The sequence below is a fragment of the Miniopterus natalensis genome, chromosome 1 (assembly GCF_054644295.1).
Source record: "Miniopterus natalensis isolate mMinNat1 chromosome 1, mMinNat1.hap1, whole genome shotgun sequence".
Classification (NCBI taxonomy): Eukaryota; Metazoa; Chordata; class Mammalia; order Chiroptera; family Miniopteridae; genus Miniopterus; species Miniopterus natalensis.
Genome location: NC_142081.1, coordinates 140,298,164 through 140,442,342, shown reverse-complemented (window position 1 = coordinate 140,442,342; position 144,179 = coordinate 140,298,164). Strand labels below are relative to the sequence as shown.

General features: G+C 37.8%; 1 protein-coding gene across 1 annotated transcript; it reads left to right on the top strand.

Annotated features, from left to right (window-relative positions):
• The first annotated feature begins 34,120 nt into the window (after positions 1–34,120).
• On the top strand, positions 34,121–140,563 carry TET2 (tet methylcytosine dioxygenase 2). The gene is made up of 11 exons (XM_016223597.2): positions 34,121–34,340; positions 67,678–67,823; positions 100,968–104,419; positions 106,109–106,199; positions 107,574–107,667; positions 108,295–108,503; positions 121,076–121,226; positions 123,344–123,433; positions 132,172–132,309; positions 133,679–134,033; positions 135,788–140,563. The coding sequence occupies exons 3-11, from the start codon at positions 101,014–101,016 to the stop codon at positions 137,296–137,298; spliced, it is 6,045 nt and encodes a 2,014-aa protein (XP_016079083.2). The 5' UTR covers positions 34,121–34,340; positions 67,678–67,823; positions 100,968–101,013; the 3' UTR covers positions 137,299–140,563.
• The last annotated feature ends 3,616 nt before the right edge of the window (positions 140,564–144,179 follow it).

The following is a 144,179-nucleotide window of genomic DNA, read 5'->3' as shown; positions in this document are numbered from 1 at the left end:
ACTTAAAATCATGCAGCTGAAAATCTGAACCATCCAAATGCTGAGTACTACATCCCTATGTTCTTGAGGCCTGAGCCACTGTGAGCTCCAAAGGTGGGGACCAGAGGAAGAGGAGCTTGCACAGTAGCCTAGGAAGATGGTTCCCATGACAACAAACATAGTTATGAATGTGCCATTCATAAGCTAAGAATCATCAAGCTATACAGCAGAGTGTACATGCTCTCTAATTCCCAGATTGACATATTAACGTAAGTTTATGCAATTTCATTTATAAATGAAAAATGCTATTTTAAATAAAACTGCTTCACATTCAGAGTTTTTATTCACTTGTTCTATCCAAACCCTACTTTCCTTTCTAAAACTAAAACATAAAGTTTTTAATCTGGTAGTAGTTTTCCTTGGGGTTCCAGGGCCCCCACAGATAATACCCATAATATAGCTCGTCACCATAGAAACCAATAGCCTTTCTCTACCTTTTCCTAACAGAGGTTCTCACTGTTGTCTCCTTTATTACCTTTCCTTTGAGAAACAGTTCCTGATGACTTGAAACCACCCCTTATTCCAATATATTAAGCTGCTTAATGCTTGTGTTAGGGTATAGCCTAGCCTCTGCCACAAATAACACAATGGCATTTTGACGCTCTCCAATAAGAAATCCCCTCAGCCAAAATGTGGCATCACCTTATATGTTTAGACTCGTACATAGATTCTCTATAGAATTTGTTTTATGATAGATATGGAGTATAAGATTCTGGAATTTTATGTAGTATCTAGAAGACCAAAAAAAGGTTGCATTTGGCATTTACCTTTCCTATTACTCACTCTTTCTTGCTCTGGGAACTTGCCTTTGCTATGGGAACTTGCTCGGCCATGTACTCCTCTTGAGTTAGACTCTTGTACTTCATTTTTCAAGCAAGACATGTTATTAAGATAAGATTTTAACCAACTTACATTGTGGCCTACATATAATTACCTGCTGTGTAGGCTACCCCCCCCCCAAATAAAAAACCAGCAGGTGGAATTTTATTGAAGATACTGGTATTTTTTGTATAAGTAGTCTTTCCAAGATGTTAGTGATCATTCTCATTTCCCAGACTGTCAGGGAAAATTATCTAAAGAGAGTCTCAAGAGGCCCTCAGTCTCTTCTCATCCTAAGGTATTCTTCATCTCTTAGCCAACACATAGCTGAGAGGGAGACAGACAAAAGCACAACCTCATGAAATTCAGACCAATTTTTCTAACTCTTTAAGTATTATTTCCTACTTGCCTAAAATTCAATGGGGTTACAATGGTATCATACATACATTATTCATCAAGTACAATAAACTCCAGTTTGTCCTTCCAAAGGTGTCTGAAACATTCAGGACTTAGGTCATCAGCTCAAAATTTATCCCATTATCAAGTCAACTCTAACTGACAATTTAGTTCATATATCATACTCTTGGTCAAAATTCTGTTTTCTATTATCAACATAGTTATTGACCATTTTAGTTATTTCTAGTCTTAATGACCTTTTTAAGAATTATTTTATAGTAGTAGCTATACTAACACTGTTAGTAGTTTAATAAAAATGGTTAAATTAATCATAAATGCCAGAGTTTAGTTTAAAGGAGATTGTTAATTAGTTATTAATATCTGATCTCTAGCAGATAGAAGTGACTTAGTTTTATGTAGAAAAAAAATCCATAATTAGAGATGACAGAGCATAAACTACAGACAGCCATCCTGCCAATTCACAATGGCAAGAAGAAACAATGTGACAAATGAATGTACTAAATGAAATTGCTGTTGGAAGTCTCACCAACACTCTTTTTAGAACAGAGATTAAAGCACATTTGTGATACTGGGAAAAATCCCAACGTGAGGCAAAGGTAGTTTTGGATAGCTATTGGCATTTCATTGACTGGGTAACAATAAGTAGATCATTCAAACATATCAATGTCTCAGTTTCTACTTCTGTGAAAGAGAATGGATAGTGTTTGTGTTTGAAGGCCAAGAGGGGCGTATGTCATAATGTTAGGTGCACAGCCCAGGGAACTGAATGAGTTTTCAGTCCATTTTGTCACAATCAAAAAATAACCTAAGAAAAGCTACTGAGGCTCTCTGTGCCTCAGTTTTTACATTTGTAAAACAAGGAAGATAAAATATACCAACTTTTAGGGATATTGTGAAGACTAAATGAGTGAATGCAATACCAAGAAGAGTTCCCAGTACAAAGCAGTAATTCAGTAAATGCAGCTATAGCTTTCAAAGCAAGACTAATGATTTTAAAGCAATCTGAAGACACAGTTGATGAGATTGTGACTGGCCCTCTTAATTCTCTGTTGCCTCACATTTCCAAGTGCTTTTCCCATAATTTATATAAATCTGAATATTATTTCTAAGAAAATATTAAATTGAAACACGTTGAGAGGAAAAGAAATAAATTTGAACTGAGAATCAAGACACCATGGCTGTCCCTGCCACCAACCAATGGTGACTTGAAATTATTTGGGCTCTCAGTCTCCTCATTTAAAAACTGACCAAGTAATTATATCTAAAACCCCTCCAGGTCTTACATTTTCTCCAGGGAGACTTTATTTGATAGTGTTATCTTAAAATAATCAGGACGCCATTTTATGAGCCATTTTTCAACAGGTGTGTTTGCTTAAGTATATTAAGCTTATTTTCCTTCTTTTAAACTTTAAATCCAAGGTTTGTGTTGCCGAAAATAGACCGAATCTTATATATGCGGAACCAGAAATATGACAGTATTTTTCTACCAAAGAGTCAAGGATAGCAAAATACAGTCTAAAGGAACATAATTTTAATAAAAGTAAACTTCTAGTGTAGGGCAACTTGGAAAATGGAAACTTCAGTTAAGACCTATATAAAGGAAAGAGTGCTGGGTTGATGAGTGAAAGCAAGTATACCTCTAAAAGGAAAATTCAGATTATGTTTTAGAAAATAATGTTAAAAAATAAGTTGTCCTCGTAGAACACACATAGTCTTGAAAGGAGGTGCTAAAGAGTCAGAAAGAAGACAAATAATACCAAGCAAAATATAAAATTTAAAAATAGCATTATCTGAAGGAAACAGATGAGTGAGTACATGAAATGGGAGAAGTTGGTTCAGAAAGGAAAGGCAGGAAAAAAAAGTAAAATGAAAGAGCGTCCTAAAAACTGATGAAAGAGAAGAAAGGGGTTTTCTATATAAATAAAAGATAGTACAGAGACCTGAGGGGGAAAAGACATAAAGGAAAGACACAAAGAGAGAAATGATGTCACAAGCAGATTGATATGACAGTCAGATTAACATCTCCCATATTCCAAAATGTAGAGTGAAGAAGGCCCTAGAATCTTCAAATATGTCAATGTCATGAAAGATAAAAAAAATTAAAAAGACTGAGAAACTGTTCTAGATTAAAGCAGACTAAATAAAGTACATGATTCTTGGTAGGTCCCTAGATTCAAAAAACAAGATTATAGAGCCATTGAGACAATCAGAGAAATTTGGGTATGAACTGTACCTTAGACAATAGTATTGATAATGAGCATTAAACAGTAAGTCAATGATAAATTTCTGGAATGATAACTATATTATGGTTGTGTGGCAGAATGTCCTATTATTAGGAAATATATGCTCAAGTATTTAAGGGACAGTAAAGTGATAATATGCAACCTACTCTCCACTGGTGTAGGGAAAATGTAACAAATAGAAAAGGAGGCGGAGTAAGTATAGCAAAATGTTGACAATTAGTGAATATAGATAAAGACCTACAAGTATTCATTATATTAGTCTCATAATTTGAGACTAAGTTTTTCAAAACAGGAAGGTCTCAAAATTAAAAAACTTAGCAGTTGAGCGTTGACCTAGGATCCAGGAGATTGTAGTTCAGTTCCGGGTCAGGGCACATGCCCGGGTTGCGGGTTCGATCCCCAGTGGGGTGCGTGCAGGAGGCAGCCGATCAATGACTGTCTCATCATTGATGTTTCTCTCTCTCTCCCTCTCCTTTCCTCTCTCTGAAATCAATAAAGACAAATTTTAAAAAAAAACAAACAAAAAAAACCTTCATTCACAGACAACTTTTGAATAGATACCTGGTGATACTGTTTACAAAAAATGAATTTTCAGCCATGCTCCACCTTCGTCCATCACCCGCCTCACCTAGAACTTCATCAGAGGGGAGAGGTGTGGCCCTCCCTGGCCAGGTGGCTCAGTTGGTTGGAGGGTTGTCCTGACACACCAAGGCTGCAGGTTTGATACTTGGTCAGGACACATACAAGAGTCAACCAATGAATGCATAAATGAGTGGAACGACAAATCGATCTCTCTCTCTCTCTCTCAAATCAGTCAATAAAAATATTTTTTAAAAAAGGGAAATGTGTGAAACCGGATCAGTACTAGTTGTTGATTACTCTGCACAGAAGGAGTACACTGTGTTCTCTGGAGGTTAGTGCACTTATTATAATCAGAGCTACAAGAGTTTTTCTACCGCCAGTTACTTTGTGGTATCTATTGGGTAACAACAAGAGAAAGAAAATGGGAACCTCTGAATGCAAATTCAGCCTGTGGTAAAAAAAAAAAAAAAAAAAAAAATTTAAAAAAACACAACTACCCCAGGGGAATTTCTTTTCCTAGACTTAGGTAGCAGTGTAAAGTCTTGAGCAGACAAGCAAAAAGGGATATTTTAACAGATATAACCATATGTCTCACAGCTCTTGGGTAGATATGAGTGGTGGAGTATAAACTGATTTGGGCAATCTATCTCTAAAGAGAGAAGTATATTGAGCATTTTTTAATTATCAAAATATTAATTTCTCTAACAGTATAAAAGTTAAAACCTCTAAAAGGAACCCTCCCCCCAAAAGTGGAATTTTTGTTAATGTGGAAGCATTCTATTATTTAAAATTATAATGAACAATTCTAGTAAGGATGGAAAAAAATGGCTCATAGATTGCTGATTTCTCTCACAATTTATCCTAAGAAAGAAAATGAGAGAGAGAAAGAGAGGAGTCAGGGAGAGAAGGAAGGGAGGGAGGGAGGGAGGGAGGGAGGGAGGGAGGGAGGGAGGGAGGGAGGGAGGGAGGGAGGGAGGAAAGGTGAGCTACATATAACAAGATCGTCATTTCAGATATACTAAAAAAGGGGGGGGGGGGCACTGGCTGGTGTGACTCAGTGGTTAGAGCATCAACAACCAACCGATGTATCTCTCTCACATTGATGTTTCTCTCTCTCTGCCTGTCTCTCTCTCCTCCCTTCCCCCCTTTCACTCTCTCTAAAAAATCAATGGAAAAAATATCCTCAGGTAAGAATTAACAAAAAAAGAGGGAGAGGAGAGAAAACTATATTGAAATGTTTGCATAAAACAAGTCAACATTAAGTAGATAAAAATTTTGCAAACCATAAGACCCTACAAGAAGGAAAACAAATGCTACCTTATGAAGCCAAGTGAAGAATATAGAATTAAATATTGCATCTATATTATGATTCAACAATGTAAAGTCATGAAGCACAAGGAGAAGTCGATCCGTTGGACTCAAATCAGGATAGGAAGTAGTGTTTATCTTTGCCAAATCCCCATTGCTATCCATATGAGAGTAGACTTACGTTAATTGCTCTCTCAATAGGATCGGGCTTGCATGCAGCAAAATCTGCTCTAGAGTTGGGTAAATCTGGTTGTGAATCCCTTTTGTGTGTACCCGTTGAATTTCCTTGGGCAAATTTCTTAACATCTCTCTGTACCTCTGATTCCCCATTTGTAAACTGGTACAAAATCATATCTATTGTTTAGGGTGATTGTGAAGGGTAAATGAGTTGATGTTCTCAGCACAGTGCCTGGTGTGCAGTGATGCTAGATGAACATCAGAGATTACTATTGGTTCTCTTTAATCTGCTGCTTTTACACAACAATCAGTTGAGTCTAGAGGTGGTCAGAATAAGGCACATCTTTTAATACTGTAGGGCTTGGTCTTATATTTAGAATCATTTCCATTGTGGCTGGAATATTAATGGGCAATATTCCTTGAAGACATTGTCGGTGACCTAGTTCTATCACCATATAAGATAATTACATTAAGTAATATAATCATAGGGGCATGGGAGATTTTTCAAGAAAAACTTTGTAAAGTTATATCCAGATATGTTACTTCTTCAGCCTCATAGAATATAAGCAGTTGAGGGGGAACTGAAGAGTAAATTTTGTTCCTCCTGAAACCAATGCTGATGGAGTTCAATTATCTAATGTCTCCTCTGAATTCTCAATACCAACAGTCAGGTTTGGACTACCCAGAAGATACTCAGACAGTTTGTGTAATCTACACTTTTTTGTCTTTCTACAAAAATCAATTGTGGAATAATGGGAATTTATCCAAAGTTTGTTGAGTGTCTAATTTTCTAATCCAGCCATTATCAGGAAGGCAAGAGGCTTGCCAACAAAATCTCTTTGGAATATGCAGAGAAAATTTAATGCTAATAAAGAAAACAAGGATGCAGACTGTGTCCTAGTATTATTCATCATGCAGTTCTGAGCACTTACAATGAACAAGGCCGGATAGGGGCACAGTGGAGAAACAGGTGGCATTATTTTTGCTACAAGTAACTTGTACTTTATGTGATAAAAAGATATTCATGAATAAATAAATTATAGTGAACTAGTAAATGCACACAAAATACAACCCTGATAGCATGATTGTGCATAAGCTTTAAATCTTAAAGGTTTTATTCCAGCAAGTGGTATTTTTTTGGATCTTGTTAGTTCCACCAATAACTTAGGTCTTGAACTTTCAACATTTCATTAACTGAAAGAAGAGGCTGGGGCAATCACTGTTGCAATAGCATGACTGCTATTTTTTTTTATTTTTTATTTTTTACTCTCACAGCCACCAACCGATAGCTAAAAAGCTGCACCTCCTAAGGATGTGTTGAGAGAATTTCAAGGCTCAGCAAACCTCACCCTCTTGCTGTCAGGGGTACAATTAGGCATTTGCTGTAACTCCCAGGTTAATTATCAAGTGAGCATCTCATTGGATTAATAAATGCCGAAGATGTTGCCCTTACAACGAAGAAAGGTGGTACCAAGTAATTCATCTCATTCTTTCAGGTTGACATTCAGCAATATCTGTTACTTAGCAGGTCAACCTGACCTGGCTTATGTCACGAAAGACCACATGGATCGCACACAGCATTCTGAGCACACTTAACATGTTCAGGTACCATGCAATATAAGCTGTGTTTCCTCTATGGACTAACAGTAAAACGTATCTTTCCACTTGTTTAATTGGTGAAACATTATATTTTGGCACAACATTTTACTAAAAGTAGTCCCCAAAAGTATTTCTAAATTCTGATAACTTGATCAATATATTGACACAGTAAACAAGTCTATTCCCAATAAAGTTCTTTTAATATATATAGTCTGTGCCCAAAGTGCATTAGAAAGCAATTTGCTTGGGCATATCAAAAGCAACTTCAGAATAAGCACAGGTTTGGTGTTTTGTTTTATTATAATAACAGAAATGATAGTAAAAATTTCATTTTTTCTTTTTCTAAAACAATGCCCAGCATATTGTAAGCTCTTGGTAAGTGTTTCTTAAATAAATAGATAAATCTTTGACAATCCTGGGAAAATATAATTCATTTGGCATTTATACCTAGTATTAATTTCCTGGTGATTTCCACTGGTATTTTAGGGACATGTTTTGATACCCTAATAACCTTGCTATTTGAAGTGTGGGCCCCAGACAAGCATCATCAAGATCACCTGGGAGTTTGTAAAAACTACAAAATCTCAGACTTAATAAATCATAATTATGACATTAAAGTTTGGGGAAACCTGACTTAAAACTGGTGAAATTGTTTTAAAATTAATATCAAAGGCTGCCTTAAAAGGAAACACAGGGAAGTAGATCTTAAAAATGGCAACAAAATCAGAGGTGAGGTTTGGAAGGTCCAAAATATTACTTGTGTATATAGTGTAGTAGATACATAAAGTCAAATGGCCATATCCAAGTAATCATGAAACTTTGGGTAAGTTTCTTAACCTATCTTAGAGTTATTTGTAAAAATTAATAAATAGATAATAAATAAATAAATAAAGCCAAGATAGAAGTCTTCTAGCCCTAATGTGACTTTTGTCTTCAAGTGCCTTAGGTTTTATTTCCCACAGATTAATAGGGGCACCCCTTTCACCCTAGGTCATTCCATTTTGGCTACTCCACATGCCTCCTGTCCCCCTGACACTCACCCCCACTCTGCCAGTTGCCTGAGATATATGTTATATGCATTCTGAATATATGTCTAGCCCATGAAATGTAAAAACAGCATTTGCTGTGAAAAGCCCTTGGCATTTCAGATAGATTAGCAAAGAATTTACTCATATGTGTTACAGGCACACTCACTTGATTAATGAGGCACAATCAAACAAACGTCTGCTCCTTGTCATATCCCCCCTTTGACACATATTCGATCCTATTACACCTCATACTATCAGGCCAGATGTAATTTTTTTTCTCCTCTACATGAATTTTTAAAGAAATAATTAAATAAGCATTTTTTAAAGATAAAGATCTTTCTTGTAATTTTTCAGTTTTATATTTTTATTGTTCTATTAACTTAATAAGAGTTTTTAGCACATTTAAAGGGGATTCCACAGAAAATAATTGTTAGCAGTGCCTTAAAGAAAGCTAAGGTCCTCATCTATATCCCTAAACTAGAGCAATATTGCACATGTGACATGATTTAAGCAGAACATTAATAACAAGCATAGTGAATATCAGCAAGTCATGACTTTAGTGGCACTAAACAACACCCCAGTCTCACCACCACCACCCAGCTCTGTCAGTTGGGACCTTCCGTTTGCATAGTACAAAGGCTCAGAACTGGAAAGCCATGTGGCTCTAAGAAAACCTGATATGGTGACTTAAAGGTCTCACCAAAGTCATGCCACAACTCTTGTCAAGGTCTATTTCCCCTCCCCGTGAATTCAGGCAAACCCTACCACATACTTTTACAAATAGAATGTGGCCAAAGTGATTACATGACTTCCAAGGCTAGGTCTTCAGAGATCTGTACACTCTGCTTTGCCCTTCTTGGAATGCTTTCTCTCAGAAGCCAGGCACCATATAAGAAGTACAACTACTCACAGACCACCAGGCACAGAAGTCCGAGCTGACCACGTGGAGGGAAAGAGTCCATGTGGAGCAGTACTGAAGTGCCATGTTTTGAAGCAGAGCTTGCTTGGAACTTCCTACTCTGCTCAACCACCAGGTGAGCGTTAAGCGAGTGAATGAGACGGCTAATGCCAAGTAGGGCAGAAAAAGTACCCAAGCACATTCTGCTTTAATTCCTACAGAATCGTAAGAAAATACAATTGTCATTGGAAGCACTAAGTTTGGGGGTAACTCATTATACAGCAATAGATAACCAAAATACCTGGGGACCAATTGTTTTCTCTTTTATTACCTTGTGGTCTTTGTCCCAGCTCTGTTTTTCCGGACTGGCCTGCCTGCTCACTCTGCTCTTACACCTTTGCTGAGAAATTTTTCCTGAAGTCTCCAGACAAAACTCTGGAAGGAGCTAGGCTAATTGGCTTAGTGAATGACCTCACTATCTGGGGCAGAACCTTTTGTACTGGTCAGTCTTATAGGTAATTGGTTAGCCAGGTGCCCACTCTGGTCAAATTAGTGACTGACTCTGCACAAAGAATGGACAAAGAACCTGGTGCTCCTTTCCTGAGCAGGGTGGTTCCTGGGATGTTGAGCTTGGTTGGCATCTAACCTGGTTGTTCTGAATATTTCATAATTAAATCCTCAGTCCTTTGAATTAACCAATTACCCCATGTTAAAATGCAGACACTCCCTGCACAAGTGAAACTATTCATTAATTGTTTAAACTTTAATACATATGAGACTTTTCCAATAGGATCTAGCTCAAGCTGAGCTTTAATGTTGGAAAAGAAAGAGAAGGCCTGAGATTTATAGATACTTGATAGAGTAGAGGCACTAAAAAGAAGTCAACGAGGACTTAAAGGAAAGATTAAAGGACTGTGAAGGATAATTTTTCACAGTTTCATCTAGAACTTGGCTTAGTGGTAGAGTGCTGAAAGAAGACAGGATTTTTTTCTAGCTATGTGGGATCACTTAAAAGATGGTACAAAGGCATAATGTGGTGATTAAGACCATGTGACAGTAATTAAAGAGGAAGATGGAACAAGAAGATACATGAGGAATGTAAACAAGAGGGTGGGGCCTAGAAAAAGAAGACGGGTAGAAATTTGCGGAAGCGCAGAAAGTGTCAGGCCCTAAAGAGGTTGTTCACTGTATCTGCTTCTCTAAGTAAACGCTAATACTTAAAATCAGCGTTTGCACTATGGGCATATTTACATCGCCATTATTAACTTCTAGAATTTGTATGCTCCTAGAGGCTTTCAGAGTTTCTGACATGGTGTATTTCTTTTTATAGTACTTGCAGATGATTCAACATGTTGAGTGCAGAAAAGAAAGAGAAAATTACCCGAGTGATTACCCAAAAGTCAAACCAAGTAGCCTCATGCATCAATGAATTTCAAAATCTAAATAAAGCATACATTTCTCACGCAAGAGAAAATTTCATTCATTCCCTCAAGCTTATGTAATATAAAAGATTTCAAAGAGCAGCTTTTCTAGCATTAATTGGACTAAATTTTATTTTAATCAAAGACTATACAATCAGGGAATAGAGAACTCTAATTTTTAATGTTTTCTCTACAATATTTGTTTATTTTATCTGCTTTGTAAAACAATAATCAGCAGTGTATCGTAGCACTCAAAACTATAAAAACAAATTCAATGAAATGGGTTTCAAGCTGTCTTACATTTATTAAGACAAGAACATGAGAATCTGATTTCTGTACGATAAATCACCAGGAAAAAGAATGGGACACCAGGAAAGAATCTATATACCAGAATTTGGTCAACGGTGTGTTTTAGGTGAGGGTACTACCCAAGAAGTATTGTCATTTGAAATATCTGTCCCTCATTCACTTAAACCCTTCAACAGAAGATTTCCATTGCAATTAGAATGATTTCTAAATTCCTTCTCAAGTCTGTTTACTTTTCTGACCTCATTTCTATATGCTTTCCTATACCACAGTCTATTCCTGCTGGCCTCTTTCTCTAGGTTTCTTGTTAATAATTTCTATTTTTCAATTATAGTTAACATACAATATTACACTAGTTTCAGGTGTACAACCCCATGATTAGGCATTTATGTAACTGATGAAGGGATCGCCCCAATACAGCTAGTATCCGTCTGACACAATACATAGTTCCTACAATATTATTGACTCTTTTCCCTATGCTGTACTTTACATTCCCATGGCTGTTCTGTAACTACCAATTAATCTTTTCCTCTTTTGGCCTCTATTTTCTGGGTGTGTTTTTTTTTTGTTTTACATTTAATTGATTGATTGATTTTAATTGAATTTATTGGGCTGACATTGGTTAATAAAATTATACAGGTTTCAGGTATACAATTCTATAATCCATCATCTGCACCTTTCTCTTTTTTAAGAAGTGAATCCCTGCATTGCCTCTGGGTCTTGGCTCCTGCTGTTCTCCCTGGATACAATGCTTTCCCCCAGATCTTTTAAGGGCTGGTTCTTTCTCATCATTTAGGCCTTATTTCCCAGAGAAGCTTTTTCTTTCCTGACTATCTGTGATAGACAGAACTCTAAGATGGCCCCTCAGGATTCCTGGCCCTGGTGCACACACGTGCCTTCCTCCAGTTATTTAACTGAACACTAATCTAGCTCCTGCTGTAAAGAGATTTTGGAAACAGAATCAAAGTCTCAAGTCTGTTGACCTTAAAATAGAGACATTAACAGGGTCGATCTCACCTAATCATATGAGCCTCTTAAAACTAGATCATTTTCTCTGGCTGATAGCAAAAGTCAGAGATTCAAAGCAGTGTGAGAAGGATTTTACATGCCATTGCTGACTTGAAGATGGAGGAAGTCCAAGAATGTGGGCAAACTGAGGGAGGTGAGAGGAGCCCCAGCTGGCAGCCTGCAAGGAAACAAGGATCTCAGTCCTACAACTGCAAGGAACTGAATTCTGCTCATAACAGCAATGAGTTTGCAACTGTGATCGAGAAGAGGGCTACATAGTAGACGTGACAAGCTCCATGACTAAAAGTAACCACACAGGATGATCTGATCATAAATTCCTAACTGGGCAGGTCATGACGGCAAGTCACATCCTAAGCCTATCGCTTCTTTAGCAAAGGTCAGTCTGTACCTTGTGAGCCCTATCGTTTCTGTGCATCTAGGATAACATACTTTTGAAAGGTCAGAGTAATTTCCTTTTCCAGGCCCCTTGAAGGCACAGCCTCAGGCACCTGAGCATGACACCGCTAAACTCATTGTTGTCTTATTGCTCTCATAACATTTCTAGTTACTGTTAATGTTAAATGTTAACTGTGTCTTTCCATTTTGCTTTTAATCCAATTCTAGAGATCTCCTCACTTTGCTTTCTCCTGCTTCCTTAATCTACCACCCGTGGATTTCTATAACCTTCCTTATATGTTCTCCTTTGATTCTAAATGTATAAAATGAACTGCAAAACTACCATTCCCTGCAGTTTATTCTCAATCATTGAGATCTTGCTTCTAGGCATGTCCTCAGTTTTTTGGCTCAAACAAACTCTTATAAAATTTTTCTGTAGGTTTGGATGTTTGGGGTTTTTTGACAGGAGCATATTTTCCTTCAGAGAACTTCAGTTAAAAATGAATCCCAGCCAACACCCTGGTTTTTGCCTTTGAGACCCTGAGCAGAGAACCCAGTCCCACTGTGCTAGAGTTCAGACGAACAGAGCCACCAGGTAATTCATGGGTTATGTTCACACTGCTAAATTCATGGTAATTTTTACACAGCAATATAAAACTAATTCACCATCCTAATCTAAAGAAATAATCTAAAAATATCACACTGCAGTCGTCATTTATACATAGCCTGCTTTTCTTTCTTCATAACATATGAAATTTTATGGAATTAATATTATTTATTGATTACTTCCTAAATATCTCTCTCCTAATATTAGATTTTAAGCTCAATGAGTGAATATAAAAGGTGCTTTAAATTAATAGTTGTTTAATAAATAGACAAATTACTAAAGTTAAAGTTTTTTCAACAAGATTTTTTTATCAAATATATTTGTGTAATAATTTTTATCAAAAATTTTTAATCATATCAAATGTTTTTATCAAAACACCATCCTGAAAAACCATCTTAATTATGGCTTCTACTTGTCAGGACTGCTAGAGCTGTCTCTTAAAGACCAAAAGATACTTCCATCATATAAATTTCAATTTATAATCAGGGTTGAGCAAGATGGAACATGCATAAAATTTAAAACTTGCAATTCTAAAGGACTCATCTGATTATTTGTTCCACCCCAATGACGTTTTTAAGAAATGCTTGTCTTCATTGACGTGGAATGTCCTAACAAGTTTGTCCTAACAAAGAATTCCACAGGCCAACAATAGAAATCACCAAGAAAAATATCCTCTTACTTAGGGTAAATCCTTTTAATGTTAATTTTCTTTATTAACAGTCTTAGCCAGGCGTCTTTGTTGGCCCCTCCAAGTCCACTCTTCTTTTTCTATCCCACTCTGCTGTAGGTTAGCCTGTAATGAACTATATCAACAGACTTCTATATCTTTTAACTTGTGGTGGGTTTATCTCAGTGCTTTCCAAGAGAAATTTATATATATATATATATATATATATATATATATATATATGTGTGTGTGTGTATGTGTGTGTATATATATGTGTGTGTATGTGTGTGTGTATATATGTGTGTGTGTATATGTGTGTGTATGTGTGTGTGTATATATGTGTGTGTGTATGTGTGTGTGTATATATGTGTGTGTATGTGTGTGTGTATATATGTGTGTGTGTGTATATGTGTGTGTGTGTGTATGTGTGTGTGTATATATGTGTGTGTGTGTATATGTGTGTGTGTGTGTGTATATACGTGTGTGTGTGTGTATGTGTGTGTGTGTATATATGTGTGTGTGTGTGTATATATATATATTCATTCCTCACCCGAGGACCTTTTAACTGATTTTTCTTTTTTCAGAGAGCGGGTAAAGGAGAGAGAAAGCAGCACCGATGTGGGAAACCGCTCAGTTGCTTCCCGTCTGCGCCCCGCTGGAGTCGGGGATCCGACCCGCAGCCTCGGTGTGCGCGCTGAGCGGGAGCAGAGCCCACGGCCTTTCCGTGCGCGGAGATGCTCCCACCAGTGGAGCCACACCGGCCGGGGCTGTACGAATATATTTTTTAATTGTAATAATTATGCAAATAATAAAGGAAAACTAGGTCTAAAAGGGCCGACAGTCGTGTGGTTGTCATCGCTGCGTGCGCCCCCCTTCCCGCGCCCTGCCGCTCCGCCCCCGCGCCAAGCGCACTGGGCGCGCCCCGCCTCCTACCGCAGCGGGGCGGGAGCTCGGCGGGGATATAACTCCTTCCCCGCCGCGTGGGGGGCTCAGACTTTGGACTGGGACTCCCCTGGGCCGCCGGCGTACAATAAAGCTCCTGAACCCCGAGCCTCCGAGTGCCGCCTGGTCTTTCCGCAAGGTGACCGTCTCCGCTTCTGCGACACAAGTATTTTAAATTTTCAAGTAGCACGTTTTAAAGATGAAAAAGAAACAGGTGAAATTAGAATTAACAATGTATCTTATATAGTATACTATCTTATATGTATTGATAAATATATATTTAATAATATATGTTATATTTAATAATGTGCCATATTACACTTCTGATTTTTAATTAATGTAAAATTGTTAATGTGGTATTTTATATATTTTTACTACTAAATTTGCCAAATCTGGTGTCTATTGTACACGTACAATCATGTTTCAAGTGCTCGGTAGCCGTGGGTGACTAGGCTGCCCTATTTGGCCGCGCAGTTTAGCCGACTGGAAGGCCTGGCGTTGGATCACAGAGAAGGCAAAGAGTAAATTGTGGGTATTTATTTCCTGATTCCGTCTCTGTGGAGTCACTCAAACTTGCTTTGTCCTTGGTCCTGTAGTTACAGCTCCTCTCAAGGTGGCTTACTCGATGCACTGCTTCCTTCTGGGTTCTGGTCACCACTCTCTCATCTCGCCCCTTTAATCTTAGGGGTGATAACAGTGCTCTCCTTTGTGACTTCCATAAACCTTCTCCAAACATCTATAATATCGCTATTAAACGCTTCTCAAGTTATCCTCTTATTTGCGTGTGCCCTCTGCTTCCTGCTGAGACCCTTTCTGACTCACGGTTATTTTACTGGGATGCTTATTTAAGGACCATGTTCTGCAGGTATGATTTCAGGAGTAATCAATTCTGAATATGTACCTATCAAATGATAGGGTTGTATACCTAAAAAGTATACTAACCCTTTGCGGTCATATTAAATTTGGACATGGGTGTCGTACTGGTCGGAATTAAGAGCTTTCAGAGAAATTATGAACTGATACATGAATGAACAGAGTTAAGACTCGTACGGTTCCTTGCTGTGGTGGCTGAGAGCAGACATACGACCGGAACGGTAAAAAAGCTTTGGTGGCTGAGAGTAGACAAACGACCGCAAAGGGCTAATAAGCAGAAGAATTCATTGGAGTTTAATAAGTTAAAAAATGCTTAATAATAAAGGTGCCTAGTGGGGGTTATATCTTCTGTATTCAATAACTATTGTTCAATGCAAAATTAGCATGAGAGAAAAGTTGCTATGTTTTTAAAAGTAAAAACAATCTAAAAACTTTAAGTGTCAATATTTTCCCATGTTCCAGGACTTCTGTACTCAGTGTTATTCTAGCAAGAATAAAAATTCTGGAAGTCCTGACAGGTCTACATTTTATAGATTAAAATAACCTCTTTCAGAAGAATATGAGAAACAAAATGAAAAAATCCACTTGTGTAACATAGATATTGTCTTGATTAGCTTTATATTACCAATTTCCAAGGTTTACTTGATTGAGGCCTGTTAACAAGTTCCAAGAAGGACATTATACATAAATATATTTTTAAGTGGTAAAGAATATATAGATTTGGAGCAAAAGAAATCTTCGGCACAAGTTTTTAATAAGAAAACTTACTCTGTGCCCTTTTGTGGAAGAAAAGAATTTGATCCAATTGTGCAGTGTGATCTCTCCTATAGGAGCTTCTGAACACTCTTTTGGACCTATGGAAATAGATGTTGCTTTTATCACAAACTGTGATCATAATTTCAAATTTTTCTGAAACAGAGAAGATTCAATTATGTATTCTCCTCTAGAGAAATCAGACATTTCCATAAAATATTTGTCTTTGTAGATGTTCTTCTTGGTCAAAAAGTTGTTCATGGGAGAAATGGAACAATCTATGCTAAAATGAAAAGTATTTGAACTTCATAAATTGACTTTAATCTAATGTGAGGAATACATTTTCTCCTCTAAAAAGTAATATGCTTTATCTTTTTTTTTTTCTTTTTTTTTACAGAGAATAAAATGGTAGTAACCACACTATTGCAAAATGTATTTGAACAAGATTCCAGGAGGCATAGTAAAAACAAAAACACTTCCAAAGTGAGTTTTAAAAACTCAACTCCATTGGTCTCACTGATGCCAGCCAATGAATGCCCACTATGTTTTAAAATAGTTGTCAGCATTACGACATTACGGGTGCAGCCAATTTTCTTGTGGCTAAACTTACACTTAGATGTTGGTTAAAACAGGACGGGGAGTGGGAAGGTTACTCTTTAGCTGTGGCCTTCATTGATATATATGTGAATTCATCTGAAGAAACTCGGATTTTAAGGGCAATCACTTGTAAAAACACAGAGGGCCACCCCAAACCTCGGCTACTTACAACTGGCCCACAGAAGCCTGGTTTTGAATAACTAACAGTAAAACAATAAATTTGGCTTCCTGCTAACCATCTTCTGCTTAAAAGAAAACGTTAATTTAGAATGGGAGGAGATGAACTTGTTGAACAAACAGTCTCAAGAGAAGTATTTTCTTTTCTGGGAATGGGTCCAATGAGTTACCCAAGATAGTCTCCAAATTGTTAATGCAAATATCCATTAGTCAATCATTAAGCGAAATTTCACTTACAAAATTCAGTGGTCCGAGTTTTAGGTTACTCTTCCTCAGTAAAATATGTTGAGAATTATAGAGGGGAAAAGAAACATTGTTATAAACAAGGAAATCTCAAGACTCAGAAGCACCATGGGATGAAAGGTAAGTAACAAAGCAAAACATATGTATAGGTTACTGTTTTAACACAGGAAGACTACAATAGGAAGAAGCCAAGGCAGGCATTATACCATCAAAACTTCTTAAAATTCTTGTAATGATAATGAGATTTCACAACTAGAAAGTAGTAATGTGGTAGCAACATTTAATGGAGGAAAATGCTACTTACTTTGGAAGTAAAAAATTATATCAAGAGCATTTATTTTAAAATCATACAAACAGCCATTAAAACAGCTGGCTGACTTTTCTCAAAATCATCTTTCTTAAAAGTTTTCAATAAGAAGCATAATATATTACTGGCATTATGTTACATAATTATTCCTCATCATGGCATGAAACAGTATCTTTGTGTAAATACCTAATTTTCAATTTTTGCTTTGCAATAGAAAATAGAGAATAGTATTTTTACCCAAATCCAGATATATAACAGGTTGCCAAGAAATTTTATATTGTTGATTGGTACTTAATTTTTTGAATTTATATTTATTCCAAGTAACACTTAAGGTTCCCGAAATCTGCTTCTTCGAAGTAATTCCTGAGTCTCTTGGGGAGACAGGTTTAGACTCAGTAACAATGTCAATATCAGAGGATAAATTTCATTTTTTCCTCTGAATTACAACACTGAGGGAGAGCATTGTAAAATCTTCATCAAAGCAAACTGCTTAACTGTTTGAAAATCCCGCTGAAAAAAATTAATGCGTGAGAAGTTTCACCTCTTTATTGTTGACATGAGTAGATGTTCAGCCCAACTTGCTTCCTCCTCTGGATGAGAGGGGCACGTAAAGCCACATGTCTGGAGGCCGAATATGCGACTCTGCTGCAGCTCAGGCCCAGCTGGGTCAGCGGCTTCCTGCCATGAACGTAGATACCTCGAAGGAAAACTGGCATTAGGTCCTAATTTTCCTCATTTTGCATTTTACTTGCATTCTGAGGAAGTGGAATAAGTCTCCAGCTTAAAAACTGGCCTTTGTCTTCACAGAAAACATATATTAGGGGTAGAAGACACATAATTCAACAAAAACGAAGGAAAGAATTTAAACCTGTACAGCTTAGGGTTTCCTCCCCACCCCCCAGGTTGGCTCCTGTTTTCCTCCAAGCATTATCAGATAAAAATTTTTCTAAAATCTTTTTTAGATTGAAGGATTATAACTGAGAGGAGGTCGAGTTTAGTATTTTCTTTCCTTTTTCATGCCTGTTTTCTTACCTCTCGCTGCTTCAGAAAGTTATGGGAACACCCCAAAAACAAGGGCTAAGCCTGTCATTCTATCCTTAAACTGACGATTGCTTAATTTGAAGTTTGGATCTTCTATTTCTTCCTCATGGAACTGAATGTTGCAGCAAAAATTCTGTCTCTTGCTTTATATCTTTCAGATATAAATTATAGATTCAGTACCTCCCTACAATTTAATCATTATTTATAATTTTAGCGTATTCCAAGAGCATTTTTAGAACATGCAGAATTAGATGTTTCAAGTTCTGTATATATTTAGATATAATTAAATTGTCTTTTTAAATAAGCTACCCAGGAAATTCTTATGTATCCTAGTCTGAAAACCATTGCCACAGAGGATGGTCCCTCTATATTACGAGAATAAAAGTTGGATTTCATTTAGTTTTTGGTCCCCTAATCTACTACACACACACACACACACACACCCACCACCACCCCCCCCTACATGATTATTTGGAAATAATAATCCATTGTATTCGATGGATATGTAGTTGGGTTACATGCTAAACTAATATAACAAAGAGCTACCAAAATACAATGCTTTAGATAACATAGAGTTTATTTATTTCTCAGGTAACTAGTTGGCTCCAATCCAGGAGGTCATTTAGGGATTCAAGTTACCTGTCCCTGGTTCTGCCTCCTCTGAAGCATTGGCCTCATCTGCATGGTCCATGGTCAACACTGGCTCATCACACCATGTCCACGATCCAGCCCACAGCAGGGGAAAGAGATGAAGTAGAGGGCAATAAAATTCCTTTAAAAATGTGATCAACAGCCCTGGCCAGGTGGCTCAGTTGGTTGGAGCACCATCCTATACACAAAAAGTTTGCAGGTTCGATTCCTGGGTAGGGCACATACCTAGGTTACAGGTTTATGGGTTGGATGCCTAGTCAAGGAGCATACATGAGGCAACCAATTGATGTTTCTTTCTTACATCTCTCTCTTTCTCTCTCTCTAAAATCAATAATAATAATAATAATAAACATAACCTCAGGTCAAGATATAAAAATGTGATCAACAGATATACACTTTACTTTTACCTCATCCACTGGCTAAAATTAAAAGAATTACAAAAAATAGCTTAGTTTATATGATATATCATAAGACAGCCAGAACACTTCTAACTTCATTAGAAAATTCCCAACATTTCTTCTTAATCTTAATTAATATATGCACATGTGACATAATCAGTGCTAATAAATTATGTTTAATCTTGCTATAAGACAACGATAGCAATTGGTGGGCCTATTCTCTTCCATCTTTTCATTGAAAACATAATATACTCCTGTCTTGGAAAAAGAAATTCTACCAACTGTCTTCTCAAATTTTCAACTCACAGCTAGAGAATAAACCAGAAATTTAGTCATTTCTTCTTTGAAATGCTAACTGGCTCAGTAAATATATAAAAGTATACATGGATAAATTTTGCAAAGTAAAGGGAAGTCCAATCTTATTTAGACACTGAATAATAGTAAATAAAAATGGGAAAATGGGGTGAGGGGGGGTATTAACTCACATAATGAAAAATTTCAAAAATAGATTATCTTTAGGTTCAACTAATTGAAGTGGCTCAAACGGCATCACCTAGACCGAGTCTCACTCTATCTCTCTACTCTCATTTTGTCTATTTTGTTTCTATTGTCAAGTAGGTGCTTCATTTACAACAGCTGCTAGACTCTCCAGGCTTATATTCTATATCTGCAGCAAGCCCAACAGAGAGAAAATGCCTCTTGCTCAGTCCCAGAATATCTCATTGCTTTGATTTAACTGGCCACAGTATGAACATGTGGTTCAGATGTCCAGAATCAATCACTAAAGTCAGAAGTTTGCAATGCTCTGATTGGCCAGGTCTGTGTAGATGCTGACCTTCTGAAGCTGAAAGTGAAGTCAGATTCACTTAATCACCTGTAATGAAAATGTGTGTGTATGTGGGGGGGGGGGGGGGGTGAGGTTCACTGGGAAAATCAGGGAGTGGATCTAGGAAAAATGGATTCTGGATAGTCCAAAACACACATATTTATTATAGTTCACCTCTTGGCTGCACAACATCCACATACTTTTTTTTATATATATACCTAAAAATTCAAAATTCCCTAAGCTTACATTAAGCAATAATAATATCATATGGAATCAAAAATATATGTGCCAGCACCACTCAGGTTTTATCCAGTTACCACATCCAACCAGAGTCCAGACCCTCTTGTGAACGGGCATTCCCCATGGTTCTGAAATCTATTGGAAAATGATACACTTAACTATCTCCAACAAGCATAATATATGTCTGTGAGGAGGAAACAAAATAGCTACCATAAAAACTTCTACTTAAAAAAGGGGAAATGGGAGGTGGGTAGCATGCAATACACTATCTGCACACACATGACCCTGCTGGACAGGAGCAGAGGGGTGCCTTGTCTTGGCTTCAGAGTGGATTTCCTGGGAAGCCCTTCTGTCTGCTCTTGGAACTGTCTTCGGAGATGGTTTTCCTTGTAATTTGTCCTGTATGGCCACGGCCGAGAAAGGGCCAGGGAGGACTTTCCAACTCTCACACCCCACTAATGGAGCTGTTTCTGTTGATGTGCCTTTAGGATGTGCCTCCTGACTGAGGATTGCCTTAGGGGTTGAGCAATCACAACCCTGAGGTTATGGGTGGCTGGGTTTCTCTGGAAACCCAAGTTCCTTAAAAGCTTAGTGAACTCTACCATCTATTTGTTTACAGTAAACTCAGTGAGTTAGCAACAAAAGTCCGAGTTAGTGTTGATGCCTAACTCCTGACTCTGCATGCTAAGGAGGTTTGACCTTGGTGCTGTGTCAACGGGAATGAATGCGGCTCCTGATTTCAATCTTATTTCCCAATTTCATTCTACCCTTCCCACCTTTGCCACCACTAAATTTAGGTTGGAGCAGAGGGCTTGACCTTTCAAACACCAAAGCATTAAACTGCTTCTGACTCTCAGCTGTTTCGGATGCCAGAAGAAGCGCTAAAAGGCTACTCTGAGTGTTGTCACTGTTTCCCGAAAAACCAGCTTTAACTGCGGCTTGTTGCTTTCATAAAGAACCTCACTAAACGCCAAAGAAGGAACCAATGCTTTCCTGATTTTTCTCCCAAACACATCCTCTAACCTCTGGTGTCACTAGCCCCATGCCCTGAGCCCCAAGATACCACAAATAGCAAGTTAATCAACTGTTGTGTTAATTTCTCACCCAAAGAAAGAGGGCTCCTCATGGCCACTTTCCCACCTGGATTCAGCTAATCCCACGTTTCAGAGTCTGTTACTTTCCATACTTCATTTCTTGTTCCATTTAAAAATAAATAAGTCAGGACTAAAATGTATCCCAAACAGGATTGTTTGGTAAGAGGAATTTACTCGTTCACAAAACTGAAAGGTTATGGAATAGATCTGTTCAATGATGTCAGCTGGACTCCCTCTTCATCTCTCAACTCTTCTTCTGCCCATGTTGGCTAAAAATGCAGGAGAAAAAGTCCCTTTGAAAGAATTGAGTCCTCTCCCCCCCCCCCCCCCCCCCCCGTTGCCATATCTTTAGGTTTACATCCCGTAGTTCCCACAATCACAGCAGGAAGAGAACTTTTCCCCTGGGAGAGAATACTTCTCCCCAGGACCACCAGCGAAAGGCTGAGTTAGTCCTATTGGGTCTGACTGGCCTGACGTGGGGTGTAGGTTTCTGGTTAACAATCCCCGTGGGGAGAGGTAGGTGGAGGTTATTCTCTGATTGGACCGGGCTTGTCTAACACGTGCCCGCCCTTAAAGCTGAAGGTAGACTAGATCTCCCTGAGCCTCGTGGTAGGAAGGTTGGTTCCCCAAGCATAAATCATGGTATCACTACCTGACAAAAGGGAAAATGGATCCTGAGCAGGTGAAATCAATAGATAATGACAGCCCAGCCGGGCATGGCTCGGCGGTTGAGCATCGACCTAGGATCCAGGCGATCGGGGTTCGATTCCTGGCCAGGGCACATGCCCGGGTTGAGGGCTCAATCAGTGACTCCCTCATCATTGATGTTCCTATCTCTCTCTCCCTCTCCTTTCCTCTCTCTGAAATCAATAAAGATATATTTTTTTTAAAAAAGTACTTAAAAAAAATAGATAATGACAAAAGATGACTCCTTACTTCATGTGACCTACAAGGCCCTGCGTGTTCTGGCCCCTGCCGGTCTTACCAGCCTCCTCTGACTGCATTCTCGAGTCACACTGGCCTCCTGCCACTCCCCGCTGCCGCAGGGCCCTCTGCCTGGAGCAAGATCTTCCTTGTGCCCCATTAGACTGATTCATTTCTACTTCTTTTCCAAAGGCTTTTTCAAAGCTCAATTATCCCTTCTTCAAAAAAAAGTTATGCTGACTTCTAAACTGAGTTTTATCCTGCCCTTTATTTCTCTCTCTCCCCCGCCCCCATCTCCAAACTTCTCTTTTGTAGTGCTTGTCATAATTGGAATTGAGCATTTAATTGTGCACTTACTTTTAGCTCTGTGAGGACAAAACATCTCTGTCTGTAAATTGAAAACTAGTATTCATTGAAGAAGAAATGAAGAGCATAAACAAATGGGCAAGCTGAAGGAACATCTGGCGTGGAGATCATTTTTTCCCTCCCATTAATCTCTATATTCTGGATCCAGTTTTCCTCCAACTCGCTCTCCCTTACACACCAATTTTCCCTATGTCGTGTTCACTGTTGTCTTAAAGAGAAGATATTTTAGTTATAATGACACATAACAATAAAGAAAATGTGGAGCAAAAATAATTTTAATTAGATATTTCTGACAGATACATCATGCTGCTCAGTGCAAAGGGCTCACACTCTGACCCAGACGAACCTGAGCTCTAGTGTTCGTTCAGCCACTGGCCAGCTCTGTGATTGCAGAAACTTATTTATTCTCTCTGAGCCATTACTTATCTGTAAACTGAAAATAATAATATCTGACTTACAGGGCTCTTAGACGAATATGAAAATAATATGTAGTGTGTCCAGCATTCAGTAGGCAGTCAATACTTGGTATGTATTCTTATGACTATTCTTAGATCACAGAACTGCCACTATGGTAAGAAGCATAGATTAGAAACTATAGCTATCACTTTACATCACCCAGATGGAGAGTCTCTTGCCACCATAAAAAAAACCAAACACCTTTATTTATTTATCACTCGTGGTGCTTTATAACACACCGTTGCATTATAAAGGAAGCTCTGACTTCTGGAATTGTACATTATATTACAGACATCACCTCAGCCTTGTCCACCATCAGCACTGAATTCATAATACATTTCACAGACCGCATTTCTCTCTCCAAAGCAATGATGAAACTTGTGAAGAAATTCCGAAGGGCCCACTGGAGAGGGAGGGATGGAGGGGGGGCCCAGTGAAACGACCTCTTTTAGCCTGTGTTACTGTGGACTATATCCTACCTGAGCCATAAAAAATGTTTAAAAAACACACACACACAAAAAAAAAACCTTTACACTGCACGAATTGGCCCTGCTTCTTTACAAGCCCAATCCTCTACCGCAGCCTGCGAGCAGAACAATCTTTTAAGAGACCCCACCTTCGGGGATCTTGCTGAATGTTTTCTGTATCTTAAAGCACCCACTTCAATTTGCTGTCTCCGTCAGCAAACAGGCTCCAATCTCTCCCATCTTAAAAATTTCTTCCCTCTGTCCCACACGCCCTGCAGCCACCTTGCCGGCTCCTCCCCCCTCCAGCCACCCTCTTTAAATAGTCTCTGCGCTCCCCATCTCCACAGCCTCGCTGGCTGTTCATCGCCCTTCGGCCTCGGGCTCCCTGGCCGCTGGCACTGCCACCCTGGCCTTGAGCCCGGCTGGCCTTTGCCGAGGATCCAGGATCGCAGGCCGTTGTCTCCAAGGGACCCTTCTCACCACCGTCTCAGGCGACAGCTCAACAGTAGGTGGTCCTACTAACCAGGTGAGACCTCCTTTGAGAAGCTGGTCCTCAACGGGCTCCCACAGCTCCGCCCGCCCCAGGCCGCCTCCTTGGGGGCTGCTCTCCTCCCTCTGCCCCCGAGGATGCTGCTCCAGGTTCTCCCCTGTCGCCCGCGCTCCGTCTCACCCGGAGACTAAGCTCATCTTCCTCAACCGCCCTCTTGATGCAGATGATGACCACTTTCCTGACTCCATTCTGAATCTTTTTTCTAGGTTTCAGGCTCAGGTATCCAACAGTTTGGGGCCCACTGGACGGCCCTCTGGTGCCACAGCTTAACCTTTTCATCGCCGATTTATTTATTTTTTCCTCCCACACTCCCAAACTCTTATTTGCAGGTCTTCTTCTCTTGCTGTGATTTCCACCTCCAGGGAAAGTGACCACCAACCATGTCACTGGTCAGGTCAGAAACTTGGGTGGCATCCTCGAGGCCTGCCTCTGCCCCACCCCTGCTTCAAAGCAAGGCCTATTCTCTGTTCTCCCTCCCTCTGTGGAACTGGGGACCTGTCCGTCCCTCTGCTCCCTATGGCCTCATCGCCGACACAGTCCCTCCAACGTTTCCCGAGTGACGTCCCCCGTCTCCTCGCTGGTGGTCTTGGCTTCTGCTATTGTGTTCTCTCGGTCCATACTCCTTACGGCTACAGAGATATTTCCAAAGTCCAAATCTGATCACGTCCTTCTCTTTTAAAATCCATTATGATGTCTCATTGCACAGAAGCCAAAATTCGAACTTCTCACCGTGATTCACACCAACCCTCATGACCGGGCCCTGCCCCCGGCAGCAGCCTGGGCCTTCACGCTCTCCCTCTTCCCTTCACCCAACTCATTCGGAATGTGTTTGATTTCTTCAGGCATGTCACATGCTGTCCTGCCCCTGTCCCCCGTGTCCTTGTTTATCTCCACCAAGTGCCCTTCTCCGACTTTCTACTTGGCCTGAGGAATCCTTATGCATCCTTAAGACTGCAGCTTAGACGTTACTTCCATGAGAAGGTTCCTCTGAACCTGCAAACATGAGCTCAGCACCCTCACTACGGCAGCCTGCTCCCCCTCCTTCGCACATCTCGTAATGATTGATAACTGCGCATTTGCACGTCTGTTTCCCCACTTGACTATAAGCTCTGTGAGGGCAGGAGACACATCTTGTGCACTACTATGTCACTGACTAAGAGAATGCGTAAGTTTATTGAAGCGAGAATAGAGCAGTGAGCCATCTCAACATGAGTTTAATTTCAACATAGAACAAGGCTGGGAAAGCAGAGCATGGGAAACGCCACCAGCAATGCAAACCAGGAGCAAGCGGAGATGTTGTTAGAACACTTTTGAGGGATGTCCTAGGACAGTATGTCCACCCAGTTCTGATCCCTCTGTGTCTGAGGGTTTCTGAGCAGGCCCCATCGCGCGCCACGGTTTGACTCGGTTTGGTGAGGCTCACGCACTGATGAAACCGCCTCTTGAGAATGTGAAAACTGAAACACGAATGACACATCTGTGTCCTCAAGCGCTACGATGCGCTATTATAAATCAGAAAGTCAGACTCGACCAACCACTTAAGTGATGGAAAGTGAGACTGACAATCCTTTATTTTTAAAGTTTTTTGAAACCATTTCTGAGAAGGTATCCTGACTAGGTTAGTCTTATTTACCTCAAATCCTTTGGTTAGCTTCTTTCCAACCTCTGAATTTATAGTACAACCTTTTTTTATGAGCAAAGCAATTCAAAAGTCCCAACAAAAAGGTGGAACCTATAATTCTTTCCTTTGTCACCAGCACTATGCTTTTGAATTACCCTCCACATAGGATGATGCTTAAAGTCTCTAAGAATCTGAAAGTAAAAATGTAAGCTACAAAGTAAAATAATTGTTGTCACCAACAATTAACAACTCGATAATAAATTTATTCTATGCTAGTTTTTTTTTCCTAAAGATACAGGATATGTGATAAAGTGTTATTGCTTGGCAAGCAGCCCTGTTGAAGAGCATTGTTATTTGCTAAAATTTTATGGAACTTATCATTTTGTGAAATAGTTTAGGGTAAAATATTTTACTCATTCCAGATTGTGTTGCATAAAGTTTCATTCTGAGTTTTGATTTCATCAGAAAATTTGTGAGTATGAAAATCTGATTTAACCTAAATCTATCAATCCCCACCCTCTCCAGCCCTACTCAACAAAACAAAAAATATTTCAATTAACTACAGATATTTTTAAATTATTTTTTATGAAAAGGTGAGTCTATGTCTTCTTGTCCAATGCCTTTGTTTCTTTAACACACACACACACACACACACACACACACACACACACACACCTCAAATACCTTGCTCTGTGATTTAGGAAGAGACAAATCAAGAAAGAACTCCAATATTTTATCTTTCAGGACTTTGAGTAACTTGTTGTGTTTTCCCAAAGAAATATTTTTAGGGAATAGAACTTTTAGGAATAGAACTTTCACTTATTTGGAATGAACATAATTCCTACCCCAGTAGATGACCTGCATTTAAAAAAATTAAAAATAAAAAACACACGTTTCTAAATGTTTCTGTCGCTGTAGCATTCTCTTCTGTCTGTGCGAGCACAGGCAAGAAATGAAAATGATCAGCCTAAGATACAATGTCACAAGTTGATCAGAGCTTCTTTTCTGCCTCCAGAAAGGAATTAAAGTTGTTTTATTTGTTTCCCTTTAGTCTGTGGAAAGAACATTGAAGAGGGCTTAAGTCTGAGAATCTATCACCTGCTGTGTGACCCTGGGCAAGTTACTTAATCTCTCTGACACATCCCCTCATGTGTTAAACACATGTTCTCTAGTGTTTAAAAATAAAATAAGTTGGGTCATAACTGTCTTGCCTATTTTCAAGATTATCGTATATAGTGAATGAGATAATGTATATTAAACTTACTGTTTTGGGCAGGGTTTCGGTAGCCAAGTCTTGACTACAGTTCGGGACTGTGTTATTTATTTATATCAGACTGAGTTTCTCTTTCCAAATTTTTTAATTTTAACAGCAGCCTTCATCCATCAAAATGATGATTTACCCTTTCCTGGGTTTTAAGTTTAGAGAGAGACTCTTTTAGCTCTTGATAACTAGAAGGCAATGATGGTTTATGATTTAAGGAGATTCAGGAAAGTTTCCTTTACTAAAATGTATCAGTATACCACCAGGACCACACCCACCTGCCCCCCCACACACACACACACCATGCTAAACTAAGCACACCTTTCTCCAGTATTTCTTACTTCCTTACCTCTCCCTACCCAGTCTAACTAGGATCAGAGATCATAAAGTTTCAGAGAAATAAAACTTAGTGGACCCCAATAAAATGCTCCTTTAGGATTTGTTTTGATGTTCTGACTTAATATGTGTATGTGTTCGTATGTTTCTTCTCACCTTCTATCCCAACCTTTCCTTCAGGAACCCCTATTTTATGGTCATTGATTAGATATAATGTCTTCTCTTGAGGATAAAAGTCATTGTGAAATGCAGAACAATTGTTTGACAATCAACTCATGTTCAACTTAGAGGCATGCATAATTACTGACAGATCAAGGAGGCTTCCTGCCAAATAGTAATACTATTGTGCTCTAAGATATAAAATAAGAAAACAAATTAAACAGAGGTTGATAGTGCAGAGCTTTGCAGGAAACTACTCCGCCTCTCGCGCTCCCACAGATTCTGAGTTGCCATTAAGTCAGATCTCATGAGATTTTCTCACACATCTCTAGACAGTATGAAAACATGCCTTAAGTTATATGAAGAAAACTGGAGGTCAAATAATAGCTACCCTATTTCCTTTTTTATTTTTTCTTTCTTTTCCATACAGAGTATCTATAAGAAAGGGGTTGATTTAACTCACAGGGGTCTAAAATTAGTTTATTCTCTACAGCTCTTGTACCAATATCTATCATGAGTATATGAAATATACTCAGAAACTATTGCATGGCCATCATTTTGGAAAAAGAGAGATATCAGAATCAATTTGTTTAATTGTCTAGGTTAGAGAATGATTTAAAAAAATTTAGGAAAGTATGACAAAACTGAAGCAATAGAATTTTCTTCCGAGAACAAAAATCCCAAAATATTGTTCACAAACTGAACTTGGGCAACTTCCAATACGTTTTTCTCCCCAATGCATTAGGGTATCAGTCCTATCGCTTATATTTTCCCCTAATCTTTCCTTTTCACTACTGATAATCCAGGTTATTCTTTGGCTGCTATTTATCTCCCCCAATTTTTTTTTAACCTGTCCTAAAAGAATTTAAAAGGAATTAATCCACTTGAAATGCAGAAAGGGAGTCACAGGCAGCTTTGCTAGATCTCTGTAAAGGTGTGAGGGTCTCCACCAGACCATGGAGAGATACATTTGCCCCATGAATAACAACATCGTGTGCTTATCAATATTAAGTATAAAAATAGTTTTCATTGTATTTTTACACAGGAAGCTATACCAGTGATTTTTAAGATTTATACATTTAATTGTTCCTGAACATTTCGAAAAATATTGTAACTCCAGCCCCATCTCAGAATCTCCAAGAGGCTGTGGGAGCAGAGGAGTGCAACCTAGTTATGCATATTTTCAAAAGCTCTACATGTGAATCTGACTCGCTTTCCCAATGGAAAGATTTCCTGCTATCCCATTCTGAGGACTATATCCCCAAAGAGCCATGTGCTATTAACGCTTTCAGTAGATGGCGCTAATTCCACCTGCCAGTTTCCTTGTTTGGCAGGAATGAACCCTAAAGTCATTCAAGGAAGTCAGAAGCAGATCAAGGGTGCTACAATTCCCTTTCGCCACACCCATACTGAAAACAGATGGCAGAACTTATCTTTATAAACAATATGTTAGTAGGGTAAAGGGATGGGGGCGGGGTGAATGTAGGAGAGGTATCACATTTGCTTATTACACAAATGTAATCATTGTTCCAAAGACTTCATGCATGCCAGCTTTTTACCATAAAATTGGAAACCAAAAATAAAGGGTAGAAAGCAAGTGATAAGAAAAAACAAGTAGAGACTTAGACAGAAAAGGTTTTTTTGTTTGTTTGTTTTATATGAAGAAGAGATGGAAAACATGTTATTGCTTAAAAGAAATTAAATTACATTTTAAAAAAAGAATACTTGTGTGAAAAACTTATCATGGCCTACACATAGATAACTATATCTGCTTAAGTAAGGAGATAGCATAGTGTAGCCTGCAAGGACATGGGCTTTAGAATTAGACAAACCTTGATTCAGACCTTGGTTCAAGCTCTTTAATCTCAACCGAGTTACCCAAACTCTTAATTCTGAACAAGATATTACTTACCTTATTTGGTTATAATAAACATTAAATTCAAAGAAAAAAAGTGTAAAACTATTATCCCCAATATTGATGCATGGCTAGTATTTTATAAACAGTATTAGACTTGCTTAGGAGTATACTAAGTACTGAATGAAAAAGGCCTTATCTTGAATTTACAAAACTTTGATTTGAGAGGTCCTCCTCTATCTACAGGTTGTATGACCTTGAGAAAGTCACTTAACCTCACTTTTCATATTTATAACATGGGAATTAAATTAAATGGCATCTGGAATATGCATAGGATTTTGAATATTAACCATAATACTGTACACTTTACCATAAAAACATAATAGTGTACAAGAATGTTTTAAAAACGATAAAATCCTAAATAAATGTAAAATGGTGCTGAGGTGACTGCTAATAGTTAAAATTTATTCTTTATTGAAGCTCATTATTAAAGTTGAAATTTTACTCTCTCAAAAGAAAGTGGAATATTAAGTGAGCTACCAAATTTGGATGAGAAGAAGAGTAGTTACCGTATTGTGAAGTCAGAATTTGTGTGAAGAAAAGAGACTGATATTAGCAACATGTTTCCAAATGACCCTGATATTATTTTTATAATGACTTTGTCACTATTTTAACAGGATTAGACATTTAAGTTTTATCTGACATTTCATTTTGCCCTATTAAATCAGTACACATATTAAATAGCTCCTGATTTAAATAAGTTAGAATTATATCATTTTTATGTCTTTAAAATTTCCAAATTATAGAATGTGAAATTAACAATATGAAAAAGGTCTGAGAAACATAAATAATAATTATTAATAATAATTTGCATCAATAAGTTAAAATGTTTGTCAAAATGTTTCTATTAAAGATTTTTAAAATCAGCACTCTTCCTATGTTAAATATGTACCTTTGTATGGTATGCAGTAATGTCACCAGACAAAAGGAAACAAGAAGGCCCCTTCACAGCAAGGACTGCTATGCTGTTTGAAGGTCAATTGTCTTTTAAGCATGCGGAGAATCTTTATCATGTCATACTTCAGAAATATGTTTCCAGAGATGGGAAACAACAGGCCATGATTTAACGCTTTTGTTAAACCACTATAATTCTTTCAAAGCAGTATGTATCCCAACTATTTCTTTTTGTTAAAGAGAAAATCAACTGCTAAAGAAAACTTCCTAGTCTGCAGGTGGGGGAGGAAATTAAGAATCACCTATTATTTTGTTGTTGTTAGTACAAGAAATTTGCATTGTAAAGCAAGCTGCGGTAGCCAGCTCTTTAACGGACAAGCAGGAAGCTGCCTCCACCCTAAGAGGCTTAGAGACTGGGCAACTGAGTTAGACAGCAGGTGCCCAGGCCAATCAACTCAATTTTCTAACACAGAAGAGTGTGCCCTAGAACTTGTTCTATTAGTCTTTTTTCTCAGTTAAAGAAGTAATGATTTCTCTGTGTGGAATCGCTGGTGCTATTTCTAGTCTGAGAGAAGAATGAAGGAATTTCATAACAATTGACTGTTGTTAAAACAGCACATTAACTTTTTAAAATAGGTTTTCTACACTTATAGGAGGAATCTCAAGAAAGCACACAGTTAAGAAATCTGGCTCTGAATTACCCATACACATGTGCATTGATGTCCAGTAAATAACTGATTATGTACACTATATCTTTTCTTTCCCAGAAATAGCAACTAAGAAACAGGTTTTGTTTTTGTTTAACCAACAATACAAAAATGTCACTAAAATATTTTACACTTAGAGACCTTCAGGATTTTACTTCCTTTTTGCTGCTAAAAGGTCACAATAGCCAAAAGGAGTAAGGCATTTTCTTTTAAATTAAAAAATGCCATGTGGTTAAGGGTGGGGTAGGGGTGCAGAGAAAGAAGTTGGCAAGAAAAGGTTTAGGGCCTGGTGCAAAACCAACTGCAAGCCAAGTATGATTCCAGATAGACAAGAACCACCTGTTACAATACAGAGAGAGAGATTTAAAAGATGAAATGGGAAGGGGGGTGACTTTAAGGATCATTTTTCCAATTATCATATAAGTAACTAAGGGGATATGCAAATGTTTATATGAGAAACATGTGAATACAATATTTACCACATTATGCAATGTAAGAAGACATTATATATTTCTAGTCAATCAGGAAAAGCTCCTAGAAGTAGATGGCTTATGATTGGTAATAGGAATAACTACCTGGGCACCTGCCGAATATTTATTTAATCCTTACAACAGCCTTGTTGTTTTAGAGGGTGTGTAGCAGATGAGAAAAGTGATACACACAAAGTTAAGTACCATGCTCAAGGTCACACATTAAGGATAGAGTCAAGATTGGGCTCCCAAACACTGCATCCATATATATGTGTGTATGTATGCATGTATATATGTATGTATATTTAGAGAGAGAGGAGGGGAGATAGAAACATCGATGTGAGAGAGAAACATGGATCAGCTGTCTCCTGCAGCACCGCAACCGGTGACCTCCTGGTGTATAAATGGATGCTCAACCCCTGGGCGGCCACATGACTGGGCCCCAAACCCATGCTTTTAATAATTCCGCTGTACTGTGCACTACATAAATGTATCTCATAGTCTTTGGAGAACTTTACTTTTTGGACTTGAAAAACAATTCCAAGAAACCTTCCAAACAGCTTACAGTCCATTAGCAATTGCCAAGACTTCGATGACACATCACAGTTAGAAAAGACGGAAATTCACTTGCACAGAATGAAATGCTTAGGAGAAATGAACGATCTCGCTGAGCTTATGCAAAATCAGAAATCTGAGTTAACTTTGTCTGAAAAGGGAATAAACAATGTTTCACTAGAACACACTTTAAACATTCTTCTTAGTAACAACTTGACACATAGTAAGAGTTCCCTTTTTAATTTTTTTTTTCAAACAGGAAATATTCCGATTTCATAAAATTAGCGAAAGACATTACCTTGTAAAGAAATTACAGACACAAAAAAGTGGGCTACACGAAATAACTTGTGTTGACTTAAGGGGGTCACGATGCAGTGATCCTATAAAAGATGTGCCCCAAATACGCACTGAAAACGCGAACGTCGGTAGCGCAAGAACTTCAATACAGAGGGCAAATCGCAAAAACTACTATTCGATATAATAATTCATATGGGATTTGTTCTTTATCTCATTTTTAAATTTAAAAAATTATGATTAGAAAAAGGAACATTAAAAAGAGAAGTAAAACTACTTGGTAACGGAAAAGAAAAACTTTCAATGGACGGGCGCAGTTATCCAGCCCAGAGCGTCAGGGCGAATGGAGCGTCGGTCATTTGGAAATTTGTGCTTTACGGGTCGATCGCCCCGCTATTTAACTGTAGCGATGGAAACTTTTTTTTTTTTTACAATAGAGGCGCTTACGGGAGAAAACTTAAGCATTTGACGGTACAGGCTTATTTCTTACGACCGAATCTAGGGTCCCTGAGAAATCCCTCCTGGATCTGTGCGAATCCCGCTCCTTCCCAGCCCACGTGGCAAAGTAAACAGAAGGTGGGCCGGGGCGGGGAGCCGCGGGACTCGGGCGGTTTCCTAATTTGTCGAGTCTCTAAAACTACAGGCCCCTAGAGCACTAAGGGCAGGCCCTCGGCCGCACGGGGGGAGGGCTGCTGCTCGGCGAGATTAAAGTGACAGGGCCGAGGGGATGCCAAAGCCCGGGAGTGGCGGCGGGGGGCCGAGGACCGACCGGGGGATGGGGGTGCGGGCCTTCGCGGGACGGGGCGGGCGCGCGCGGAGCATGTGCTGGGATGCCCGCGAGGAGGCGGACGCCGGGGGTAGTGCGAGGGTGCGGGGCCGAGGTGGGCGAGTGCGGGAGGGGGCGAGGGTTGCGCAGATACCTCCGAGGGGGCGGAGGGGGGGGTGGAGTGAGGTACCGACAAAAAGTTTAAAAGGTTAACCTAGGGTCCCGCATCCTGGTGCCAGGCACCCACGCCACCACCTCCCCCTTGCGCGCCTGTCCCGCGCCTTCACCCGGGGTGGAGCAGCGTCCGAGGATCCCTGGGTGCCCCCGGGTCTGGCCGCTGCGCCCGGGGCGGGGGGGTGGGGGGAGGAGGGTGGCGGGGCGGGACTGGACCTTCCCCCGCGCCCGCCCTCACCCCGCGCTCGGCCCGGCGCGCCGCTCCCCCCGCCGCACAGCGCGAGGGCAGCCCGGCCGGAGCGCGCGCCCCAGTGTCCGGCCCCGGGTGCGGCGGCCTTGGTGCGGGACGCGCCGGCTAGGGGCCGAGTCCCTGGGAGCCGGGACAGAGAGCCCCAGGGCGCGGCGGAGGCCGGGCGGAGGAGGCGGAATCCGGACGCAGGAGGAGGCGGAGGCGGCGGCGGCGGCGGCGGCGGCGTTGGAGAGGCGGCGGAGGAGGAGAGCTCGGGCCGCCGCCTCCCCGCCCGCGCCGCGCGCCCAGGCCCGGCTGGCATGCGAGTCACGTCCGCCCCCTCGGCGCGGCCGCCCCGAGACGCCAGCCCCGCCGAGTGATGAGAACAGACGTCAAACTGCCTTATGAATATTGATGCGGAGGCTAGGCTGCTTTCGTAGAGGAGCAGAAGGAAGCAAGATGGCTGCCCTTTAGGATTTGTTAGAAAGGAGACCCGACTGCACCGCCGCGTCGCTGCCAGGCTGCGGGACGAGAACGAGGTCAGAGCGCTTGCCTTTTGCCGCGAAACTCTCCCCTTCCTCTCCCCGCCGCTCCCCCTCGGGCTCCCGGGGCCGGGGGCGCACGCCCCGCCGTGTCACCCGCACGCGCCGAGAGGGAAGAGGGAAGCCGCACAAATTACTGGAGCCTCTTCAACATGGCTGACAAATATAGTTTTAATTCCCCCCACCCCCCTTTAAACCTGCGCCCTGCGCTCTCCTCTCCGCGCCGCCGCTCGCCCGCCCCGAACCCGGAAAAGTTACCTTTGTGGCTCCCAGCAGCCGGCCTCCCGGCCTTTTATCCCCGGGAAAGTGATTTTTCTCGGCTTTCCTTCCTAAACGAGTTCAGCTTTGGGGGGCCGCTGCGTTCCCCTTCGTCCCCCCGCCCCCCCTCCTTCGTGTGAGTCTGTCGAGCCTCTGGTCTGCCCGAACCCACCCCGGAAAGAGCCCTGACGGGGGCTCTCGACCCTTTTATCGCCTGTCGCTCCGGCTCCGGCTCCGCATTCGCCTCTCCTCCGCCCGCGTCCCCGTTTTGGGGGGCACCGGGGCGAATGTCACAGGGCGTGAGAGCGGAGTACGCTAAGTGGGGTTGTGTGTGTTTCCCCCCGTTAAGTCCGCGCGTTTTGCTCCGTGGCGCCGAGGGAGAGCGGAGGGAGCGCGGAGTTTCTCCGGTCCCCCGAACGAGCCCGGAGCCCACTTTCTGGAGACGCAGCCGCTCCGCGATGGGCTGCGCCCCGCAGCCCCGGGCGTGCGTGCGCGAGACTCGGTGGGCAAATCTGTGCCCCGGCTTTGTGCTCCTGCAGAAGCCGCTGCGCCGGGCGCCCCCGGTAAGTGACAGGCAGACACAAAGGCGGGCGCAGGCCGGGGAGGGGGCGGCGGGGGGGGGGGCGTGCGGAGTTGGAAGACGGCAAGGTCAGGGGCGCCCGGAGACGTGAAACCCAATCCCAGCCCAGCCGCGGAGACGCGGAGGGCAGATTGTTAACAGTCCCGGCCAAATTTCTCTCTCTCTCTCCTGGCTGCTCTCTTTCCTTGGGTTTTTAATCTCTCTGCCTTTCTCTATGTGTCTTTTCTCCCCCCCCCCCCCCCAGGAATCTGGATGAATCTTTTCACTGGGACTGTTTGTCTAGTGTTATTAAGCTAACAGAGTTTCTATGGAGAGTTTTCTACCTATGGCAAAAATAAAGTGTGGGGCCTGGGTAGCTGGGTAGACTCCCGCCGGGAAGGTTATGTTATTTGCTGGCTGTTGTCTACATGCCATACTTTTAATTGCACTGAGTGATTTCCACCCTCTTCATGTCGTGTTTAGGAACTGAAAGAAGGGTTGTTTTCCAGCTGTTTGCTTAAAATTTAGAGAGATGCGTTTTTTTTATATTTGTTTGTCCAGGGAGTTGGATACATCCATGAATGTAAAATCTCAAACCACACGTTGTAATTTCCCCTCTCCGATCAGGGTTAATAATGCCAGGTCCAAATTCAAAAACATCATCATCATCCACAAGTGATCTATATATAATAAGAGTAAGATTGTATCTTTGGGGAAGTCGAGATGTATTAAGGAAAAGATATGGATTTTGTTGGGTGTAAGGTTATGAGTTCTTGTTGCCTAATGAAATCATTATATTTGCATTTTAATGGAAAGTTGAAATACTGGAGGGGAGTTATATTCTTTTACATGTTTGCACGTGTGTTTGATAATAGGTTTGAAAAAGAATATAAAGTTCAACCCAGTAAATATTGATCTTTTTAATGTTATTAAGCAGAGAGGTGTTAGGTGAAGGATTGGAAAGTCAAGCTTAACTTTATAAGGCATGTACATGGTTGAAAGATGGACAGAAGAAAAAGCACAGTATTAGACATCACTCCATAAGTAAGATTTCTGAAACCACTTGTCCTCAGTAGTTCACTTGGTAACTCTTTCTATTTTGATCTCTGGAAAAGCAGTTAAGTGTACTTTCATCATTGATACTAGAGGTTATTTCACATGAATTGGAGAAGTATTACTCATCTCTGCGGAATAGAAATAGCTCATTTGGTTAGTTATTTCTCATAAAACATTAAAGAAAAAAACAGGAATTTAGCATAAATGCTTACTCTTTGTTGAGAAAACTATAGTTAATTATTTCAGCGGTTCACAATTTAAAATAAACAATTTCTTTTGCTAACAGTCTAGTATCTAACTACTTTGGGGAGACTTTTCAAATGTTGTGGTATATACTGTCTTCAAGCTATTCAAATAATAATACATATAGTATTTTCCATTCACATTGATAAGTCAGACTACCTGTATTGGTTAGTAATTTTGATTGTGACCATGAAATCTTCTTCTTTCCTATTGTCAAATTTAGACTCTTTTGTTATTTTATGCATCCTATTTGCATGCTGAAAATTGATGCTAATTAATGTTTTATGAGAGCTTCAGTGGTTATAAGGAGATGTGCCCATTATTCACCAAGCTGAACAAAAGTACCATCTTTTCATTTATTAGAAAAGACAAATGACAAGAATCAGTATGAAATAAGTTCTTCATTTACCATATTTGTGAGAGTTAGTACCACTTGGGTGATCCAAAAATTTCATTCATAGAACTGTCTTGGGTAATTGAATTTTAGGGGAGTGATAGCAGACAACCACAAGATAGGTAGTTTTTCTTAAACTACAGTATTGTTTCACTTAATTTTTTTTTAATCGAACTAATGGTTAACGAGAAATTAACTCAGAATCAGTGCTGTCCCTTGCTTTGTTTGAATTCACACATTTACCAAACACCTCTTTTCTTAAGGCTTTGGTTAGATCTGGCATTGTGCTGGTCCATGCCAGGAGCCAGAGGGATTGCTCTGATTTTGATGCAGTGGCCCATAGGCCTAGACATAGGCAGGTCAACATCACTTCCAGAACAAGTGAAATGCACCTGCTGAGAACTTGTTGTGGCAGACTTCCAAAGTCCTGTTTGGGCCCTGGACTTGTATTAGGTAATAAAAACTGGAGTTAATGTTTTGGTTTCACTTGCTGAAGTTAGAATTTCTCTATCAATCTCTCCAAGGCTCCACCCATACACAATGTTGTAAGCCAAATGTCACCATTGAAATGTATTTCCTTACTTGCTGACCTCATTAAAAAGCCCTTCTTATGATTCATTCACAGACACACCTAGGCAGAAACTCTAGTTTGCTTCCTGCCCCAAATCCAAATTGGTAAATTCTTATGAGTTCTTATGAAATTACCTTGAAATAAAATGTCTTCAAAAGCTATGGATGTTTGACATTCTAGAATGTCTAATACTTAGAAATATTAATTCTGCCTTTTTTATGCTCTAATTGCTTCTACTACAAGTTCAGCTGTTGCTGGGAGTTTTCTTTGTTTTATAAACAACCATATAGACTGTTGTACTATAATCATTTCCTATCATGAGGACAGGGTAAAACTCTGGACCAGCGGACAGGGTTGGTTCATCAAAAAACTTTTTCCTCAACTATTACGCCACCATTGCACAGTAGTTCTTAAGAGTGGTAATGGCACCAAAGCCAGTAGCAGGAAAATACTTCACAAGCCAACTTTACAATGGGAGTCTTAACTGTGGGAGACTCGGGTTGCCAAGTAGAGCTGGTGGTTATCTTGGAAGCTGTGTTGAAGAACACTACTGCAAATGATTTTGCCAACTATACATTTATTTCCTTGGTCTAGGTCTCCAATTTCTGTTTTGACTCACTGCAAAAGCTCAGTGAATACTGTGACATTATTTTAGGAGGTTATCAAGAACATCTGTTGGTTTGGTATATAGTAAGTAGGAGAGAAGAGTTTCATAAGGGGAGAGGGTAAAGTGAGCCCTTGAATCATTGTGACTGCAAGCCAAAAGTAATTATATCTATCTACTTATTTCCAGCATTATTCTGATCCCACATTTTATGTTGCTGAAAATCACTGACTTAAGATAGATCTATAATCTTTTCTCAATAAAATGAATTTTGGTTGCCCATTCCAAAATAGAAAATTTTTTCAGCTTTGGTGGATGCTTTCTCAACTTTTCATGAAATGCAGTTAAATGTGCCAGGCTTCAAGAAGTGGAAATAGATAGTAGGTGGATTTTCAATATTTTATTTAAAAATAAATTCAGTGATAATGTCAATCTATCTGCAGTCTTAAGAATTTAGAACTCAGTATTTTATACTTATTAAGGGTTGTTACTCAAACTGACTTGAAATCAAACTCCATATTTGATCTGACAAGTTAAGAGATGAATAAATTGGGATGAAGTGTTTTTGAAAGACAGGTTAGGACATAAAACAAAGTGGTTGCTTCACTGAAAATACTATAAGCATTTCTTTTAAATCAGATTTGTATCTATTGAGATAGAGTATTAAATCTGATTTCTGTCTTTTCATTCCCTAATAGAACCTAATGGTATCCTACTCAGTCAAGATTTAATGAATGGGAGGGGGTTGGGGAGTGGTATAAAGGTGGTCAAAGGGTACAGACTTCCATTTGTAAGATGAATAAATTACGGGATATAATGTATAACATGGTCGCTAGAGTTAACAAGACAGTATTGTATATTTAAAACTTGCTAAGAGCCCGGCCGGGCATGGTTCAGCGGTTGAGCATCGACCTAGGATCCAGGTGATCGGAGTTCAGTTCCTGGTCAGGGCACATGCCTGGGTTGCGGGCTCGATTCCCAGTCAAGGGCCTGCAGGAGGCAGCAAATCAGTGACTCATTATTGATGTTTCTCTCTCTCCCTCCCTCTCCTTTCCTCTCTCTGAAATCAAAGATATATTTAAAAAATAAAATAAAAGTTGCTAAGAGAGATTTTTAAAAAAATATGCCTTGATTTCAGAGAGAGGAAGGGAGAAGGAGAGAGAGGGAGATAGAAACATCAGTGGAGTCATTGATCGGCTGCCTCCTGCACGCCCCCTACTGGGGATCAGCCTGAAACCTGGGCATGTGCCCTGACAAAGAGAATAGATCTTAAAAGTTCTCACCTCATGCATATACACAAAAATTATAACTATGTGAGGTGATGGATATATTTACTAACTTTATTGTGGTAATCATTTCCCATAGTACACCTTAAACTTACACAGTGTTATATGTCAATTGCATCTCAATAAAAACTGGAAAAATATTTAATGAATTGACCTAGAACTAGCAAAAAAAATAATATTTCATTAGAAAATGAGTAATGTATCCTCAGTCCTCATGTGAAAGGTCTTGGTGATGATGATGATGGTGGTAATGGTGATGCTTTTTCCCTAACTGTAACTTCTAAAGTCTATGGTGATTGTCGCATAAAAGTCGTCCATTGACAAGATACAGTTTAATGACTTTTAGTAAACTAATACTGGGATTACATATTCTTTAAAATTTTATTGAGATATTTGCAGAGATATATGTAATTGTATGAAATAATACTAATTGGGCATGCACATTCTGCCTAATTTATCCCAGTGGTAACATTTTGCAAAACTGTAGTATAATATCACAAAAAGGATCCTGGCATTGATATTATCTCCCAATCTTATTTAGATTTCCCTCATTTTAACTTTTACGTGTGTATGCGTATATTAATTCTATACCATTCTATCACATGGCATGGTCAGGTGTTTTTAACTATTTCCCTGAAAAGAGAAAAGTTTAACACAGATCTATTCCATCAATTATGTGATTGTACTACCACACCTCATCAAAATGTGCCTCAGAATACGTTTGTTTACTTAAATGTTTTTTGCATAAAATGCCTTTGTGTTCTAAATATTTTAAATTGTGTTAATGACTTATGATATTGTAAGTTACATCCTTTAAGTCTCATCAGGACTCTAGTGGTAGGTGTTATTATTATTATCCACATCTCAGGTGAGAAAACTGAAGCACAGTGAGGTTAAATAACTTGCCCAGGTTCATACAGGCAGTACGTGGCTTAGCTAAGATTTGAATTTAGGCAGCCTGGCTCTAGAGCTCAGTCTTGTAGCCACTGTGCTCTACTATCTCATTCCTATTAATAATAAAAGTGTAGCTGTAATGTAGACTACATCGGGGAGTTCATAAAAGGAGACTTAAAATGCATACAGTTGTCTGTACAAAAACTTCTATTCAAATATTCATAACAGCATTATTTATAATTATCAAAAATTAGAACGACCCAAATGTCCATCAACTCAAATAAACTGTGGTATATTCACACAGTGGAATGTTATTCAGCAATAAGAAGGAATAAATCACTGATACATGTTATAACATAGGTGAACCTTGAAAGAAAGAAGTAAGAAAAGGCCACATGTAGTATGAGTCTACTGATATGAACTGTCCAAAATAGGCAAATTTAAAGAGACCAAAGGTAGATGAGTCATTGCTCGGGGCTTGGGATAGGGGAAAGAGGGACTGACTGCTGATCAGTATGGGGCTTCTTTTAGGGGTGATGAAAATGTTCTATAACTAGGGAGTAATGATTGCACAACTCTAAAATGCACTGTAATGTACACTTTAAAGATTTATTTTATGTTAATGATATTGATGAAGTTGTTATAAAAATGCATAGCTTGGACACGATAAGTGGCTTTCAGAAAGTATCTCATGTCTCGTGCCAAAGAAATGTAGGTAGTTTGAATGGACTGTATGAGGCCAAGCATATTATTCTAGAAATAAGATGCCAGCCAGTTCTGTGTAGTTGCATCTCTCTCATGGATGAGGATACTTAATTACACAAAAGTTTACCATTGTGTTTTAGTGGTGAACGGGAGCCTTTAGGATTTCTCTGAGATGATTCATTTGACAGGTGATAGGTTAGGTGACTTGGTGAACAGGGCTTAATGTATAATTGCAAGAGCCTTTCTCAAATATATTCAGTTACTTAGCCATTTTCCAATTAATTCAGGAGATGTAACCCAGATGTTAAAAGGAATGTCTATAAAAGTTGCCATTCTTTTTACTGCTGCCAAGAGTGTGGTTTCATCTAGAAACAAGGACAAATCCTAGATGATTCTTTTTTTTGCATTAACGTGTCTCGTCTTTGTGAAAACAGAATGGCACTAGAGGATACATAGAGTCGACTTCCAAATTTTGATCTTAACTGTTTATATCTCCACTTATTATCATCTACCCATTTTAAAAATTAAAAGGACAAAACACTTCATTGGGTTTAGGCAAAGAATTCCCTTTCTGTGTACTGATACTGTAGTACATTGTGGATGTAAAATAAGGTTGAGAAAGAAATTGCTCTGCAGCAGTCTTTGTGATACCAAGACAAAGTGAGAAAAAGTTAGGGTCAGAATGTGGATGTTCCCCATGTTTTGCTACACATGGCCACAGTCTTTACAAATACCAACAGAATTTGTACAGGCTTTTTTTAACAAATTAATTATTTTTAAAGACTTATTAATGGTAAAATGAGTACAGATTTTTAGGACTACTGCTTATGAAATTAGGACTTTTAATTTTGGACACACAGGGTGAATTACTTGGGGTTGGTTTATTTGAATTTCTAACTTGATGTAATTCTAGATACCAGACATTCTTCTGGTTGAGCAGTGCTTATCTCCCTTATTCTGATGAGAATGTTGGATTGCTGCCAATTGGATCCCATAGCTTGGGGCCACGAGTGATGACTGGGGTGCGGGAGATTCAATGATTTGGAAGCGTTCTGCTTTAATAGTGTATATATGTTATTCTGCTCAATAAGGAAATGTCTTGGCTTCATAGTTACTGTGATCATTACTTTTTCAAGGAAGAGCTGTGGGAATGGTCCAGAATTTGACTTTTTAAGAGTATGATTATGGCACTTACTTATAGGTTTGTTGTATATTTGGAACAGGCATAAGTTAGACACCCATGTTAGAACCTTTAAACCATCAAGAAATTGACATACTAATTATAATAGAATGCAATAGATAGACTATAGGTCTGGTCCTCCTTATGGGAGAAATGAGTAGCTTATTTGTATGTACCCATTCTTGTTTCTCTTAACACTTTGTGAATAACCTCAGGTGACAATAGATTTTTATACAAGTATTTCACATATTCAAAAAGGATTCCACTGGGTTTGAGTGTAGTATTCCATCTCTGCTTTTTAAATGCACTTCTAAAATTATAATTTTTTTCAAACAAATTAGATATATAGAAAATGGAATATTTTGATTTGTTGTTTATATGTCTAGCTTTGCTTTTTATAAATAATTACTGCAGAAGATACAATATATTCAAAAGAAAAACATAGGGCTGTAAATTTTTGCCAAATGGACTGCTCTCATCAGAGAGCAGAATTATCTATGATCAGGCATAGACACAAGAGATCTCCCATTCAGGGATGCCATAGATAATATTGATATTTTTTATTTGCTACTTTTATTAGAGAATTTCACAGTTATGTGGATGCTGCAAAATAATGATAATTTTAATTACTGTTATGTCTCTTTAGCTGTTGCTATAACCTGTCTTATTAAGTCACTTAATTTCTTGATAAAGTATTAAATCTAGTTTCTATGTCCAGATTATACTTTAATGGGAACTATTCACGCAACTCTCAAGGTGTTTTTTTAAATTATAGTTTCCTCAAATTGATATATAGGTTTTGTCTTGCAATATAGAAGAAAACAGACTTAAATAATGATAGTGAACTCCAGAGCATATAACATGATCTATCTCTGAATTATTTCCCTTGTGTTTTTCTTCCATGTCTGCATTAAGAAATGAGGGCACCCATTAAAATTGCCTTAATTATTAGTTGTGCTGCTTCCAAAGCAAACCACCAAAACCTGAAAATAATGCTATGACATCACACCCAGATTCCACCCCTAATATGCTGTCTTGTTCCTAGTAATTTACTTTTTAATCTCTTTGTTCTTTCAGCACTTTTTCCATTTTTGTTTGAAGTCACTTACTTTGAAGTTATAGAATTTTTATATTTGCCATTGGCTATAAAATCCTCTCAGCTCTTTTATAACCTTCCATGATTTTTTGCATTAAAAGGATTGCTTTTAGACACTCTCTAATTAGTTTGGGTAGTTATTAGCTTTTTGTTTGTTTTACTGTGTACTTCATAACAGAACAAGAAATCATTTTCTGCAAGTAAAGTGTCCGATAGTTCTTAAAATTAGAGTGAGAAGTGGGAGGTTTCTCTTTGGAGCTTGTTGATTCTTTCTCGCCTTCTGATTACACGCGGTCACATCAACATTTGACACGTGGTGCCCTGAGCGTGGCGGAGCTATTTACAAACACCATCCTGGGATTCCAGAGACTCTTACGTAACAGCTGAGAGAGTGCGGGGCTTTGTGTCTCTGTGGGCGGAGGAATCAAACAGTTTAATTCATAGCCCGGGAGCCCTTGTCTGGCTCTGACAGGGTCATGAACCAAAGATCAAGGTGTCTAGGTCAGGCTTCACCCACCCAATAAGCAGTTTTTCTACCAAAGCCTCAAAGGCTGTACCTTAATATAGGATCGGTCTTTTTTTGAACTCCTGCAGCCAGCGATGCCAAACTTTTTTGTGATTTTGGAGAATGTGGGCAGATTGTGCCTTGGTTCTGGTTGTAATTACGGTGCCACTGTGACTGAGTGCACATGCCTGCTGCCCAGTCTCACAAAAGCCTTTTTTAAAAAGTGTGTTTTCATATTTGTAAGCATCTTCAGATGCAAGAAAATTCATAATCTGACTTGCTGAGCTAGACACTCTGACCACAGAACACTCAAGAAAGGGATTATTTGGTCACCCTCCGATTCCCACCCTACACCCACCTTTCCCCTCCCTCCCCCTCCACCTTTCAGCTCCTCATCACCACACCTCCCTCAGCCCTCTTCCATTTTTAATTCCACATCAAGACTTGGGGTTGAAAAAAAAAATTTTTTTAGGTAGCCATACTCAGGGAATTGTTTCCTATCCCAGATGGATTTTAAGAGTTTTTCATTTGTATTTATCAATAGAAAAAAAGTCTTGAGTTAAAAGAAAATACCAAGAATTTAAATGTTTAATCCTGTGTATCTGGTTATGTTTCCTTGTGCTTTTCATTGTAAATTGTAAGGTGACTGGTTGGAATATTTAAAATATGAGTAAATTCTGAGTTATTTTTATATTGCATTTTAAATAGATGTCATAATTGATTATCCAAAAATGGAACCCTTCTTGCCTACAAAGAATTGAAATTAAATCATTGAAAAATAAACTTGTGGTTAATTAAAAAGTTGGCTTATTTAAACTCTTCTTTCATAGAATATATACATTTTTTTAATATACCACCTTTCTAAAAAGAGGAAAGACCAGAATCTTTGAAAAGCTATACTATTATAAAGGAAAGGAATTTAACTTACGAAAAAGAAAAGTTCTTTTTCCAAGAGAAAACCAAGCAACAAATTTATTTTGTTTTAAGTAGCATTTGGTATAAGAGAAATTTAGATCTGTAATAACTGAGAGATTATCTGTCCAAATCTATTATTTACACATGAAGCTGAGAAATCAATTTATTATTGATTTAATCAGTATTAAATTTATTTAAATAAATTTAACTGTTTAACATCCGAGTTTGTTCTCGTTTGGAAGAAATTCCCAAAAGAGTGACTCATCTAACTACAGTGAAACCTAAGGATGGACTTTTTTTCATCTCTGATGCTGAGTAAAGGTTCCTTCCGGATTTGGAAAGATATAGCTTATGTAGTGTTTATCGGTTATAAGATGCTGTGCATTTCTGACGCATTGAATTAAGGTATGGTGGAAATAGATTCTAGACTTTAAAACATTCTTTTCATTTGCTTGTTTTATTTGCTTGCTTTTCAGTGTTTTGCTCGGAAGGTGACATATTTATCTTAATCAGCTAAGGCCCAAATAGTCCAAGTCTGTGTGAAATTACTTATGAGTACACCTTCCTACTAAGAGCAGGGCCGTGTCTGAACCCTCTTTGACTTTCGCGAGAATCATCTTATCCTGTATTGGAACATTAATATTTTCTCCTCTTATACCTTTGTTGGATAGTAAGTCACATGTGGTTATAAGCTGAAAGTAGTCAGAGTTTGATAAAGGCTATTAAGTTACTGCATTTCTACTAAGAAATGGATTTAAATATAACTTTCATTTGAGTATAGTTTCACTTGAAGTGGCCAGCATGCGATAAAAATGGATTTATTCGATAAAAATGGATTTATTCAATGGATGGACTGTCTTTGTAAATATGACTTAGTGGGAATTGTTTCTGTGTTATAAAATACCAAAAGTGTAGACTGAATGTGAAATATACGTACAAGAAGCAGTGTGGAAATTTGAGGCTGTTTGTCCCCTTTCCATGACTGCTGAGTGTATGTGTGTGTGTTTTGGATTTTGATACATGAGTTAATAAGTCCTATTGGTCGAAACGGTTAATTAAACAAACAGCAAAGTCTCTGTCTCTGAATATAAAATAAAATAAAAATGTTGATGTCGTGCATTTTTTCAAGTATCTTGAAGTTGCACAAAATTCTCAGGGTCTTTTGTATAAAGTGGTTTCGTACAGTTCTTTTAGAAGATAGCCAAGGGATCAAATAGGAGCTCACACGTGAAAAACAGCTGGCTTGGTGACGTTAAGGTTGGCGCCAGGGAATTCCCTCTTCCCTAGGAGATCCAGGTCATCCTGACGCCTCCCCGTGTAGTCAGGCACACATGGCTTCAGTGTTTATATACACTGTTCCCGAATCCTGAACACCAGTGATGTAGCGATGGAGGGAGGTGGGGAAGGGGTGGTCTGCAGCTCATAAACTGTTTAATGACCTGGGTACTGATACAGAGTAAGGAAGCACTGATTGTAGTAAAACTCGACTGGAGATGTAAGGGGGAGACATGGCACATGCTTAAAAGAGGCTTCCCCCCAACACCCACGTTGTTCATTTTAAACTGTCATTACCACCCGAAAGAAGCTTTCTAATTTGAACTTAAAATGGCATTTAACTGGGACAAATGAGTAAGTGCTTTAGTATCCAAGGGCTGGAGGTGATGAAGCTCTTAGGAGTGTCACCCTCTTTCATAACCAAGATGACTCAGGCTCTTTTAGAAGTTATGGCAACTTCGCCATCTAATAATGTCACCACATATCTGCATGGAAACAGACAATTGAGGTTAGAGCTGCCATTTTCTCTTGTTTTAAAATTGTTTCTCAACCATTATTTGTTTTATTCTTGAAAGTGTATCGTTCCTACTTCATCATATAGAAATGATTTCCAAAATTACTGAATGTTTATATAGAAGTGCTTTGCTTAGCATTATAACCTGTTAAAGGGCCTATATCTGCAACATTATGGGGGAACCCTTTTCTATCTGGTAGAATCATGATAAAGGGAGAGAAAAGGTAAGTGGTAATTTTGGAAAATATATAATAATAAAGTGGTGGTATTCATTCAACTACATAACAGCAACATGGAAAAGTGCCTAAAAAAGTAATGGGAAAACATGTAAAAAATAAGGAGACTACAAAGAGTCTTCAGTGAATACATATTCAAGTGCTCTTTCCTATTTGTAACAAATTGTCAAAAACTTTTTTATTCACCTTCCTTTGAACTTTCAACAGGTTGTTTTTTTTTTTTTTTTGACTGTGTTTAATTCTGTGTGCCTGTATGTTTGTGTATGAATATGTTTTTGTACTTTAGATTTGCTATATAAAGTAGAGATGTTTCCAACTACTCATAAGCTATTGCTACTTGGACCTTTACTTCAACATTTCAATAAATCATTCATCACATTTGCAAAAATGTAGTACATTTTCAAACATAAAATCATAGATTGTTATTGGCTGGAAAGGAATTTAGAAACTCTGTAACCTATCTGTTGCATTTACAAATGAGAAAATGGAGGGTTGGAAAGGGAAAGACTGTTGCCTCAAATTGCATATCTGGATGTTTATCACTGTAATAATAGCCAATATTGAATAAGTTGTTGCTTTGTATTAAGCACCATGGTAGGCACTTTCCAGAGATGATCATATTTCATTCTCACATCACCTCTGTTTTTGTTGTCATTACTGAGGAATAAACTAGGACATAGGGTTAAATAACTTCCCTATTGATTTTGAATTATAAAATACTTTACTGTGTTTATCTGCCTTGCCCCTTTCCATTTCTGCTTCCCTCACCCATTCTCTTTTTGCTTCATTCTGTTGTGACTGTAATTTCTTCCTCCTTGATTTTCTCACCTGTATGACCTTTCTTTTCCATTCTCTTTTCGGTTATTTTTACCATATTTTTCCCCAAAGGAATCTTTGTTGCCTCCTTATTTCTAGAGGATCAAAATCAGCCTCTAAATATCTGGATGCCATCAAACAGTCTGCCTTTGGAGTTAGGAAGATCTAGTTTTAAATCCTAACTTTCCTTCTTATAAGCTGTGTATGTTTTTACTCAACAAAGTAGCTTTAACCTCCCTGACTCTGCTCCCCCATCTGTAAAACTGGAACAGCTAGTAAATCTTACCTCACGTGTTGCTGAGGCAGTTGTGGCAGTTAACATAAATGAAACATCCATCGTATTAGTTGGCAAAGGTGCAGTGATTGAATATTTGTTCATTCCTCAAGCATATGTTGAGCATCAGTGTATTAGGAAAGAAGAGAGCCACCATCCCTATCTTTGTGGAGTTTATAGACTTTTAGGAAAGAATCACTGCTTTGATTTTTAAAAAATCAAGTGAGATGGAAGTTGTAGGCCTCATACACTGGTCCTGTGAGGAATTTCCTAGGATGCTTCCAGCCCTTTGCTCAAAGATGTGATTCCTCACATGCCCGAGTGACCCTAGGTACTAGAGCTGACATAGCTCCTCAACATCGGGGCCTGATAGAGATTACACGGGTCTAACAGCATGGTCTCAGAAGAATGCCCCTGAGGAAGAGATGAAAGATTATATCCACCCCTTGTATTGTTTCAGTCAGGATAGAAACTATGAGACCATAGTTTCATCTGTTCACAATCATCTTTTACTGTCTTCATTACGTAAACTAAATGAAAAGATACAAGCTTGTTCATAGACATAAAATGATAGCACACACGATTTAAAAACTACTAAGGATTAGAGTTGTTACATGTTCTTAGTATGTTTCACACCCCATTTTAGGGTCAGGAACAGGTACTTCCATATACCTTGCTTGAAGATGGACGATAGTCTTGGAGCTTCCCCTGGGAATGAAAATTCCTTACAGGGTGGTGTCATGGGATTTGGGACCCATGTGAAAGATGTTTTGGAGTGTCTTCACATTAGTTAACAGGTTAAAATATATCAGCTATTTATGTGTCAGCAACTGTCTTCTTTTATCGACTGAAATTCTGTTAAGAGCCAAGGTCACATCTTGTGTGTTTGTTGAATCCCCCACAATAATTAGTGTGTAACCAAGTGCATGACAGACCCTCAAACACACATACATACTTCCTGATACACTGATTGTTGTGTGTAGGTTGGAAATACTCTTGAATACCATTCTAAGTCTGACCTATCATTTCTGGGAAACAAGGAGCACAGAAGGGTGTATGTGTGATTGATTGGTTATTTTCTACAGTGACTTTTCAGAAATTACAAGTGCATTGTCATTACCATGACAAAGCCAGACAATTTTAAATAACACAATCAGAAGTATGCTTTTATTGTCTCCTATAGTAATACATTTAATTTTCAAAATTACCAGTGTCAGACCATAGCTTTCCCACCATGTAAGTTGTGAAAATTAGTATTCCTCATTTCTATCTACTTTTCTTTCCCTGCCTTCTGACGACTTCTGGATTCTATACCATTATTCTATATTGCTAAGTTTGTAATATTTATATTCTGTTCTGCATCTGTAGCTATTTCTCCTGTGCTTTGGGAAAAAAAAAAAAGAAAAAGCATTTACAATGTTGTCATTATAATAAATAGAGTGCACTAATAATACCAGGGGTATGGTTGAACACGTAGAGAAGAAAAAATGACCCCATAGCACTAAAACTGGATTTGTTCCAAGGATGATGATATAAGCTTCGAGGTACAATGGATTCCACTTTCTTAAATTTCTTTAATTCCTCAAAAGATTGCCATATTTTAGTTTCCTTCACTTTTGGTCTTAGATTTTCTTGCAAGCTTTTAATTTTTCTTGAAAATTTTAATCTCCTTTGTTCTTCTTGATAGATGAAACCTATGTTTTCATCATATTGCAATGATTTTTTCCAATTTCTTAATTATGCTATTGGTGACTTTCTTCTTAAAGTCATTATTCTCTATGCTCTCTGATTTTTCTATTCTGAATTAGAGTTTCTTTTCTTTATTCTTCTGCTTGGGTCCACTGTTACTTTAGTCCCATGTCTTTCTGTGTATTTGATTCTTTTGTGTGTTTTTTTAAACTGGCATACATTATCAAATTTTTTTCTTCTTCCAGAAACGTTGGGTATGAGGCAAACTGAGTCCTAGCATGTCCAAAATACCTTAAATTATTTCTCGGAGTTAATTGATAAATTATTGTGTATATGATCCTGGATACAAATTTTCCCTCAGAATTTGGGAGACATTGGTATATTATATTGCTCTTTTCCATCCACTTTTGCTTAGGAGAGATCTGATACAAATTTGATTTCTTTTTTTTAGATACCCTTTTTCTTACTGAAATACTTACTAGGATCTTTGTCTTTTGAGCTCTGAAATTCCACTAGAAAGTTAACAGCTCGGGGGGACATCTAAGTCCAGATGTGGCTAGGCATCCTTTTCAGTGTTAAATGATCCTGTACAATCTGGAAAGAGGTGCTGTTCCCTCCCAGTTTTCTCACTTGCTGTTCCCTCTTCCTGGAACACTTTTCCTTCAGGAATCCACATGTGTTTCTTCCCTTCCTTTGGATCTCTCCTCGATTGTTACATTTTTCAGGAACACATTCCCTAACCATTCTATCTGACAGAACTGTGACTTTTTACAAGGTTTATTTTTTTCTTTCATAAGGTTTATTATCTTTTATAAGGTTTATTATCACTTGGCAGAGTATTCATTTTTTTAAAGTTGTTTTAAAATTTTCATTTATTGTCTGCTCCCCCAGTAGATGTGAGTTCTCTGAGAACAGGGGCATGAGTTAGGTCACTGACATAGAGCCTCAGCACAGAAAACAGTGGCTGGCACATGGTAGGCACTCGATAAATATTTGTCGAATGTATGAGTGAATGAGAATGGTAAAAAATAAATGGCAGTGATATATTTTTACAGCTTTTCTCTTTAAGTCTACCAGTGTTGTGTTTTCTCTCCTTATTTCTGTCAGAAATTAAAGATAGATAAAATATCCATTGAGCTCCCATTATAAGTGAAATTAGGCTTTCATATCCATGTGGTATAGCTGAGCCAATCTTCCAGGAGCTTCTGGGGCCAAGGAAACATTTATAGCTAAAATATTATTAAAATATTGGCAACTGTACTCTTTTCTGATGTTATTATAATTGGATAATATTTCAGTTACATTGTGTGTGCAATAGACTTTTGTGGCTACTTTAAAATATAAGTGTGATTTGCAAAACTACTTGAAGTTTTAGACAGTGATTTATAAATAGATTTCTTTTGGAGCTACAGCCTCCTGAAAGATGAGCATGGCCTGTGTTCTTCCTTCTTCCTTTCTTTCAGTTGTGTGACTACCAGCTTCCTTTCCTGGTAGGAGGAATAGAACCATTTCCAATATCTCTTAGTATTTTCTATCATGATGAGGTCGCTTCATTCACTGGTTCCTTAGTTCTGAGTCTGAGTATCTTTGGCATTTATTTCATAGTGAAACATAGTTCTAGGTAGATAATTCTTCATATATAAGTTTCTACTGGTTTTGAAATACCTTTTTTAATTCATTTTAAAAGTGGCAAAAATAAATCCATAGTGTTCTGAATGTATTTTTTCTATTGTTGTTATTGTTTTTATGATTGGACCTCATCTACTGATTTCCCCTTCTCTCAACAAAAAGGAATTGTTTCCTTTAAATGAAATATTTGGCTTTTGATGTGATGCTGGGCAGGATGCTTACTGCGTATTTCCTCATCTGTTAAATGAAAGACTTAGACAAAATAACATTTCTGAAATTCCTCTGAACTTCAAATCCAGCATAGTTAGGTATATATTATACATGACTACTTGCAGCATATTACAAATGTTAAATAAATATTTGTTTCATTGCATTTTGTAAGTGACCTTTTAATTTCCTTCCAAGGGAAAAAAATAGTATTACATTCAAAAGCCTGTATAAACACTTCAGAACTATGAAGGTTTAATTCAGGGTTTCCTACAGATTATACTTTCTGCAATATTTTTCATAATGTGAGAATATTAGGGGCCTTAAAAGGTGAAACTTACTAACTCTTCTCCCAACTTAAAAAGAGAATCTTTCAGTGAGAAAAAAAGTATTCATTAGAAGTGTTCTGTTAAATCATACTTTTTTGGGGGGGTGGAAGAGAGAGAGAGAGTAAGAGAGGGAGAGAGAGAAAAACATCGATGTGAGAGAGACATTTATTGGTTGCCCCCGCACATGCCCCTACCAGAGCCAGGGATCAAACCTGCAACCCAGGTACTTGCCCTTGACCAGCAATCTAACCTATGACCCTTCAGTGCACAGGCCGATGCTGTAACCACTGAGTCACACTGGCCAGGGCGACACATTTTTGGTAATGAAATTGATAGGGACAATTAATTTTTTCTATGTTGGCTGTGCTGCTACTATGTTGTTATGCGTTTGTATTGCTTTTCTGACAGCACAGAGAGCAAAGGTACTTTGGTCTTATTTCCATAAACTAAACTTCATTTGCTTTTTCATAAATTAAAAAAAAATCTGCCCTGCTGGTGTGGCTCGGTGGTTGAGTGTCAACCCATGAACCAGGACCCATGACCCAATCCCCAGTCAGGGCACATGCCCCAGTTTTGGTCTCAATTCCCACTACGGGGCATGCAGGAGGCAGCCGATTGATGATGTTTCTTTCTTATCGATGTTTCTATCTCTGTATCCCTCTCCCTTCCTCTCTCTCTAAAAATCAATAAAAACATAAAAAATAAAATAATTAAAATTTAATAACAGTTGACATATAATATTACATTAGTTGCAGCTGTATAACATAGTAATGAAAAATTTATATAACATATAGTGATCCCCCAATAAGTCTAATACCCCCGACACCATACATAGTTGTTACAATAATACTGACTATATTCCCTATGCTGTACTTTATATCCTCAGGACTATTTTGTAACTACCAATTTGTACGTCTTAACCCCTTCCCCTTTTTCACCGAGCCCACCAACACCCCTTCCCACGTGGCAACCATCAGTTTGCTCTATGAGTCTGTTTCTGTGTTGTTTGTTCATTTAATAAGTAAAATCATATGGTATTTGTCTTTCTCTATCTGACTTATTTCACTTAGCATAATACCCTCTAGGTCCATCCATGTGGCAAATGGCGATTTCTTTTTTTTATGGATGAGTAACATTTCATTGTATATATGTACCACATCTTCTTTGTCCACTCGTGTTGATGGAACTTAGGTTGCTTCCATTTCTTGGTTATTGCTGCAGTGAACATAGGGATGCATATGTCTTTTCAAATTAGCGTTTTGGATTTCTTTGGATAAATACCTAGAAGTGAAATACCTGGGTCATATAATAGTTCTCTTTTTTAATGTTTTGAGGAACCTCCAAAGTGTCTTCCACAGTAGCTGCACCAGTTTACAATTCCACCAACAGTGCACAAGGGTTCCCTTTTCTTCACATCCTCTCCAACACATTTCTTAAACCAAATGTTAAGTATCCATCCCTTCAGAGAATAGATGATGTGAAAAAGTGCCCTGTTTCTTAGATCCTCTGAAGAATGTAGATTTTGTTTTTAAGAGGAAGTTCACTCCTGCATGCCAAGACAAAGGGGAAAAAGTTTACCTGTTTTTAATCCCTAAAGAAAAATGTGCATAAAATTGCTATTTACTGTGTTCAATTTGTTAAAGTGACAAATTCCTGGATTAATCTTTGAGGGGAAAAAAAATCAGTCTATTGAAAAACTTGAAATAACAATGAGTCATTTTAGTAAGTAAAGGAAATAAAGTCCAGTTTTGAAAATGATGTATTTGCTACATGAATGCAGTTGATGGAACTAGGGGAAATTCAGAGAAATTTGCTGATGTATTTTCTTTAATACTCAGTTAATGCAAAAATCCATTTAGTCAGATATGAATTACATAGTAAATTAAAATATCCTTGAACTCAGACTAATGTTCTTCAGAGAACTCCTCTCAACACACTGATGTATATAAACAGGATTATAATTGAACAGAAATTAATACCAGTTAGGAAAAATCTTGAGACTTCTTCATGACTTCATTTAACAAAATATTGACTGAGGGTAGATGCATACATGGAAATATAAACATATTGCTCACGCCTATAAAAATAGTGTATATAATTTCTTAATGGTAGGTAGCAATGACTTCAAAAGATCATAGATCTTTGTCACAGCTCTTGACATACTAGACTGGCTGGCCACTTGATAATTATTCTTGATATATATCTGCCTACGTCATATAAATTGTTCAATTATTGGTAAACTTATTATTAAAATTGTGCTGCAGAACTATTAGGGAACAGTATAAAGGTTTATGTTTGTTTGTTTTTACCCGCATGAGAAAGCTAAACAATTTCAAATATGATGACTATGATGTTATTAAAGATTGAGACCAAAATTTGTTATCATTTAATGCTTCAGTTGCTAAAGAGTAAATCTGACCAAGTGGATGGATGCATATCTTTTAAGTTTGTTACAGAGGAAAGTGAACATGATCTCTTAAAATAAAACTGAAAAAGTCTAAAAATTGAAAAAAATGACCATAGATCTTTGTCAACATACACATCGAGAAAATGATTATAAACATGCAGTTAATATGCTAATTTGTAACAGTCTCTTTCAGAGAAAGAAGCAGAGGGAATACTTCCCTACTTAGTCTATGAGACCGTTGCCCTAATACCAAAACTAGACAAAGACTTTGTAAGAAAACGGAACTATAGATTAATATCTCTCATGAACATAGATGCAGAAATCCTCAGCAAAATATTAGCAAATTAAATACCACAATGTATAAAAAGAATTATATACTATGACCAAGTGTGATTTATGCCAGGTATTCAGGGGTAATTCAACATTCAAAAATCATTTAATGTGACTTAATCATATTAACAGGCTAAAGAAGAGAAATACACATCATTTTATCAGTAGACACAGAACAAGCATTTGACAAAATCTAACACTATGATAAAAACTCATGGCAAACTAGGAATAGAGGGCAACTTCCTCAACTTGATAAAGAACCATCTATAAAACAAAACTTACAGCCACCATCACACTTAATGATAAGAAACTCAAAGTTTTTCCACTAAGATTAGGATCAAGACAAGACGTCCCCTCCCACTACTACTTTTCAACATAGTACTGGAAGTCCTAGCTAATGCAATGAGAACAAATAAGAGAGTGGGAAGGAAGAAATAAAACTGCCTTTGTTCTTTGATGACATGACCTTCTATGTAGAAAATCTGAAATAATCAACAAAAATACTCCAGCAACTAATCATTTATAGCAAGTTACAGGGTATAAGGTTAATATATAAAAGTCCATTTTCTATGTACCAGTAGTGAACAAATGGAATTTGAAATTGAAAACACAATGCCACCTACATTAATATCCCCCCAAATGAGATACTTAAGTATATATCCTTTTAAAAATTGTACAATATCTATATGAGGAAAATATAAAACTGATGAAAGATATCAAAAAAATAGCTAAATAAATGGAATGATAGTCCACATTTGTGGATAGGAGGACTTGATATTATCTCAAGATATCAGTTCTTCACAATTTATAGAAACAACATGATTTCAGTCAAAATCCCAGCTAGTTATTTTGTGATTATCAACAAATGGATTTTAAATTTTAAGTGGAAAAGCAGAAAACCCAATATTCAAGCACAATATTGATGGATTAGAAGGCGGAGGACTGACACAACCTGACTTCACGTGTTACTACAAAGCTACAACCGTTAATACAGCATGGCATTAGTGAAAGGATAGGCAAAGAATCAGTGGAACAGAATGGAGAACCCAGCAGTAGACACACATAAATATAGTTGACTGATCTTTGTTTGACAAAGGCAGACCAGAAACAAAGACAATCTTTTCAACAAATGGCGCTTAACCAACTGGTCATCCACATGCAATGAAATGGATCTAGACACAGATCTTACACTCTTCACAAAAATTAACACCAAATGGATCATGGCCTTAGTGTAAAATGCAGAACTATAAAATTCCTAGAAGATAACAAAGGAGAAAACCTAGATGACTTTGAGTATGGCAATGACTCTTTAGATGCAACACCAAAGACCATGATCTGTGAAAGTAATAATTTTTAAGCTGGAGTTCATTAAAATAAGCTTCTGCTCTGCTAAAGTCAGTGTCAACAGGATAAGAATACAAGCTACAAACTGGGAGAAAATATTTGCAAAAAGACATATATGGTAAAAGACTTTATTCAAAATATACAGAACTCTTCAAACTCTTAAAACAAAAAAACGAACAACCTGATTTTTAAAATGTGCAAGAGACCTGAACAGACATCTCACCAAAGAAAATGTACAGATGACAACTAAGAATATGAAAAGATGCTCAACATCAGATGTCATTAGGGAATTGCAAATTAAAACAACAGTGAGATCCCACTACACAACTATTAGAACGGCCAAAACCCAAAAACTGGCAACACCAAGTGCTGGCGAGGATGTGGAGCAACAGAAACTCTTCATTCACTGCTGGTGGGAGTGGAAAATGACACAGCCACTTTGGAAGAAAGTTTGGCAGTTTCTTACAAAATTAAACTTACTCTAACCATACAATCCAGCAATTATGCTCCTTGGTAGTTACACACAAGAGTTGAAAAGTAATGCCTAGACAAAAACTTGCTCATGGATGTGTCTCGCAGCTTTCTTTACAATTGCCAAAACTTAGTCACAACCAAGGCGCCCTTCAGTCAGTGAATGAGTACACAAACTGGTATTCAGACAATGGAATATTATTCAGCACTAAAACGAAATAAGCTACCAGGCCATGAAAATACATGGAGGAACCTTAAATGCATATTACTAAGTGAAATAAGTCATTTTCTAAAAGCCACATACAGCTTGATTTCAATTGTATGACGTTCTGGAAAAGGTGAAACTATGGAAACAGTAAAACGGTTAGTGGTTTCCAGGGACTCAAGGGTAGGAAGGGGTGAATAGGCAGAGTACAGGATTTTTAGGGCAGTGAAACTATTCTATAATGTTCAGCAGTGGCGGATACATGTCATTTCACATCTGTCAAAACTCACAGAATGTATACCACCAAGAGTGACCTTAATGGAAACTATGGACTTTGGGTGATAATGATGTGTCAGTGTAGGTTCTTCAGCTGTAAAAAATGACCACTGTGGTCAGGGATGTTGGTGGGGGGGATACATGTGTGTGGACAAAGTGTATGACTACTCTGTACTTTGCTAACGTGTACGGTCACGCTAAATCAGTCCTCAAAAATAAAGTTTATTAATTAAAAAATGTAAAACAACCAGAAAAAAATCTTAAACTTACAGAAAGAAAATAAGCGAGGCAATAAAAGCATATCGTTTCCTCCTTGTGGGTAGCTGTAGTGTTTCAGTTCAAGTCCTCTTTTGACTCTCAGTTTTTCAACCTGAGGTTGAGGAAAAGAACCTGATCTCCTTAATTGGACCACAACTTTATTTGCAATGAACTTTTAGCACCAGTCAGTCATAGAAAGGCAAGTGGAGGAGGGGATAGGAGGGAGTCAGTTAATGGGCACAATTCAGTTGGCTTCAGTGCCCATGGTACCTCAGGCTATGAGCCAGATTCGTGTGCCTACAGACACCATGCCTTTTCTCAGCGTGGAAGATGAAGTCTTACTTGGTTTTATGTGAGGATTTCCCCCTTCATCACTGCTCAGAAAGATAAAGGGTATATATTCTCTTCATTTAGGAAATGACTGCTTTTAATAGAAACTTATTTTTGGTTAGTCATTACACTTTGATGGTTTACGTCACCTCTGATATGCTTTCTGATAAAGCATGACATCATTCATGGCTCTAGAGATCACCTGACACATAAACCTGGAGGGCACGTGGAGGGAACACTGACATCTCACTATAAGACTATCAGCTGGGGGGAAAAGGGACATCTGTAGTACTTTCAGCAGTAAATATAAAAACATTTCAGAAATTAAAATAAAAACAACTTCATCTACAGTGAAGGTCTCTAAAGCAGTTGCATTCCCAGTAGGACCTAATTAAGTTGATCTCACTATTAGGTTCTTTAGTTTTAGTCATTTTTTTCTCAAAAGGAAAGCATTTTTTCTAGCATGCAAAGTATCTGGCTTTTAATGGCTGCTGAGCTGAAGTAACATGCATCTACTAATAGTTGTTCAGGTATTTGTTTCTATTCTGTTTTTTCTGGTTTGGTGTTAGAGGTTAGAGCAGGTATGCCTCTCTGGTCCACTGACAATCTTTCTTAGAGATGACACTTTCACATTCTCAAGTATGAGGAGTTAGGTGCTCCCATTTTCATTTAGCTTCCTATCCACTCAGAGTCAACAGAGTCAGGATGTTTAACATTGGTTTCCATGGCCTGGGAACCCCAGTTAATTTGGTGTAAAGGGCTTTTCCTAGACAACGTTCTCTAAAGACAGAGTCAGTGGATCCTTTATTTCCAAACTCCTCTTTTCTCAGTGATGACTCAAAAATGGCAATTTTATTCTTTCACTGCCTAAAAATACTGCCCCCTTCCAAAACCTGTGCCATTAATACAAAGAGGAGAAAACAAACTCTCACATCTGCTCTTTTTTATTTGCATATGTTTAAAATACATGCACACGTGTTCTATAATTATTGAGCTCTTTTGTTTTAAAGTATATATAGTGTGTTTGATTTACTAGGGAGCAGAGTTACATTTATTTCAGAGCTTATTTTTTGTATACTGAAATACCATGACACAAAGAAAACTTTCTGAAATGTAAATATTCTTCATTATTTACCACTATCACAAACTATATTTCACATTCTAATTGGTATTGTCCTTTTAGGATTCTTTATAACTCAGACTTTTGTTCCTTGTTTGCCTCTCTAAAAGTAAGTTTTAAAATGAAGTCTCTGGCTCTCTAAATTATTATCACCATTATTATGCTCATTTATATTTCTGCGTAGAAGATTTTAAAGACCTTTAAAAAGTTTCTGTTGTCAACTCCCCTCTATATAATCTTTGGCCAAGTCTTTTGTTATTTCCTTTTTTGGAGTGTTCATGTGTCTCTCTCTGAGTGATTTGTGACTCTCAATAGAGTTACAATTAATATGCTTTTAGAGGCTTTCTTTTTCCTGGGAGTTTCTTGATGATTTTTACTTTATCATGTCTTGACACACCATAGCACAAATAGTGCTTTTCTACTTGCTTGTACTCTTGTGTATTAGAGAAAGTGGTTGTAGACAACCAACTCTTCTTTTGGTTTCTACAACACAGTGGTTGCTAGGTAACTTTAATCCCTTTCAACAAGAGGACAACAACAAATCCTGTCCCCTTTAAATTTGTATATTTCACTTAGAAGATTTAGTCAATAAAAAATAAAAACATTTTCAAAAATTGCAGTTCTATATAGAGCACCTCCTGCATCTCTAACATAGCATGAAATATTGTTTAATTTGGCTGCCATTTCTTCATCTTTATGATATGCTTGTTCATAAGAAATCTTTTAAGTAGGACTAGTTGTACAGCATCTCCAGGAAATTTAATATATGAAAATCCAGTTTAACATGAAAATGATAGTTTTATGAAAAGTATTATGCCAAAATTTTGTTGTTAAAATATCTATTAGGATTTCTCATTCATTTACATGACTCTCTAGTCTTAAGTGTGATTGAATTTACATCTTTTTATACTAACTGTCTTCTTTATTTAGGGAGGAATATACTTCAATTCTGTCATCCTGGTCATTACTTAAAGGTTTAATCTTATATTTTTATTTTTCAATAATTTTAAAATTGTCATAAAATATTTTATATAATTTTCATAGTTAATTTTAGGGAAAAAACACCTTTCATCTTTAATTTTTCATTCCTTCCATCAGATTTCCCCATGATGTTGCTTCCTAGCTATTGCCAAAGTTAATAGTTACATTTTCTCCAATAACAAGTGGTAGATTTGCAAAGACTTTTAACATTTGCTTAATGCCTTTTTTATCCCGTCTAAGAATCATATAAACAGCCAGAACCGCCATGTGGCAGGTGTACATGAGCGTGGCTATGCTGATGGTTACGGAAACATGTCCAAGGGAGCTGGAGAATTCTGCTGTCCTAAGCCATGGGGCTCTCTCCTCATGATTCCCTAAACCTCCCACAGCCCATCAGCTATAATAATCTAGGCCTGTAGGTGGCCCCTAGGAGCCTCCTGCAGCACTGGGACTTGTGTTTTTGACATGCCAGCTCTTCATATTTTGGAAGGAGAATCATCATTTGTCTTAAGTGATGTTTAGTAAACTGCTGGGTTTTTTTAATCTTCACCCAAGGATGTGGAGAAGGGGGTGGGGCATAGATATCTGTTGCCTCCCATACGTGCCCGGAACCAGGGAGTGAACCCGCAACCCAGGTAGGTACGTGCCCTTGTGCCCTTGACCGGGAATCCAACGTGCACCAGCCGGGGCCAAAATGCATAATTTATTTTAACAATCCAGGTAATCATAACACTGGAGTTTTTCTATGTGTTCTGAAGTCATTTGAGTATAATATTCCATTTTAAGGAGCAAGATAAGATTAGAATCTTTGGGAAATTTGTTTTTCTCTCTCCTTTGCCTTATTGGAAGTAAGGTTTGATGAATTTTCCTTGTTTAAAGTTTTAGAATGTAGACAGTATTATAACTGAAGTAACATTGCTTTTTAAAAATGGTCATAAATTAAATGTTGGAAATTTTATATATAGTATAAAATTTTACTTTATATACCGTTTGTCATCTTATCAAGCATTAGAACTTTTCTCATTGATCCTTTGATGTTTATATTGATATTATTAATGTAATGGTTTTAAACCTTCACTCATATAGCTCATGATTTACAGCATCCTTTCATAATTGAATCATTTATATCATATTTAATAGATTTAAAAATGTATTCTTTTACTTCCCATGTCTTAAGGAAATGGGAAGGTGGGGTTAATATACACCTAATAATTTTCTTAAAGAGTAGAGGAAATGAACTCATTTTTTAAATATCTAGGTTAATGTTATAGGTTTGAAGCAGTTTTTTAAAAAGCAGTTAGGGTCTACCAGGTTATCGATCCTCAGTCTATGACTGTTATAAATGGATGTAATTAGCAATTCAATCTAAATGAGCCATGGTAGCAACCTCATTACTCTGAAAATTCCATTACATCACTTATAAAATTACTGTATCTAAAGGAATAGAATATACATTGTAAAAATTGCTTTGGAATCAGTAATTAGCGTTGTGACTCTCAGTTACAGTTACATATTACAATTTAAAGTTTATTCATTATAAAGTTTTAATATTTAAGTGTATTTAAATTGGGGTAACTCTACCAATATAATTTTGTTCATGTTTTTAATATCTCACTCATTTGTGCAGTACCTCTTTCTTTACATTTTTTTTTTTCCATCTGCATCAAATTAGATATCTAAGTCATGGAATCATAAAGCCCCAAATCTGGTTAGGAACAGAGACAATACAATTCAACATTTTACAGACATCTGTAGTCGCCTGTTTCCTTAAGTGATTGGCTCAAAGTCACGAAGTTATGGAGTATCAGTGTCAGAACTAGAACCTGAGATGGATGCATACTTTAATGATCTTGTCTTCCTTAGTTTGCTTATGGAAGTTATGGGGAAGAAGCTTCTTGTGAAATTCAGCTCAAAACTTAGCTCCCAGTAACATTATTGCCCTGCAGTCAATCAACCGTATAAACACCCTCGCCAATACCTAATGTTCCTTGTGTGGAGAAATGAGAAATCACAGACAAACCATTAAAATTGGCACATGCCCTTTTCTTCTCATATACCCCTTTCTTCTCTTTCATTACATGTAATTTCTAGAGAGGATCCCCCAAATCCTTGGGCATTGGGAAAGGCAATTCTGTTGTAGAGAATTATGTTTCCTGTTTTAGTGGATGAAAAATAATCCATATCCCGTACTGGCTTTTCAGAGTTAAGATACTGGGCACATCTCCATTGGTTTATAATAGCCCGGTCTCTGACCAAAGAGGTCAAGTACCAGCAGGTGTAAGAGTGTTGTAGAAATGTTTGTGTTCCAGATGCAAGAATTTGTATAGGCTTTTTCTGCTTGGTTTTACTTAGTGTTTTCTCCTAATGTGCATTTTCCACTTTGGATTTTGTGGGGGGTTTTTTGGTGTGTGTTTTTTTTAATATCTATTTCCTCATGCCCCCTCCCTGCCTTTCGTTTGTTTCTGGAAGATATAGAAGTTGAAAAGATAATCTACAAACAATGCCGAGTGAATTCATACCTGTACAGAATTCATTTCTGTTTGGTTCTTAAATTATTTCTTTGTGCAGTGGAAATACTATACCAAACAGTTTGTGACTGCTGGCTCGTATTTCAGCTTTGATTGGAAATTTTAGTTCTATAAAAGCTGTTGATTAGCAACAATCTTATTTGGTGTTTTTATCTTACTGGAACTTGTTCTGTAAGTGCTTACTGATTCTTTTCCTTGGAGTCACCAAGGAAAAATATGCTAGAAGTGCAGGGAGGAAATATGCAAGAGGACTTCCTTTAGTTTTCTTTTTAGAGCTTTGACTACTGGGGTGATTTTTTTTTTTAAAGCACTAATAGAACAGCCATTGCTGCCAAGTAGTTGACATTCTGAAATAGCACTTCCCTTTGGGCACCGTACAGTTGCGGCCATTTACTTGCAGAAAGAGGGTGTGGGTGTGTGTAAGAGAGAGCGAGGAGAGAGGGAGAAAGGGGAAAAACTGCGTTTTTGTGGGGATATTCTGAGGTCAGTAACCTGCTGTTCAGTGAACTCCAGTCTGACACCGTTTGCACCTGGAGGGCGATCACGCTGAACTGGGAGGCCGCCAAGGCAGCATGACAGCAGAGGGGAACACCTATTGCTCAGGAGCTTTGACGAGGCAGAGGAGCCCTGGCCGGTGTGCTCAGTGGTTAGAGCATCGGCCCTTGCACCGAAGGTCGCGGGTTTCATTCCCAGTCAAGGGCAAGTACCTGGGTTGCAGGTTCCATCCTCGACCCTGGTCGGGACACTTGCAGGAGGTAACCAGTCAATCTTTCTCTCTTTCCTTCCCGCTTCCTCTCCCTCTCCCCAACCCCCAACCCCTCCCTTCCTCCCACTCTCTCTAAAAATCAATGGAAAAAATATCCACGGGGGGGGGGGGGGGGGGAGGGAGGGGAGGGCTAGATCATCCTGTAACAAAAGTATTTAATGACTTTTGATCATTGATGGATCCAGCTGTTGAAAGGATAATGTATTTAAGGCCTCAAAGAAAGATTTCTATACCCAATGCATAGCTCATATTGATACATACATGTTTACAGGTGGAGTGACTAGTTTGCAGAGAAAAGTTGGCGTTTACTTTTTGAGAGCAAGTATCTGCTTCTAGGGTTTGAAATATACGCTAACTTATCTTTAACCAAATTGAGACATTTTCTTCATTGAATCTTAGCAGGTGCAGGCTGTGAGGCCTGGTAGATATGAGAGCACAGGCTCCGGAGGCCTGCCACCTGCAAAATGTGTGCGAAGGGGCATGACAAATAGAATTTTGAGGATTAAATGACTGTCAATAAATCTTAGCTACTTTTGTTATTTTTCTTCTACATTCTGAAAAAATATTGTAGAAAGTACATATTACCCTTTAAAACAGCAAATAGTTGATGCAGGTAAAATATACCAGAATAGGTTTCAGTTTAGGGGAACAAAGAAAAATCTGTCTTGGAACCGCATACCCTTAGTAAGACTGCAACTTTGACGGTGAGGTTTATTTCATTTAATTAAAAATGTAGACATGTGTGGGAGTAAGAACATTTAAATGAACTCATAGGCTTTCATTCTTAGATCTCTCTTAATCTCTCTCTCTTGTCTGAACCTGTCTTCAGCAACAGTTATCCTCCTGTTTGTTCTTCTTTGCATTCTAAGAGACTTTTCTTATAGTCTCAGAGGATCAGGTCAGAGGGGAAACTCAGTGTATAAGCTGACTGCCAGTATTCTGCATCTTCTCTAAGAATATTTACCACAGCCTCCTAAATAGTGTCACTAAACTTCTCTTTCAAAACAGGTGCCCAAGCACACGAGTTATCACTGTATTGATTCCTGAATGTTATCATATTGGAGACATTCCAAAACGGAACAAAGCCAGGACTGTTGACCACTGAGGAACTGTGTTCTAACAAGAGACCTGTGGTCTCTTACAGGTGTACATTCTATTTGTTGAGATGGCCTCCTTTTATAAGGGGGATCTTTGAGGCATAGAAAACTGGAACTTCACTTTCCTCCTTGATAGTTTGCCAGCTGGGTTCCCAGCCAACCAGATAACTGCTTGTAGTGACACTCATTCCTCTAGGACTCCCAATCCTGTGCCAGCCTCAGAGGGCAGTCCCACTAAACCCACTCACACCAAGGGCACCGCTGTCCTGAATGCCCCAATGTTTTAGGTAAAAACTTAATACCAAGTCAAGGGACTTGCGGGTAAAGTTCCAATAAAACTCTGAGTGTAAAGAATATGTTATTTTTACTGTTTAAGTTTTGTTTTACTATTTTAAACAGAAAACTGGAAAGCAAGTGTATAGGTCTGTTGCTCTGCCTTCCTCAGTGTTTAGTCCATACATTGCTAAACCCAGCCTTAGGAATTGATGCATGTACAGACAGTGACCCTTTTCTAGTGTTACCAATGTTTCTGTGATCCTTTCTAAAAGCAAGACATAGTTCATTGTCTCCAACCCTGACCTCCTGAACTTCACCTGCCTGATAATTATTTATTTGCATTGTATAGCTTCCTCAAATATGTCAAGAATGTCTTATTTCAGATTCCTTTCTAGAATTATCTGTTTCTCTGATTAATACCATCATTCTTTCAAGCTACCAAACTCAAAGCTTTATTACAAGTGAGTCTTTTTTTCTTCCTACATCGAGATTGTTACTAAAATCCACTTCTCAATCAGTAATATTTTCCTGCTTGATCATTTCTTTTCATTCCTCTGGAGCCCTCTTGTTCTCTTAACATTTTACACCTGAACTACTGCGATAATCCAGAATCTTGCTTATAATAAGTTATAGCACTGTAACCTTCTGCTATTTCACTCCCACTAGGATGGCTATAATAAAAACGACAGACAATAACAAGTGTTGGTAAGAATGTGGAAAAATTGGAACACTCCTACATTGCTGATAGAAATGTAAAATAGTATAGCCACTTTGCAAAAACAGTGTGACGGTTCCTCAAAAGGTTAAATATAGAATTACCATATGACCCAGCAATTGTACTCCTAGAAATCCCAATCCCAAGAAAATTGAAAACATACATCCACACAAAAACTTATAAATATTATAATATCTCATGTTCAAAGCAGCACTATTCACAATAACCTAAATGTGGAAGTAACCCAAGTGTCCATTGACAAATGAATGGATAAACAAAATGTAATATATACATATAATGGAATACTATTCAGCCTTTAAAAGGAAGAAGCTCTCCGCATAAGCAGCCAGAGGTGACCTCTGAAAATGATTTGGTGTTCACTTGACCCAGGAAGTCCCACAGAGTCATACAAATCAAGAGGTTCAAATCTTTGTGTTCACTTTAAGAACACTCTGAAACTGCCCTGGCCATCAGGGGTATGCATATTTGAAAAGCCACCAAGTATCTGAAGGATGTTCCTTTACAGAAGCAATGTGTGCCTTTACCTCAGTACAGTGGTGGAGCCAGTAGGTGTGCCCAGGTGAAACAGTGGGGCTGGACACATGGTCGGTGGCCCAAAAAGAGTGCTGAATTTTTGCTGCTCACGCTTAAAAATGCAGAGTCATGCTGAACTTAAGGGTTTAGATGTAGACTCTCTGGTCATTGAGCGCATCCAGGTGAACAGAGTTCCAGAGATGCAGTGCAGAACTTACAGAGCTCGTGGGCGGATTACCCCACACACGAGCTCTCCCTGCCACACTGAGAGGATCCTTACTGAAAAAGAGCAGATGGTTCCTAAACCAGAAGAGGAGGTTGCACAGAAGAAAAAGACACCCCAGAAGAAACAAGAAACAAAAACGTGTGGCCCGTAAGGAAATTCAGCATGAAATAAATGCTAATAAAAGGAAAAAAAGGAAGAAAATTATGACACCTGCTACCACATGAATTTGAAGACATTATGCTAAATAAAATAACCAGTCACAGAAGGACAAATGATTGTATGATTCTGCTTATATGAGGTACATAAAATAGTCAAATTCATAGAGGCAAAAAGTACAATCATCTTTGCCAGGGGCTTGGGGGAGGGAAAAATGGAAAGTCAGTGTTTAATGGCCATGGAGTTTCAGTTTGAGAAGATGAAAAAGTTCTAGAGATGGATGGTAAATATACTTAATGCCATATAACTGTACACTTAAAATATGGTTAAGATGGTAAATTTTATATTACACACATTTTACCACAATAAAAATACTTGTAAATAAATGTTCATAGCAGCATTATTTATAACAGCCAAAAAGTATATATAACTCAAGTATCCATCATGAATAAAGTGTAATATGTCTCTACAGTGGAATGTTACCCATAAAAAGAAATGATAATGGTAATACACACCAAAATGTAGATTAACCTTGAAAACATTATGCTAAGTAAAAGAAACCAGGAACAAAGAGCCAAAGTTTACATGATTGTATTTATTTGAAGTATCCAAAATAGACAAATCCGTAGAGACAGAAATTCCATTAGCTAGAGGAGGGGTGAACGGGAACTGACTCCTAATGGACACTGGATTTACCTGGGGAGTGATGAAGTTGTTCTGGAATTAGTGGCAGTAATGGCACAATTTTTGAATGTAGTAAAAATATTGAGTTGTATATTTTAAAGGGATGGAGTTTATGGTATGTGAATTATGTCTCTGTTTTTAAAAACCTACATGATGCCATGTTTCTGAGGAAACAGCAGGCCCCAGTCTCAGCTCACTGAGAAAATTAAGTGAGCTCTCTTTGTACAGTAGGGATGCAAACCACCTCACCAGCTGTTTGTGTTAAATGTGGTAACATATGTAATACATCCAGCACTGTGTCTGGCATGTACTGAGAACCCAGTAAATTTACTAAGACTCCTTGGGACACCAGCCTTCAACAGTGTCCAATACTATTCCAGATACTGTTTTCAGATATTGGGGGAAATGGCCCAACTCCTTTAGCGATTTTACCATTACTCTTTATGTTCCGGCTCAAACCTGCCTCTCCGAATTCTCATCAGGTCCCTTTATAGAAATCCTTTAGTCAGCATGGGCTTTTATCTCCCTCGCTCTGCTGTGCATATTCTGAAAGCAGTGTTCTCTTCCTGTCCCTCCCTGCCTGTCTCTGAATTTCACCCTGCTCTTAGAACTCAAAAGAAGACTTTCTGAAACCGTGCTTTAAACTTTCTCCTTAACTTCATGAACGGAAATCTCTACTTTTTGTAGCACCCTAGAGTCTCACTACATCTTTGACAAAGGCACTTAGGTTATATTTTTAAAGAATGTGTCCAGTCTCTCCAGCTAAATTAAAGCCCCTGAAATCAGGAGCCACATGTTATTATGCTTTACCTTCTCCTAGCACTTAGCACAGTGCCTGGATATAGTAGTCTGAATAAACATTTGCTATTTATGGGTTTAGTGTTACATCTCAACAAGTACAAGGGCTTAAACTAATGATTCTCAATCCTGGCTGTACCTTAGAATCCCCTGGGGAGTAAGGCTTTATTTTAGCCCAACAAATGAGAATCTCTGAGCAGAGGCCTCAGCTTCACATGCAGATGATACCATTGTGACCAAGGCTGAGAGCTCCTGGATTAAACAGATAAAGGACCAGAGAAGCCAGTGGGTCCCAGTCCTACTTGATTATCACTGTCAAGATGTGAGGAGCACCGATGTAGGTAGAGATTCTTTGGGCAGGACAAGTGCTCTACAAATATGAGACAGTGTTATTATGGTGCATTTGGGAGTTTCATTGCTTTGAGAAAGATCCTCCAACCCTAATTTTTTTTTTTTTTAACAGCCATCGGTGTAGTGGAAATATCCAATTATGGGCATCTTAAACCTTTTAAACTCTATGTAATAGCTTTCATACCAGATGTGCATGCCTTGTTCCTTTTTGCTAACTTAAAAATATTCATTCTGTGTCTTTCCCAGGCTGGCCAACATTCAGCAGCAGACCCTCTCAAGATTGTTTACTTGCCCTTGTTCCTGTTGAGCTACCACACTTGGAAGCAGGAGATGGGCTCAGCAGCAGCCAACAGGCCATGATCCAGGAGGAGCAGTGAGGGATAGAGCTGCTGGTAAGATAGTGGGGACAGTTGGTGCTTGGTTTGTAAGAAGTTTATTCCCACCTTAATGGTCAATGTCTCTTCCAACTTCAACTCTAAGTTACGTTGTACTCTCTCAACTAGCTTTATTACCTTGCTTTGGACACATGACTTAGCTTTAAGATCTATGAATTCCCTAAAGTCATGTGCTGACTTTTGTGTATGTACATTTTTGCTTGTTTCTAGAGAAAGGGTTTTCATTAGATTCTCAATATCTGTGAATTTAAAAAAAAGAGACGCGTGCCATTCAAATATCACTATAAGAAGCATAGGGAAATGTGATACCCATAACCACTTGTTTCAGTATTTCTCCTGTCCATTTTTACCTCCCCATGGCCACTTTGTCTCATTCTTGCTGAGAACCAAAAGAGTGATATTGGTGGTGATTTGCTGGGCTGAAAAGTGAGCACCTACTGAGCTGAGGCGGCTGGGTTTCGTGACAGTTTGGCTCCACAGAACTAGTGGAGAGCTAAAGTATAGAATGACAGAGCTCAGGAAAACCTGTGTGATATTTCACATGTTTTTTCCCCCCACATGATTTTTCTAAAAACACAAGTAGAGGTACTGACAGAGAGGGAGACACCAAATACGTTTTACATCATGTTCTTAAAGCTCATCTTAATAAAGATCTATTTATCCTGAATGCCATTCTGCTGCTAATGAGTGTCCCAGCCTAAAGGTTATTTATCTGATTATCACTTACGTGGATGAATAGAAGTTGGGAACTGGTGTATTATTCTTCCAAAATATTTAAGGTGAAGACTGGAATGAATTCCACCATATGTAGCTTTGTCTTTACTATAAACTATGGGGGCCTCATAAGAAAGAACATAGAGGTTAGGTAGAGAAAAGGAAGAACGTGGCTTTTACTTTCCTTCTGTAACTCCTTTAGCAGGTAACTCAGCTTTGGCTTCCCTGAATTTTGTTTATGCATTCAGCATAACAGATCTTCTAAAAAGCCTGTGTGGCTGTACTCTCTGCCCTCACTGCAGACGCGAAGTATGCACTCTGCCACTCGATACTTCTTAGAGGCTGACCTGGTGCTGGGAAACCCTTTCCAGCGTGTCCTCAGTTAAACTCCCATGATTCCTGGATGTTGCCATTTTCGAGACACGGGGCCAGTGCCTCTGCCTAGATTACCTCTCTGCCTGGGAACTTGAAGTCACCCTGTAAGGGAAAGAGAGCTCAGCACTGTAGTAACTCTCAGAATGAAAATTTTCCCCTTGCATGTTAATATTTTTAGAGTAATCATTGTCACTGAAAATAGACTTCCTCTTTCCCTTCTCTGGCTGGAAAATCTTAGGTAATTATGAATAAAGCATTCTTTGCTTTTCGCCTCCTCAGTGGATGCTTTGCCGCTCTCACTGTGAGGACTGTGACTGCTCACTCTGTACTTGACCTTAACATGACGACCGAAAGAAATTTTTAAACTGGGATTTTTATCTTTAGTGAAGACATAAGATTTTTCTCTTTGTTGGAGGTGAAGGGTGGGTAAGTAAGAAAGTGCAGAAGTTTAGGAAAAGTGTAAGATAAATTACAAGAAATGAGGTCAGGAAATGAAAGTATTAGATATAGGTAAAAAAATAAAAATAAAAGATTTTACAAGTGAACTACCAGAGGAATTGTTCCCTATGTCCAAAAAATATCTTATTCTGCATTTATTTTCTTATAGTTGGATAAGCTCAGTCTAGGACTTATTTTCAGTAACAAATAAGCCTAGGATTTATATTTTAGTAACATTTATTAGCTGTATGTTCTTTAGAAAATTATTTAACCCCTTTAAACCTTGTTTTACTTAGCAAATATGTCCTAGTTAATACTAATGAGATCATATACAGATAATACGTGCAGAGCTTGGCAGATAGTACATTCTCAATTTTATATTTTATGTTATTAATTACTATTATTAATGCTGCTTTCAGTTTTTTAATAGTGAATTTAGTTAAAGACACTTCTTGAATGTCTATCAAATACCAGGCACTCTTTAGGAACTAGAATGCATTAATGAGCAAAACAGATAAAAGTTTTTCTCCTTGTTTTGCTTAGAATCTAGAGTGGGAGACAGACATAAACAAGGTAAATAAATAAATAAAATGTATAGTATGTTAAACATCAAGAAATTCTAAGCATAAAAATTTAAAGTAGAGCAAGGAAGTTGGGGGCATGTTGAGGAAGTAATTGAAGATGGAGTAGTCAAAAACACCTCACAAGAAGATGATTTTTTGAGTAAAAGTGAAAAAGGAACGCAAACATAACTGTCAAGTTACGCGGGGAAAGAGCATTCCAGGTAGAGGAGGAAGAAAAGCCGAGAAGCCCTAAGACAGTGGGAGGGTTTCCAGTGAGTCAGGGAATCAGGGCATCTTATGCAGCTTAATCATGTTCCACCAGTAAACGTTCCCCCGCGTACCCCCGCGATTCAGAGAAGAACTTCGGGAGTTTAAGGAATGGCACCGTTTGTCTAGACGAAAACAAGTGGACACTTTGCCAAAAAAGCGGCAGGTCGTGGCCTAGATCTTACAGGATACAAAGAACGCGGATAATTGGTAAAAAGGTAGAAACTTTTAGTTACAAGATGACTACAGTCTGAGGATCTACTGTATAACATGGTGACAGTAATAACACTGTGTCATATAATTAAACTTTGCTAAGCGAGTAGAACTTAAATGTTCTCACACACAAAAAAGTTTAAATATGTGAGGTGATGAATGTGTTTATTAACTTCATAGGGGAATTCTTTCACAGCGTCCATGTATATCAAATTATCGTATTGTACATTGTGTGTATTCATCTTACAGTTTTGTCATTTATACCTTAGTGATGCTGAAAAAGAACCTCCAAGGAAAAAGTCCTAATTAAAGTTATTTTTATACATAGCGTCACACTCTCTACCGTAAAACAAACAACACACACACACACACACATACAGACACTCTCGAATGATAGGCCAGAAGAGGCTGGTGGAGGGGAAACTGCACGGGGCGAAGTGAAATAAGGATGTTGGCTTTGAGGTCGGGGGTCTGCCAGGCATAGGGCAAGGGGGAGGGGCAGAGGCAGGCAGTGTTGGGTCGAGTTGGTGAGGAGTGAGAGAGAAGATGGAAGAGCAGGTGAGGCCAAATTTTGTAAAACCCTTAAGCCCAGGCTTACGATGATTAAATGCTATCCTACAAATACCGAGCAACAGTTGGAGCACTAAGTAACAAAGTGATTCAGATCTTTAACAATATTGTTACTTTGACAAGTTTAGAAGAGTAGGGAGGTGGAGGAAGTGGTGAGCGTGATTTAGGAGTGAGGCTGAGAACGTGGATTATGATAATAGAAGTAAGACTGAAAAAGGAAGATAGATTTGATATCATTGAAGGAAAAAAATCATGAGGATTTCATTGCCGCTTCCACGTAGCGGATACGGGAGATGAGTCAAAAAGTTTCTCTTCAAGTTTTAAAATGACCAATTAAGTTGTTGGAGCTAAAAGAAATAGGGAAGTTGGGTACCCAGAGATGGAACATGGCTTTCCTAAGGTCATGCCATCAGCTATTGGCAAAACGTGGACTTGGCTCAGGCCTCGGTATTGAGAGCTCCCCTCCCACCACTCTCCTTGCTGGCTGTAAAAAGTGTTAGCAATTTGTGTTTTTCCCGCTTGCTTATGGAAACTAGAGTTAGAAGGTTTGGTTGTGCCCATTAAGACTGTGTTTAGCTGTTCTCCTAATTAATGTGGACATTTTTACCTTCTTTCATGAAACATATCTAACTTGTTTAGAAAGGGTCGAAGAAACATAGTAGGACTAGAAGAAGGTCATTGCCTGTATATGCTTAGATTCTCGAACCTAGTCATTGTTGATGTTTCCCGATTTAAAATAAGTCCTCTTTCTATCTCTTCAGTAGTTTGAGATGGAATAGCATTTCTATCACTGTACTTTTTTTTCTGTTTATCTTTCAGAAGAAAAATGGTTTCTGTTATCGCAAATTTAAATCACGACCTAGCCCTTAAAATTAAGACATCGGATGTTGCTTTCTTTTTTTAATTGTATTTTTTTAATTGTATTTTTTTAATTGTATTTTTTTAATGAGGTGACATTGGTTAATAAAATCGTCTGTATACTGTATTGTGCGTTCCCCACCCCAAGTCAAGTCTCCTGCCATCACCATCTATCCCCCTTGTGCCCTCCTGCACCTCCCCCCTCCCACCCCCTTCCCCTCTGGTAATCACCAGACTGTTGTCTGTATCCACGAGGGGTTTTTGTGTGGTGTTTTTTGGGTGTTTTTTTTTGCTTAATCCCTTCATCTTTTCACCCAGCCCCACAACCCCGCTCCCTCCGACAGCTGCCAGTCTGGTCTTTATGAGTCTGTTTCTATTTTGATTATTAGTTTATTTTGTTCATTAGATCCCACATACGAGTGAAATCATAGGGTACTTGTCTTTCTCTGACTGGCTAATTTCATTTAGCATAATGCTCTCCATCCAGGTCCCTCCATGCTGTCACAGAGGGCAAGATGTCCTTTTTTATAGCTGAGTACTATTTCATTATGTAAATGTACCACAGCTCAACGTCACTAATTATCAGAGAAAGGCAAGTTAAAACTACAGTGAGATATCACCTCACACCTGTCCGAATGGCGATCATCAATAAATCAACAAACAACACGTGTTCTCAAGGATCTGGAGAAAAGGGAACCCTCATGCATTGTCGGTGGGAATGCAGTTGGTGTGGCCACTGTGGGAAACAATATGGAGTTTCCTCAAAAAATTAAAAATGGAACTGCCTCATGACCCAGTGATTCCACTTCTGGGAATTTATCTGAAGAAACCTGAAACACTAATTTGAAAGAATATATGCACCCCTATGTTTATAGCAGCATTATTTTAAATAGCTAAGATCTGGAAGCAGCCCAAATGTCCATCAGTAGGTGAGTGGACAAAGTTTGCTTCCTTTTTATTTATTTTTTAAATTTTATTTATTTTTTTTAATCCTCACATGAGGATATTTTTTCCATTGCTTTGTCAGAGAGAGTGGAAGAGGGAGAGAGAGAGAGAAACACTGATGTGAGAGAGACATCGATTGGTTGCTTCCTTTGTGTGCCCCAACCTGGGCATGGAGCCCACAATCAAGGTACGTGCCCTTGACCTGAATCGAACCCGGGACCCTTCAGTCTGAGGGCTGACCCTCTAACCACTGAGCCAAACTGGCTAGGGCAAATGTTGCTTTCTTAAAGATCAACCTTATGAACTAAAATCAATGGTCAGGTTCTAACAAGCCTTATCAATTTATCTTTTGAGTCATAGGACTTTAAACAAAAGTCATCTAATATACAGTGCTCTTAAATCTGCACTCTTCAAACTATTCTGTTACCCATCTGTTTGTTAATAAATGTGTTCTTGTTTTTAATAAAATATCTAGCAAGTGAGGAGAAATTTATTTAAAAGAGAAAGACATTTATTTTTCTATTAACAATTCTTTATACATTTCTGTACTCTCTCCATTACATATGCCACATTATGATACAAATACAAGCCATGACTCGACTGTGTAAAAACATAACCTTTGTTATATGTGGTGCTGTCTTGTGTATATTTTAAGTCTCAGACAGGTCTCATAGTCTCTTTGTCCTCAGAGACTGAATTATGGAAGACTCTTGACATTGTCATGGGGTTCTCCTGAGAACTTTGGCAATTCCTAAATTCATTATATAAATAGCACTGTAGCATTTTTGGTATTAATGCCTATCTACATATGACATGTACTTTGAGGTTAGAACAAGTAAGTGAGGCTAAAATAGAATGTACCCTTTGAAAGTTATTTTCACCATTCTTGTGTTTCAGTTTCCCCATCAAAAGGTGAAGTATCAGTTGCCTCCACTGATCTCATAGGATATTTAAAACAGAAATGAGAGTCTTGGTGAATACACTTTGTATTCTGAAAGGAAGTTTCTTTTTTTTAATTATAATTGTGTAAGTTTATTTATTTTTAGTGTACTATAGTATCTTTGTCATTTTATTTTATTTTTTATTGAATTTACTGGGGTGACACTGGTTAACAAAATTATACAGGTTTCAGGTACAGAATTCTACAACACATCATCTGTACACTGTATTGTGCGTTCACCACCCCAAGTCAAGCCTCCATCCATCACCATTTATCCCTCCTATACCCTCCTCTGCCTCCCCACTTCCCACCTCCCCCCAACAATCATCACTGTTGTTCATGTCCATGAGCTCTTTTTTTGCTCAATCCCTTCACACACACACACACACACACCTAACTTCCCCCAACAGCTGTCAGCCTGCTCTCTCTCGGTCTGTCTCTGTTTTGCTTGTTAGTTCATTAGATTCCACATATGAGTGAAATCATATGGTATCTGACTGGCTTATTTCACTTAGCATAGTGTTCTCCAAGTTTCAGTGGAAACAAAGGAAGTAGAAATGTTTACCCATCTTTACAGATGTTACTCTTACCTAACCTTTTCCTAAAAGTGTAAAATTAGTGTGTTATCTTGGCTTTTTTTATATTGAGAAGACTAGAAGAACAAGTAGTGGGTTTCTGGGAGAATGTGTGATCATATAGTTAATGTTGTGTATGTGTGTGACATTTTTTGGTTGGGGTCTTGGAGAGATTTAAAAAAACACAAAACAAAACAACACAAAAACCATGGCCATCTTCTCAAGATCTTGAATCTCCACACACACACACACACACACACCACCACCACCACCACCACCACCACCCCCACCCCCACCACCCCCATCCTTCCTTAAGTCCTCCCAGCCAGCTTGTTTCCTACTTTGTTGAGAATGTTGCGATTGTTGGGCAAGAACACCTACCTTTCTTTCCCACCCATACCCTCGCCAGATCCTGTTTATCCACACCGTGCCCCTTTATACCTCTTTTTGGAATTTCCTTTTTCCATGAATTAATCATGTTCTTATTGTTCTACTTCTGTTCTTCCTTTTTCCCCCGTGATGGTCAGTTTAATGTGCCCCAGTGTGCTCATTCTTAATGCAGATATAACGACGCACATGCCTCCTGAAATACCCTTTGATGGATACCCATTGTCACACTTTGTTAAAGCAGTAGAGGCGGCTTCTCCCCACCCCACAAGCTTTTACAATTAAAATGGAGTTTATCTGGTCAATGCAGAGGCGGTGGATGCAATTTGGGGGTGCTTAAAGCCACCTACCTAACCGTCTTCAGCCAGTGTGGCCCTGAATAGCTCTGTGAACCTTTGCTATCCAAAGAACTCATGTGAAAAACCACTGGCCCACAGGAAGTAGACCAAACTCTGTGCTTGATATTGCTCTCTGCCTCCTAAGTACTCTTCAACCTCCTTGTCATCACATTGTACCTCAGGTTCTGGACGTAATTATTCCCAACCAGAGGTCTTGAGCAAAACTTATTTCACTCATCTAAGCCTCTGTATTTGCTGTTCCTCTCCTGGTTAGCTGCCATTTTTCCTTAAAGACTCAGCTTGGGTTTCTTATCAGCAAAGCCTCATATTTGTTCCTCAGCATCACACTTATTGCTGTCATCTGTGCCCATCTTCTCTACAAGCTCTGAAGCCCCTAGGACAAGGCTGTGTCATACCTTCTTATACCTGACACTGTGCACAGTATATGGATACATAGTATGCACTTAATCATACTCTTCAAAAGAATGAATTCACATTGTGATCTTTTTGATATCTTTTATTTTTCTTTGTCACCTCTGGCTCCTTCTTAAAATTCATACAGCACCTGCCCATTGCGGGGGACACTTGGAACTTCAAGTGTCTAGGCATGGTAATCTCCTATACAAGTTACATTATTTCAGAGCTTGAACGTCAGAGATGCTCAGTTGTAACAAACACTTGTATACTTAACATTTGATACTAAGTTTTTTTTCCTAAAGTATCCTACCCAAATTAAATTTTTTACAGATGAGATTTATGCTTTTGTTGGCTATTAGGGATGCATTCAGTGTTCTAATTCCAGTAGTATTGATGTACATAAATGTTTCAATACAGGAAGAGAAATTTGAAATCTGTTGTGGATATTTGATGTCTATTGGGTGACAGTTTTGATGAAAAACACACTCAAGACCTTGTTTATTTGAGTTGTGAATGCAGGAAATACTTTGAAATTTCCAGAAAGTTTTAATTGATGATAGATTTTAAAAAATAAACCATTTATTGGAAAAAAAAAAAACCTTTTAAAAAAATTTTCATTAATCAACCTTTTGCATAACAAAACTGCAACTTGCAGAATTTTTCTGTTTTCTTTTCACTCTCAAGTAAAAGGAGGAAAGTGGTCAGTTCACTTTCGAATGTAGGTCTTGTGGTAGGCAGTACGCTTGGCTTTGCTGTCCAGGAGCTTTGCAGTATTATGAGGACATAGCTGAAAATGTATGCAAGCTTGCAGAGGTTAATCAATATGCTGGATCTCTAGAGAACCTTTTGGGAAAACGTAAAGTGAGTATTAAAACCCATAACTTTTATAGAGGAGGTAAATAAACTTTCCATAGAAAATACAGAATTGACTACATGGGCATTTTTAATGTATTGCAATTAGGACAATTTGTTATATATTTATTAAAAGTACATAACTGGATAGTCTCAAAAAGATTTTTCCCTTTATTGTTTCATACTTTTTTAAAGGTAAGAAATCATAGTTTCCTTTGAATAATTTTGTTCTCGTTGTTCCTTTTTTTTAAGTTCCACATTCTCAAAGTGAGTCAATTCTTAGAAATTTTAGCAATTGAAATTACTATAATGGCAAGATTTGAGTAAGTTTTAATTTTAATAAGTAACATACAACCTCTGAAGGCGTCCCCAACTCCTTGAAAATTTAGCTCCTTCTCTGTATTTCCAAAGCATGTTATAATAATTATTAGAAAGCTAATCCCATTGTTTCCTTATGATGTTTTAAGTATCTCTCTTCCTTAGGGGCAAAAATGTCGAAACCTTAGTGCATACGAAGCGTTTAATAGGTATTCAAATGAATAATGGGCTACTATTGCCTAAAAATGCAGACGTCATATATCAGGCATATGCAGTCGATAGGAAAAAAGTGCTCTCAGTTGTTCAGAATAATTTACTAATGGGGAGATCTTTAGTTATTCCTTTTTCTATACTTTGTAAAATTTAAATAACATAAGAGTTACATGTTTATTGGAAAAATGTAAGAATATATCTGTGGGAACATCTGAACTCTAGGTCTGATTGCAGGATAATTTGAAAAGTTTAAAGATTGTATTCCGAAAGTATAAATTTACTTATGCTTTATACTTTTTTTGAGTTGATTTTAGCAGTATATATATCTGTAACCCCATTCAGTTTATCTCAGTTTTCTAATTTATTGGTTCAAAGTATATAACATTTCATTATTTTTAATATTCTCTATATCTGTAGATATAGCACCTCTGTCTACAGTAATTTATGTGTGTGTGTTTTTATTGCTCTAGTGATTTTTTGGTCCATCTGTTCCTTTTCAAATAATCTATTCCTGGATTTACTAGCCTACTGCATATATTTTTATTAATTAATTATGTTATTATTCATTACATTTCCCTTCTTTGCTTAAACTTGTTTTGTTTCTTTTTCCTAAATTATTCGGCTAGAGTGCTTCCGTCATTTATTTTTATGCTATTTTGTGTTGTCAATGAAAGGATTTTAAGCCTCTCAGTATAAATTTCACTACAGCCCATGCATTCGAGATGTGCTGTATTCATTACCATTTGTCAGAAATTCTTTTTTTTAAAGTTTTAATTTCTTCTTTGTGCAAAAAGTTATTTAGAAAAAGAAAGAAGCAAACCTCTCCTCAACTAATTCTTTACTTGTAATTTCATTATTTGCAGTGTTACTTCTGTGGGGGGGAGGGTCCAGTTGCTTCTTTTAATTCTGTTTTATATTTCACTGTGAAGTTACGTTACCTGGCTTTATTTTCCTTTACTTTTTAATTCTTCTTTTTAAAATCCTCACCCAAGGATATGTTTTTTATTGATTTTTAGAGAGAAAGGAACAGAGAGAGAGCGCGAAACATCGATCGATTGCCTCCCACATGCACCCTGACTGGGGCCCGAACCCACAACCGTTTAGTGTATGGGATGACACTCCAAGCAGCTCAGCTACCCGGCCAGGGCCTGAATTTCCTCCTTAATTGCAGCCTGTTTTCTAATCTAATCAATCACCTGTTGTTTCAAAGAACACCTATGAAAACTTTCTTTGCCAGGATAAAGCACACAAGGCCCAAGATTAATTTCTAGAACAGTAAGCAAATCGTTTCTGGAAGCATGCTTCTCTCCTCCTGTTGGGTAATATGTTTATTTCCCTCTTTTAGTTGAATTTCCCCCTCCCCCGCCATCGGTCCCGTTCTGTATGTGTCCCCCTCTTTATTTATACGTCCTTGAAGGGAGCCTGACGTACCTGGTACCGTAAACTGTAATAAAATCTTCTTAGATTGTTCAAAACATTCTTTTACTGGTACATTTGGAACATTATCAGTGTAAACTTTTTCTGTTTGTTGAAAATATTGCTTAAGACATCAGATCCCAGCATGATCTTTCCACCCCGCCCACTTCCCTCTCTCTTTTTGTGCTTCGGCCCACCTCCTTGGCCCCCTCCTGCAGGGAGCCCTACCAGTTGAGGAAATGGAGCCCATTCTGAAAGAGCAGCCAGGTTAGAGAAGAGTCCCTCCCCGCCCCCCCAGGTGTTCTGTTTGGAGACTTCATGCATGTTTTATTTCCTCAGCAGTCCTTCCTTTGGCTGCTTATGGTTAAATAATACCTGTTTCTCCAAAGGCTCCCTCACCTTTAGCTTTTGCTGTTCTGCATTAGGAGGGCACCTTTGGTTGGGAGGACAGTTTTCCTTTGTCAGGGCAAGCCGGCCAAAAGAGCACGTAGCTCAGAGAGGTACCACAGCACTGTGGCGTTTCTGTTGGGTTTCTAGCTTCCTCTCAGCTATGGGCCAGGGGTGGAGGGCTTCAATTATAGAGCCCCACTCTCTCCTGCTTGCACTGTCTACCCCAAACCATGCCGAAAATAAGGGATATTGGGGAGTCACATTGGGGTTCCTTATTCTATGCAGCATTCCCCAGCTGATTTAGGAATAGGAGCTGGGATTAGACTTTCAGTGATGTCCCTCAATATGGATCATCTACGTGTTATATCCAGAAATTCCTCAGACTTTCTGACTCTTGCTGGCACTATTCCCTGGCATTTTGGTGCTGATGCAGGATATTTTCCAATTTTTGTTTTTTGTTCATTATTTCAATCATTTACTGCTCTTATGTTACCACTTCTCTACAAGTCCTCCAGTCTACTTTTGTTCATGAACATAGTGAAAATTTGCTCCTTAAATGGATTTAATGTAGGATGCCATTTTCAAGGAAATTCAAAATAGAAAGTTAGCTTTCAAGAAGAGAGAATAAATTGTCAGCCAGTCTTGCAAAAACAAAAGCCAAATCTTATAAAACATGTTTTGGAGTAAACTTTTTTTTACATTTCCAATTCAAGTTAACTCTTCAAATGAAATTGAAGAGCTAAAGTCTTTAGCTGATGAGGATTCTAAGCATTAATTTATGCAACTCTATAAGCCCACTGGAAATTTTACGTAAATTTTGGTAGGAAGAGGGGACTGAATGATTTCATAAGATTCTCAACAGGATCTCAAAGCTAAGGAACTAATGCTATAAATATATAAGAAAATTAAAGCAAAAATCCGCCATCTTATGAGTTTCTAGTTAGGGTAGTAAACTTAATTCCACAGGAGTTTGCTTTAACACAAACAAGAAAACGTTAAGCTTGGAAATTCTCCTTAAAAGGCGAGCAAAGCCTGAAGCTGGAGTGCAGAAAACTGGATTTAAGATGATTTGAAGTGTATCCAGAATCACCAACAGATTTTAACAAGATCTTGCATTGCATAGTTCCTCTGGTATGCTGCAGGAGGAGCAGGAGCGAGTTTTAAAAGACAAGTGGTGAGCACGTTCGGTTGGCCTTGACCATGGCTTCAGTTTTAGCATCTGTCTTAAGGGAGCAGGAGAAAGAACTTAAATGATTGGTCCTGATCACAACTCTGTGGTTCCTTGTTTTCAGAGGGGGAGAGCCCAGCTGTTTCCTTCCTAACACCAACTTTCCAGCTGTGGAAATCACTTTTAAACACCTTTGTCATACAGTTAGGCACAAGCAGAATAAAGGAAACTCACTTTTCAGAGGTATCAGAATGTTTTTCATACGTTCTTTTATTTTGTTGGAAATGGGTAGGACAGTTTTCTACAAAAATTGAAGAAATCGACTGTTCAATTTGTGAACAGTCCAACAGCCCAGCGCTGAGCAGGACTCCCCAAAATGTTTTTCCTAATTACATTTTGACTTCTCTGTGGAATCAGTTTTCCAAATTAGTCAACCCTGGTTTTCTCATTTATTTTTATCATCTAATTATTTTTCTTGCCATTAACTGAAGTTATAAGGGACACAGAGAGACAATTTATTTTTATGTGCAACAAGTTTAAAAACCTAACCAGGGCATATTTATTGTACCACTTAGTCCTTTTACATTTCCTAAACCTTTTCCAATCATAGAGAAGTTGCTGAGTGTGCCTGACTTTGTTTACTAGCCCGTAGGATAAAGAAGAGCGAAATAGGAGTGCATAAAGACACGGCGGTGAGAGAAGATAGTGTTTCCAATTAATCTCAAAGTTTGGGATTAATTTAGTATTAATTCTTTTCTTTGATGTCTTCCTGTTTTTTTGACACGGTGACCTGCCATCACAAAGAGGAAACAGCAGGAAACTTGGTACCAATTAAAACCAGTCTCCTTCCTCCAAAGAATTATACTGTCAGCAAATGTAATCTCAAATTCAAGTAGTGATAAGTGTTTTAGAAATAAACAGGAATAAAGAGACAGAGCTATTAAATTTCAACATCTGCTGGAAAATGATTAAAATGAGTGCCAGTTTAATTAAGTTTGGAATTTAATAAATACCACTAGCACAGCAGAAATATAAGTAGATGCCTCGTGCATGGTATAAACGTTTGATTGGGGGTGGCAGGTAGCAAAACGGAATCCACTGGAATGAATGTCTACATAAATGTCTTACACATTCTCCTCTGGTGTTCATATTCCAGTCATGAGTTATTCCACCAGGGTGATTAAGTTTATAACAATGTAATTCCAGGTTTGCATCTGATTGATAATATTTGAAGTTTGAATTTGTTCTAGGATAAGTCTAATAGATTTCTGGATCAAAATGAGTCTTCAACTGAATGATCGTGGACACAGAACCCACTGACTTTGGATCTTTATATTAAATAGTCAACTGAATTGACTTCCAGGGTTGGAGGTCTCAGTACCCTGTACCCATTGATTGAGGTCCGTGGCTGACATGATGCACTTCCAACAACTTTCTTTTAACATATGTCGGGTTTGTTTGTCACAGTGGGAACAACAGAAATCTAACAGGTTTCTTTCATATTTTCTTGTGTTTTTTAATGCAATTCAATATGTGATTTTATTCTTTCAGAGTGAAGGTAGTTTATTAATAGTAGATGCCTTTAAGAATTTCAGAAATCTTAAACGTGTAGGCAGCATTAAAATAATTTTATACAAAAACAGAAAACTCAGAGTTTATTTCTGATCATCGGGGAACACCAATGCTAAAAATTTCCCCGTGGTTGGCATAAAATACTTAGTTATAGGTAGTTTACTGACATTTCAGGCTGGTTGGTTTGTTTACAGTGGAGCCTATCAATAATAATATACCTATTCTATTTTCAATCAACAACAAATTTTTGAGTACTTGCTGCATATCTGTGCTAGGCATTAATTTGGAGAGGAAAGGTAGATAAAACATAGAATTTGCCTGTAGGTGGTTCAGAAATAACTGAGTCAGAGGGCAAACCTTATGAGTGATAACAAGGGAAATCCCTGAGGGAATTTAGGGCTCCAAATTCCTATGTAAGGTTTTGGTACTTTTATTCAGTGTGCTTTAAAAAGAAACGGAGTCATTTATATTATAGGTAAAGTAGTTTTTTGTGGATTTATTTTTGTGTATTGGGACCTGGGTTGAAAATAAACATGTATGGGAAGAGACTTTAAAATTGGTTTTCCTCAATTGCTAATTCAATGACCAAATGCCATTTTTTTTTTTGTAGTTATTTTTTCTACATATTACCAATACCTGATAGTACATACTTTTGTTCTTTATAAAATTTTTGTGTGTTTCAGTTTCTAGTTCACTTAATCACTGAAAGAAATGTCTGTGTTAAAAGGCATCCTTGTTAAATGTGGATCTTAAGATTCCTATAAACCAGTCGTGGAGAGAATATGTATGCAAAGTCACTCATTCATTCAGCAAATACTTCCTCCCACGTACTGAGTTAGATATTATGGTTGTGACTGTGAAACCAATAGACACAGCTCTTACTTTGCAAGAAGTTTAAGCCTGGTGGAGGATTCGGATTAGGAAATAAGCAGATACAGCACAGTGCAAGTGCTATGGTGAGGAAAAATAGAAGGTATCCTTGGGACATCCAGGAGAGCATCTGACACCCTCTTGAAGGACTTCCTTGAAGATTTTCCAGAGGAAGTCTATTGAGGTCTTAGTATACACAATACTGAGTAAGAGTTAATTTGTTCAGAGTGGGAAGGGTAAAGAGGAGAGAAATGGGTAAGATTTGCAAAGGCACAGGGGCAAGAGAGAATGTGGTGTGTTAAAGGAACTATGAATTATAAATATATCAGTAAGAGACTGGAGCAAATGGGCATGAGATAAAAGGTGAGAGAGAAGGCTTTAGGGTCATATTATGGGATGTGGAAGGCTAAGGGGATCTATTGAAGGGCAGGAAGCAAGTAGAGAAGTAATGGTGTTCAATGCTGGCCTTTAGTATAGAGAAGATTTAGAAGGTGACCAAGGCTGGGGCAAGAAGTCCATTTAACGGACTGTTGTAGTAATCCAGGAACACGATGGCCACGCAAGAGCTATGGCACTAAGAGCAAGCGTGTAGATAATTTATAGATTCCAGAGACCGTGAGAAGGGAAAACCATTAATGAATGGTATTTGATGGGATGTTTATAAGAGAAGAAAGAGTTAAATGTCCAAGGTTTCTTATTAAGTGGCTGGGTAGATGATATTGCCACTCACTGTGATCGGGAATAAACGAGAGGACAAGTTTGGAATGAAAGATAATGAATTCAGTTTTAGATATACAGATGACTGGGAGACAATTACAAATTCAAATTGGGAACTCAGCTGAGGACTGGAAATAGAAATCTGTTCTGAGTTAATTTTTTTGAATGGTATAAGGTAGGTGTCTACTTCGATTGTTTTGCATGTGAATAGCCAATTTTCCCAGTACTGTTTATTGAGGAAAATGTCTTTTTTCCATTGAGTATTCTTGGCTCCCTTGTCAAATATTAGTCGACCGTATATCCATCACTTTATTTCTGGGCTCTTGGTTCTGTTTCATTGGTCTATGTGTCTGCTTTTCTGCCAGTGCTATACCATTTTGATTACTATAGTTTTATAATATTGCTCGTAATCAGGAAGTGTGATACCTCCCACTTTGTTTTTTTCCTCAGGATTTCTTTTGCTATTCAGAGTCTTTTGTGTTTCCATATAAATTTTAGGATTTTTTTTTTCTTCTGTAAAAAATACCATTGGAATGTTGATAGAAATTACATTGAATCTACTGATAGCTTTGGGTAGTGTGGGTATTTTAACAACATTAATTCTTCCAACCCATGAACATGGGATACCTTTACATCTATTCATTTCTTCTTTGATTTCTTTCATCAGTGTTTTGCCGTGTTCAGTGTAGAGATCGATTCACCTTCTTTGTTAAATTTATCCCTAAGTATTTTATTGTTCTTGATGCTATGGTAAATGGAATAATTTTAATTCTTTTTCAGCTAATTTATTAAACTACTGATTTTTGTATGTTAATTTTGCATCCTGAAACTTTTTTGTTGTTGTTGATTAGATCTAACACTTTTTTATGGAGTCTTTAGGATTTTCAAATTATGTCATCTGCAAATAAGGACAATTTTACTTCTTCCTTTTTGATTCTGGTGCCTTTTCTTTTTCTTGACTGATTTCTCTGGATAGGACTTCCAGTACTGTGTTGAGTAGGAGTAGTGAGAGTATGAACCCTTCTTTTCCTCATCTTAGAGGAAAAGCGTCAACCTTTCACCACTGATACACTAGCTACGAACTTGCCATTTGTGGTCTATATTATGTACATTCCCTCCTACTTGAGAGTTGTTGGTTTTTTATCATGAATGGATGTTGAATTTTGTCAAATGCTTTTTCTGCATCTATTGAGATGATCACGTGATTTTTATCTTTCATTCTATTATTTTGTCTATTTCATTTATTGATTTGGGTATGTTGAACCATGCTTGCATCCCAGGGATGAATCCCACTTGATTATGCTCTATGATCCTTTTAATGTGCTGCTGAATTCAGTTTGCTAGTATTTTGTTGAGAGTGTTGGCATCTATATTCATTAGGGATATTGACCTATAGTTTTATTTTCTTGTAGTATCCCCTTATCTGGCTTTGGTATCAGGGTAATACTGGCTTCATAAAATGAGTTTGGGAATGTTCCCTCCTCTTCAATTTTCTGGAAGTTTCTTCTGTGGTGTTCAGTTTGTTCATGTAGAGTTGTTCATAGTAGTCTCTTATGATCCTTTATATTTCTATTGTATCTATAATGCAATATTTCTGTTGTATCTATAATATCCTATTATATTTCTGTTGTCTCTTCTTTCATTTGTAATTTTATTTGAGTCCTTTCCCTTCTTTTCTTTGTCAGTCTAGCTAAAAGTTTGTTAATTTTGTTTATCTTTTCAAAAAACCAACTCTTAGTTCTGTTTATCTTTTCTATTGTTTTCCAGTTCTCGGTTTTGTTTATTTCTGCTCTGATCTTTATTATTTCCTTCCTTCTGCTTTGAGTTTAGTTTGCACATCTGTATTTTAAACTAGAGTAAAAGTGCTCATTTGTGCACACTAGATCAAAGGATTCCCAAAACTTTAGAAACTGAAATTGTGAAGGCTGTATTTCCTAGTGCTGTTATTTCCAGCTTAAGTACATTAAAAATGAATTAATGTTATTAATCTTAATTTTCTATTATTAAACAAAGAAAATGTATTTATTCTCTACCCCTTCCTCCCCTCCCAACCAAAAGACTCTATGGACATTTTATTTTACATATGTATCTGTTCAGTACACCTAGCACAGTACTCAACTCACAGGCTCAATAAACAATGGGCTGAACTACAGATTTGAAAATATGTGCCAAAAAGTGTACCATAAATGTTCACCATGTATTAGTAGTAAAGATATAATGCTTATCTTACAAAAAATGCCATGAGACCTTTTTATAAAATCTAATTGTCTTCAACTAAATAGCATTAAAACAGAAAAGAATGGGATATTTCCATGTTTATCTATAGTGAGATCTTATGATCAACTGCCAGAGCATAATATATATCTTGAAGAAAATTAATGAAAGGGCTTTTAAAACTTTGTGACATTTGACTTATATTTATTACCAAAAAGCCTGATTTCTTATCCAGCACATTATCATTTTAATTATTTAAAAGTTAAATTAGCTGCGGGTGGGGGGGGTACTTTAAATCTTTAGAAGATTGGTAGCTTTGTGGCAGTCTTCCAAAGTTGGAAATGCTGGAGTGGGTCCTGGGGAAAGATTTAGAGTTTTTGAAGTATTTCAAATAGAGAAGCAGAACGACATACATTTTCCCAGCATTGCTTCAGTAATGCAATTTTAAACATCATCTCAAAGCATTAGCTGCAGTTAAGATGAGATCAGCCAGGTGGGGGGGGGGGGGGGGACTCCAGTGATTTCACCATTTCTTTAGGCTGCATGTTGCCACAAAGAGAACATTTAAACATGGGAAAGAGTTTGTCTTGAATTGTAGGCAACTGAAAGGGAGTCAGAATGCCAACTCAGTTCTGAGATTCTAACCCATAAACCTTCTTCCAGCAGCAGTGTTGAATTTTTATGAATTTATAAATGGGTGGCCCGAGTAATATTTTAACTATAAGTCAATACCTTTGAATAGAAAAGGCTGACAATTCAGAGCTCTGTTTTCTTCAGATGTGATTAAAGCAATTTTCCCATTGGGACACTAGCCACCGTTTTCTTCTACCCTCTGTTTTCTTCTCACACAGAATTAATGTATCTTCAGAATATTTTATGATCTTTACTGCTGACCATGGGCTTAGAAGGTATAGTGTAAAACGTCTCCACACTGAATACTAGAGTGAGTTAGTGGACTGGGGATGTGGTTAGAGCCTCGGAGGGAGATAGGACAGGTGAGTAAACGTTAATATTTTTAAAGCCAAAGACTAAAACAAATGAATGTTCAAGTGTGTTTATTTCACTGTAGTTCTTTGAAACGAGAGGGGGAGGAGAGTTCAAAGGAAGTACTGTTTTGAATTTTAACAAAGCCCTTTCAAGGAAATGTTGGTATTTCTGGTTACTAGAGTTCTGTAACCTTTAATTAAGAGTTAACCTGAGAGGTTCTTTTCCTTTGTCCTAATTCAGTGCATGTTTTAACTGATGGACTTACCTTACAGTACCATATTTATAAGATGGAAATTAAAATCAGAGTACTGTATACCCACTGACACACGGAAAAGGGAAGGAAACAAGGGAAAGCTACTTTTTAGGAGGTTGGTGACATTTTGAGTGTATATACCATATTCAAATACAATTGAAGCGTGAAAGTAATGATTTGACACAGAAAATTTATATGATAAATTTAAGCAGAAAATTTATGACATTTTTCTATTAGATTTTTTTTTCTAGAAAATTATATTATTGTTCTATGAAAAAATGCTATAAACTTGTATTATTCACTAATCTATTAATTGGAAGCTATTTCAAACAAAAAGCTAATTTATCTTTTAACAGATATAGTTCAAGTCATGGTAACAGATGTATAGCTCTGTGTGTTGGGCAGACCACTGGCCAGAGTAATTTTAAATGCACCATTTGGTGTGACGTGTAAATCTGAGACATCTAAGTAATTTAGTGGTTATGTGGAAATTATTTTGCAGGTAATTAGGTTTTATTTTGAATTCAAATGGTATTTTTAATGCAGACATATATGGAAATATATATTTAGTTTTTCCCAGTAGATTTAGTGAATTTACAATCCTTTTTAAAAATATATCCTTTCCCTCTTCTTCTTGTCTTTCCTGGCATGCCCTGTGAAGATAACGTCAGTGCAGTGCTACATTAAGGAAACAGTCCCCCAGATTGCACCGAGAGCATACTTCTCTTAACTTCAAGACATAACCTAAATAGTCTATTAAAAAATTAATGATTTTCTGTATATTTTGGGAAAGTAAAGAGTTACACAGGATAGTTTAATATAAATAAAATTTCTCTGCTGGGAATCTGAATTTTCCTATTTGTCTTATTTTTAAAATTATGCTTCAGGGTTGTTTTATATTACATTCTACATTAGTGCTAAAGACTGTTCTGTCTAATACATGGCATATTTGGAAGGATTTAGAAGAAAACAGGGATTTTGTGATCATGTTATCAAAAGCCTAATTGTTCACTCTAAAACTGATGAAATCTGTGATGTATGAGCACAATAGCATTTCTGAGATTTAGAAAATAATTATAAAAAGCTGTGTTTTACTCCTGTTTTACTTAATAGTATCCTTAATTGAAATCTTATGTTACTATAGTCTCTCAACTCTAATCTGATTTTATTTCTATTATTTAGTATCTAGAAACTTGCCTTATGCCAAACCTCATGCTTCTATTACATTTTTATGTGATCTGACATTGGACAATTAGGAGTCGATTTCTTGATGTGGCCAGTGGGAATGTAGATAGAGATCACAAAGGCTAGTTTATAAGACTTAATTTTAAAGTTAAGTACTCAGAGGGAAGGGGATGGGGGGACGCTGTGGGGCAGGTAGAAGAGGGTTTAAGGGGGAATAAAAGGTGATGGAAGGAGACTTGACTTTGGGTGGTGAACACAATACAATATACAGATGATATATTATAGAATTATACACCTGAAACATATATAATTTTTAACCGTCACCCCAAAAAATAAATAAATAAATAAATAAATAAATAAATATAGTTACTTTTAAAATACAGTAAGCCCTTACTTAATGTTGTCGATACGTTTTGCAACTTTAAATGAGAAGACATATAAGGAAACTAATTTAACCAGAGGCTAATTGATGTAAACAAGAGTTAAGTTCCTACAGCATCTCATCAAGGTTATAATGAAACGACATTGAGCGAAACCGCATTATTCGAGGCCTTGCTGTATGTATATCTGATGAAAAGCACTTTGGGCATTAAAGTTATCAAGAAAAAAGTTACTATTAATTGCAGAGTTATGAGTTACCATTTCAGAACTTTTATTTGTTTGAAATTTTGTAACTGTTTTTGAATATTTTCACCAGAACAAAAGAGATTTTGAGCTAAAGGCAAGAGCCTTAGCTAAGAAAGAGTTTGAATAATTAGAACAGCTATGTAATAAGAAATAAGATAAAGGAAACAGTCCAGTGTTTACAAATTTAACTTGAAGGTAAAGCACTATACATGTCCTTGGCTCTTGAAGATGGGCACAGAGCTCTTTACAGCCAAGTTATGAGTGGTGAAATGAATTTATATTCTCTGAGACCGCAAGTTCTCGTTAATGCCTCAAGATCAGTGTGCATATTAAAACTGCATAAAATTATCATAGACCTCTGACTGAAGGTATTCTAGTGTGTGCTATTCCATGGGATGTTGGTTTTGCAGGACATTCTGTAAACTGCATCTGTACCCAACCTGTGTGTGCAAAATGCCACGTATCACAGTGAATTTTTAGAGGTCTCATCAGATTAAATGCTTTGAGGCCTTTCATTAAAAGAAAGTTCTAAATTTGTTTTTAACCCAGTTTTTCTTATTGACTCTCCCTCAGTCTGCCCTTTTTAAAAATACATATTAATATCTGAGAGAATGAGTGTTTAATAGATCACTTATGATGTGACTGTGTTTCAATAGTGTGGGCGTGTACTTGTGTTCATGCACTATGCGTACACATTCATCTCTAGTTTATTAGCAATGCACTTACGAAGAGACTTAATAGAGATGTCAAAAAGATACCACTTTGGGGCAGACACCACTGCCCAGGATCTGCTCCTTAATTTGAAAAATCAGAAATCCAATTTTATCTTTCCCTCAGAAAGTCATTTATTCTAATCAAACTCATAAGAGGTTGATGTTTATACATATTTATACATTTACCAATTCATAATCAGAAACTCACATTTTCAGTGATCAAAATATGATTTATGTCCATTGTCCAAAGGACTTGCATTAAGGGTACCCAATGCTGCTTTTTTTTTTTTTTTTTTAATCACAAGGATATTTTTTCCAATGCTTTTCAGAGAGAGTAGAAGGGAAAGAGAGAGAGACATCAATGTGAGAGAGACACATTGATTGGTTGCCTCCCACACTGGCCCTGACCCGGGCCAGGGATCAAGCCTGCAACCAAGGTACATGCCCTTGGCTGGAATCGAACTCAGGACCCTTCAGTCCACAGTCCAAAGCTCTAATCATTGAACAAATCAGTTAGGGCCCCAATGCTTCTTGGAGGCAGAGAGTCTTAAATAAAATTTTATTATCTGGACCTCAATGAAGGAAGATTCTTAGTCATCCATTTCACACAGAAGAATTTGCTTGCCTAATGACTGTACTCATATCGGCCAATCCAGAGCATCCCTTCCCCAGACAGTATTGATAAGGAGTGTCAAATCTGCATCTCTGCCCTGAGCTGACCAATACCCATCTGTGCACACACTGGCTCAGAAGTTGGACAGGCCTGCGTGTCACATCTACCTCTGCCTGGGATCAGCTATGCCAGTTAGCTTCTGTGTACTTACATGTAAAAGAGGTGAAAATTATACCTCCCAGATCAAAAGTAGTCTTTGTGATGACATTTCAGTGATACCCAGGAGATATTTATCACTTCCAATGTTAGAGAATTGTACCACTGTAGAACTCATAAGGACCTGAGCTGTATTCTCCTTAATTTCCCTCTGTGACATTAGAGATCTTTTTTTTTAAATAGTGATTTGTGGAGGTTGTGACTTGGTCAGAAATTTATATCCATAACTAGAAACCAGCTTTCTTGTTCTGAATAGCTGTTCTCATATGTATATATCTTGCCAATTAAATAATTAAAATCTGTGAAGATAGAGATCGTATTTGATATTACTTCTGGGAACCAAAATTTGTGTTCCCAGAAGAACCTTTTCTGTGCAAAAAAAAAGTATAGTTTTTCTGTTTCTCTTTTGATACCATTTTAAATGTGCACTATAATTTTGGGTGATCTAAAGTGTTTATCAGGCGTTTTAACAGAACACAGAAGATAAAAATGAGCGTGATCTTCATAATATATGGGAGAACGTGTTTCTGATGAATATGTGGTCATATGAAGTCCCTTTAAAACATCTATGTAACTGTTTCTTATTTTCCTAATGTTTTACCCACTAGAGAAATTCTTTTAATTTTTTTTCTTCTGGATGGGCTAAAATTATTTCATTTATATCATGAAATAATGTTGGCAGTTTTCTTCAGGCCTGGCGCATACTGAAGTATCTTAAATTGATAGCTCATTGATGGGTAGTGGGTTTAACAGCATCTCCATCATTAAGTAGAATACTTATTTTACCCTTGAGAATAATTTTGTAACACCCTACAAAGATAACTGAAACACAATAATCACTAATTGTTCCAAAATAGGAAGAAGATGACTAGGTTGTCATGGTAACTGTAGCAGGTTAGGACTAGATCAGTACGAAGATGGAGCTGTTCAAGGTTGTACGAAACATTTCATAAGCACAGATGACATGCCTTTTGAGACCATGGTAGGGAACAAAACATTTTTGATAAGGGAAAGATTCCACGAATACAGTACAGTGGATAATTGCTAAAATGCCTGTGTTGCAAGGATTCCTAGAATAGAGTTTTCCAGTAAAATGTTACGTGTATGTTTTTCGTTTGTCTCATGTTAATACTTTGATGCCCTTGGAGATAAAACAATTGCATAATGGAATACTACTTGGCTATAAAAACAACAACAAGGAAATCTTACCTTTTGGACGGCATAGATGTACCTGGAGAATATTATGCTAAGTGAAATAAGTCAGTCGGAGAAAGACAAGTACCATATGATTTCACTTATATGTGGAATCTAATGAACAAAACAAACTAACAAAATAGAAACAGACTCATAGATACCGAGAACAGACTGACAGCTGTCAGAGGGGAGGAGGTAAGGGGTCTGGGTGGAAAAGGTGAAGGACTTAGGCAGAAAAAACAAACAGAACAAAACTCAATAGACTTAGACAACAGTATGGTGATTGCCAGAGGGAAAGTGGGTCTTGGGGGAGGTAGAAGAGGGTAAAGGGGGGTAAATGGTGATGGAAGGAGACTTGACTTGGGGTAGTAAACACAATACAGTATGAAGATGATGTATTATAGAGTTTTACCCCTGAAACCTATATAATTTTATTAATCAGTGTCACCCCAATACATTCAATTAAAAATTTTAAAAAATTTAGTTGACACTAATATAGTTGTCCTCTGCATCTTGATAGTTGTGTTTCTTCTTCCAGGTTTGATTTTTAGGGCTGAAGACATGGCACAGTTTATTCAATAATATAAAATTAATATGTTACTTATTAAGATCATCTTGGTGAAATGGATGTTTGTTATATAATTTGGCTCCAAGACTTTGTTCAGATTGCTCTATCTCAACGAGACTTTCTCTGATTATAGTATTTAATACTGCAACCAGCAACCCCTCCCTGGTACTCTTGATTCCCCATTACTTGCCTGTTATTTCTTCATTTTTCCCTTAGCACTCAATGTCTTCTTACTATACCATACAATTTATTCCTTATTACGTCTATCATTTCTCTTCCCCACTAAAATATCAGGTCCAAGAGGGCAGGGATGTTTGTCTCTTTTGTTCAGTGGTATAATGCTGTTGGCTAGAATAGTAACTAGCAATAGGATATGTTCAATATTTGTTGAATAGAAGATTAAAAACATTGACAGGTTACTTTTATGACTACCAGTCATTATATAAAAAAAAAAAAATTGAGTGATTATGAACCCTTTCATAAATTCCATGGAGTTCTTATATATTATTAGAAATCATTTTATTGGATTTATTGGGGAAAAAAATACCTCAACATATAAAAATGAAAACATTTTTCTCCTCAAATTGCCTGTCAAATATACTATGGTAGTCTCCCTCCACCCCACTCTCCCTTTGGTGTCTTGACTGGATCCATAATTTTTACAGCGTCACCTGGTTATTAGAACAATTTCATTCCAGCCTTTGAAACTTAGTCCTATGTATCTTAAAACTTAACCTCTGGCTCCAACACTTGGCTTTGAGAGCAAGAGTCTCTCGCTCTGAATATCTCCCCCTGCCTCACCCCTTTCTTTTGAGCACCAGACACTAGGAGGTTGGGCAGGTCTAAGGAAGAAGGAAAACAGCTTAGGGCTCCATATTCACCTAAACAAGGCTGCAGGACATTGGGTGTTTCTGCTTGGTAGCTGACATTGACTAGCCGTGGGATGTCCTCTGTGGGGCAGGCAAACGTGGGTTCTTCAGAGGGGGCTGCAGGGGTTCCTACTGCATAGCTCCCGGACATGGGAAATCTGTTTCCTCTTCATCTCTTCTGTCACCACACACACTTCAGCTTTGCCTACAGGGAGTCCACCTTTCTGCTGGGGTCTGCTTGCCCACTGGACAGATTCTCAGGTAGGGTTCCTGCGAGATCCAGTCCAAACTACTACAGTTTCTGTAATACTTTTGGTTTTTTATGGAAAATGTCAAACTTTTGAGAGATTATATCCTGTACTCTAGAGGTTGTCCTGGTTAAGACCAACCAGCTCACAATTACACAATTAGTCATTGTAATGATGGAGTGGACTGAAACTGAAAAATTACTCAGACAATTTTTATAATTTATGAGAAACAAATAACGCTTGTGTCAAATGACATTTCTAATTACGCTTGATGGTCTTTTTCCTTGGCACATATTAGTTTGCTGAGAGTTAGAGAGAGACCAAGAATAAGCCCAAATTTGAAAAATAATCCCAGGATTAACAGATATGTGGATAACAGAACTGACAAAAAATCGTGCCCATCTTATCAGTTGGGAAACTGGTTGGTTGACTAGAGTTGCAAACTATAAGTAGGTTTATTTCTAAACCATCGGTTGTCTCCCCATCTTAAACTCAGACTTCTGTCTATCATCTCTTCTCTAACCTTCAGTGCATTCCTCCCAACTCTCCTCCCTCAAATAATCTATATATTATTAACTTTTGTCTATACTGTTATTTTAAGATAAGAAACAAATTTTAAAACTTCACACATTGGAATTAAGTAATATCTACTGAGGATTATGAGAAACCTGACAAGGCAACTATGCAACACACTGTAGTGCTTGCAATGCACGTGTTTGTCATGTGTGTGCAGCTCCTTGTTTAATGAATGCACTTCCAGAAATGCAAAAACTCTGAGGCGTTGATGTGCTTGTGTATCCATTGGTTCTTTTTTCAAGAGATGTGAAATACATCCTCACAGATTTCTTAAAAATTAAGATTGAAATTTCTTATCAGATGAGAAATATAAATGTCAGTTTTGCCATAAAAAGATTAATTCACCTCATATTCCCCATACTCAATGCATATATGAAATATATTCCAGACTTAACATGTAGCTGTGATGCATTAATTTTGCTGTTGAAGATATATGTTTTGAATTGATGATTATTTTTTTTAAATGTTTGCTTTAATATTAAATTTAAAAAGTTTTCATCATAAGCAATGCCCTATAAAAAACACTTTGCTTACTACCAGAGCGGAATGTAACAACCATACTAATATTAAGTATTAATTAAGAAAGAAAGTCAAACTACGTAAAGGGAATTTGATAGATGCAGAAGATAGGGATTGAAACCAACATTTTAGAGTAGCACTATCTATAGGGACATTTAATAGACAATGCTGAGGCCCATCATCCTGCATGTAGCTTGAAATAAATGTATAATGGACAGATTATGTCCCATTTTGGTAGGAAGAACCTAAAATAGTTTTGGAGAATAGTGCCATCTATTCAGGAGTCATCAAATATATCATCTTTATTTAACATTTTCCATGTCAAGAACAAATTAATTCCTAACACCCTAATTACTAATGGGGCAACACCTGTCAGTGGAGGTGATAGAGACATACACAGTAATTTCCTAAGGTTGATGATGGAACACATGGTCTTTAGGAGATGTAATCCCTACAAGTAATTAGTCTTAAGAATTTCCCTCTCCCAGTAATTTGCATATATCACGAAACAAAACTCATTTGATGATGGCAGAGTATTTTATGTGCATTTAATATTAGAACATGAAGTCAAAGGTTTTTATAGAAAAAAATGTACTGCCTTATAATATGGCACCTAAACAGATCTATCAATTGACTCTTTTATCTCCTTGAAAAAAGCTGATGTGAGATTTAAATGATGGTTTTTTGTTTCTCTTAGAGCAGTAAAAGACACACTAACAAAATCAATAAACCGAAAAATAAAAGCAAAACAAAAGCCCTCTTGACAAATTTTGAGCATCCTCTATAGCTTTATGTGGGGAGAGGTACAGCCTTCATTCTCGAGTGATTCAAAGAGAGTCAAATGGATCCGAGCTAAATTACAACCCTAAATGCATATTGGTGAAATGAGATGCTGATCCATTTGCACACTAATGTGCTATTTTTAAGTCATGCATCATAGCATCTTCAAAGAGGCCTGTCATAATTATGATGGATTAGACTGCAGAGTCAGTCCTAGATGCAGTAATTGTTTCACAGATGCTGCCGATGTGACTTGAATTCATAATAAATTACTGTCAGAGAGGTGGCAGAAGGAGCAAAATCAAATACCAAAGGAAAACTGCTATGGCTAAAACCAGCTTTGGTCTTAGGAAACCTAAAGGTTAGCTACTAGTCCAAAGGCCAGTATTTTCCACTTAGATAAACATGCTTCATAAAGGTGTTCCTCTGACATGGAGGATGAAGGTTGATGTACCTGGCATTTTTAGCCTCAGTCTCTTCCTCGGTCTCTGTCTCATAGCTTATGACAAAACTATTCTGGAGCACTAGCTGAAATCATTGAGTGACTGCAATATATTATTGCATAAATCCTATTTATATTACATGACCTAGTTATAATTTGACCTTTGGAATTTCCAAAATTATTGGTGGTTATTTATAGCTAATAGAACTACTCTTTCTGGTTCTTTAGAAGGCCATACTTTATGGGGAATATTAGACTTAGAATAAAAGGATAAACATAAATGATATGACTAGTGACTAGTAGGATATAAATTTTGACATTTTAAATTATGATTTAATTAACATCTATCATGGTGATAATTTCTAAAACTGCTTCCTTAGGCTTAAGTCACTTTGCTGCCTTTTTGGTAAACCTATGAAGAAAAAGAAACCTCATGCTGTACTATGTAATCAAAACCCATGTGTGTGTGTGTGTGTGTGTGTGTGTGCGCGCGCGCGCACGCACGCAATTTAAATTATAAGCAACTTATTACATTTTGATTAGCAAAGATGACTGTTAGTTCAATAATTAGCCCTGGTCTGTGTGGCTCAGTTGGTTGGGTGTCATTCCGTGCACAGAAGGATTGCCGGTTCTATTCCTGGCAGGGGGTGTGCAGGAGGCAGCCAATTGATGTTTCACTCTCACATTGATGCTTCTATCTCTTTCTTTCTCTCCCTTCCTCTCTCTAAAAGTCAGTAAAAGTACTTTTTAAAAGTTCAATAGTTATGTCATTTGTTGAATATTATTATGTTTTGAATGTACCCCATTGAGTTTTTTACATAGCTTCCTCTGTACTTGATGACAGCTGATCTGTAATTGACTTAGGACACTAGTTGTTCTGCCTCAGTGATGTTGATGGATATGTTCGATGTGCATTCACTACCATTCTTTTAAAACTAACTTTGACTTAGTGGGACATGTAGGGAATGAAGTTAAATTTTGTAAGAGAGATTTGGGTTGATGGTATGCAGAGGCCGACGTCTGGAAGTGCTTTCCCTTCTCCTGTGGCACTTGAATAGTCACACTGCCTTCCTATCACCACAGCCCAGGGTGGTGCAGGACCTCTCCATCTTTGTGTTAGCTCTACTCCATAGCACTTGCACTGAGTGGGGATTCAACTAATGCTTGACTAATGAACTGTGTATGACTGTGAACTTCACAAATAAACCAATGGGCATTGAGCTCCAATTCTTAGTTCTTGGTCTCTGAGAAGGAAAAGCAATGTTACACAAAATATCTCCCTAGCAAAAATTTACATTCATTCAAAAAACAGTTTAACTTCGGAAAAAGTTTTCTGCCAGCCCCCCCTTCAAAATTTGTAAAAACCTATCAACTCTGTTTTCACTGATTAGCAGATATCAATCTACAATAATTATCTTGGAAGATTTTTTTTGTCTTATACATAAATTATTGACATTATATAAGCTTGAAAAAACTTTGTATAAATAACACTATAAAAAATACAGCATGAAAGCTTTTTCAGTATTTCTACAATGAGCAAAATGAACAGGTCTCATTTCTCTTTTTTATTAAAAATAATGCCTGCTGACGTCAGCACGAAAGCACCAGGTGGTTGAGAGAGTACTGTGCAAATGGGTTAGGGCGTCACATGATATTCCAGGGTATGAATACAGAGTGTGCTGTAGGACATACTGAAGTCAAAGAAAGTAATTCTCTCTCTAAAAGGGCACTTGGTTGGTTTAAATTTTCTGAATCAGATTCATAGGTTAATAACAAATAATACTCAAATAACAAATTGGATCATAATAAAATGGAATCATATAATTTTCCTGCCCTCCCTGAAAAAGTTAAACATTTAGCTTTCCACATGTCATGGTTGTGCTCAGTAAAGGAATTGGTGTCACAGAATAGTAGAATAGTTCTGATAATTAGTTTAAATTAGTGTTTAAAAATGGCTATTGCATTTAAAACTCCATATTAAAATAAATTTCATTTTAAGTCACCTTCATTTCTTCTTAGGAGCTATTATTATGCTCATAAAAGATTTGCAAACTCCATCTGTTGTAATTCTACCCTTGACACATTATATGGAATGGATCATAATAGAGAATAAAAATGCTTAAAATACTTTATATCTAGAAAATTAAGTAGGATATATATTATATGCAGAGCTTTCAGGTTTTATATATAACAAATGTACATGTGTGCATGTGTAAAAACCTTTTGATTGTTATATGTGTGAATTGATTTTACAGTTGCCAAAAGAAAACATTTTTTATTTAGTATTGGAAAGCTAACTGATCTAGTCTAGGTTTATTTCTGTGCTCCTTAATTTTTGAAAAGTAGTAGTAGTACCCCCGATTTTGGAGATTCACCTTACATCAAAGCCTACAAATCATTTTTTATGATTCTAGAACCTAAAATTTTTTGTTAAGGGTTATTGATGATTAGGAGTATTAGTCTAGCTTACAGCTGTCCCATAAACTACAGCAGAGGCCACTTGTGGAATTTGAAATTTTTTAGTACTCACATTAAAGCAACTAAAAAGAAACAAATTAATGTAATGATATATTTTGCGTAATATATCCAGAAGAGTATAATCTATTTCAACATGTAATCAGTCATTTTTAAAATTGAGTTATTTTATTTTTTGACCACATTAAGGTCTTTAAAACCCAGTGTATATTTAACTTCCAGCGCATCTCAGTTTGGACAACCACACTTCACTGACTCCATAGCCATATCTGACTGTGGCTATGCATACTCAGCCCACCTCTTAATATTTGGTAGCAGGAAGGTCTCACAGAAATAAAGACATCAGTTGGCTTGTTTGTTTTTTTCTTTCATCCCGTAGGAATTATGACATTTTATTTGTTTTATTATTTAATATTCATGCTTAAAAGTTAAAGAAACAACAAATAGTTTAATGCAGCCTCCCTTCCAGTGCTATTCTCTAGCTTCCCAGTCCTTTTCCTGGAGGCAAAATATTATTACTAGTTTGTTGTATATTCTCCCAGAGCTGGCTTTATATTTATTTTTGTCAGTGTACAGGGACGGAATTCTTACACATGCTGTTCTGCAGCTTGCTTTATTTCATTTAATTACTTGGAAATACTTGTGTCTAAAAATATAAGTTGTTTCCTTTTGCTATTGAAAAAGATTGTGCATACATCATTTAACATATATATGAGCACGCTTGTTAAATAAGTTCTTAAAATTAAAGGGTCAAAAAAAAGTTTCTATGAAATTCTGTAGATATCACTAAATTGTCCTCCATGGTATTAGTATTAATTTTGACTCCCAAGAACCGTGCAAGAGAGTGTCTGTTTTCCTACATGCTGGCCAACATAGTGTATTATTAAACTTTTTGATCTTTTCTAGTTTCAGAGAAAACAGTATCTTGTTGCAGTTTTAATTTGCATGTATTTTTATGAGTGATACTGAATATCTTTTTAAATATTTAAGAGCCACTTGCATTTCATTTTCTGTCAACTGTCCATATCTTTTGCTCACTTTTCTATTGGATGGTTGGGCTTTTCCTTGTCAATTTCTATGAGTTTTTTATTTTTAGGAAAGTTTTATGTGACCTTTAACTTTGCTTATTGGTTTATTTTTGCATGCATAAATTTTACTGAACCTTCTAGTTGTTTTATGCCTTTGAGATTTTGTGTCACAAAGAACTTAGTCATTAGATAATTTTTTAAAAAGTTTTCTTAGACTGCTTTTAATCTGAGGGGGTGGTGTTTTTCATATTCAAATTTTAAATCCATCTAGAATTCATTTTCATATAGGATGTAAGGGGATAGATTCAACATCATTTTTTTCAAAAGACTAGCCAATTGTTTTAATATATTTATTTGAAATGTCATCATTTCTTCAAACCATATTTCTTTTCGTATCTATTTCTGGACATGCTATTCAGTTCCATTTCCACTGGTCTTGTCTTCACTCTATTACCTATCAATGTGCAAGTACAAGCTGTTTTAACTACATTAGCTTTGGTTGTTTTTAAATCTCTTTGAAATTGGCTACTGTTCTTTTCAGGCCCCCTTATGATTGTTTTTCAGGTTATTCCTGGCCACCCAATTTGTTTATTTTTCCCTTTAGAGTCAGCTTCTTCAATTCCTCAAAACATTCTGCTAGCATTTGTATTGAGAGTACATTACATGAATACATTAATTTGACAACTATAAAAAAAATATACTTTTCTATTTGTTTTCAATGTTTACTCAAATAGGTCTTCCATGTTTCTTTTTAAGTGTATTTCTGGTGTTTTATAATTTTTTTCTATTACTATATTTTATTCCACTAAAATGTCTGACTACTGGTTGTCGCTTTTATATATCAAAGCCATTGATTTTTTTTCTTCAGCTATTGTGCTGAATTCTCACCCACTCTAACAGTTTTCCAGTTGATTCTCTTGGTTGACCAGTGTACAATCTTATTATCTGCAAATAATGATAACTTTAGTGTTGTTTTCCCATGTTAACATCTTATTTCTTCCTCTGTTTCATTTGTCTTGGTTAGTAAGCAATGGGTATTTTAATAGAGCTTTTTAATAGCTCAAAGGCAAAGTAGTCTTGATTTTTTTTTCCTACTTACTTTCTTAAAATAAATGTAATGAGGAAAACTGTGGGAAAATAAGGCATGACTATATCATAAATAGGGCAGCATTCACTTTATCTAATGGATTATTTATGTTTTTTAGTGCCTGTTTCACCCTGCTTTTTCTATCATTTGGACTTTGAAATCTCCATCAGTATTGGTCTCAAAATGTTTGAAAAAAGAAATGATCATAAGATCAGCAGATTTATATCCATCTGGGTCATCTGGGTGAAACTGACTGGATGCTTATTTTATACTAAGCACAAACATGAACAGAGTAGACTATTCTTAAGGAGTTCACAGTCCAGTGAGAGAGTAAAATACAATTGTGGTATGTTTAGTGGTGGACCTTATGAAAGATATAGAAACAGCATAGAAGTGGGAATGACTAATCCTGTTGGAAAATCAGAGGAATCCTAGGGGATGTGATACCTGAGACAGTTTTAGAGGGATGCATAAGTCACTGAGCAAATAAGGGGTCTAAGAAGGCATTCAGGGCAAACAAGACAACAATGGCATAGTATTTATAAGCTGCTGCTATAATTGGAGTATAAACAGTGAGAGGAAGTAGGAGGAGAAAAAAATAGAAACCTGTAAGTGAAAAAACATATTAGGCAGGAATTCTCCATAGAAGTGGGCAGCCAGGCCCAGGAGAAGGAAACAGATTCACCTGGAAAGGGCATTTTATAAACTACACTTTTCATCCCTGTCTGATCCCCTGGGATCTTAACACTAAAGGGAGTGTGCCTTATCTTTCAGGTGTGCTGGGTAAGAGTTTGAGAAGTACTAAGGCAGGCAACATAAAGCTAGTAAAGTGTGGTAAGGAGGCTATGACAATAGATTTGCATTTTAGAAGCTTGCCTTTGATAACAGTTTGAAGGAGCCTTGGGGACTGGGTGAGGACAGGCTGAACTAGGGGAGAAACCCTTTAAAAAGCTACTGCAATCAGTAATGAACCAAGATAATGTAAATCTGGCTACCAAGTGGCAGTGAAGAAAATTCAAGGAATATATAGGAAATGGAATTGGTAGCTTAGCAAGTGATTTGCTCTGTAAGGCACTACAGAAGACTGAAAGGAGGTCTTCTTTTTCCATTGTTCTTAGCATTTTGACACAAAGAATTATTTGGGATGGAAGTTGATAATATTTACTGATTCAGTCTGAACTTCCCACATGAGCTAGTGATTTTGATCACCTTTGTTCTCAGTGACCATAAATATTTGACAGTTGCTGGGAAGACAAGAATAGTCATTTCTTGAGTAGCTACTGGTTGTCACTCTGTAACATAAAAATAAGTATCACAATTTGCTATGTCTCGGAATTCCAATACTATTAATGACGTGATTATTCCCTAAGATGTATTATTAATGTTCGATATGTATTAATGCACTTTAATTTTTGTTTCCATGCTCTTTAGAATTCACTCAGAGGGCAGCCTTGTGGATGGCCCCGAAGTAAGCCTGATGGAACAGGATAGAACCAACCATGTTGAGGGCAACAGACTAAGTTCATTCCTGACACCGTCTCCTTCTCCCATCTGCCAGACAGAACCTCTGGCTATAAAGCTCCAGAATGGAAGCCCATTGATAGAGAGACCTTATCCAGAAGTAAATGGAGACACCACCTGGCAGTCTTTCAAAAGTTATTATGGAATACCCCATATGAAGGGAAGCCAGAATAGCCGTGTGAGTCCGGACTTGATACGAGAAGGCAGAGGGTATTCCAAGTGTTTGCAGAATGGCGGAATAAAGCGCACCGTCAGTGAACCTTCTCTCTCTGGGCTCCATCAGAATAAGAAATTGAAACAAAACCAAAAGACCAATGGAGAAGGAGAGAACTTCGGGGAAAGCCAAGAAAGAAATCCAGGCAAAGGCAGCAGTCAACCAAATGTCTCCAATTTGAATGATAAGAGAGAATCTGTGAGCTCTGCGACCCCAGAAAATGCAGTTCAAGATTTCACCGGTTTTTCAACACACAACTCCAGTGGGTCTGAAAATCCAGAGCATCAGATTCTGAATGAGCAGGAGGGGAAGAATGCTAACTACCATGACAAGAACACCATATTACTTCTTAAAAACAAGTCAGTGCTAATGCCTAATGGTGCTACAGTTTCTGCCTCTTCCATGGAAAACACACATGGTGAACTCCTGGAAAAAACACTGTCTCAATATTATCCAGATTGTGTTTCCATTGCGGTGCAGAAAACCACATCTCACATACATGCCATTAACAGTCCGGCTACTAATGAGTTGTCCTGTGAGATCACTCATCCATTGCATACCTCAGGGCAGACCAATTTCCCACAGACCTCGAACTCTGAGCTGCCTCCAGAGCCAGCTGTAGTGGTGACTGAGGCCTGTGACGCTGATAATGTCAGTAAACCGGCTGCAATGCTAGGTACCTGTTCCTTTCAGAAACCAGAACAACAAAAATCAGTTTTTGAGATATGCCCATCTCCTGCAGAGAACAGTAACATACAAGGAACCACAAAGCTAGTATCTGGTGAAGAATTCAGTTCAGGTTCCAGCAGCAATTTGCAGGCTCCTGGTGGCAGCTCTGAACGGTATTTCGAGCAAAACGAAATGAATGGTGCTTACTTCAAGCAAACCTCAGTGTTCACTAAGGATTCCTTTCCTGCCACTATCACACCACCACCATCACAATTGCTTCTTTCGCCCCCTCCTCCTCCTCCTCTGGAGGTTCCTCAGCTTCCCTCAGAAGGAAAAAGCACTCTGAATGATGGCGTTTTGGAAGAACACCATCACTACCCCAACCAAAGTAATACAGCTCTTCTAAGGGAAGTGAAAATAGAGGGTCAGCCCGAAGCACCACCATCCCAGAGTCCTAGTCCATCTACACATGTATCCAACCCATCTCTGACGCTTCCAGAAAGCCTTCAGAATAACTGTGTTAACGAGAATGACATACGGACTCCAGGGACAACGACTGTTCTGTTGTGTTCTGAGAAAACAAGACAAATACCAGAACATCTCAAGCATAACCCACCAGTTCTTGGGAGCAGTGGAGCTCCACAGGGCCACTGCCAGCAGCTGATGGGACACAGAGAACAAGAGATTCTGAAGGGCCGAGACAAGCAACAAACACTAGATCTTATGCTCCCAACACAGCCCCATCTGAAACCAGGATGGATTGAATTGAAGACCCCTCACTTTCATCAAATAGAATCCCATCTAAAATATAATAAAGCATCACTGCGGTCAGTTCTTCAGTATCAGCCCAACTCCTCCAATCAAATGACCTCCAAACAATACACTGGAAATACCGATATGCCCGGGGGGCTCCCAGGGCAAGCTTACATCCAGAAAATGATGCAGCCAGAGCAGAGGCCACAAAAGTACCAAGTTGAGATGAATCAAGGGCATTCTCAAGGTACGGTGGACCAGCATCTCCAGTTCCAAAAGCCCTCACTCCAGGCACACTTTTCCAAGACAGACCCTTCTCCCAAAGCTCACATGCAATCACTGTGCACCCCTAGATTTCATTTTCAACAAAGACCAGACTCCCAAACTGAGAAGCTCATGCCCTCATCGTTAAAGCAGCACTTGAATCAACAGGCTTCAGAGACTGAACCATTCTCAAATTCACATCATTTGCAACATAAGGCTCATAATCAGGCAGCACAAACACAGACACCCCAGAATTCACATCTCCCTCAAAACCAGCAGCAACCATCAAAATTACACATGAAAAATAAAGAACAAATGCCCCATACTTTTTCTCATCCCCAAGGCAACAGTGATCAGCAAAGAGAAGGGTCATTCGTTAGCCAGATTAAAGTGGAAGAATGCTTTCATGGTGAAAATCAGTATTCAAAATCAAGTGAGTTTCAGACTCATAATACCCAAATGGGGTTGGAGCACGTGCAGAATACGAATAGTAGAAATTCCCCCTATGGTCAGATCTTGAAATCAAATGCAAGCAAAGTACAGATTTCTTGTTCAAACAACATTCACCTAGTTTCAAAGAATACAGAACAGACTATAAATCCTCACCTTTTTGCAGGAAACAAGACCCAAAACTTGCATCACATGCAATATTTTCCAAACAATGTGACCCCAAAGCAAGATGCTCTTCACAGGTGCTTTCAAGAACAAGAACAGAAGCCTCAGCAAGCTTCAGTTCTCCAGGGATATAAAAGTAAAAACCAAGATATGTCTGGCCAACAAGCTGCACAACTCACTCAGCAAAGGTACCTGCACAACCAAGCAAACGCGTTCCCTGTGCCTGACCAAGGAGGAAGTCACATGCAGACCCCTCCCCAGAAGGACATTCAAAAGCATGCTGCTCTAAGGTGGCACCTCTTACAGAAGCAAGAACAGCAGCAAAACCAACAACCCCAAACTGAGTCTTGCCATAATCAGGCACACAGGCCAATTAAGGTTGAACCTGGAACCAAGCCCCATGCCTGTATGCACCCCAAGCCAGCACAGCCAGAAAACAAAATGTGGAAAAAGATAACTAAGCAAGAGGTTCCACCTCTGAGCTGTGATAATGTGCAGCAGAGGAGCATTCTTGAGACCATGGAGCAACACCTGAAGCAGTTTCAGGTCAAATCCTTATTTGACCATAAGGCTCTTACTCTCAAATCACAAAAGCAAGTCAAAGTTGAAATGTCAGGGCCAGTCACGGTTTTAACTAGACACACCTCTGCTGCAGAACTCGATAGCCACACCCCAGCGTTAGAGCAGCAGGCAGCTCCTTCAGAAAAGACACCAACCAAGAGAACAGCTGGTTCTGTTCTCAATAATTTTTTAGAGTCACCTTCCAAATTACTAGATACGCCTATAAAAAATTTATTGGATACACCTGTCAAGACTCAATATGATTTCCCATCATGCAGATGTGTAGGTAAGTGCCAAAAATGTCCTGAGACACATGGTGTTTATCCAGAATTAGCAAATTCATCTTTAGATATGGGATTTTCTTTCTTTCTTTCTTTCTTTTTAAGAGTCTGGCCACAATTTGTAAAGGCTCATAAAAAATCTGAAGCTTACATTCCTTGTCTTTGAATTACAAATGCTTGTGCTATGCAAGAGAGAACTTCACTTACATTCAGTTTTTTCAAAATATTAAAACAATTGTGCATGCTCAGTTTTTCCTGTATTCAAACCCTTTAAAATATAAAGGTATCTCTTTTAGATTAATCAATCTATTTGTCTTTATCATTTTCTGGAGACAACCAGGCAGTAAAAACATTTATTAAAATGAGAAAAATAACTGTCTTATGCAGACTAATGTAGAAGCTCTTAATATTTTTAAATTCAGGGTTGAAGGTATTAGTAATAGTTTTATAAGGCTAATTTCTAGATCAGGAGAAATTATCTTGTCTTGGTGAGTTGGGGGAAATTGTAATGCTGAAGTTCAGAATATTCATGAAGTTGCCCTTTCTCCATTTATACACTTGAAATACTGTGTGATTTATATTCATTTTTATTCTGTTTTTAACATTTTATCTTTTTGATAGAAAATCTGTCATTTCCTTTTTTATTTTTTAAACAAACACCTTTTTGTTAAAATTCAAGATAGGTGGCAGGCCTGTTGGACTAGGGAAACATTTTGCTGATGGATGCAGAATTTATACGTGTGTGTGTGTGTGTGTGTGTGTGTGTGTGTGGAGATCTTAATCACAGCTACTCAGCTTGGATACAGTAGAAGACATTTGAAAAAACAAATGTTAAACTAATGTGGCTAGTGGTCCACACACCCCATGTTATTTCCCTTACAATGGGACAACCCATATTTTATAGGTGAATGGAGGGAGGATGCCTACTGGCTCTTTGTGTGTGGTCAGTATGAGGTTGCCTCACTGGGCTCAAGTGCCACACATGTCATAGATAACATTAGGTAAGTTACAGTCACCTTCACTCCCTTCTCCTATCACCCTAACCCTTTTCTCCCCCACATTTCATCTTTGATAGTTTGCAGGAGCCTCTTCCTTGTACCTGAACCCCTTTCTGGTATTTTTTCACTTCAAAAATTGTTCTCAAGTACATACAAATATGGGTCCAGATTCAATGTTTTTATTTTCAAAACAGAGTAATTAAATGTTGTGGGGAGACAAGAGGAGAAAAGGTATCTTGACAATAAACTAAGCCATCTCCTAGGGGTGAGATAAGACAGGAAATTATATTTTTAATCTTTTAACATCCAAGTAGCAGGCAGAATTCTAGTTAGCTGTAAAAAAAAAAAATTATTTTTTAGTTAAAAAAATGGGATTGTAGTTGGTATTACATATAATATACTGTAATTCCTACACCGTTTTCTTTGTTTAGTTCCATGTGTTTGATATAAAATAATTTCTTATCCCATATCTGAAATATAATTTAATATACTTTTATCCAACAGCCAACATGTACTTAATTATTTCACACATTTTCTAATAGCTGACTCCATCAGTTTACTCATTTGAAAGAAAAAAAATGTGTAAAGTCACATTTAGGGCCTTTAATGTGCAGTTGGGGGATAAGCTTTGTGGATGTAGCCTTTATATTTAGTATAATTGAGGTCTAAAATAATAATCTTCTATTATCTCAACAGAGCAAATTATTGAAAAAGATGAAGGTCCTTTTTATACCCATCTAGGAGCAGGTCCTAATGTGGCAGCTATTAGAGAAATCATGGAAGAAAGGTAATTAACGCAAAGGCACAGGGCAGAGTAACGTTTATCCTTTTGTCTATGTCAGACTTTTTCCAGCTTACACTTACAAAGCAGTAAACAATTGTAAATTGAGTAATTATTAGTAGGCTTAGCTGTTCCAGGGTTGCCAACACTACACACTGTGCTATTCACGAAAGAGTCACAATATTTGACAGGACTAAGATTCTGCAAGCTGGCACAGGCTGCCCACTTTGACATGGATGCCAGAAAACCCAGGCATGAACAGGAACCAGCCAGCCTGCCTGCCAGGCACAAGGGTGCTGGCACAAGCTGCAAAGAGAGGCCCCACTCTGGCTCTCCCACTGGGTGATAAAGTGTCAACGAGGAAGAGGGGGAACTGTGGTAAAAGAAAGGAACCGTTGAGTTAAATTCACCTAGAATTGTAAAGGCATAGCCATCTCTAAGAAAGTGGTCCCTCTGTATGAACAAAGGGCAAGTGTAATATACTGAATAGAAATAGAGACATTCTATTTATAGCTGCATTTTCTTTTTTACTGTCAGTCACAGGTGTGCAAGTATTTACCTGAATCTACACAGTTACTCCTGCATGTAGAAGACTCTTAAGAGCGAGATAATGCAGAGAGACATTCATATAGGTATCCACAGCTCTCGAGCTGTTACTATGCTAGGATGCCTTTTCTTTAAGAGGTAGGCAGTGTTATCATTAAAATACATTAGGAGGCATTCTGGGCAGCAAGCACATATTTTACATCATTCTTGCCCCGTTTCTAAATTATCCATTTGAAATTAGCATGTAGAAATTCATTAAATAATCATTTGGTACCTTTTTTTAAATCAACAAGTAGTAAGTAGTACCTTGGTCATAAGTGAAAATATAATCTATTTCTACAACTATATTTTCAGTATTGCTGGATGCTAGTTATTTGCCTGCTTCCTTTTTACAAATGTGAGAGATTCTTTGAGGAACAGGTATAACTAAAAGCTGTTGTCATTCCCTAAGTTTTAAAATAGCTAATTTTAGTAAAGATCAAAAATCAAATAATATATATCTTAGAAGACTGAATTTAGCAAACCTAAAAAAGTCTTGTGCTTTGTGAAATTATGTCTAAAACTAACCTTTCCCATTATTTTCACCCAACACATAATTTCAAAATAGTTCATTACAATTATCAGTATATTTGGATACTGAAGAAAAACAAGGCTTAAAGTCTGTTATCCAGTTTGCTTAACATAGACCTGTTTTGTTTTGTTTTTAAAAATAAACCATTCATTTCTCAGGATGTGGTCATAGAATAAAATTATGTTTAAATGTTCAATATTTTGGGTGCCTCTTAGATTCATTTGCTAATTTTGTGTGTGTGTGTTTCTGTGGATTTCTTTAAGGTTTGGACAGAAGGGTAAAGCTATTAGGATTGAAAGAGTCGTCTATACTGGTAAAGAAGGCAAAAGTTCTCAGGGATGTCCTATTGCCAAATGGGTAAGTGTGACTTGACAGGGCTTTTGGTCTTCAGTCCTGGGCATTTTCATTCATTGATCTAACCCTGAGAATTGGGTTACCCAGATCAAAGAGTCATTTATGCCAATTAAAAGGAGTATGGCTTATATTTATTTTATCATGTGTTATCTCTTAAGAAAATGGCAGGTTAGTTTTATAATCATGTACTAACCGTATTTAATTGAAAGAATTGAATGGTGAGGAGGAGGTCCATTCGGGTACCTGCTACAAGTATAATCCTTTTAAACACTTTCAGTTAATCTTTATATTGTCACTTATGAAAACCTTGACCTTTATGAAAAAGACCTGCGTGTCTTCCCTCTAGTTCTGTCTTTAATTCAGGGGGCATTGCTCCCACTCCAGTGGGTAACAGTAGTCAGCTAAACGTTGAGCAGTTTTCATCTGTCCCAGTTCTGACCACAGGGTAACCCCCCACTGGCACATAGGCAGCGAAAGGCAAGTTGCAGGTGGCGGTAAATGTTGCCCTAACTGTCACCCAGACATGAGAAAATATACAGACATCAATCAATGCTGACATCTGCCGCAAGTGACCCTTGTTTTGTTTTGGTTGGGGTGGGGGGTGTTGGGGTGGAACGGTGACCCGCACAGGTGGTGCGCAGAAGCAGCAGTGAGGAGAAGCTACTGTGTTTGGTGCGGGAGCGAGCTGGCCACACCTGTGAGGCTGCGGTGATTGTGATTCTCATCCTGGTGTGGGAAGGCATCCCGCTGGCTCTGGCTGACCGACTCTACTCGGAGCTCACCGAGACGCTGAGGAAGTATGGCACGCTCACCAACCGGCGGTGTGCCCTGAATGAAGAGTAAGTGAAGCCAGGGCCTCTCTCTCCCCACTCATGGACAGTTTCATCCTTGGTTGGAGGGAAGAGAGTTGAACCTGCATTTTTATATTTATAAAATGGGGATCAAAATGCCTGCTTCACAGTCATGCGGTAGGAGGTTGCGTTTGCTAACAAGGGCAGCGTGAAGTAATTTCATTAATACTTTGTACCTTCAGCGTAGCCGTTAGTTAGGACCAGCTTGCTGAGTGTCTGGACCCACAGGAACTCAATCCTACCATAAACTTGAAAATGCTTGTGTGTCCGCTTGCTACAAATGACAACTCTTGTGTACACATCAGTAAGTATTGATGCCACTTCTAAGTGGCAGTGTTAGAAAGTAAGTTTGGTGAGAAACTAGGATTCCCAGATCAAGACCCTTCATTGTGTATGTAGCAGACAAATACATGGCCTGTAGTAGAAGTTTGATTTTGACTTCCGTTTAATCTAGTTCATTATTTCCACAATAGTTATCAAAATTGCTTCCATTTTTACTAAGACTAAATAATTGAGAATTTAGTGGTTATGGATATGCATTTTATTCCAGGAATATAAATATTTGGAATACAACAGAGTTTTACATTTAAATAGATTTAGTGCATCCGAGTGTTAGTATGTTTTTGTTATGTTTTTTGTTGGTTTTCAGCCCCCTCCACTTAGGAGAAAGCTTCATTTGGTATTATTCCTCTGCTATGCTATTCCTGCATAACATTCAAAGATTATAGGATAATTCACCAGGCTACACTGAAATCCTACAGTACCTATTTTACTCGCAACTGATTCTAAAATCATTTTAATTTTGTATTTCATCCTCTAGTCTCCTTTCCTCTATATCCACCAAACTGCAAAATAGTTTACTGAAATACTACGTTGCCCATTGCAACAACCAAATTTGTTCTTTGGCTATTACTCTAACCCGTACAGTTTTACTAACTTTATCTTAAAATAGGTTCTCTCTCTGGGTCATGAGGGAATGCAAATCAACTATAAATAATCTGTTTAAGAAAGTTACTTTTTCTACATGAAATTCTTACTTGGCTTTCTATGGTAGTTATAATCCAAAAATGTCATGGCATGTACCTCATGGCCGTAAATCCACTTTTATACATGATATGGCGGAAGGTAGAAGTTGCTGATTCATAATACATGACTCAAACTTACGATGGACTGCTTTAGGTGTAACATACTATTCAGTCTATCCCAACTTCCCTATTTCTCGTTTAAAAATGTACTTAGTGCCTTTACTCAAAAAGAAAAAGAAAGCTAAAGCACCTTGAGCTGACCGTTGCTGATAGCATTTTTCTCAGGAGTTCAGCAACAGTGCCTTGTATTATTAAAGCAGACTTCCTCTTAGACTTGATGGCTTATACTTCTAAACCACTGAAGAACTTCTTATGAAAATGACAGTTGTTTTTTTAAAATTTCTTGAAGTTTTGTGCAAGCTATATTTCACGTTCTTTGTAATTGATTTAATTTTCATTAATATTATATATCTCCGGTATTTTTCCTCTTAAGGCTTTTTAAAAATAATTTCTATAAATGTCATTGCCTGAAATGGAATCTGACCTATAGAAAGAAATCCTATATGAAGAACTCTCCTAAACTGTGTTATTTTGCATTTGGAAACCAGAACAGTAATTGGGCCAGGGTCTAAGAAAAATTATCATTGGTCTTCATAGGAGGCAAGTACAACACTATTATAAGATGTACCTCAGATATTAAGAAATTTTAAAGGCCAATCTGTAAATTTTTGCATATCTTTGTCTAGCATTTCAAGGTGAAGATCAGTAACTATTTAGATAAAATTTTAACTTTGTGCTATTCTCCAAACAGCGATTCTTCAAAAAATGTACTTGGGAAACACGATTAAAATATACAATTAACCAGTGGCAACAGAGACTTCACTCAGATATACTTTTGAAGTTTCTTCTACCCCATAAAATACATTTTAGATCTGGCAGAAGTTAAAATTATGACTTTTCGCCAAGCACATAGAATAATATCAAATTGGAGCTGCTGACCCAGTTTAATGTTCAAAGCTGTGTAGCCTCATCACTGAGTTCTTACAAATCCCAGTGCCCACATGCCCCATAACCACCCACTGCAAGTCCAGGAAAAACTCTGAAAGCAGCTTTCAATGGGACAGACACAGATTTTTACATTCCCTCTGAGCCACCCCAGCTGTTTCTCCTTTAAAGATTTCCATTTTATGACTAAGCCTAACCAATATTTTTTTGGCAAGTAAGTGTTGTGGGAGTGTACCTGTCATTGTAAGAAAGTCAAAGCCAGAAATGCCTGCTGCCATGCTGGGTGATGTTAAACTTTTTAAAAAACTTTACATTACAGACTGACAGCTGTCAGAGAGGAGTGGCTAAGGGGGTTGGGTGAAAAAGGTGAAGGGATTAAAGGAAAAACACACACACACACACACACACACACAAACTCATAGACACAGGCAACAATATGGTGATTGCCAGAAGGAAAGGGGGGTTGGGGAAGGGAGGAGAGGGTAAAGGGGGGATAAATGGTGATAGAAGGAGACTTGATTTGGGGTAGTGAACACACAATACGATATACAGATGATGTTTTATAGAATTGTACACCTGAAACCTATATAATTTTATTAACCAATATCACCCCAATAAATTCAATAAAGAAGTTTCAATTACAGAAATTTTCAAATGTACATTAAATGGAGGTGTGTAGTATAACAAATCCCTATGGGCCCATCACACAGCTTCAGTATTTCAAAATTTTATCAATATTGTTTTGTATATTTCCCCCACACATCCTACTCCCACCCCCACCCCTGCTAGTGTTTTAAAGCAAAACACAGATACCATGTTATCTCATCTGTGTACACCTGCAGTGTGTATGTCTAACAGATAAGGACTTTCTTTTTGCAAAACCTAGTCACAATGTCATTATCGTTCACCTTAAAATTGACAATAATTTTTAATATCATTTAATGTTCAGACCATGTTCAAATTCTGGAGTTGGATCCTGTTTCCAAAAATATTTTTAAAATATTCCTCTCTGCTTTCCTCAGAGACAGAAACATCAATGATGAGAGAGTCATTGATCAAGTCCACAACCCGGGCATGTGCCCTGACTGAGAATCAAACCCCGATCTCCTGGATCCTAGGTCGATGCTCAACTAAGCCACGCCCGGCCGGGCTGTTTCCAAAAATATTTTTAAAGTAAAAAGATACTGAGAAAAGAAAGTCCACACCTTGCATTTGATTGATGCTTTTGAGTAATGGTCCCAGTTCATGTCTAATATCTAGCATAATTGTTAACAGAACTACTTTCCTTCTCCAAAGTGTCCCATTTTGGAAGATAAGTTATATGATTCACACGCCTCTTTTTATTTATAATAGCATCTTTTTTATAAATTTTTTTGTTAAAGAAATTATATGATTTGCTCTGTAAAATTACCCATAGTCTGGATTTGTCTGATTGCACACTTGTTTTGTTTAACTTGTTCCTCTAGCCCCTGTGCCTTCTGCACACTGGTAGTTTAAGATTTAAATAAGTCACATATGTATACATAAATGTATATATTGGCAGAAATGCTTAATAAGTGGTTATGAAATAGTCTTAGTTCATCTCTATCAGGAGGGACAAGCATCTGCTTTGATTCATTTACAGTGATGTTAGGCGTGTTCAGTTAGATCAGTAGTTGACAGCTTCATTCGTCCATCATGAAGTTCCCAAGAAAACTTTTGCCTAATGATTTAACACACCCATGGATCATCATTGCTGTTTCCAATATTTTTTTAGGTTTTGAAAATTGATAATTTTCTTATTTTTTGACATATAAATTTAATTGTTATATACATTTTTAAATTAAATTTTGCTAGTTTTTCTATACTTGAATAAATTTGAATATCTGAACTAATATTTAATTTTTTTCACAGAAGTCCTTATGGTAACTCAAAGGTTGAGAATGTTTTAAAAAATTTGTTATATAGATGAATTATTTTTATTACAATTGCTCTACCGATTTATCATTTAACCGTGAGCCAAATACTGTGTCATATTAAAATAAAGCTGGTATAATTATAACAATATTTGAAAGGCCCCTATTGAAATAAAAATGCCTTTTAGTAGCTACTTCATGTAGGATATCACCTTGAAGTTATTCCAACTTGTTACATGGGGATATTTTTGAGATGTAATTCACATTCCATAAAATCCCTTTTAAAGTACAATTCAATGGTTTAGTATACTCACAAAGTTGTACATTTTCATTGCTGCTAAAAGGAAACCCCATATTCATTAGGGAGTCACTTCCTATTCTTCTCTCTCCTAAATGTCAATCACTAAGCAACTTTCTGTCTATTCTGGGTATTTTATATTTTTGGAAATCATATAATATTTGGCCTTCCTGTCTAGTATTTTTTACTTTGCATAATGTTTTAAAGGTTCACCCACATCATAACATTAACCAGTACTTTATTTCTTTTTATGACTGAATAACAACCTGTGTGTGTGTGTGTGTGTGTGCGCGCGCGTGCGCGCGCGTGCGTGCGTGTGTATCATTTTCTTTATCCATTCTTCAGTTAATGGACATTTTGGTTTCCACTTTTGCGTATTATGAATAATGCTGCTATGAAAACCTGTGTATAAGTTTTTGTATGGACACATTATGGGTATATAGTTAGGAGTGACATTGTCGGTCATATGGCAATTATAATATTTAACTTTTTGAGGAACTTTCAAATGGTTTTCCAAAGCAGCTACACTATTTTTTATTCCTATCAGCAACATACGGAGGTTCCAATGTCTCCACATCCTCACCAAAACTAGTTATTGTCTGTCTTTTTTATTATAGCCCTCTGAGTGGGTGTGAAGTATATCTCATGCATTGAATTTGCATTCCCTAATGACTAATGGTGTCAGGCATTATTTCATGTACTTTTGGCCATTCATGTATCTTCTTTGGAGAAATGCCTACTTAAATCTTCACTCGTTTTTAAATTGTTTTTTGAGTTGTAAAAGTTGTCTTAACTTCCTTAATAATGTCCTTGAAGCAAAAAGTTTTTAATTTTAATTAAATCAAATTCATTTATTTTTAAATTAAGTGCTTGTATTTTTAGTGTCATATCTGAGAAACCATTGCCTAATCCAAGGTTTTGAAGATTTACATCAGTGTTTTCTTCCAAGTATTATAGTTTTAGTTCTTACATTTAGGTCTTTTATCACTGTTGAATTAATTTTATGATATGTGATAAGAGTCCAACTTAATTCTTTTGCATAAGGCTATTCAGATTAAGTTGTCTCAGTACAATTTTCTTTTTTTGGTAGATGCTTTTTATCAGGTGGAGTAAGTTTCTTTCTGTTCCTAGCTTGTTGAGTATTTTTATCATTAATCGGTGCTGGACTTTTCTCAAATGCTTTTTCTGCATCTAATAAGATGATTGTGTGGTTTTTGTCCTATATTTTGTTAATGTGTTCCATTATATTTTGTACATTGGACCAACATTGCATTTCTGGGATAATGTATAATGTATAATTTTTTATATGTTGCTGGATTCCATTTGCTAGTATTTTATTGATGATTTTTACATCTCTATTGATAAGGGATGTGTATTCTGCTGTTTGATGGCATGCTCTCTAGATGTCTGTTACTTTTAGTTCATTTGTAGTATTTTTCACTTCTTTATTTTTCTCTTTGATGTTCTGTACAGTTGTTCTATCCATTATTGAAAGCGGAGTATTGAATTAACTATTTTATTCTTTAATTCTGTCATTTTTTCATATATTTTGGTGCTCTGTTCTTAGGTTCGTATGCATTTTATATCTTCTTAATGAATTGGCCCCTTTATTATTATAAAATGCACTTCTTTGTTATACTTAATATTGACTACTTATTAAGACAATACTGTCTTAAATTCTATTTTGATATTAGTGTAGCCACTTCAGTTAGCCTTTGATTCCTATTGGCATCATATCTCTTTTTCCATCCTTCTGTTTTCAGCCTATTTGCACCTTTGAAACTCAAGCATGTCTCTTGTGGGCAACATGTGATTGGTTTGTGTTTTTAATCCATTTGTTCAGTCTCTGCCTCTTGATCCTATTATTCCACATACATTAAGTATAGTTACTGATGAAGTTGGATTTATGTCTGCCAATTTACTATTGATTTCTATATGTCTGTTTTTTGTTTCTCTTTTCTTTGATTACTGCCTTATTTTGTGTTCAATAGATATTTTCTAGTGTACCATCTTAACTCCCTTATCACTTCTTCTAATATGTTATTTGAAGTTATATTTTTTTGGTTGCGCCCTGGAGATTTTGATTAACATCTTAACTTACAACAAACTAACTTGGAAAAATACCAGTTTAATTACAATAGTGTATAGGAACCTTGTGTCTGTATAGCTCCATTCCCTCCTTTTCCTTTGTACTATTATTGTTATACAAGTTACATTTTACACACTGTGTGCTTTATGCAGTTACCTTTAAATCAGATAGGAGAAAAATTAGTTAAAAACAAAAAATACATACATAGTGTTTTCTCTATTTACCTGTGTATTTACTTTTACTGGTGTTCTTTATGTTTTCATGTGCATTCAAGTTACTGTCTAATGTCCTTTCCTTCAACCTAAAGAACTCCAATTTAGTATTTCTGTTAGGGCAGACCTAATAGCAACAAATGCTCTGAGGTTATTTATCAGGGAATACCTTGATTTATTATTTATTATTGAAGGAAAGTTTTGCTAGATACAGAATTTTATAGTTGACAGTCTTTTTCTTACAGCACTTTATGATGTCATCCCAGTGCCTTCTGGCCTCCATTGTTTCTGATGAGGTATCAGCTGTTGAAACATCAGCTTATTGAAACTCTTGTACATGATGAGTTATTTTTCTTTCTTGCTACTTTCAAGATTCTCTCTCTCTGGCTTTTAACAGCTTGATTATGATGCCTTTAAGTGTGGAGCACTATTGAGTTTGCTACTTGGCATTGGTTGAGCTTCTTTAATATGTAGATAAATGTAGTTCATAAAATTTAAGGATTTTTTTTTTTTGCCATTATTTATTCAAATAGTATCTCTGCTCTATACTGTCTTATTCTCCCCAAGTCTACTTCAGGGTCTCCCGTTATGCATATGTTGGTATACTTGATAGTATCCCATAGGTCTCTGAGGCTCTGTTTATTTTCATTCTTTTTTTTTTTTCTTAGATTGGACCACCTTAGCTGACCTATCTCCAACTTCCCTCCCCACTGCTTTAACTCCCTCCTGCTCAAAACTACTGTTGAACCACTCTAATGGATTTTTTAATTTATTATTGCAATTTTTCAGTTCCAGGATTGCCACTTGTTTCCTTACTGTAGTTTCTTTCTTTTATCTCATCTATTTAAAAAGACGTTGTTTTCCTATGTTTAGTTCTTTAAGCATTGTTTCCTTCAGTTCTTTAAACATACTTGAATAGTAACTCAAAGTCTGTCTAGTAGTCTTACATCTGGACATCTTTAGTGACAGCTTCTGTTGAATGCTTTTATTCCTCTGTATTGACCAACCTTTCTTGTTTCTTTGTATATTTCATAATTGTTTGTTAGAAAAAGGACATTTTATATAATATAATGCAGTAATTTGGAAGTTAGATTCTCTGCCACCTCAGAATTTGTTAGTTATTGGTGGTGGTCTTGTTTGTTAGTTTAGTGATTTCTCCGAACCATTTCTGTAAGACCTGCATTCTCTCTTATAAGCAGCCATGTAAGTCTGTGCTTGGTTAGCTTAATAGTCAACTAATGGTTAGGCAGGTATTTCCTAAGGTGCCTAGAACCAGTAAATCTCCCAGTCATTGCAAAAGGGCTCTATGTGTGTGTATTGAGGGCATGCCTTTAACATTTAGCCAGGCAATTTAGAGCTCTAAGCCTGCACATAACTTTCTCAATTGCCAGGGACATATAGGAACTTTTTAAAGCCTCCTATGAACATCTCATTTTCAAGCTTTTAGCTTTTACTTTTCAGCTCTTACTTAGCCTCCCCCCCCCAACTGTTATCCATCACCTCAAGCAGCCACGATATTCAACAATTGCCTCTGAATATTTTCAGCAAACACCTCTGAGAAAAAAAGGCTGTACACACTAGGTGAATTCAAAGTCAGATCAGATGAAGACAGCCCTACTAGTGGGATCTCCTAGCAAAGTTCCAAATAGGTAAAATGATGACACCTCTCTGGGAATGGGGCTTTGGATGATATCCAACCTAATTCTGCTGCTTCCAGTAGTTGCCAGGATGAATTTCACCATAAATGAGGCCTGTTGATTTCCAAGGCTGTTGTGTAGTTCAGGGTACAATGGGAATAGGGCAGGTTAAAACACCACAAAACTTACTCTTCTCACCAAAATTTCATTGCTTTTCTTGAATAAATGCTCCTGGAGATCTGCAAGCCTTTTCTTAATTTCCGGATTTCTCAAAAGTTGATTCTGACAATATTTACCTATATTCTCATTGCTTTTATAGTAGACAGAATTTTCAGAAAGTCTTCTTCCTTCTTTGTTGACATCTGTAAAGTTATAATTTCTAATTGTTACACTTCTTCTGCATTTATTAGCTGGAGTTATTTGAAGAACTGTTTGGTTACCATTAAATATAATTTGTAAACAAATGACAGAATAAATTCATGGTAAACTGTGAAATTTCTGAATAGTGATTTAGTGCCTTAGTATTAATCCAAAAATGATCAGTTAGTTTGTTCTTTCTTTTTAGTATCATTAACTCATAGATTTTAACCTATGTTCAATAACAGGATCTCTTCATGTCATAATATAGAGAAGTAAGTTCAAAATAATATTATTACTAATAATAAACTACTGATATTCAATGAAGTCAGAAGAGTAATGCATAAACAAAATGAGAATTTCAGTAAAGAGATAGAAAGTATTAAAAAGCCCCAAGCAGAAATCACAAAGCTGAAGAATACATAATTCAACTGAAAATTTTACTAAAGGGGTTCAGCAGTAGATTACAACAGTAAAATCAAATACAGGGCAAAGAGCAGGAGACTTCATCCAACAAGAGGAGGGGAAAAAAAGAATAGAAATGAAGACAGCTTAAGGATTTATAGATACCATGAGGACCAATATATATATTACAGGGGTCCTAGAATCCAAATTAGAAAGAAAAATAAAATCATCATTACTGGCAGATGACATATATATATAGAAAAATATCATATGTAGAAAACTCTTAGTACTACACCAAAAACTCTTATGGTAAACAAATCTTGTGTCAGGATACAACATCAATATACAAAAATCTGTTGTGTTCCTATACACTAACAATGAACTAATAGAGAAATTAAGAAACAATCCCATTCTTAATAGCATAAAAAGAAATAAAATACCTAGGAATAAATTTAGCCAAGAAGATAAAAGGTCTGTACACTGAAAACTATAAGATGTTGGTGAAAAGATATTGAAAAAGATACTCTATTAATGGAAAGATACTCTATTAATAGATTGGGGGAAAAATAATATTGTTAAAAATGTCTGTACTATTTCAAGAAATCACATTTGGTGAAATCCCCATCAAAATTTCATTGGCATTTTTTACAGTAATAGACAAAATAATCCTAAAATTGGTATAGAAACAAAAAGGACCCCCAGTATTCCAATCAATTTGAGAATGAACAAAGCTGAAGTCATCGTACTTCTTTAATTCAAACTATGTTACAAAGTTACACCAATCAAAACAGTATGGTACTAACATCAAAACAGACACATTGATCAATGCAGCAGAATACAGAGCCCATAAATAAACCCATGTAAATATAGTCTATTAATTTTGACAAAGGAGCCAAGATTATACAATGGGAGAAGGGTAGTCTCTTCAATAAATTGCAATGGGAAAACTGGTTATCACATGTGAAAAAATGAAACCAAACTCCTCTCTTAGATCCTACACAAAAGTCAACTCAAAATGGATTATAATCTTGAACATATGACCTGAAACTATAAAACTTCTAGGAAAAAAACAGGAGATAAAATAATTAAATCAATGTGAGATAGATTGAGAAAATAACCAAGTTTAATTACATGTGTATATATGGGAATACCACATATATGAGAGAGTAAGAGACCTCCCATACAGGAGAGGTTCAGAGAAAGGAAAAATGAGGTATATATACATAATATTCTGAGTTAAGGAACCTTGGGGCTTCAGAAGGGAGGAAGTTCATTTGCAGGATGAATGCTAGGAAAAATAGATGTTCAGTAATTATAATTTTGTCCTGCCCTGTAGACAAGTCATAAAAATAGATGTTCAGTAATTATAATTTTGTCCTGCCCTGTAGACAAGTCATAAAAATTATTTCTGGTGATAACTCTTATTTTAGGCAAGTCTCCTAATTTAAATTTTTTGAAGGAGAGGTAAAAGTCTCTTGTGAGCCCACAAGGTTGCTGTTGCCTTTAAGAATAATTCACATGCTAAAGTGGCACATCTTGGGGAGGCCTGTTTTGAACCCATGGGGTAAGCTTCTTGACATTGGTCTTGACAATGATTTTTGGATTTGACACCAAAAGCTAAGGCAGCAAAAGCAAAATAAACAAGTGGGACCACATCAAACTAAAAAGCTTTTGTACAGCAAAGGAAACCATCAACAAAATTAAAAGGCAACCTATGGAATATCCAAAATATACAAGGGACTCATAGAACTAATAGCAAAAAAAAATTAATTTGGGCAAGGAACCTGAATAAACATCTTTATATAAAAGACATACAGATGGCCAACAGGTACATGAAAGGTACTTCTCATCACTAATCATCAGGAAATACCAGTCAAAACCACAATGAGCTATTACTTCACATTTGTTAGAATGTCTATTATCAAAAAACAAGAGAGAACAAGCATTAGGAAGAATGTGGAAGAAAGGGAACCCTGTACTTCGTTGTTGGGAACGTAAACTGGTACAGCCACTATGGAACATGGTATGGAGATTCCTCAAAAATTAAAAATAGAACTACCATATGATCCAGGAATACCACTTCTGGGTATATAGCCAAAGGAAATGAAATTATTATCTCAAAGAGATAACTGCACTCTAATGTTCACTGCAGCAGCAGCATTCACAATAATCAAAGTGTGGGTACAACCTAAGTGTCCATCAACAGATAATAGGTAAAGAAGATGTGGTATGTGCATACACATACATACACAGGAGTACTATTTAGCCTTAAAAAAGGAAACCCTGACATCTGTGACAACATGGATTAACGTGGAGGACATTATGCTAAATAAAGTAAGCCAGACAAATACTGCATGGTATCACTTTTATGTGAAATCAAAAACAAACCAAAAGAAAGTCGAACTCATAGAAGCAGAGTAGAAAAGGGGTTGTGAGAGGCTCGGGAGCAAAGTAAATAGGAAGAGGCTTATAAAAGGATACAATATTTCAATTATGAATAAGGTCTCAGGATCTAATGTATGACATGGCTATAGCTGACAACACTGTATTATATATTTGAAATTTGCTAAGAAAACAGAACTTAAATGTTCTTTCCACACCAAAAAAAAAAAAAAAGATAAGCATGTGAGCTGATGGATGTGTGAATGAACTCGATGGAGGAATCCTTTCACAATTTATACATATACCAAACCATCACATTGTACACTTTAAATATCTTACAATTATAAGTAGGTTGTTTTATCATGTTTTGTTTTTTGGCTTCTTAGCTTGTCTGTTTATTGCTCTTAGGATATATTTGACTTGGGCTGTGAATCACAGTAGTGTGTTTTAGCCAAAAACTAGAAAGCACTCAAATACCCGTCAGTAATAGAATGGTTAATTTGTGGCATATGATGGAAAGCTGAACTCAATGGATAAATACATGAGTAAAGTTCAACACATGCAACATGGATGGATATTCTAAACAGAACGTTGAACAAAAGCAAGACACAAGTCAGCTTATACTGTGTACTTCCATATACATATGTGTGTATGTAAGTATATAGGTTAGCCTATTTTTATATGTACAATATATTTAATATTAGTATCTTAATAAAGTATTTTAATACTAATAGGCAAAACTATATAGTATCATATATGTAGTATAAAAATAGGCAAGACTATATATGTGTGTGTATGTATATACATATATATATAAAAGGCAAAACTATATATAAAATAAAAACTATTAAAAAAACAGGCAAAATGGATCTTTTCTGAAAGAAGTTACTGTTGAGGGACAACGCTGGAAGGAAAAATTAATAGGAGATTCTGGGGTGCCAATATATTATTTGTTTATTCATTTGGATGCTACGTCTTGGATATTTCATTTGTGAGCATTTGCAAGCTATAAAATTTTCTGTACTTTTCCATGTCTATTTTATACTACAATAAAATGTTTCTTTCAATTGTGTTTTAAAGTCAATCAAAATAGTTCTTTTCTGATGTGATTATGCCACAGCTTAATACAGAGTTAGATTAGACATCGTAAAAAACTAATTTGCAGTCATATTTGCATGCAGACACACAGAATATGAGATTGGTAGCCTCGATAATGCTATCCATAGCCATGAACTTGATCCTTTGATTTTCTCAGGAGAACCTGTGCCTGTCAAGGGCTGGACCCAGAGACCTGTGGTGCCTCCTTTTCTTTTGGTTGTTCGTGGAGCATGTACTACAATGGATGTAAGTTTGCCAGAAGCAAGATACCAAGAAAATTTAAGCTGCTTGGGGATGATCCAAAAGAGGTTTGTTTACTTCCTGATGTATAATCTCTATATTTCCTGGAGAATTGATGAGCACAGATGAATATGGCATACTCCATTAAACTCTAACCAAGAATTTAATCTCAGAGATGAATCACCAAAATTTTTGCTAAACTGTAGACACATTACAATAATGTATTAAGTTAGCATAACAATAACCATGTTATACCAAAGTAATAGATAAAACAACGTAAACTCTTCATCCTTTTGATATTTTTATGTTAATTCTAGAGTTTTAAACACTGTCATTTCAATATTAAAACTAGCCTGGCCGGGCATGGCTCAGTGGTTGGGCATCGACCTAGGATCCAGTAGATCCCGGTTCGATTCCCGGTCAGGGCACATGCCTGGGTTGCAGGCTCCATCCCCAGTCGGGAGCGTGCAGGAGGCAGCGGATCAATGATGACTTTCCCATTGATGTTTCTGTCTCTCTCTCCCTCACCCTTCCTTTCTCTGAAATCAATAAAGATATATTTTTTAAAAACACATAAAAACTGCATGTTACCACTTCACTCTTAAAACTTTTATCTTTTGAACCTGAATAATAGAAGTCATGTTCATGACTTCCACTTTCAGAAAAGACCTTTTCTAGTCACATTTTCACACCATGAGATCCAGTAATTCAGTTACTATAATGAATGCATTCAAGTACCTAAAACTTATTTAGATTTTAATATAAAAGTATAATTGAAATAAATGAACACTGATTTCTTATTGAAGTCACTGGTTTTTGTCTTTTCTCAAGAATATATATTTCTCAAAATATAACTTCCAGGTTTGTATCAAATTTAACAACTTTTGGGTAGCATGCATTCTAGAGTATGCTGATTGAATAATTTTAAAAAGCTCAGTATATTTAGCATTTAGATATGACCAAATTTTTAGTTATTCTGTACACCTTATAATTATCTTGCAGATTTTTACTGCATTTGAAATATATAGTTATGGATATTATATTGATATGTCCTTCTAAATGAAAAATCTGTTAACTTTATTATTTATGACTATAAGAGTAAGTGGAAGTTTAATAAAGTACAAAAACTCCTGAAATTGTAATATAATTTTTCATAGAATCATATCTTTAATAAACTATATTAAATGTGCTAGAAGTCCCCTTTTCAAAAGAAAAAAATTAATAACTCTAATGAAGAGCAGCAGTTTTGCATGCTGTCAGCCATTTGAATTCTCCTCACTGGAGAGCTTTCTCACCACTCTGTCATAAATGTTTATCGCTCTAGCCAGGTTTCATGTAGACCGAATCCAAGGAATGGCTAGAACCTCCTCCCTCAGTTGGGTGGGAGATCTCTGCTCAGAAGCTCCGTCTCTTCTAAAGTGTGAATAAGTGCATCTCTGCCTGTTGGTTACATCTCCCAAGACTTTTAGAGAAATATCAATATGAAATGAGAACTTCTAAGTATGAATTGAACAACTAAGTAGTATCACCTATAGTTTTCAAAAGCATACATAACTTTAAAAAATCTATTCTTGGGGGGTGGGGGTGGGTAACTGAACATTTCTCCTTTCGAGTAAACTTTACAAAGTTCTTCATATATACCACATTGTAGTTCTGAAGGTTTTGTTGGTATTTGAAACATCAAGTAGTTTTTAGTTATATGAAGAGATCCTTTCAAATTTTGAAGTGCTATTTTAATAGACATTTAAAACTACAGAGATTAGAAATAGACAAATTAAACCAAACAAATCCTTTTAATAGCTCATCTTCCTTGGCAGCTAATTGGAGAGGGAGTAGAGAATGGGACTTCTTTAAGACCATATAGTTTCATTCTCCTAACCCTACTACCAGCATAGGCTTCTATTTATAAAATACCAAATATCTGCAGGCAAAGTGGAAAGTTGATTAATCTTATGAAAATACTGAAGAGTCAGGTATTTAATAGTACATACAAAACTAGGTAACATATGGCCTTTACTTGCAGTTAGAAATAGTCATGTTAAGATGCTTTAGACATTTAGTAAGAAGAATAGTGTATAGTGATTTGGATCTAAAATATAGAGGGAGGGATCTAACTGATAGTCTCTCTCATATACAGAGAGAATGAATTTAGAATTTAATATGTAGAATTATTTATTTTATACAGGAAGAGAAACTGGAGTCTCATTTACAAAACCTGTCGACCCTTATGGCACCAACATACAAGAAGCTTGCACCTGACGCATATAATAATCAGGTAAGTTTAAATCATTGAAAGTAATTGGAACCATTTACTTACTATTGATGACCTACCTACTGCCAAAAATATTTTTGAAGCAATGATTTTTTTAAAATTTTTCTAACTTTTTCTCTAATTGTTGAAGTCACTGCAGTGTTCTGTTTCTGGTAAACAAAAATCACACCATTTTGGTCTTTTAATCTGTAAATATTAATGAGCTTTTGAGGCTCAAAATATCTTCTGATCTTGTTCTCATATGAATAATTTTGTCTCTGTAAGCAGACTTTGGTGATTAATTAAAATGATGTGGCCCAAACTATAGGTTCAACCACTTCATAAGGCTATGGGTGCACTACTTTGTAAGTGTCCAGATACACCAGACTTTGCTAGGTCCTCTTTATTTTCACCTTGGCTCCATAAACCAAGCCAAAACATTTTCTTCTTATTTCCTAAGTATGTTCTACACTGTACCTATTTGGAAGGCTAGGTTTTCTCTTTTTTATTGACTTTATTGGCGTGACATTGGTTAATAAAATTATATAGGTTTCAGGTATACAATTCTACAATACATCATGTGTATATTACATTGTGTTTACCATCCCAAGTCAAGTCTCCTTCCATCACCATATCTCCCCCCCCTTTACCCTCTTCTAGCTCTTTCCTCCCACCCACCCCCTTTCCTCTGACAATCACCACACTGTTGTCTGTGTCCAGGAGTCTTTTTTTTTTTCCTTTGCTTAATCCCTTCACTCTTCTCAATCAGCCCCTCTCCCCCTCCTCTCTGACAGCTGTCAGTCTGTTCTCTATATCCATGAGTCTGTCTCCATTTCGTTAAGTTTATTTTGTTCATTGGATTCCACATATGAGTGAAATCATATGGTACTTGTCTTTCTCTGACTGGCTTATTTCACTCAGCATAATACTCTCCAGGGCTAGGTTTTCTAAAATATTTGTTCAGACATACTCATGAAGGAGGCAAAAGATTATAAAAGTATTTCCTGTTTCAATAACAACAAAAGCATTAAATGAAAACCTGTTAATACCAGACACTGTTTTGTCACTGTGAACATAAATATGAGTGATGTAGTTTTCTGTCTTTAAGGATTTTTTTCTGTAAAAGAGATATAGATATATAAAATAGCAATTACAGAATAATACAGTAATAGCTGGGAATGAAATATGCAGACATTTCTGAAGAAACAAAAAGGTTCTCCTTGAGACTACAGTTCAGATGTAAGGTCACAAATCCTTGGAGGTCATCATAAAGATCTTTGAACTTCACCTGAGTATGTTAAGTGTGTGTTGAGGGTGGGGAGGGTGAAGTGATTTCATTTTAAAACGTCACTCAACTACCCAAATAAAGGAAATATAACTCAGGTGAGTGGAAGATTAAATTGCAGAAGAAGTAGGCTATTGCAGTCATTGGGCAAGAGATGGTAAGGTCCGAAATTAAAGAAGCGGCAGTAGTGATGGAGAAAAGGAAATAAGTATGTGAAATATTTGAGGTGGAACTGACAGGATGTAGTGATCAATTGGATTTGCAAGAGAATCCAGCAAAGTTCTGGCTTGAACAGGTAGGTCTGTTAACTAGTATCAGGAATCAGTGAGGAAAAGCAAGTTTGGGGGAGAGAATGGGAAGATGATAAATTGCATTCTGGACACGCTAGATTTTATATATTTCTGGGATAGTTATCTGGAAAATTGAAAGGAAAAACCCAGGCTAGCGATTGTAGATTTGGGAATTATAAACATCACATGATCTCACTTATATGTGGAATCTAAAGAGCATAATAAACTGATGAACAAAATAGATTCAGTGGCATGGAAGCATAGATCAGACTGACGAAAGTCAGAGGGAAGGGGGGGGAAGATTACCTAAGAATTTATATGCATATACGCATAACCCGTGGACACAGACAATAGTGTGGTGAAGGCCTGGGGAGGGGAGTCGGTGCAGGGTGGGAGGGGTCAATGGGGAAAAAAGGGGACATCCATAATGTTTTGAAGAATAAAAAAAATAAGAAATTAACCAAAAAAATGCAGGAAGTAGTTGAAGTTGAATACATAGGCGCAAATGCCTGTTTTTCAGAGTGGAGATTATAAAGAGGAGAGGGGCTGATGGGAATGATGGGACTCTGGAGCACATCACCACTTATGGGTAAGTGGAGGAAGAGAGGCCAGGGAAGGGCTAGGGGTAGGGCTAGGGGTAGGAGCAGTGGAGTCAGAGAGGGTACGGATTTAAGGGAAAGAGGGAGGCACAGACTGAGGAAAGCTTGAGGCGATGAGAAGGCGTGAAGCAGAGTCCACAGCAGAAAGGGTCGGGAAGAACGAAGGGAGCAGTACATTTGGCAAACATGTACTCACATTGAAGACGAATGGGATTAGATGCTTTAATAGCAGATACAGGGGACCAGTCTTCATGAATGACTTAGCTGCTCTTGTTTCCACAGTGTACTTTAGCACTTTCCGTAAACCTTAACTTTTAATACTTTCCCTAAACCTCAACTCTATTTTAGTGGGAGCAAAGGAAGCAAATTTAATAATGACGGTCTTTTTATAAGTTGTGTTGTGTCACAACTTAGGATTTTAAAAATGTATATGAATGTCTATGAAAATTATTTTAAATGTGATTTATAGTAGTGGTATTAAAACTATTTTATAACCTTACCTATTTTAGTCAGTATCGCAGGAAAGTATAAGTGATACTTTGTTACTGTTGAAAAATAATTCTAGGTGAGAAACACAATAAATCAAGCTATAAAAGAAGAAAATGAATTGAGTCTATATTGCCGGATTTTAAGTTTGACCACTTTCTGTTGAATGAATTTTTTATAGCCGCTATTAATCAAATTATTTTAGCTGGGGGAATGGACAGAATAACAAAACGTTGATGTTCTTTTTACTCCTTTGATTTTCATTGTAGACTGTCTCATACACACCTGATTTTCTAAGCATTTATATCCTACCCTATTACATTTTCTTTGGAGTATTTTATGCATTTCTTGAACTTGGAGTACCCAAAATATGAGGGTACTCAAATTTTTGAGTTACAACAAGATGATTTTATATATAACTTCTGAGATGTGTTTCAGTATTTATATAGGAGTAAATGTGTAGATGTACTAATCAATGGGCATAGTTTTAGTTAAGCAAGATTAATAAGCTCTGGAGATCTGCTGTACAACATTTATACCTATAGTTAGTAATAATGTATTGTACACTTAAAATTTTGTTAGGATAGATCTCATGTTGTGTTCTTACCACAAAATAAAATTTAAATACTATGTACATTCATACATAAAAATTAGATGTAGTATCTCTATAAATTAATTCAATTAGTGGCTGTGAATGGATAAGGTGTCTTTTATATTGCATGGTAGGCACTATTGGTAATGTTCATGTATGTGAGTTAACATGGCTTAGAGATTAAAAAACAACAACAGCCATGTGATTCTTTCCACACAGCAAATGGGAAGATGTTTTGAGATTACAGATGCTGTCAAAACTTACCATCTGTTCTTTGACCGCTTCCCCCAACTGAATTTGTCTTTATTGCTCATATATGAATGCACTTCCTTGCTTTACTCCCTGTTTTCATAGTTAAAGTCCTGTTGCTAACATTAAGCTTCTTAGGATCTTCAAAGCATTTCCTCTGTCAATTCCATGGAGTTAGAACATAGTTATTCTCAATGTATATATTCTTTCTTTATATCTGCCCAGTAGACTTACATTTACTCAGTCTTTTTTATGGTTGTCTTGATATTAAACCTGCTTGAATTAGCAGGTCAAATCTTAAAATGTGTTTTCATCATATGTGGAGATGATACTTTACCCAGTGCTATCCAACAGAAGTTTCTATGTCAATGGAAATAATCCTGTCTTCGCTGTATAGTACAATAGCTGCTAAGCACATGTGTTTATTGAACACTTGATATATGGCTAGTGCAATTGAGTTAATGAATTTTTATTTTTATTAATTTAAATTTAAATAGCCATGTGTAGTTAGTGGCTACCCTTTTGAATAGTTCAGCTTTATATCATCAGAAAGCCATGCACTTAGAATTGTCTTCCAGACATGAAGATGAATTTTCAGTAATTCATTCACAAACCCCAGCATGGTATTTCTTATGAGATGACAGAAGTCTGTCTAATGACCAACTAGATTTCCTACACATTTTTATTCAAGGAGCAGAATGATTCTGACTACACCACGGCATGGACTAAACAGTCACAAACCACACAACTATGAAATAAAGGTGTACACACCTTCACTTTCCTTTGGCCAGAGTCACAAGTTTCAATACACAAATATACTATGTGAACCCAGTAGTACATAACATTCAAGCCATCAAAAATGTCATGTTGTGATTCAGCTTCTAGCCATGATGAATTCACAGGAACCGATTTACTTTTACATAGTAAAAAGACAACGAAATATATATGTAGGGGAAGACAAAACACAAGATAATAATGCCAGAGAAAAGGGAAATGAAAAAGGTGAACGTATCACATGGACACAGACAACAGCCTGGTGATAGCCAGAGGGAAAGGGGGATGAGGGGGGATGGCAGGGGGAGATGGGGACTGAAAGAAGCTTTGCTTGGGGCAATGAGCTTACAATGCAGCGTGCAAATGATGTTTTGTTAAGTTGTACACTTGAACCCTGTATGGTTTTTGTGAACCAATGTCACCCCAATAAATTTAAAAAAGGTGAACCTATGATTACCATTACTTATTTCCTGAAGAGCACATTAGGCTCCGGGCAGGGAGGAGCATCCAGGGTTGCCTACGCATTGAGGAGACAAAGCTTAGAATTTGGGGAACGTCATAGAATTCACAACCCAGTGTACCAGGGATGAGGCATCATTGAGAACAGCTCCCGATAGCTATGGAGGGTTCCGCTCGAGACTTCAGCTGGGTACTGAACAGTGTATGCATGTGAGGAGATTACCAAGGCTGTAGAAAGAGCCATCAAAAGGATCAGGCAGAACAACCCCTTGGTTTCAGACAGGACCCAGAAAGTTTTTCTTAATACCATTCAGAAGGAAAAGACCTATTAACACACGAAATGGAAAACAGCATATTCAGAATCGTATGGCCTCCGTAGCAGAATTAGATTAAACTATCCTGGTCCCATCTAAAGATGTTTAAACTTATATGCATATATGCATAACCCATGGACACAGACAATAATGCAGTGAAGGCCTGGTGGCAGGAGCAGGATGAGAGGGGGTCAGTGGGGAAAAGGGGGGACATTTGTAATACTTTGAACAATAAAGATAAATTCAAAATAAATAAAATTTAAAGTAAAATAAATATTCTGTTTTGTGCTATATATGCATACCTATGGTAAAATTTAATCTATAAATTAGGCATAGAAAGAGAGTAACAACAATAACTAATAATAAAACAGAACAATTACAACAATATATTGTAATAAAAGTTATGTGAATATGGTCTCTTTCAAAATGTCTTGCTGTACTGTACTCACTTTTTCATTTAAAGGGAGCAGTTTATGGCTTCTCTTTGGCATATCCAAGTTACTGGCATCACCACTCAAGTGCTTTGAGGACATTAAGTAAAATAAGGGTGACTTGAACACAAGCACCTCGATACCACACAGTCAATCTGATAGCAATATGACTGTCAATCTGATAGCAATATGACTGCTAAGTGACTAATGGATGGGTCAGGTGGCACATACAGCTGGAGATGCTGGACAGAGGGATGACTCACGGCTCAGGTGGGACTGAGCAGGATGGTGTGAGATTTCACAGTACTCAAGAGTGGTGTGCAATTTAAAACACATCAATTGTTTATTTCTGGAATTTTCTATTTCATATTTTCAGACCATGGTTGACCATAGGTAACAAACTGTGGAAAGCCACAATTGCAAATAAAGGGGAGGCTACTGTATACTGTTATAAGGTTCTTCTATGTAGAGTGGTATAATATTACTTGAATGTAGACTGTGGTGAGTTCAAGTACACTGTAAACCTTAAAGCAAGCAGCCGCTTAAATTAAAGCCAATTAAGTTAAAATCTGTACCATAAAGATACCTACAAAATCTCTAAATATCTGGAAATGGAGCAGTATATTTCTATATAGGCCAAAGAATAAATTACAAGGGAAATTAGAAAGTCTTTCAAACTAAATGAAAGTTAAGATATGACATTAAAATTTGTGGGATGCAGCTATAAAGTCTTGCTTAATGAGACATTTATAGCATTGAACACTAACGTTAGAAAAAACAAAGTTTCAAATCAGTGATCTATGCTTCTGCCCTAAAAACTTAGATTAGGAGAGCAATTTTTATCCTAAAAGGCAAAAGAAAGGAAAAACTAAAGAAAAGAACAGAAATCAATGAAATAAAATACAGAGAATAAGAGAATAAGTCAGGAAACCAAAAGCTGGTACTTGGAGTCGATTCAACCAGGAAAAAAAGACAAGGGACACATTGCCAATATCAAGAATTAGAAATGAGGATCACCGCAGATCCTAGAGCCGTTAAAAGAATAAGAAAGACATGTTATTAAAACTTTATGCCAATAAGTTCAACAACTTAGATGAAACGGGTAAAGTCCTTGAAAAACACAAATTGCCAAAGCTTACTAATGAAAAACTAAATCTTATGAGTAGTCTGCTACCTGTTAAGAAATTGAATTTTTAGCTAAAAACTTTTCTGAAAACTCCAGCTCCAGATGATTTGCCTTCCAAATTTGATCCATTAAAGAATAAATAATAATTCAGTGGAAATGTTTCTAGAAAATAGAAAAGAAATAAAAACTTCTCAACTCTTTCTATGAGGCTAGAAATATTCTGATACTGGAACCAAAGGCTTTAAAGAAAAAGAAAACCATAGCCAAGTGTTCTTCATAACTATTGATATGAAAATTAATTAAATTTTAGCAAATTAGATTTGGCAATGTGTAGAAGGAATAATACATCATGACCAAATGAAGTTTATTTTATTGGTTCATTTAACATTCAAAAAAATCAATCAATATAATTCACCATATTAACCAACATAATAGGAAAAATATAATTATCTCAATAGATAAAGGAACATTTGACAAAATTCAACATCCATAGAAAGAACTTTCTCAGCCTAATAAAGGGCATAGATCAGACACCTACAGCTAACATCATAGTTAATGGTGAAAGACTGAAAACTTTACCCCTAAGATTAGGAGCAAGACAAGGACTTCATTCTCACCACTTCTATTTCACAGCTAACTGAAAATTTTAGACAATGCACTAGGCAAGGAAAAGAAATTAAAAGAATGCAGATTGGATAGGAAGGAAGAAATAGAACTGTTCTTATTTGCAGACAGCATGCTTGTCTACATAGAAAGTCCCAAAGAATTTACAAAAACCCACACAAAACTCCTAGAACTAATAAATGGATTAGCAAAGTTGCAAAACACAAAGATCAAATGTATTCCTAATAGCAATAAACAAGAATTGAAATGAAAACCAATAGCAATTAAAATGTGAAATTTTTAGGCACACAGTTCACAAAAATGTATAAGATCTGTACACTAGCCCGTCTGGCATGGCTCAGCGGTTGAGCTTTGACCCATGATCCAGGTTCGAATCCTGGTCAGGGCACATGCCCAGGTTGCAGGCTCGATCTCCAGCAGGGGGCGTGCAGGAGGCAGCGTATCAGTGACTCTCATCATTGATGTTTCTGTCTCTCTGTCTCCCTTCCTCACTCTGAAATCAATAAATATATATATGTATATACACATATATATATATATAAATCGGTACTATAAAACATGGCTGAGAGAAATTATAGAACACCTAAATAATCGGAGAGCTATATCATATTCAGGGATCACAAAGGCAATATTGTTAAGATGTCAGTTGTCCCCAAATTAATCAATGCAAAGGAACTCAATATATGACCTATTGAAATCTCACCAGGTGTTCATAGATACTGACAAGGTTATTCTAAAATACATAGAAATGCAAAGGACCTGGAATGGTCAAACAATTATTTTTAAAGAACAGAATTTGAAGATTTATACTGTGATTTCAAGATTACTAATAAATGTAGATTTTTAGTACATCAAGATAGTTGGTATTGGTATACACAGACACACACACCATAATATACCAAAAGATGAGAGAGTCTAGAAATAGATCCAACACATATGGTCAGCTTTCAAGAAAAACAATTCAATTTGGTACAGTTCAATTTGGTCCAGCGGTGTTCGAACAGTTGGATAGCATATGGGAAAAAATTAGCCTTGACTCTTAACCCCATACCATATATAAAAATTAACTCAAAATGAATCCATTTATATAGAATTCTAGCAAATGCAAACTTATTAGTGGTGACAGAAAATAGATCAGTAGTTGCCTGGGAACAAAAGGGAGGCATGAATTATAAAGGGGTATAAGGAAACTTTTGGGAGTGGTGTAACGTACATTATTTTGATTGTGGCAATGGTTGCGTGTATACATATGTCAAAACTTATCAAATAGTACACTTAAATATATTCTATTTAATGTATGTCAGCTATACCTCAATAACACTGTCAAATAACAGCTTTACCGTGTCAAGGTATTTGCTTTATTGTGTGTCATTCTATCATGTTTTTGGTTATAAAGTATGCCATATTTCTACAAGTTCTAAATGTTAAAGCGTCTATTTGGTGCACAAGTCCGTACCTGTTTGTCAGATGTATGCCTAAGAATTTCAAATGCCTTGGTACCTCCCCACTCAAACACACGCTTTTGTTTTTCAGATTGAATACGAACACAGAGCGCCAGAGTGCCGCCTGGGTCTGAAGGAAGGCCGCCCGTTCTCAGGGGTCACTGCCTGCTTGGACTTCTGTGCTCACGCCCATAGAGACTTGCACAACATGCAGAACGGCAGCACCTTGGTAAGCAGGGCTGAGGACAGGCGAGCAGCGTGTCCTGCGGAGGAGGAGAGGGCTGGCAGTGAGCAGCATTTGCTTAGAGTAACATGTTCTCCGCAGGTGTCACACTGCACAGCAGCGTTTTCATGAATGAGCTGCTGTTACATAATTGTTTGGCATAACGAGCGGTCTCATAACAGGTTGGCACACTAGGGGAAACTGTGTTGACAAGCACATGAAAATCATGGAAATTCCTGGTGCTAATCTAAACCAGTGACTCTGCATTTGGCAGCTACTACTGGCTGCCAAAAAAAATCTTTAAAAATTAAGTGTCAGGTATCTGGTAGGTTATAATCAGTTAAGCAACAAGCCAAGGTACCAGTTCACCTTGCAGAGAAGTACAAATAAAAAACGCGTTATCGTTGTCGCAGTAACTACTGTAGAAGATTCCAAGTGAAATAGAGCCCATGAGAACTACGTATTCCTGTGGGTGAAACGCATTGGGCCTTATAATTGGAGGCTATGGGGAGAACATGAATACAGTCTTAGGGCAGGGCAGCGCTCCACACCAACAAAGTCTGGGGTGTGGGCTTGCCTGTAGAGAGGTGATCCAGAGTGGAGGTGAGGCAGGAAAAAGTTCAAGTGAAGAAACTACCCATTAATCAACCTAATGAGTCATCAACATGGATATTGTTAAGGAGGATGACCAGTGAGACTTAAAATGAAAAACAGAAGGCAGGCACTAAAGTCATATTCTAGGGTAGAAAAGAATTCAGGGAGGTGGTAAGCAGTAGTGGAAGTAACTCGAGGAAACTGGTGCAAAGTTTTTGTTGAGAAGCAGAGAAAGTATTGGTTTAATGGTCTAGGGCAGTGGTTGGAAAACTTTTCTATTAAAGGCAAGATAGTAAATATTTTAGGTTTTCTAGGCCACATAGGGTTTTTATAGGGCACATTCTTTGTTTGAGGCTTTTTAATTTAAAAAGTCCTGTAAAAATGCCAAAAACATTCCTAATTCACGGTTCATGTAGAAACAGGCAGGGAGGCAGATTGGCCACAGACCCTAGTTTGCTGACGCCTGACCCGAGAGAACAAATACAAGGCTCATCATCCGCAGGATCTAACATCGTCACTAATCGTGTGTTGAGCCACCTGCTCATTATTAGGAGGCTGTGCTGGACTCTGGGAAGAAATAAAGATAGCTTGAGCTGTAGTCAGCCCTGAAGATTACCTCGCTGCTCCGAAGCAGGTGATGGGGAGGGAACAGTGGATTAGGAAGGTATTTTGAGTGAAGGGGAGTTTGCCTCTGACAGATCACAGGTTCTGAAATGGACAAAAAGCACCAGGTCGAAACTCAGCTGACACTGAGGCTCTAACTGTCCTATTTTCCTACCAGGTGTGCACCCTCACGAGAGAAGACAATCGAGAAATTGGAGGAAAACCTGAGGATGAGCAGCTCCATGTCCTGCCACTCTACAAAGTCTCTGATGTGGACGAGTTTGGGAGTGCAGAAGCCCAGGAGGAGAAAAAACGAAGCGGTGCCATTCAGGTGCTGAGTTCTTTTCGGCGGAAAGTCCGAATGTTAGCAGAGCCGGTGAAGACGTGCCGACAAAGGAAACTAGAAGCCAAGAAAGCTGCGGCTGAAAAGCTGTTTTCTCTGGAGAACAGTGCAAATAAGAATGAAAAGGACAAGTCAGCCCTGTCTCGGACAAAGCAGACGGAAAGTGCAGCCCAGGCTAAACAGTTGGCAGGTAAAGTCAGTGTGAAGCCTTGTAGATGTGTGTGTTATATGATATTTAAAGATGAGCGCTGTTAATTTTGGAAGGTTACATTTGATCATGGTTTTAGTTCTGAACCAGAATCTTCTCTAAAGTAGGGCCAAGGCTTTGCTCTTGGAGATGGTACTGAACTATTGCAACCATCAGCCCCAGCTTGATGGGAAACTGGATTTTATTCTATAATAAATGGCAAAGTCTCCTGATAGGTAAGTGATGTGGTGAAATGGACAGAAGTGAATTCTTCCAAAATGAATGTCAGTACACTGGTGATAAAACATTGTGATGAGGAGAAGACAGATTTAAGGATGACTCCAAAGCTGTATGCCTAGATAACTAAAACAGTGCAATTTATTGAAATAAGAGTGGGAACAGGGTTAACGGGGGTAGGGGCAGGACAGTAAGATACCTTTCTTTAGCCATACTGAGTCTGAGGTTTAGGAGGTGGGCCCACGTGTAGTTCTTACAAAGCTTTTACCCATCATAGTAGATCACATCTATAGAGCATGAGTTATCAATACTAATTGGTATTTTCTTTCCAAAGCCCCTGGCTTTATGTCTGCAGTTAATAGTGTAGAGAATCATACAACAATGTAATGCCCATATCCAATGATGGTATCGGCCCAGCCATTAGCAAGAGGACAATGCATATCTTTTAAGTTTAATGAACCTGTTTGCTTAGAACCAACCATCTTTGCATCACAAAGTCAGATGTTCCTGCTGATTCATTTTGAAGCTCAAAAAAACTAAGTAATTTAAAATAACATGCAAAAGATGCTTAATAAACACTTGTTGATGGGTTGACCCTCACTAAGAGAAGTCAGTCCTGTTCAGTCCATGATACCTCCTTTAAGTTAGCTGTAAAGTATAAGCGCATAGAACTTGGCCTCTGGTCTCTTCTAACCAGTTTCTATAATATTTCAATTGTCAGGGCTGCCACTGCAGCTCCATTTGTTCTGATCTCAGGTAGCTCTCTTAAGTGAGGTCATGAAATGTAATAAGTATGACTTTTTAAGTGTCACTTGCAAAGCTGAAAGTTTGTTATACGAGATGCTTTGGGTGTTTAAATGAATGTTGTTCTTTTTCTCATAGCATCGCTGAATCTTTCGTAACAAATTCATGCTACTTTATTTTAACTATTTAACCAATATTATTACATGCCAGGCAATGGAGAAATAAAGTAAAATAAGGCATGGTCCCTTCCCACATGAAATTCCTTTTCAGGAGGGTAAGAGGGGACTAAAATGGATAATTACAATCCATTGTGACTATTGCTTCATGTGACTCATGTTTGCAGTGAGTACCGCGAAAGCCCTGGAAGGCTTCCTCCAGGAAGGGATGACTGTGCCAAGGAAGAGCAGGGAGGCGGGGTGGGGGCGGAGGGCACTTCATCAGAGAGTTTGGCATGGTCAGAAGCGCAGAGGCCCCAGAGAGTATGATTCAGCTCTTAATGGAATGTCTTTTGAATGTTTATTACCGTTACCTTCACTTACCAGACTATACAGTGGTGAGGTGTGCCATTTTATTTCTGATGCTTTAGGCACAGAAAAATGATGCGAGGCAGTGATCAGAACCCTGACTTTGCTTTTCTCTTTGACGGGTGTTGCATAATCCGGGTGGTGGTTCTTACATGCACTTAAGCATCCTTGCCAGCTTTCATAAAATAATACCCAAGCGTGCTTATCCCTGTTCTTTTCTTATCTTGTCCACAAAACTTTTGTGACTTTCAGGACCAGTCATGCAGCTGTCCCAGCAGCCCCAGCCCCAGCCCCAGCCCCAGTCACTACCCCAACAACTACAGAAGCAACCTCCACAGCCACATCCGCCCCAGCCCCAGCCCCAGCCGCAGCCGCCCCAGCAGCCGCCGCCCCAGCAGCCGCCACCACATCACCCCTTGAATCATCACCATCATTCGGAGGCTGTCAACTCCTACTCTTCTTCTGGACCCACCGATCTATATATGAGACGACCCCCTCCAGTTGGTCCTTACCCAAGCTCTTCTCACCCGTCAGATATCTACGGAGGAGGTGCCAACTGCATGAACTTCTACTCCACCTCATCCCAGACTGCGGGCTCATATCTAAATTCTTCTAACCCCATGAACCCCTACCCTGGGCTTTTAAATCAGAATCACCAATACCCTTCATACCAGTGCAATGGGAATGTGACCGTGGACAGCTGCTCCTCGTACCTGGGCTCCTACTCTCCCCAGTCTCAGCCTATGGATCTCTATGGGCACCCAAGCCAAGGCCCTCTCTCTAAGCTAAACCTACCGCCCATCCATACACTTTACCAGCCCAGGTTAGGAAACAGCCAGAGCTTTACTTCCAAGTACTTAGCTTACGGAAACCAGAATATTCAGGGAGACACCTTCAGCAGTTGTACTATTCGGCCAAATGTACACCACGTAGGGACATTTCCTCCTTACCCCACCCACGAGATGGATAGTCACTTCATGGGAGCCACCCCTAGGTTACCCCCCAATCTGAGCAATCCGAACATAGACTATAAAAATGGGGGCCATCACCCGTCATCTCCGATGCTCCCCGCCTACAGCGCAGCCTCTGGCATGTTCAGCAGCTCCCTCCACGCCCTGCACCTGCAAAGCAAAGAGAACGCCGCGCTCTCCCACGCGGCCAACGGGCTGCCCAAGGCGCTGGCAGGCCTGAACCACGACGGGGCACCCGCTGCCCAGGACGCCTTCCCCCGGTGGCCGGACGCGCAGGGCCAGGAAAAGCAGCCCCCTGCCCCCGAGGAAAACGGTGAGGTCTGGTCCGACAGCGAGCAGAGCTTTCTGGATCCTGACATCGGCGGCGTGGCCGTGGCCCCGACTCATGGGTCCATTCTCATCGAGTGCGCAAAGCGTGAGCTTCATGCCACAACCCCTCTAAAGAACCCCAACAGGAATCACCCCACCAGGATATCGCTTGTCTTTTACCAGCACAAGAGCATGAATGAGCCAAAGCATGGCTTGGCGCTCTGGGAGGCGAAAATGGCCGAGAAAGCCCGCGAGAAAGAAGAGGAGTGTGAGAAGTACGGCCCTGACTACGTGCCTCAGAAAACCCACGGCAAGAAAGTGAAACGGGAGCCCACGGAGCCGCACGAGTCCTCCGAGCCCACTTACCTGCGCTTCTTCAAGTCCCTCGCCGAAAGGACCATGTCCGTGACCACAGACTCCACAGTAACTACATCTCCATATGCCTTCACTCGGGTCACAGGGCCTTACAACAGATACGTATGATGTCGCCCCTTGTGTTGGTTACCTCATCTGAAAAGACCACAACCAACCTGTCCATAGTGTAGCTCTCATGACACGGGCAGTGGGGAAAGGACTCAGTATTCATGACAAATGTGGTAGGAAGAACCTCAGCTCACCAGCAAAAGAAAGAGGTCACCTTACCATAGCACTTAATTTCCACTGACTCCTAAGTGGTCACAGATGGCATCCAGGTGAAAGACCAAAGCATTCTATGCAAAACGAAGGTGGGGAAGAGAGTGTTCCATGATTTACATTTTTAAACACTGGTTCTATTATTGGATGAGATGATACGTAAATGTGACTCCCCCCCCTTACAACTCTCCACATCTGTGACCACTTTGAATAATACCAAGTTTGCATAGTCACGGACACAAATCAGACGAGTACTGTAGTGTTACAGTGGCAGGATTCTTAAATACCATCTGGTGCTGAACATACGATGTACTGAAATACTGGAATTATGGCTTTTTAACCTGCAGTTTTTACTGTAATCTTAATATTAACTTTTATTTATCAAAATAGCTACAGGAAGTGTAAATGAATAGACAGAAAAACACTGAATTTGTTTGGATGTTCTAAGAAATGGTGCTAAGAAAAATGGTGTCTTTAACAGTTGAAAATTTAATGCCTTTACGTCATCAAGATGCTATCAGTGAACTCCAGTGCCCTTGAGTAAGAGGGGTACCTTTTCATTCAAGTTTTTATTATAATGACCTGTTCTTACACAAGCTGTTTTTAAAATGTGGACATTTTAAAGGCCTCTGGATTTTGCTCATCCAGTCAAGTCCTTGTAGGACAATAAACGTATATATGTACATATATATGCACACACATATGTATATGTGCACACACATGTATATGTATAAATATTTTAAATGGTGTCTTAGAAGCACTTTGCCTACCTAAGCTTTGACAACTTGAACAATGCTAAGGTACTGAGACGTTTAAAAAAAAAGTTTACTTTCATTTTAGAATGCAAAGTTGATTTTTTTAAGGAAAGGAAAGCTTTGAAAATATTTTTGCTTTTAGCCATGCGTCTGCTGATGAGCAATGTGTCCATTTTTCATACAGCCAGTTAAATCCAAAAGGGGACTTACTGGATGCAAGGGAATACGTCAGTCCATAAAACATGTTTTCTGGTGCTCATCTCACATGCTATACTGTAAAGGTTTTATACAAAATTGTATGACAAGTTCATTGCTCAAATATGTAGTTTTCAGAGTTTTCTATCAACTGCAGTAATGATTAACTGCGCGCCACAGGCTCAACCAAGCTGTTCACCTACGCAAAGCGATTCTATGGATCTGTATGCTCTTCAGCCAACCGAATGTCAGTCTGCCTTTGTGTTGATAATTGTACATTGTGATGTTGTCATTTCTTAGCTTAAGTGTCCTCTTTACCAAGAATACCGAGCAGACTGATGCCTGCATAAGATGAATAAACAGGGTTAGTTCCATGTGAATCTGTTAATTAAAAGGAAAAAAGAAAAACAGGCAGCTGGTTTGCTGTGGTGGTTTTAAATCATTAATTTGTATAAAGAAAAAGTGAAAGAGATGTATAGTAAGTAAATTAATTGTAAACAAAACTTTTTTAACGCAATGCTTTAGTATTTTAGTACTGTAAAAAAAATTAAATATATACATATATATATATATGGATTTGAAGCAGAATTCACATCATGATGGTGCTACTCAGCCTGCTACAAATATATCATAATGTGAGCTAAGAATTCATTGAAAGTTTGAGTGATGTTCCTACTTGTCATATACCTCAACACTAGTTTGGCAATAGGATATTGAACTGAGAGTGAAAGCTTATAGCATCGTGTACCATCAGTTTTCCAAGTCTTTCTTTTTTTTATAATTAAAAAGTATACTTTTTTTTTTTTTTCAATACTTGATTTCTTAGCAAGTATAACTTGAACGTCAACCTTTTTGTTCTAAAAATCAGGGATATTTCAGCTCATGTTCTCCTTATGCCAACATGTCACCTGTGTTTATGTAAAATTGTAGGTTAATAAATATATTCCTTTTCAGGGATTTAACCCTTTTATTTTGAATCCCTCCTATTTTGCTTGTATATGTCCTGATGTAACTAAAACTTAATTTTGTAAATCTTGTTGACTCTTTTTATTGTAAAGAAAAGCATTTTAAAAGTTTGGGGAATATTTTGACTGTTTCAAGCAGGAAAAAAATTACATGAAAATAGAATGCACTGAGTTGATAAAGGGAAAATTGTAAGGCAGGAGTTTGGCAAGTGGCTGCTGGCTAGAGTCTTTCAACTCTCTAAATAAAGATGTTTTGATCCTGTAATCAGTATAGGTACAGATCCATAAGGACTTCCCCAAATAGGCAAAACATTTAGGGGTATGGTGTGCAATCAACTGTACAATTACATTTTAGTGTAAGTACTTTTTTGCTTAACATTTCAAATAAATTCTTAATCAAAGGAGCCTTTGTGGTTTATTGGTCAAATCTTTCTTTATAACATGGCTTTGTCTTTTAAAAAACTTTCATTTTCGGCTATGACCAATTTACAACCATTTCAAAAACGCATACGTCAAACCACATGATTTTAATATTTCGCATATAGTATGTATTTAACCCCAAATATTTGATTACCATGTGCACATCTGTTGGTTTTGAGTCAGCCATCCCTACATGAATATTTGATTTCTATATTATCCACTGTCACTTGTCAAACTGCTGGCCAGCGAGAGCAGGAAGTATAGTTTGGGGGTTCAGGAGAGGTTAGGTAGGGAGGAGAAGAGAAAATTGAGTGGCATATTGTAAATATCAGATCTATAATTGTAAATATAGAACCTGCCTCAGAATGAATGGCAAGCAGATCTCCAGTTTGCTTCTATAGGAATGTCAGGTTGACTATATAGCCATACTTGAAAATGCTTCTGAGTGGTGTCAACTTTACTTGAATGAATTTTTCATCTTGATTGACGCACAGTGGTGTAAATTCACTTCTCAAGCTAGTGGTCAACTTGTGTAGGAAACTTTTGCAGTTTGACACTAAGATAACGAACTCCGTGTGCATTTTTTTATGCTTTTTTAAAAACTTATTTTCATTTCATTTTCATGAGATGTTTGGTTTGTCTATAAAATCTGAGGATGGTTATAAATACTGTAAGTATTGTAATGTTATGAATGCAAGTTATTTGAAAGCGTTTATTATTATATCATTCCTGACAATGCTATGTGAGTGTTTTTAATAAAATTTATATTTATTTAATGCACTCTAAGTTTTGTCTTGTTGAAGTTTCTGTTTACTGCCTAAATTACTGCCATCTCAATGAGGCAAAAGGGAATGCAAATAATTTGTTTTTTAAAGATAATTTTTAGATGGTTATTCTTAATTTTTAGATGGTTATTCTTAATGTTAAACTATATCTAAAGTAATATCCACATAATTAAAGCCAAAATATTTCTCCAATTAAATTGCCTAGATATTCAACTTTTCCAGTTTACTTTTTAGCCTGTTCACCTTACATGTGTAGCCAGTGTCAGCCAGGAACAGAGTAATAGCACCTGCTGACCTCAGACTGGCCGTTCCTCCCTGCCGGTGTGTGGCCTGTGAGGGCCACCAGCGACAGCAGGTACTGCGGGGCCGAGGTCACACTGCTCTAGCCTAAGGCCAGTCCTGATTGTAGATTCACATCTTCCTCTTTATGTCCACTATCTCAAGGAAGATCCCTCTTCCTGCCCCTCTGAAAGGCAGGTTACAGGAGAGGGGAGAGGTGGTCTGGGAGACACCAGACGGACACGCATGTCCTCATCAATCCCGCCCGGCCTCGGAGCTGGAGGCTAGTTTGTCCTCAGCTCTGCCACCGCTCTGTCAGAGACTCACCCCCCACACACCACAGTGCACCCCTGCCGAAACACTTCCTAGACACACAAGATACTCAAGACAGTGACTAGTTATAGTTACGTGTCTTTCAGCCCTTCCCATCCCGCAGCGAACACCCCGCAGCAGCCCTACCTCTATCCGTTCCCAAACTGGCAGAGAAATCATTTTCATCATGCACTAAGTAAGGGAATTCCCTTTCCCTTATTTCTCTCTCTGTTCAGCCTGGGCCAAATCCGATTTAAATAGTCATTCCTGAGCCCGGGCAGTAACTGCCATTTAGTAACCTTTGAGCTTGGCTGGGTGATTCCTCCAGCAGCTACTCAAAGCCAGCACAGTAAAAGCTGGAGCGTATCCCTTAAAAGCAGTGATCCATGTTTATTATGTCAGCCCTTTAGGGATATATATCATCAACCCGCATTTGACCATCCAACCTCTGGCTGAACCTTGAGAACCTCCGCCTCTTGCTCGCCAGTCTGCCATGCCCAGGGCGAAGGGAACTCAGGATTCCGAGAGCTCGGAAGCTTTTCCTGCCAGGCCCCATCCGGATGCCCCTGGCAAGGCCGGTGCTGCTGCGCTGGAAGTGAAGGTGCGGGCCAGCCTGCGCTATGAGCCTGCAGGCGGGCCCGACGGAGGGGGCAGCTGGAGATGACACACGAGCCCGCATTCATAAAGCTCTATTGGCCCCTTGCCTCCTCCGGAAATAATTGCCAAGAATGAAACTTTTCATGCAGGCAGGCAGGCAGGCACACAGCTGCCCTGTCACACACACTGCCACGGCTCCCTTCTTCAGTCTCCCATATGATAAACCGGTTGATTTATCACAAAAATTCTCCTGCTTGGGTAATTCTGGCTTAGCTTTGACTTCTGTCTGACTCGACCGCTTTGTACTTGATCAGCTGTGTGAGAACCAGACTCGGAGAAAAGACCTTGGTTTGCAGGTTTAAAGACCATCTAGGGGGTGAGTATCCAGCAGAAAAGAAAAGCTAGGAAAGCACCTTTTTCCCCCCAAACTCAATGTGATGGGAGAGTGTTTATTGCATAAAGGCACCTGATCATTAACTTCAGTGACTGGCTCACCAGCAAGGGGTTGGGGCTCTTTCTCCCAGCCCCCCCTCCCCTGAGAAACACGCCCTCCAGCTGTTAGCGTGGTGAGAAAACATTCATAAAAGATGCTGAGATGAGAATTAACTGCAATTATAGATTATTTTCGTTTTACCAGCACTCTTCAGTTTCAAAGAACAAAGATACTTTTGTTCCCATATACTCACGCGGCCACCTGCCTACATTCCCCTCTTACCAGGCGATGTCCCACAAATCTCTCTGCTTGTCTAGCCAGCACCTACTCTTGAAAGGAGCCCCTCTTTTCCTTGCACATGCACTTGACCAATATGCTTTCTTTGGGGGCTTCCTTTTGTGCCGTTTCAAAAGGAATTTCTCTACTCAGTCTGACATGTTACTCTCTAATCAATTCTTAATTCAAACCGAAATGAGAGTTGTCCTCAAGTGTTGAGTAAAATAGTAGCTACATAAAAAGTACTCCAGTTCTTCCCTGCCCCCCATAAGAATGAATTCCATTCATTTAAATTCATGGAATTAAAGATTTATAGGTATATTCACTGACCACTTGCTCCTATTCCTTGCACAGAATAGTCATGGGAATAGAAATGCGGGTGTTGTTGCTTGAAATGTGCGAGGCCCGCGGTGCCTTCGATCCTTCTGTCGTGGGCAGCTCTTGATTCAGCTACGATGACACCCAAGTAACGGTGCGGCAGAAAGTAGGTGGCTTTGGATTCGGCCCTGCAGTTTACTAGTGATGTGCCATTAAACCTCATTTGTAAAACTCAGTAAGACAGCGCGTTGCTCTCAGGGATGTGCTAAAGATTAATGAGAATGGAGAGCTTGAAGCACAAACTAGAGTGAGCTGTTATTCTGACAAAGGTTTCTCTCCCCTTGCATCATGCTGGGAGGCCCTTCCGCTGACCTACCCTAGGGCTTGTCTGGCTGACTCCTGCGCCCCTTCCCTCTCCCTGTGGGCAGGACCCCGACTCCCTCAGCTGGCAGGACAGGTTCACATAACGGCAACGCTCGTGATCGTGAAGCATCACAAGGACCTCGAAGCTACAGAGAAGACAGGGACAAAAAAGGGAAATAATCCCCTGTCCTCTGATCTCATGAAGCCTCAGACTGATTTTCAGGTGAGTTAATAATCCCCTAGTGATTGTGTGAAAATTCCAGGAGTTGGAATGATGTCACGGTTTGTAACAGACCAAATACACAAAGACTAATGAAAAGCTAAAACAATTCAAGGGGTAAAAGCAGAAGAAACAAAATCAACCAAAGAGGAAAAAATAAATGATTGAGGAAATAATAGTTTTATTTCCATTACTTACAGTGTCACCTATTAATAGATATATTTCATGAAATAGTGTTTATAATACCATGTTTCAAATTTGTGTATTAAGATAAAATATCTTAAGGCAGAGTATGTTACAATGGAAGGCAGACACTAGTTATGCTTTAAATGTTATGTAACATTTTTGTATTCCACAGGAGATGACATACAATGAAGAACTATACCTCTGGGTTCAAGACTTCATTCTGCCAGTTACCAGCTGTGTAATCTTAGGCTAGGTGCTAACCCTTTATTTTCCTTAATCTCTGCATCTAGAGGATACAAATAATAATACCTATATCAGAAGGTGGTTGTGAGGAATAAATGAGTTCATGTAAAGCACATAGAAAGAATTTCTAGAAAGCTATTATAATTATGTTAATTCAGCTGAGGCTGTTCTTTCTTACCATGGTGGGGTTTTTTGTTTGTTTTGTTTTTAAATATGTCTTTATTGATTTCAGAAAGAAGGAGGGAGAGAGAGAGAGAAACATCAATGATGAGTCATTGATCGGCTGCCTCCTGCACTCCCCCTACTGGGGATCGAGCCCACAACCCGGGCATGTGCCCTGATGGAATCAAACCGCGATCCCCTGGATCCTAGGTCAATGCTCAA

Bases quoted from the DNA above. Each gene is read 5' to 3' on its own strand.
- TET2 (XM_016223597.2), top strand. From the start codon at position 101,014: ATGGAACAGGATAGAACCAACCATGTTGAGGGCAACAGACTAAGTTCA. The intron at 107,668-108,294 runs GTAAGTGTGACT...TGACCCGCACAG, and splicing joins GATGTCCTATTGCCAAATGG to GTGGTGCGCAGAAGCAGCAG. The intron at 123,434-132,171 runs GTAAGTTTAAAT...TTTGTTTTTCAG, and splicing joins CTGACGCATATAATAATCAG to ATTGAATACGAACACAGAGC.